At 41.9% G+C, this 144,179-nt stretch overlaps 3 protein-coding genes across 5 annotated transcripts; all 3 read left to right on the top strand.

Annotated features, from left to right (window-relative positions):
- Positions 1-40,127: 40,127 nt before the first annotated feature.
- cacna1ha (calcium voltage-gated channel subunit alpha1 Ha) lies at positions 40,128-117,381 on the top strand. Its single transcript, XM_088936836.1, has 33 exons — positions 40,128-40,220; positions 41,862-41,995; positions 43,481-43,578; positions 52,268-52,427; positions 55,880-56,195; positions 59,254-59,346; positions 59,743-60,541; positions 64,467-64,861; positions 80,252-80,403; positions 81,784-81,969; positions 82,554-82,671; positions 85,819-85,974; positions 86,249-86,336; positions 87,291-87,499; positions 88,650-89,036; positions 90,947-91,047; positions 91,802-91,925; positions 92,157-92,225; positions 92,532-92,716; positions 93,557-93,683; positions 95,201-95,326; positions 95,889-95,978; positions 96,879-97,071; positions 100,991-101,142; positions 101,419-101,528; positions 103,280-103,413; positions 104,814-104,884; positions 105,338-105,416; positions 107,535-107,656; positions 110,924-111,223; positions 113,277-113,445; positions 113,820-113,998; positions 114,382-117,381. The coding sequence occupies exons 1-33, from the start codon at positions 40,128-40,130 to the stop codon at positions 115,591-115,593; spliced, it is 6,927 nt and encodes a 2,308-aa protein (XP_088792962.1). The 3' UTR covers positions 115,594-117,381.
- A 6,506-nt stretch (positions 117,382-123,887) lies between these two features.
- ccdc97 (coiled-coil domain containing 97) lies at positions 123,888-127,739 on the top strand. 2 transcript variants are annotated; one of them, XM_088936686.1, is made up of 6 exons: positions 123,888-124,017; positions 124,559-124,704; positions 125,189-125,531; positions 126,297-126,539; positions 126,992-127,115; positions 127,340-127,739. In XM_088936686.1, exons 1-6 carry the CDS (start codon positions 124,008-124,010, stop codon positions 127,452-127,454), a joined length of 981 nt encoding a protein of 326 aa, XP_088792812.1. In that variant the 5' UTR covers positions 123,888-124,007; the 3' UTR covers positions 127,455-127,739. The 2 variants fall into 2 exon arrangements, with proteins under 2 accessions (XP_088792812.1, XP_088792813.1); XM_088936687.1 differs by lacking the exon at positions 126,992-127,115 and having other exon boundaries at positions 123,902-124,017; positions 127,340-127,534.
- Positions 127,740-129,591: 1,852 nt separating this feature from the next.
- Positions 129,592-142,799, top strand: znf598 (zinc finger protein 598). Of its 2 annotated transcripts, none has more exons than XM_088936949.1 (12): positions 129,592-129,866; positions 132,117-132,229; positions 132,600-132,729; positions 134,117-134,328; positions 134,856-135,073; positions 135,332-135,434; positions 135,684-135,862; positions 136,123-136,225; positions 138,942-139,726; positions 140,659-140,812; positions 141,127-141,271; positions 141,727-142,799. In XM_088936949.1, the coding sequence occupies exons 1-12, from the start codon at positions 129,693-129,695 to the stop codon at positions 142,081-142,083; spliced, it is 2,673 nt and encodes an 890-aa protein (XP_088793075.1). In that variant the 5' UTR covers positions 129,592-129,692; the 3' UTR covers positions 142,084-142,799. The 2 variants fall into 2 exon arrangements, with proteins under 2 accessions (XP_088793075.1, XP_088793076.1); XM_088936950.1 differs by having other exon boundaries at positions 129,616-129,866; positions 138,942-139,510.
- The last annotated feature ends 1,380 nt before the right edge of the window (positions 142,800-144,179 follow it).

Raw genomic sequence — 144,179 nt, 5'->3', positions numbered from 1 at the left:
GACCCCAAGAGTAAACACGCTTCATACAGTACATACCTTTCAGGACAAGTGATCTCCTTTAATTTGTTTTTCTACAGCAATATTATCGGTTCAATCCTTTCTTTCTTGTGTGCAACTCATAAAGTACCTGAACAGGTGTTCCAAACGTGTTATACTATAAGATATCATATCTCTGTACAGGTTTTTTGTGCATTTTTCTAGCATCTCATCTGAGCTCAGTTATGACATCTACGGTACGTTTCCAGTTCAGACTTCAGTGAAACAGTTTAAATCTGGGAGCTAGCTGGGAAATTCTGCCCATTTCAGGCAATGTTTTCTTGCAATGATCTACTGCTTTTGGTTCAAGATTTTGTCAGTCTCAGCTCCAGTGCTTTGATTGCAATGGACAAACACATAATGGGCTTTTGTTTTTGATACAGTTCCGTGATAGGCACTCTGAAACTGGCATCCTTCTAAAAGTGTGGAAGGAACGGGAACAGTCAGAGACTGGTCAGTGCACAAAAAATGTTGCTTGTCCTGAAATACATAAATGCCGGGCTAAAAATAGTACACCGACGGTACTAAATACTACAGAGAGAGGAATCCTGCCTAAAAAGGAAATGTATTTCCTAAACAGAAACCATATGCAGATGCATCAAAATTAAAACACATCACAAACAGAACCCACACTTCCTTTTCCTAATGAATGAAATCCCTCATATATCACTCTAGCTTGCTAACAACAGCCCACATCTTGTGCCATATCTCCAATAGTGCCCTAGGTGACACGTTATTGCTTAAAACATGTTTTACTATCCTCAACGTAAGGTCAGGAACAATCCAATGGACTCTTGGTTGGCTTAACTGAAAGAAACTGCTCTCCACATTAAAGGTTAGATCCCTTTCTTCAGACATACCTGATCCAGAGCAATATTGTTAGTTCCTGTGATCAGGAAAAGGTTAAAAGGTTGAGCGTAAAAGACTATGCGCCACTGAGTAATGAGTGGGTTTGAAGCTGCCCAGGCAGATGTGACCTCTCTTGCTCTCAGGGCAAGCTTACAGTGCTTAGCGAGGGCTGTTTCCCTTGAAAGACACTACATGTAATTTACATTTGATTGATTGACGGTGCTGTCAGTGGGAGAGGAGCTGTCCTGCGAGCGCTGTGGGCTCACAGCATGAAAAGGAGCAGGTCCCCTGGCAGTGGAGGATTATGGGGGATGCATCCGTGTTGTCTCCATCTTTTCTGTGCCATTTCGAAGGGCGGTACCTGCAGACAGAGTTGATTAGCTACTGGTGATTCCAGACTGAGGCATCAACTACTAACATAGCTAGGCTTTTTAGTGGGACCGAGAAACGAAAGAAAAAAGATTTACAAAAAGCGATTTACTGGAAACAGCGCACCACACAAGTGGCTGCCTGTGTTAATTCATTAGCCTTAGTGTGTTAAGGGTTTCCGTCTAAGCGTTGCACCATAAGGGGAGATACATTGGAATGACATTACTCAAGCTGACTTGGCAGTCATGTAGAAACCGCATTCACTTACCTTTCAAGAGGCAGGCGTTTGCTTTTGGAACACTATGTCTTAAGTAAAAGACGACTTTATCTTCATAACATTTAAAAAATAATGAAAGAGTTATTTTCTTTTTCGCTGTTCTTAGCCTTTTTTTTCCTCATTTTGCTGGTCTTTTTCTCATTTTGATGCAGGTTTACGTGTCCTGTTTAGAAAAAAAAGTGTGATTGAAATGAAACAGGTCTGGAAAATGAAAGCTATTTCAGACAGCTTCTATAGGATAACTGGAATGTGTCCAAGGAAGCGTTAAAATAATGGGAGCAAATTAGTATTACTTGGAATGGAATGGCCATCATTCCCCTGGGTTTTTAATCTGAATCTCTTTGTGTCCAGATTGTAACCTGGAAAGCATTTTAGGCTGGAGTCTTGTAATAAATCATGTAGAGCACTGTGAGTCTGCACTGCACAAGGATAAAACAGAAATAACAAAATCAGAAATGTTTTATTGTACTGCACAGTTGTTATGTAATTTAAAGGTTACACACAGACCTTCAGATGTTGGTGAGTGGAGCTAGCTATTACAATCAGATTCTCTCTCTGACATATAGTATCTGCTGAGCTGTGCAGCGAAGGCTTTGCTGGAACACAGAATACAAGCAGCCACTGCTGCCTGACTGAGCCTTTTCTCTTTAGAGGTCTATAATTATTGCCAAATGCTGCTTGCTCAAGGGTAGGTAGTAATATAGCAGACGCATACTGATATGTTTGTTAATGATCAGTTTAATTTGATGTAATGTCCAAGTTGATGTGGTGTGACTGCAACTAATTGACGAACAGGAAGCCACTAATGTAGAAAAATCAATTGGCTGTTCTTCACTGGAGCCACAGGCTCCACAGTGGACAGGAAAGAAGGGTTGTACATTAATATTCAGAGTTACCTTGAAGACTGGCTTCTGCCTTAGATCTCTCTGCTGAGGGGAGAAAATTGTTTTGTTTCGTTTGACCTCTTGGAATGATGTTCCCTGAATAATAAAAAAAAATCAGACAAAAACTCCTGGGTTTTGCTGGACTCTGAGCCGTAGAAGGTCATGCTCAGAAAGCATTTTCCAGAACACCGATCTACTGATATTACAAAATTTAAAGTGAGATTCTGAAACTGCTGTGGGGTGAATACAGAGCTGTAATATAGACACTGCTGGTATGTGGTCCATGGTCGCATTACTTGTAATTCACAGCCTACATTACCAGAGAGTTAAAAACAGTTAGCTCTATACATAAGGTAATGTATACATAAGGTAAGGTAAGGTAATATGATAAGAAAGACATAGTGACACTGTTGTATTAATTATCCGAGGATGTAGTTGAGATTTGGGAGGTCACAGGGGTTGTCTAACCAAAGATGAGCGTTGAACAGGCATTAAAATATGTAGTAATTAGTTGATTAATTAGATAATTGGTGAAGAGTCACATTCTCACCTGGGTTTGTATATAAAGGGATTCCTTGGAGTGATAGTGTTGGGCTGTGTAGAGTAGATTTTGGTTGTTGAGTTTTGTTAAAAATAAATCCTCCTTGCACTCTATCTCTGTTTTTCCATGTGCTTGGGCCTCACACAGTGCCCTCTGAGAGGTAGGCCTGGCTCATTAAAAATCCTTATGTTCACCATTACATTACATTTTCTCAAATTGAGAAGCTTTATAAACCTTTCAGATGAATGGGACCTGAATTTTTGTCCCTGATTGGCTCTTGTAAATTTCAATCACACGGTTAACAGGAGGCTAGAAATCAGAAATTTATTGGTGCTAAAACTGCAGCAATAGTTTATGGTAGCAATAATATTCTCCAGGCTCAGAGTGAGACATTCAATTCTCCCAGCCAGGAAATACCTCATTTCAATGTCATTATTGCTTAATTATCAAGAATGATAATGGGAAGAAAACATGTTTTTATGAAGTATTAGTTACTCTTTGCTGGAGTGTCTAATTGGATGTAAGAGCTGCTCAAGGTAAAATATCTGGAAAGTTATAGTTTTAGAATTAGTTGGGGGGGTTTTTTTGCCCACTGTCTGTTGAAATATGACCCAAGTCCTCCATCTGCTGACACTCATATGTTGGAGAATCCCAGGTATTTCTGCAAATACCGATCATTTCCCTAACAGCCCTGTGGTCTGTCTTTCTGCCCTGCCATCACACCGGGGAAAGATGCTTTGAATTCAATCCTCAGCCTTTTTCGCATTCCTCTCGGTTGTCACAATGGCTAACGTGCGGCCCTTCTGTTTGCGTTCTCCCTCTCCCGACTTCCTAGTGATTTAGTAAGTGCCTCTTACAATCTGGATAACATCCCAAAGCTAAAGATGTTATATTGCATTTCGGAATGCGCTGAGGAATGTGCTTCCTGCAGTGTGTCAGAAAAAAGAGGTACGTTTTCCTCACCACGCAGATCGTTTCCTAAAGAATGCTGCTTGTCACCATCGAGCCAACCTGTATTCCTGACGGGAAGCCCGAATCTGCCTCAGGTTTTCCACTCTGTCAAGTGGAAGTACAGTATGTATGAAAGACTTCAGTGTTTTTTTATGGAACACTTTTCCTGCTTTTCACAGTGCTAGGCAGATATATAAGGTCCCTGTGTTTGGGAGAGGAATGTTAACCATTTGCAATTTGTTTACACTTTACTAAATAGATTTCTAGAAAGTTAATTACTTCCCTGAAATCAGACACTACAATGGATTAAACAGAAGTGTTGGTGAAGTTGTTAAGGGTTTCTTGGCCTTATATGAATCCCATGTATTTAGTAATCTTGTGTGTTTCCTAATTCAGTGTGTCTGCCTTATACATATTAATGTACTTATCAAATTGGTACAGCGCTGTCACATTTAACATTTTTTTCAGTTAATTGGAAAAATGTAATACTTTTGCCCCATCCTCAAAAGGTTTTATTGAAGTGTCTCTTTTAAATTAAAAGACTTTGGTGGGGGGGCAACCTGATATGTTTTCCAGTCGAGTAAATAATTGTATAATTATGGTTTATAAGGAACTTAAGTTAAATGAAAAGCTGATGACCCTGAAAGAACTGAGTGCTGTAACACAGTCTGATGAGGGAGGTCTGGGCATTTTTTCAGTATAGAGTCTAGATACTCCAGGCAAGGCTACTGCCTCTCAGTGGATGGCCAACTGCCCTGGACCTGCGGTGTTTAAAAAGCAGAGAGAAATACATTAGGTTCTACCTTCCTATTAGAAGAAGCACTTTCATGATATTCCTAATGACGCCAGATATCAGTCCTATCCCACAAACCACTGCCTGTATTGGCATGTCCAGCTCCCTGCTCTGTGTCAGGGAGATTCCAGCTGGTTGTGACTGAGGCTCTGGTGAAAATCAGAGGAATTTCATATGTGGAAATGTTGAAAAATGGGAATAATGAATGAGCCTTGATTGCAGAATGAAAAAGTACTCGGGAGCTTACTTTTGTAGTAAACCTTGTGGCACCAGTTTGCATAAAAGCAGTAGAACATATTTTCAGCTGCTTTACTGACTAGTTTTACTCTCAACATTTGCTGTTGGGAAGTTTAGTAGTATTTAAAGAGGACCTTCTTATTGTTTTATGAGCTAGGTGAGAAATATGAAAATCAATTTTAAGAGCACTAATACATTAGGAATGCAGATATATTTCAAGACCTTGCTGTTGATGTGCTATTAGCCTTTGTGTAATGCAACGCTTGGGAGACAACGTCTGGATTAGTTGATCTAATTAGCGCAAAGATCAAAGATCACACTGTATCAAATGCACAAAACGAAAAAAACAACTAAAAAAGAAATAGTAGACGTTCTGTCTCCCAAATGTTGTGATGCAACAAGAGCAAATTTTCATCCCCCATCTTATCTAGCTATTTTGGGGAGCTATATCATTAAGTTCTCACCATTGTGAAAGTGAGTGGCCAAATTTTGAATATTTTAAGTTTCTGCAAAAATTTAAATGTAAATCATGTACATCATGATGTTTTTATCCCTTTCTGTAAGGGAAGCCTGAAAAGCAGACGACAGCATCGGAAACTGTAGTCTTTTATCCCCCACCGAGAGTCTTATTTATTAGGGCACAGCCCACAGTTGCAAATTACTTTTAAGAGTTGCAATTTGACCAGCTCATGATAAACGCTTAACCGATTTCTCAGTGTTAACTAAATGACGAGCTTTAGAAATGAAGCCTTAAATTATTTATAATGAGTACATCCAACACAGATCATTGCACTGTGGTGGCTCGTTACATTATAGTGCTGAAAAAAGCTGCAGCGTACTGTGTGCCTAGATTCTGCCTGAAGGCTGGAATTGTTGCTATAAATCTCAATATGAGGGATAAATTTCAATTGAAAGGTGTTTGGGAGATTAAGTTGATTGTACAGAGACTCCGCATTGACAAGATTTTGACTCCAATTTAAGCAAATGTGTGTGGGGGGGAATTTAGGTGGACTTAGGGGTTGAGTGTATTTGCAATCATTTTCTAACAGTAATGGAGTCTTTTTAATATAATCGGCATATAAACAAACTGATTGTTCACAGTTGTAATGACATCTGGACCTGCGCCCAGAGCAGTCAGTTCTTGTTTGAGTTGAATTGGATAAGCATTTAAAGATCCTTAGAGAGACGAGGTGATTACTGCTGGAAATGGATCTCAACTCAACTTGAAGAGGTAATTTGGACAGTTTAAAACTTCAGCACGTCAGCAAATGTTGACTTGTTTTGTTACAGTTAATCGAAATAGTCTATTTGCTGATGTTGTTTTGGTATAAGCTTCATGAGTTTAGCAGGATTTTAACCACAAAGAAAACATGGGCTGGAGTTTGGAATTTGACAGGAAGCCAGTGCAAGGACTCCAGGACAGGAGTAATGTGATCACTTGCACTAGACCTGATCAGGATTCTGGCTGCCGAATTTTGCACATACTGCAGTTTGTTCAATGTGGATTTAGATACCCCAGCGAGTAGAGCATTACAGTAGTCAATTCAGGAGAACACAAATGTGTTGATCAGTTTTTCAACCACAGTTAGTGATAACATAGGGGGCTAGTCTAACGATATTTCTGAGGTGCACATGAAATATGCTGCACATGTGGGTCAAATGTTAAGCCAGAATCAAATATCACCCCAAGGTTTTTCAATTTAGACTATAGCTCAAGTACAGAGCCATCTACAGATAGGGTTACAGGATTGGCTTTACAAAGTTGGGGTGCCAGTAAGCATGATTTCAGTCTTGTCACAGTTAAGATGGAAATTTTGAGTCATCCAAGTTTTTATGTCAAAGATGCAATTAGAATAGAGACAGCCACATCAGTGTCAGGTTTGGTATGGATGTATATTTGGATGGTTATAGATATATAGCTATGGATATGGATATTACGTGGGTGATTATATAATAACAGAGGAAAACAGTTGCAGCTAGTGCACTAAATTAAGCTAATTTGAATAAATTATTACCAAAATAACACAAGATATCAGAAGCATGGGTGCTTCCTTTACTGTCTTTCATCTTTCATGTTTGTTCACTGCTAGTTCTGATATCCAAGTACCTTAATTAGACTCAGTATTAAAATGAATTTGCTTAAGCTTTAATTGGCACAGTTAGAAATTAGATTCTTTTAGAGATTTTAACGAGTATTTTGTACGTTATTACACAAGCATTTCAGGTGTTTGTTTAGTGCATTCAGGACAACTCTAAAATGAATTGATTGATATTTACTTCACTTTGCAACTACAAGTACAGGAAACGATAGAACTCAAATAAAAATCAGTAGTTCGGGGGATCAACAATACATGAGCTGACTCGTGCATTAATGTGGGTTGGTGCAGATACATGATTACCCAAAACTGAGTGTTAGTTTGATTTTAAAGCCACAGAATGAAAGATTAGAATTTGTGCTAATATATGATAACAGCACTTAAGCACTCATAGAACTAACTGATAATGCAATCTCACGCAGTAATGCATGCGATGACAATGTAGCCAAAGGGGAAAATGGTTGCAATCGCATGATTACAAACTCATATCAGGAAAAGCCACAGAACTCAGCACTTTGTTGACAAAGGGATTTATTCCTTTTCCTTAAGGAACTACAACCGAGTCTGGCAGCCAACACTTCCTGTGACCCTTCACTTATCAAGCCGTTTTTTAACTTTTCATTTGCTGCTAATATTAGACTCCTTTACAAAACAGCAGTCAGCAAAGATATAGTGGAAAAGCAGCAAATCAGTACAGATTTCCATGTTTAACTTGCTGAATCACCCCCACTGTATTAGTGGCATCCATGAAAGGGTTAAAAATCTATTTGCGGCGCATGGAAATGTTTTTAAGTGAATATGCAGTGAGGATAATGAGAGATCTCTTTAACTGTTGTTTTTTTTTTTCATTCCTGTTGCATTTGTCATGAGAGCCTTCACCATGGGCAGATCTGCTTTCCCCAGGCTGCCCGAGGTTCTGCCATGCTCTGGCGCACACGTTTGTTCCACACCGACAGTACTGTCAGGCCCTGGAACACAACTGCCTCTAATTGTGACAGGGGATTCTCCGCTCCCTGGAAATCGCAGAGGAAACAATCTTAATTGGACCCTAGGCAACCGCAGACGGAGCAGGCAGAGGCTGAGATAGTCAGAGACTCTTGTGTTCCTGTTAGCCTCTTATTGGCGCGTAACCAAGGTAACATCTGCGGACGGGAAGCCAACTGTGCGAGAGCAAAACCGAAGGTGTCTGATCAGACAGATGGACGTCTCACCTGTTCACACCTTCGTGAAGTTTCGCCTACATGTAAAATCATTTGAGGACTGAACTGAAGGAGGTCCTCTTCTGTGTGTCTTGATTTTCCAAATCTGTGATTTCCAAATGGCTGGCTTGAAGAGTCGCAGCACTGCTTAGCTCTGCTCAGCCTTTGTTAAAGGTTGGGGGGGGGGATTTGGATTCAGCTCAACTCACGAGTGGGAACCAATCAAGAACAGTTCAAAATGACTGTCATCATCATTTTTTTTTACTCCCTATTTTCATACTCTTTGCCCTGTTTTGGAATTCCAGCTTATCCATTAATTACAGTGTCGGCCATCTTAAACAGGCAGGTTCACTTCTCAGTTTGTTTGTGTTCTCTTTCATTCTTGACCGGCCCAGATAGTATCCAGCCTTTGCTGAAGCCAGCAGGGTTAGTCCGCTGTGAGACTTGTACGCTGGTTTCCTCTTTGTTACAGTCCCACTGTGAGCTCTGTCTGAAGTAGTGTGGAGGCTCCTGCTGCCTGTACTGCAGTCTCACAGGTGCCCAGTGTGTCCCATGTGTCGCTCTGGCACTGAAGGTGCCCTGCCTCTCTCGAACCCGCCCCAGTTCCCCAGTCGTTTGTGGGCCACTACTCGGAGGTTCTTTGTCTCGCTTCACTTCAGCACAGCCCAAACTTAAAACGGTGCTCTTCGAACAACGAGGCTTGTGCTCCGAATGAGGGCCTTTTTTTTTATTAATGAGGCTTTTCTTAGGCCTTCTGAATGCCTTTGAGAAAAGGTCTCCAGATTCTACGTAGACTGTCAAACTTAGCGTTTGTAAATGTGCTGCTGTGTTTATCCTTGGCTGCTGTGTTTATTGTGTGCAGGAGCAGCCTTTGGGTAAAAGATACCTTTGTTGTTGTTTTTTTGTACTGAGATCACTGATGCCAGCATCAATTGTTTTGTTAAGATAATTTGTCAGCACAGCCTCAATGACCTGAAGCATTTGGACTACATCACCAGCAAGCCCTGCTGACTCTCTAGTGATGGCTAGAATCTTTCTGGCCCGGTCAAAAATTGAAAAAAACAACAAATGGAGAAGTAACCCTGTTTGAGTCTGTCACCAGGGTCAATGAATCACATTCTTGAAGATTGATGACCTTGTTAAATAACTGCAAGATTCATTGATTTGATTGATTAGTGGTCAGGCATTATGTGGGTTTTTTTTTTCAAAAGGGTGGAAAGGGTTGTGTTCGCAGCGTGCTCTGTTTTGTTAAAGGAGATGTTGGTTTTAATTAGAACTGTAAATAGACTGAATCTTGTATTGTATTAGAGAGTGCAAACGATTTTAGCTTTGGCCAAGTCTGGAAAATAAGTTCCAGTTCAGGCTTTGCCCACCAATCGGGTCTGAGAGGTGAGGACGGATTTGCACACTCTTAACTGGCATTTGTAAGTGCAGTCGAGCCTTTTCATGAGCTCTCCAGTGCCCTGAAACCCAGTGCTGTTCTTCATATTTCGGCACAATGACTCAATCAAACAGAGAAATAATCGGAATGTACCTCTTTAATAGAAATTCTGTCACTCTTTCTAAAGACAGCATGCTACATGTCCCCACCAGTCTCTCTGTGAGCATCCCTCAGAACAAAGAAGGAAGTAACAAGTAACAAGGCAAGTGTAATGTGTCTGTAATCGCAGAGGCTGGGTAAAGATTCATGCTAGTTACCTTTTTGGATGGTATTTTTCAGCAGGATTAAAAAAAGACATAAAAAACAAGAGAAGTACCGTTTGAATCTGCAGGTAATTGCACGTCTTCAGTGCTAAATGCCGTGCCCTAAGCATATTGCAGAAAACTCGCTGTAAACCACAGAAGGGAGTGCTGTGCACTTTTGAAATGCATTGATAGGCTTTTACTTTGAAAACTGCGTTCATCACAAAACGCATCTCGAGTATGATCCCCTCGCTCTGCTACAATGAGAAGGCAGCTCCACCCACTGACAGCAAGAAGCAGCTGTTGCTTTTGAAAACACATTGGCAGGACAGCAATTTCATCTCAAGAAAGAGATCTCTCTGGATCCTTTCCCACAATCTGTCCACTTCTACGGTCATTTTAAAGCATCGTGAGTCATTCGTCTGTTTTCCACAGTTTCAAGAAATTGTCTTTCTCATCACTGCTGTATTCTGGAAATAGTCAAAGTTAGTAAAAAAGTACTGAGTTCAATTAGAAATGCCTACTGTATGTGAAAATGGGTTTTGATAAAGACATTCTGTGATTTTACTGGGAAAAAAGATAAGTTGCACAACGCAATGAGTAAATGGGGAAAGGCCAGCTTTTAGCGCTATGAGATGCTTTCTGTTTAGCAACTATCTGCCATAAATCACATACAGCCATGAAGAGATCAAATGTAGTTACACAGGAGAAATTGCTCACTCTGTATGATAAAGGGATTTCAAAGTTACAGAGGCTCATAAAAACACACTTGACTGTCTCACATATACTGTTAAGATAGAAATGGACTTTTAGAATAGTGTAAAGACAAATGCTTTCTAGGAAAGGTTTGTGACGTGCGTACTATTAGGAGTCACTGTAGTCCCCCTAAGCATTTTATTAGACTATTATTAAAGTAAATAAGTGGAAGAGATCAATCTGGTGTTTTTTTTAAGCTGGAAATGCATTATATCGGTTTCATATTGGCTGTGTATGATGCCACAGCTGCCCATCTGATATATATATTGATTTTTATTTAAATTATTGCCTCATCAGTATTACTGATTCATTCTCATTTCTCTTTGATTCCTCACATTTACGTTGTGTATACAGTTAAATGCCTCCATGCTGGTTGCCATATTTCACTTTAATGGTTTTGGGATTACTGAGCAGTTCTGTTTTTCCATTATTCAGCCCAAATGCTATAAAATAAAATGTTTTATGTTTGTAGGCTATGTGAGGGATACCATTTGCTTTTAGTGCATCATACAATTTTCTCTGTTGAGCATTCAGTAAATCACAGAAGATCTTTAACCAGAAGCTGACAAGTTATATCCATCAGAATCAGGTTACTGCTAAGGGTTCCAGTAACCCAAAGCATATCTAGGAAACAGGATGCAGAGCAGAGCTACTGTATATCCAGGACAGCCTAACAGTTAATTGCAGGATACACAGGGACATTTTAGAAACACCACTGAATCTAGGTGAGGTGTCTTTTGAAGTTGTGAGGAAACTGATGCACCAGGAGAAAACTCACATGAACACGAAGAAAACATAAGTGCATTGTGTGTGAATCTAAAGGAATGTTTTGGCTGTGGAGCCTCCTTCTTCAGACGTGTAGGGAAAAGGGACAGAGATTGGGAACGTGGGGAAAAGGATTGGGCAAGAAAAACTGAAGAAATTGAATGTGCGAATGGGTGGGGGGGTGATGAATGGAGTCTAAAGACAAGGAAATCTAGGACACAGCAGAGACCCCCAGACCAGGTGGGGAAGGCAAAAATCTGTATTTGAATGGAGAGATTTGAAAAGGCAATTGTCCGTCATTAAAAGACGAGGAAAGGTATGAATTAGGTCAAAGATAATTTGGGCTTTCTGGAGTGGAAGTCAATCCTTTTTGAAAGGATGCAGACAAAGTTCAGCGTCATCATGCCCAGCAGAGATGAAATGGAGAACTGTGGTCTCTGATCCTCTCTCTGCTGGCTCTGAGTCTTCCTGTTTTGTTGATGTAAATGACAGGACACGTTCTGCAGGAGATGCAGTAATGAGATTGCTGATCCCTGCCTTTTGGGTGATCTTGAAGTAGCCAGAGGGGTCATGTATACAGGTATGTGTTTGCTGTTGAAGGGGTGTAGAAATTGGTTTTGTCGATTGCTAGAAGCAGGTAGGGGCACCACCATAGCCTTTGATGTATTGCTTGCAGTGGTCAGCAACAAAGCCATACAGGAGAAGAAGAAGCATGTTTCAAAAGAGTAAGGATGACTTGGTCCCATCTTGGTACCCATGGTGACTCAGCTGACTTAATAGTAAATCAGATGCATTCAGCTTGTGAACAAATTCACAAGGGTTAAGGAATCCAGAACTGCACTTTTGTTAAATGTGCCTTGAACAGTAGTGAAACTGTCATTGTGGGCAACAGTGGTGTGTACAGTGTCCATGAGGAGGGTGACACATTCTCGTCCCTGAAAGTGAAAGACGTGAAACAGCTGGAGAGTGCGGTTAGTTCTCCAGTGGGGAAGACCTTCGATAAGCCGTCTCGATCAGCAGTCAGGAAAGCAGAGATGTAAGTATTTGGGCAATAACATGCAGTCACAGTTGGGCTGCCAGCTTTGGAGATCTTGGGAAGGACATAGGATTTAGATGCCTGTAGGTACTCGGGAAAAAAAGATGTTTAGTCTCACAAGGTAATTGTTCATTTGAGAAGTGAGACTCTGTATATGACTTCCTTTTGTGAGTCAGTGCTGGAAGCCTGTGCTGAAGTACAATTTAAGTTGAAATCCTCTTCATGCAGGAGAATAGGAGTCCAATTCACTTGTATCAACCCAAGAAGAATGATGAATATTCTTAGAGCCTCACCTGTAGATCAGATATAGGCTCCTAATCTTCCTGTGCTGCACAGGAAAGGCTCTGGTAGTGTTAATACTGTAGCTTGATTTAAAGCTTTGATTTGTGAAGCAGGATGGCATGTAAAATAATACCAGATATGGTTATCCTTGTGTGCATACTGCAATCAGGTAGTGTGATGATTTGGCTTTTACGTCTTCATGAGAACAAAAGCTGATAAAAGAGAAGGATTTCTGTTTGTTTTAAAATATGCCTGCAGGCTGTCAGTGTTTTTGTAAAAATGTCAGATTTTGGAGCTTAGTGCTCCCATTTTTACAGCTCTTTGCTGTTTTTACAGCAGATCTGTTTTTGTATTCCGTAGTTTATCTGGTTATCCTCTTGCATTGCAGCCAGATCACTAATTTTCTGGCTTGTAAACCTTTGCAGGAATGAAGGTTAAGAAAAAGAGAAGGATTTCTGTTTATTTTAAAATATGCCTGCTAGTTTTCATCTTTTTCAAAGGCATCAGGTATCAGCAGAGCTCAGGATTCTGTTTTTGTATTGCTGTTCCTTGTTTTAAAACATACAGGAATAGTACAGCTGAAATCAGTGCTCTGAGGCTTCCACTGCATTCAAGAAATCAACCAAGCAGAGCTGCTATTTAAGTTTCATACTGTACCTGCTTAACCCAATGTGTCTCTAACTGAGGGAGACACTCATACACAGTTTTCCTAGAGAGGAAAGGGCTTCCCATCTGTGGGAGAATGCTTGCTCATACATGGGTCAGCCTGCAGAAAGTTTTAAAAAGTGTGCAAAGTATTTTAATAGTAGAAACTACGTTCATTAAGTATAAGCGTTCATACTGTATCAGATGAATAATATTGCTTATATTGCAGTGTACTGTATGTAGATGCAAACAGTAATTTGCTCAGCTGTTGATCAGTCTATTGAGTATGGCCCAAATTAATTCAAAACATCTGTCCGTTGCAGTTGCGAAACGTCTAGTTTTGTTCCTTAATGGCAAGTGTATGTTTTCCAAGGATTTCTTGGAATTCTGCACATTAGACTATTGAGTCTGGAAAATGGGATAGACAGACAGGCAGAAATGCCATCTAAATAAAACAATCTTCTCTCCTTTCTGTTTTCACTTCTTTGTTTCAGTACAGTTCATATTTTCTCTCTAATACATGAAAAACATGTAGCAACTAATGCTTTGTAAAACACAAATGCAAAGTGGAAAGAAGAATATAGGTAGACAGGAACCTAAATTCTTAGCTGCTTAAGAATATGAGTAGACAATAACTTTGCCTTAAGTTTAAAGTACCCTTTAGGTACTTAGAATTTTAAAGAACACTCTAAAAACTTTGCTGCCTGCAGCATGACCCTATCAAACTTTTTTGTAACTGTTATTTGAATAACAGCATAACACTGAAGTAAATTTAGTGAAAGTTAATGGCACGGTAATGATAAAGAGCCAGATGACCAGTTTTACCAGTTTGACCAAAACATGAATGGTTTATTTTGTATACGTGTGTCTTCCTGAACAAAGCTTCCAATTTAACGAGAGCTTTTGAAAATTGCCCAACAGTATTAAGAGTGAAGACTTTTTCATGTGTAAAGGAGGCAACACCCTTATCCAGTTAGCTTTACTAATGACAACGTGTGTTTCCGAAAGTGATCCTCCGTTGAAGTCCTGAACAGTCTGTAGGCAGTTTTTTTAAAAAGCAGGAGCTGCGTACAGTATGTTATGGTCATATAACTTGACATTTCAACACTATCAAACAATTAGACTCGGATTGCAATGAACGGACAAGGTTTCTCCTATAATTTTTAACATTAACGGCCTGTGGCTTCAGGCTGGTAGGAAGATTAGAAGTAAAGGGTTTTTTAGAGAAAAGGAGGAAAAATATATCTTAAAAAAATAGACTTAGCAGTTAAGTGTATTGAAATCCATCTAATTTAGAATTGTCAGGCATTTCCTAACTGAGACCTACAGGACAGTCAGTGCCAATTGGACAAGTGTTGCTTCACTCATTGATATCACTGCAAGTTTGCAAGTGTGCAGCACAGTCCAGATTCTTCAAGACACTCTGCTGGCTGTCCACTGCCACTTACGGAACCCTCAGAAACATGATCTCAGCTTAAAGCTTTGAACCCATGAAGTTCGGAAAACATAGCGCAGCCTGCTGCCAAATCAAGGTTTTATTGGTTTATCCCGTCGGGCACCTTGAAAGATCTTATTTTCAAATAGCATCACTACAAAAGGCGAAGCTTGCTTTCGATGACGAATTTGTTAGCTCGTGTCATTTGCTTCAGATAGTATCAGACCTATTTAAAGGTCAGGAACAAAAATATTTCTAATTCTGCATTAGAAGGGGGACCGTTTTTACATGTGGTGCAATTATTGAGATGTATGTTGTGCATTTCAGGACACGGTTTGCCTTAAAAAGCCCAACAAGGTGTTTTGGGTGATGAAATACAAGTCACTGTAGTACATTTGAGCTCTGACTCGCTCCTCTTGAAACCTTCATGCTGCGTAAGCACTGACAAATTTTGTGTTTCCAGTTGTTTTGAAACTAAGTTACGGAGGAAAGGATATCTTGGCAACTCGTATTTGTTTCTTACCAAGATGCCGGATCTAATGGGCAGTGTCTGTTCTGAAATGTTTATTCATCTCTGAATTCCATTAAAAGGGCAAGACAAAAATGTTTATTTTGGGGGATGGAAAAAATAATTTGATCTTTATAATGTAAAAAGATCTCAAGCACGCACGATTTATTTTACGGCTGAGTGATAGTGGTTTGTATTTGATGCGGGATTTGTTGTTGTTCCCCTCATGGATACCAGCTTTTCATAATCGGTCTCATAACTGCAGGTTGTACCACAGGGTAGACCAATATTGTTCTCTTAAGTGTCCTAAAACCTCTTCTTTCTCCACAATGTTTGAAATATGCTGTTTAAAAGAGAAGTTCTGCACGTAGATGTATGTTCGTGTGTCCATGCTAGAAAACAGGAATTTGTTACCCATGAGGCTCGTTGTTTGGCATCAGTCTTCTCGTTTGGTTTTTTTTCGTGTTTTGTGGTTGAGAGGAGAGGGTTTGTTAGCTGAAGCCCTGACTCTGCCTCCCTGAGCTTTGTCCTTTAGCTGAGGTGTGAAGCTGTAGTTTACTTGGTAGTGACAGCAGGGGACCCGACTGTAGTGAATCTCGAGGTACAGTTCGCCCTCTAAACGAGGGGCTCCCAGTCCTGGTTCTGGAGTCTCGCACACTTGCTACTTGTCCATCCAGTCCAGCTGAATGACCTAATGGAACCCTTAATTGAACTACCATGTTGCTTGACGGGAATATTTGCAATTTGTTTTCTATTCAAAAGTCTGGTCCTGTATTTTATTTTACGTGCAAAATGCAGTAGTTCACTTCCAGTTATGAGGCAAACCTTCGTGTTGAAGAGCTGAAAACAGTTCAGATTAATCCTATTATTAAGTCAATTAAGGGATTTAATTGTGTAACTAAGAGCTGAGCAGGAACAAAAACAAAATCCAGCAGGTGTGTGTCTGGGCCAGCAGGACGAGAATTGGGTACCCCTGCACTAAATCACTGTGGAATTAAATTACTAGCTAAAGAACCATTTGTTATTATAATTTAAAATAACAGAAAGGTTGGTAAATCGCTTTTTATGTCTGTATCAGTCTGTTTAATCAAGATTGCAAACCTTAGTAGACTAATCACAACCTGCAGATCATTTACATACCATAGCAGTGAAGCACGTGACACAAAGAGGCATTCATTAAGCTCTTGTAGTGTGCTGGATTATTTGGAATGGGGTGGATTAGTCTGCTTAGTCAAGGAGTAACAAGGTCCTATCTCTGTCCTATCTCTCAGTGTTCACAAGCCCTCCCATTGCAATGCTGACACAAGCTCTAGGGATTGGAAACTTGCTGCTGGCATGCTTTAATATCCTGGTCCGTGAAGAACTTTATTTTCTTGTCTACATGTCCAAATCCTTCATTATCTGTAACATTATCTATTTTAATATACCTCAAGCTGCTGGGTTTTAATACTCCATGACATTTGTATGGAGTTTTTAATTAACATTTCTGGTTTCCATAAGATTTCATAATTCGATTTAAAATATCTCACTTCACTCCCAAATGGATTTATAAATGAGCGAAGTAGAGGAAAAAAATCTGTATGATTAAATAATTTGATATCGTGGAGAACCTCTTTCTGATTGCTTCGTTTTTTAGCATTGCAGCATATACTGCTCTTGTGTTGTAGCCATTATATCAACTCTGGAAATATAAATTATCTGTTGGTCTTAATGTGTGACTGTAAGCAGATCTGAATCTATTAAAGGCCGTTCCAGAGGTAAATTGAAGAATTTCTGAAAGTGCTTTACAAACACATGAGGGTGTCATGCTGTCTTGTTCATGAAAAGCATGCCATATCTCTCTGTAATTCATTTTTAATTCTATCCTCTAATGGGAAACTGCCATGATGCACCTTACCAGAAGGTGTAGCTGAGCTAAATGCAGCGGTTAGTGCTGAGGTTCAAACAAAAAGAGACAGAGCCGCTCGGCCTGTCTGTTCTCTACAGCACTTGGAAGGAGTTCCGTAGGAGTCCTCTTCCCCTTTAGGGGACCAGATGGGACAGCCGGAGAGTCTTTGGGTTGTAAATCTCCATCTCGCTTCCTTCCAAACCCTGGCAAAGCACCGTCTTTCTTGCCTTAAATCCTGAGCCGATGCAGAGCCTCCTGTCGAAGGCGGAACTGTTTCATCAGCCTTCCTTCCCTCACAATTCTTGCAAATTGGGCTTCTGAAGAAACAAATCAATCAGAGCGTCAAAATGCATTTAAAAAACGTAAGCCCATTATGACTCTTCAACAGATTTCCTTGTCACCCAATTTTGTTGAGCTAGTGAGATGTCCAAAGAAACACCTTAAATGGATCGGTTTAATTTGTGCCTTGACATGTGAAAATTATGTTTTGGGAGAAAGCGGTAGGCATTTCCCCCCACCATGTCATCGGGGACAGCCAGAAGTATGTAATGAAATGCACTCCGAGATATCCTGTCAATAATAATGTATTGCGTGTTGCTCTAGGAGAGTGTCAATAAAAATATATTGCAGCCTCTGTCAATTTTCTGTCACACTCTGACCTGGAGCAGGAATTCATTCAGTCCTGGTCTCTTTCATGGAGATGCTGTGACAATGTGTTCTGGGTCTGTGGCACAATACTCCCCTTTGGGAGTGCGAGATCCCAGAGTTTCTGTCAGCCCCAAGACAGATTTAGTCCTGTTATTAGGATGGGGGGGGGCATTGATGTGCATTGCATCTTATTAACACTGTGCCCATCGAGCCACTCACAACATAAAGCTTTTCTGCAACCCAAAAAAACCCCAATTGTATATAATTTTATATAGACTGACCTGTAAGAGCTCAAGTATTTCTGTTTCATTTGTATTCAAATGATTGATCATTTCCTATGCTCCTCCTTTTGGGATTTTCAGGAATGAATTATATGAAGCAATGAGGCACAGAATACCCACACGACAACCGTGGCGCAGTATTGAGATGCTGAACTCCTGCGTGCAATTTAAGCGAGAAATTAAAAATTATAATATGCTGATGTGCAGTAAATTGGAGCAAACCTCCATATGCAGCATTTTCATTTTTAGCCCCGTTTTGGATGTTTTGCGGAGGGCTGCAATGGATTTCTGATATTACATATGCAGGTATGTGGAAAAACACTGCAAAACAATTGATGTCATTACAGAATGGAAAAAATACCCCATGATCCGCAGTACAAAGATGTGCCGTACAATGGGCTGCACAAAGCAAAGAAAAGGAATCCCTTTATCATTTTTGTAATTAAAATGCTTTCACATGGCCTTCATAAATATTGGTAAAAAGCTTTGCCTGAATGCCAGGAGCGACTTGTTAACACTCTGCATTAATATGCTTGTTTCCAGAGACTCTAGCTGCGCTCCGGCTAATTAAACGGAGTTGCAGATTTCCGAAGCTGGCAGCGTGGATGGGGAGGCCACGCGAGAGCAGAAGAGTAGGTGTGAAATCAAACCGAGCCGGCCCACCATGACATTTCATTTTCCTGTTGCCGCATTTCCTTAAGACAAAAATAACGCAAAACAAAGCACCCTCACTAGAAATCCTCCGAGTAAAAATATTGTCACGTCTGAAATTGTAAACAAGGCTGCGAGGATTAGTCACAAGCTGGCGCATGCCAGCCATACACATCCCAAAGATTCCTTAAAGTGGATTTTTTTTTTCACAGAAAAGATTTTGGGGATTGTCTGAAAATCAAAGCTCCTGAAGGCCAGCCTGGATCTTTGTTTTAAAAGCCATGCGGATGGCCTGATTTTCCTCCTGTCGAAATTCAATGTGCAAAATCCATACAGTACGTTCCCTCCCGTTTGAAATCGCACGTTTGCTCCCATGCGTGTGCTCTCCTGTGTGCCTGGCAGCCTGGGCTCTCAGTGGATGCCCATTTATCCTGACAGGCATGAAAAGGAAATGAGGGGAGGCAAACTGCGCCGCCAAGGCAGGGGGCACCTCTGTAATGTAAAATGCCAACTATATAATTTTAATCCCCTTTTTCAAACCGATCATTGATGTTCGCGGAATGGTACAGTAAGTCGAATGAAAGAGGGGGACCTGCTATTTTCCTGCATTAGAAGAGTGGTGATGTACAGGTCAGTGAGAGGAGAGATCCTGCTGGCTGCTTAGATGTTGGGCTGTCAAGGCAGTGATTATTATTGTGCAGTATTTGTTTCTCCTGAGCAGTGGCCTCAACTCAAGGTATTGTCTTTGCAGAATAAAGCTGAAAATGAGCTTCCTATAGAAACTGAAAAAGTTCTACTGTATAAAAGCCAAGGTTTGCCCGGTATCTTTCTGAAGGCGGAGGTGTGTATGTTATGGTGGTGGAGATCCACTCAGTTTGTAGACTAGGTATAGGGTCGGCGTGGGATTAAACCCCTCCCAAAACAATGAAAGCTTAAATCAGTGCAATGGATAGATGTGCTCTGAAACATAACCTTTCCAGGCATTGCATCAATGCATCAAGTTCAGCTCTCCCAAAAAAATATATAATCATGCAATGAGAGTAGGTCCAGTATAGACCCGTCTATCACATCTGGAGTTATTTACCCAAATTTGCACTGCATGCTTTTCATTTGGCAAAACTCTTAATGAAACATCACTATGGGTGCCCAGCTGAGGAAACCTTTGTAGTGCATTCACTTGCTTTTCATGTCTCCGAGTGATAAATGCAATTGTCTCACAGTTTCACAGGTACCATCATCTGCTCTGGAACCTGTAACCAAAGAGTCTCCCAATTTGAAGTATATAACAGTATAGTTACACTGAGGATGTGCCACCTTTGTATCTGGTCCTGAGGCATTGTGTGCAGACATCAGCCTCGTTTGACCAAACTCACTGAAGTACTAGATTGAGTTTGTCCAAACTGAGGGGCATTTACAGTATTCTTGTCATAATTCCCTGGACACATTAATGGTCCCATTACAGAATGATCTAGCTTTATCCTATCCTATATTTTATGATGGATTGTATTGCTCTCCAAACCTTCTTAGGCGGTTGAAGAAAAAAACTGAATACGGTCCCTGCATGCCTACATCCCCTGATTATACACCAGTGTCTATTGGCGAAAAGAAAGAGTTATTTTCTGTGTTGCGTAAAAGAAGAACTTTAAAAAACACACTTAAAAAACTGCAAATGTAGTTGAAAATCTTTGATCCTTTTGAAACGGTCTTCTCCTGAGAGAGACATCGATGGTGTCATTTTATAGAATTATTCTTTGAAATCTGTTTGACTGCCACACCAGTTTACCAGTTGGAGTTGCTCACTTCACTTAATGGGATGAATGATGAATGATAGGCAGGGAGTGCACTTCCTATAACAGAGCCTTTAAGCACATACAGTATCCCATTAAAGAGGAGTTTATTTATCTGTTAGCAGCGAATGATAATGGGTTTTACAGTATTGAGAAAGGCAGTCCACTTCATTTCTCTGTGTGTTCCATCCTTGACCTGCTGTAATTAGCCTGCGTCTGAGGAGCTCTTGACCACTTAAAGGTCTGTGCTCTTTTTGTTTCGACTGCACACCATACAGAGGGTGAACCTGTGAATGAATCCATGATACTTCAGGGCAGGTGCCGAGGTCTGGTGATGTTGTTTCACTTTGAAAGAAATACAGAATACAGTATGTGCAGAGGCTTCTGTCTGTGTATGCTAGTTCCTTTATAGTCTTCTGTAATTGGCGCCACCCAGAGTGGATAAGACACTGCGAGACCTCTGTACTGTTCAAGACTTTGCATGTATTTGATAAGGAGTCTCTTTTTTTAGAATTCCTGTAACTTCCCATTATTCATGCTTCTCAGAATTGCAGTTTTAACATTCATTCTGACAGTTGCAGGAGGTGGTGGTAGACTCTAATGTGTAATAATCCTATATTTAGTCTAAAACTTGATTATTTAGAGCTAATATATACACTGTTGAAGCCTCTAGAGCTTTATGGCGTGTGCAAAGCCTCTGGCTTGTTTTTTTTTCCCCTGAATATATTTATATATCTTTACAGTTTTGCAAAACGTTGAACCGTAGCTAGCATTGGACTGGGACTGGAAAGCCACTGCTTTCAATAATGGATGATTGTTTTAAAATACAGTCGAGGAGTATCCTTTGTTTTTTGTTTTCACAGTCTTTTATGTGCGCTAATGTATTGTATGGCTTTTCAAGGCACAACATGTCAAGCAATAACAGATCCATGATGGGAGAACAAAGCACCTAGTGCTGAGGATTACTTACCAGTTAACCAAAATTATAGCCTGTGGCAAAACCCAGCTGAACTGTTTCCATATGGATGTCATGTGTTCATTTTATTCTTCACCTATACATTGAGCTGTATTCACATAGATGGGAGGACCCACACGTTGGTTATTTAATTCCTGAGAGGCGTGTGACCACTTATCTGAGGAAGCAGGTTTGCATTTACAGAACCCAAACAAAAGCACAAGGTAATGGAAGCTGAACACACAAAAAAGGCTGGGTGATAAAATCAGGCAGGTAACTCAGACGAGGCTTAAAACGAGATTTCACGATGCATTTGTGATGAAGGGGTGCAGACTTATTTGCCAAGGGATTTCATTTTGAATTGTATGACCAACATGTGATGCATCATCTGTATTGTAAGACAGATGATTTCGTCTGATAAGTTTAATATTCAATTAAAGGTTTTGGGTCTTAAAAAAATAAACCGTCCCTGGTGTGAGTGTCTGTGTGTGTGCCCTGCAATGGACTGGCGTCTCGTCCAAGGTGTATCCTGCATTGTACCCGTTGCTTGCCAAGATAGGCATTGCCTCTCTCTTTACCCTAAATTAAGAGATTAGAATCTGGATAGTTGAATGGGAAATCCTGAACAGTTTATTTCTTTACATATTCGCCATATGTGCCAAGCACATAAGAGAATGCCCAGTGAGCAGGCAGTATTTAATATACAAGTGATAAGCTTTTATTTTGTGGTAGATGTTCTTTCCTAAGCAGCCATGGAAGTGTGATAAACCTTTGCCGTGATACACATACTGTATTACAAAGGAGGAGACATAAGTAGTTGTGCTGATGCGCTACATCTCCCACATCTATAGAGGAATCTCATTTCTAGTTGACTTTCGGGCTTTCCCAGAGCTCCTCCGTTTTCAGAGCTGTCAGAGCATCAGATGAACACCGGGCTTGCTCATCCGCTCTCATCACCTGCCAATCGTCGATGTGTCTGCAGTGAAATCTGTCAGCGTACGTCAGGGGCAACAGTTCTCACACCTGCAGCTGACTCCTGTGTAGGTGATTAGCCCTCAAGATCACTCGGAGCGGAAGGGATGTCAGTCAGAGTGTGACACCATGTAAGATGTGTTTTGTGGGTCATTTTAGAAACAGTTACCGTAGATAACGATTTTGACTCCTATCATACGGGCGTGAAGGGCATCTCTTTCTGCAGGGCTTGCATGCACAGTAATAAATTAATTGAATTATTGGTTCTGAATATATTTATGACTAGAAACACGGCTGAGTAGCTTGTTCCAGACAACACTTTATATAAAAAGCGGCCTCCTGTTTTATGTTTTGATTACTTTTTCCCTTAGTTTCCACTTGTGTCCTCTGATTCATGATATTGAAGAAGTCCACTGGTTGACTTTGACTTTTTTGATGCCTTTAAGGATTATGAATAATTAAATCAGGTCCTCTCGTAGACTGCCCTATTTAAGAAGAAAAATATTCAGTTCTTTACCTACATTCTTTTAAAAACAGGAATAAGTTGCTCTTCACTGGATTGATTTTTACCAACCACTTTTTTGTAGCATTTGTAAAATGCTGACCAAAGTTATACAGTACATCATACTAATTGGGATCTTACCCAGTTTTTGTGTAAATCATTATTGAATTTCCTTTGTTGCTTGCACAACATTTGCTCATCTGATTTTGGTCTTACTGAATATGATGACTTGATTTTATATTTGAATATTTTATTTGGCAACATGACATGGTTAGTCTACTACCTAAACCAGAATGTGGTTAATTGATTTAAAAGAAGATCGTCAGTGGCCCTAATGCAGATCCCTGCAGCACTCCACTAATTACGTCACCCAACGCAGCCATTCATTCCTTTTCTGTGCTGTTTTCTATTAACCACGTCTCAGTTCAAACATATGCGTTACTATGAATGTCTAACACTAGCTGTCTGAGAATTATTTTTGTGAGAAGCTTTATGAAAGCTGTTTTGAAAATGTAAACGCTGTATACCACGCTCTGTTTGTATCCATTACTGCTGTTCAATGAAATATAAATAAGTTAAGCAACATCTGCTTTTTCTAAAGCCATGTTGGTTATCTCTTAGATCCCTATTGTCAAACCGATGATCATCTAATTTAGTTATGATAATTGTTTCCATATCTTTACATTAAATAGAAGTTAGACTTTGAAGATCTGTAATTAGTCGATGCAGTTTTGTTGCGCTGTTTTTGGATGGAAGCTTTTAATTTTCTGGTAAGTGGGTGTTATGCCTTTTCGTGTGTTGAACAGGTACTCGAGGTGAGTGCCTCTGTTACACAGAACAATATGAAGCTGTATTTGTGTCCTTTCAATGGTTCTGTTTGTTTTATCAATAATCTGGTTGTGTTATGACCCCACTGACTCTTATTTCTCAGTTGTTAGTAAAACCTTTTATATATAGGTATGGCCTACAGGAGGAAATGGTTAAATACTCAGAAAAAGACACATTTTAATTGCTTATCCGGCCCATTGTGTGAATGTTTAATGCAGCTATAAGTTCCAAATGCATCAAGGACCTTTGAGCTTCCACCTGTGGACAACGTATACAAACACAGTACTAGCTATAATACAAATGTCTGTTGTACTCCCAGCTCTCAGTGATGGATAATCAAATTGAATGGAACTATGTGCAGAAATGAGAAATATTAGATATCGCGTGTGATTGCCTGGAGCTGATTTGACATTTTAATACACTCGTGATCTGCTGACCAACCCGACCAAGGTACTGTATATCTGGTAGGTGTGTACCTGAGTGCTGACTCCGTATAAGATTGCTCTGTAACAGGGATATTATTTCCTCCAGTGCTTTAGAATCAGTTGAAATGCATTAGTGAGTAGGAGATGTCATTCTGCAACAGAGAAAGTGCTGTATGTTCCTATGGCGACAGCCATGATAAGTGGAAGTAAATTTAATTGTTTTCTTTTCTTTCTTGTACATTTGTAATAAATAGAGGTATTTTCCAGTTACATAATTACAGATTTTGAGAATAGCTGTCATGCTTTCTGACTGTATTGGCAGCCGAGGCAAAAGGTTTTTGTTTTCTTCTATAAACAAGGCCTCTAGCGTTGAAGAACAAGCAGAATAGGGTTGATTTTGCTCCCTAATATTACGCAGAGGTACAGAGATAATTAGAACTACTCTACACAGATTCTGAATACCTAATTAACCCCCTTGTTGGCTTCGTACTATTATTATAGGGAACCATAGAAGGATACAGCAGAAAAGTAGATGACAGATAAGAGATTTTTGTCTGTTGTTTGGTTTATTTTGAATAACAACACGTGAACCACATTACTGATTTGTTTCTTGTTGAAGTATGTATGGAATCTGTCTCATTCCCTTTTGTTATTTCACAGTTTTCCGTGAAAATGAAGTATTGTGTTAAAGCAGCTCATGCTGAGATTTAAAATGCTGAAAGCTAGAAAATCTACATGGGAATATTTTTGGAAAGAGCTGAAACATATGCCTATTCCTTTCTGACAGAGAGCATATAAAAAGGGTGGGACAATATAAGGAAAATGGGACACTTTAGAAATATAATGAGTATACACATTGAGCATTATCCATATGAATATGATATAATTAGAGGTTGAGCTATTCCCTTTGAAATGTTTGTGTTCACATCTTTTTTTTCCATTTTTGTTACCTCCTGGGTAAAAATGTCCAAAAGTGTAACAATATGTGTGGTAAGAAATGCCTGCTTGCAACTTTGCACGTGCTGTGGTGATATTTGCCTGCGCAGAAAGCACAGAGGCCCATCCGTTTTAATCACACTTCAGCGATGTCACAACTCACTGAAGGGGAAGAGGCAAGCGCTCTTGTAAATGAAGGATTTAAACAGCAATTGAAGAGCACATCAGATCTGAATCTTAACCCAATCGTACAGCTATCTTGCCTCCTGAGCTCCCCTCTGTCCTTGCACCCATTCCTTCACCTCATCTTCATCCTTGCTGCAGCTCCCTGGCTCATTCCTCATGAATTAAGGGGGGAAGCTACCAGCCTCATCCCTGCCGTCAGGCTGCCATTTCCTCAGCCAGGGGAGCTATGCCGCATAAACTTTCAATCCGTTATCCTAATAAACCGTTGCCGCTGAGTCAGATATGGCCAAAGTACTGAAATGATGAAAATTGTAAACATGGGATCTCAAATGTACTCAGGGTCTATCCATCATCCATGGCCGAAGTCCAGCCCTGCTGACAACTTGCAGGGAGGAAACCTAATCTACCGTGTTCAATGACCCAGAATTGACCTATTAAGGGATTGCCCCTGTGCAGAAACAACTGTCATTTCTAACGAGACTGGGCATCACTGAAGACCCTTAAATCTGATTACAGTCAAAAGATAAGGGCAGATCTGATGTGCTGAGCATGATTGCCAACAATGTCACTGTCATGATTTAACCTTCCCAACTGAGTTACCCAGCTAAGCTTGTGCATTGGGAGACCTCCCTGAAGCACATGCTGGGTGTTCGCTGAGCTACAAGAAAAGCTGTAACCGGTAGTGTCCTGCATTCTCAAAGCTATTTAAAATGGAAATAATAATAATAACGATAGCCTGTTTCCAAATTGTTCATCCAGCAGGATCACCTTTCAGGTTAGGCTATTTGGTTTACTCATGCCATAGGTTTTCAGCAGAGCTGAGGCCTGGAAATTATTCTCTCCAGGAGAGGTGACAGGAGTCTGACTTCTCAAGTCACCAAGAGAGTTGATTCAGTTGACTGGCGGTTTTCAAATTTCTTGGAATGTAATGATTTCTGCAGAAAGTGCAAAATAATATATCAAGAAACTGCAGACGATTCACATACCACCCAGTTATATTAATGTGTGATTTCCAACAAAACCACTTAGACATTTGTCCGTTAGGGGAAATGAAGACTTTTTCTATTGCGCTTTCCTTAAGAAAATGTACCTTTTAGTTTATTTGGCAGAATCTTTTTGGATTTATATTTTTGGAAAGGGTTTATCATATATTATTTTTTTATCAATTCATATATATGCACATACAAATTAGTTATTTTTTAAAACCATCTCTTTACTCTGTGTATTCTGATCTCCTTGGTGATTACTGTGTCTTCGTTAGGCTTTCTCTAAGCAAGTGATTTTTAAAAATGTGGTAAGTTGGCATACATTTTTAATTAGCTTTCACTGATAAAAGCACTGATGCATTTTAAAATCTAGTGGAAGGCCCCCTAATTACTTCAGTAAAAAAATATTTTTTTTTTGTCAGACAGCAGAACAGGGAGTGTAATTAGTTTCTGGCTGTATTTCCAACAAGTACTCAGGTAAATAGAAAGAAATGCGGTGAGCTGGAATAAGTTCTATGTGGAAAATATATTTTTTACCTCAGCAAAAATAATGATGATCTTGCCAAAGGTAGAATATTTTTTTTCCATTCAATAAAAAAAATGTATCAAAGGCTGGGAGGTTACATAGACACAGCCCGAGGAGGTCCTTATAATTAAACATTGGATCTATTGTTTTATTCTATTGTCCTTAATCTCTTGTCCTAGCTATGACAATTGGGATTTATCACTTGAGAAGAAGCCGCTTGATTTCTCCTTTCTTTAATTGCAACACAGTGCCTCCCGTAACAAAAAAGGGTTCTCGGGGACGAAATGATTATTGAAAGGATTTAACAAACCTGGGGACCTGCCTTTTTACAACTCCACAAAATGATTATTAAATTCTAAGAAAGGTAGGTGTTGAGTGTTATCTCTGGCAGCCAGAATCCAGGTAGTTATTCAGCGAGTCAGTAATTGAGTGTGGCTCGGTGTTTCTCCTCACTTTATATCACATTAATCATCTTGGCTGCCAGTATCTGCGGGCAGTCCTGAGGCTGCCATTCGATTGCTTAGTCAAAGGCAACTAGCGCTGTAACCTAGCAACGGGAAAATTACATAATGATGTCAGAGGAAAGTTGTTATTGTACTTGTTATTTCGTAGCCTGGATCATGCTGGCTTTCCAACTTGTTTGTCAACAGAAGAATCCTTCTCATTTTACACTTATTCAAGCCAACACTTTCGCTGGGCTTCATGGCTTTGCTGTGTACAAACCGTTTTATTTCTTTCTCATTATGTTCCATTAGTAGCCTGTGTGTCATCAGTAACCTTTGTCCCGTCAATAATGCTGTAGTAACGCAGTAGTCATGCTGTAGTAATGCAGTAACTCCTTTTTTAAAATTTTAAATGTGGGTTTAAATAAACATGAAATCTTTTCATGAATTTTGTATTGAGCTTCAATCTGATACGTAAGCATTAATGGACCCTCAGCATTTTGATTCCACTTTATAAAGATATATGCAAGAAACTGTTGAAAAATTCTTTGAAAATTCCTGTGACAAATGTTTGAAAATGAACTTTATATACTTTTTAAAAATACTTTACATACCTCATTTACTGCTATACAAATATAACATCCCTGCATACCTACAATAATATATGATTATTAACCTTTGTTAATATTATCAAATTGGCAAACAAATTATCTCAAGAAATGCCTCCTATGTACTGTAAGTGCTTTCAGCATGTCTTGCTGCTATGGTCCATTTTGACAAAAGTGTATCCAGCTCAGATTCACTTACTGTACTTTGGCATTTTTTCCCCAAAATGATCAATTTTACTTGATATTTTATTTGATATGGAGCCCTTTACAACAGTTGCCACAGAGGAACGTCACAATCCTTAATCAGTAACTATTAACAATCACTAATCATAGAAGGAGCAGCTTAAAGTAATAGAACAACTATCAGGTATGGAGGAGAGAAAAACAGAAAGAAAGGCAGTGGGTCCATGGAGTCTGAATTGTTTTATATAACGGTAAACATCTGCAGACTGTTCTATGGTTCTGTGTACAGCTGTCCAGGCTGTAGGGGTTGTTGATTTTGTCTAGTCAACTGGTGAGGGTCAAATGTCTCAGGACTACGATTTAAATCCACCTTTTGTCAAGACATCATGCAGCCAGCATCTTGCAGTTTAACTCAGTTGGAGGGGGTTTGTCAGTGTCAGTCAGAGACATTTATGGACTGAGGAACAGGGGAGACAGGACGGACGACCGTGTTAGTATGTGTTAGAGTAGACAAAGGTATATTATCGCCATTAAATAGAAGGGAGTAGGCTCAGATCCTAACATATCAGCAAAAAGCATACTCAGTTTTAAAAATGTTTCTAGTCCCTCAGTCCTGATTTAAAAGTTGAGACGTAGGGGCCCTATACTGTAGCTAAATGCTTCTCCTATGCTCGTCAAGAAATAAAGATAAAGATATGAGATTAGAAACTAAATCAAGTAGGAGGGGTCTGACAGAATTTCTGATTAACATAATTTTAATGTCTGTCCAAGTAGTTACTTAGTTAAATATATATATATATCTCATATATTTTTTTGTTTCAATTAAGATTATTGCAGTAGTGTTCTTGGTTTATTTTGTAGGTGCTGTGTGAGAGTAAATCATTCTTTGATACTTGTACAGTTTAGGTGGTTTAGAACCTTCAGAAAATTAAATGCTTACAATGAATTTGTGCAAAAGGCTTTGTGTACAAAAGCTGACTTTCTCAAACTATATACAGTGGCTCATTGGGCAGAGTTAATCCTGGTTTCTTGCTGTGAAGAGATCATGTGGGTCCCACCTGGATGGAATCTTTATTTAAATCTGAAAGTGCCAATATGCATTACAGGGTTTTTTTTTCACCCTGTGTGGAGATTCGTTTCAGTGGAGTTTAATATAGTAAATGAGGACAGAATGAGTGTCGAGGTGTGAGGTCTTCTCAAATATGGGAATACAAATCGTTTGTGTGTGCATGTGTTTGTCTTTATAGTGAAAAAAAGAAGACTCACAGAGAGGAGAAAAACGTACTAAGCTGCATGATTCCCAGCTTCAAATATCACTCTCAGTATCAGAACCAACAATTTTGTGTTTTGGAGAGCAGCGTCTGTAAGCAGTGCCCAAGAAGTCTTAGTTTTGAAATGTAGCTAATCTAGTTGACTCCTACATGAAATTTTAGCTGACTGGGACATTGACATTGTATTTTTGCATAGGTAAACCATAAAATACTGTCTGTTATGCAGACACGCCGGGCCTGTTCACTGTTTCCTTAATCTTCTGTAATAACTTAAAAAATGACAACCCAGCTAAAAACAGGCCCAAGTAATGTCATCTGAGTGACATTTACTGAACAGTTTGTTTTGTTTCCCTTCCTGTGCACTTCTGTGGAGCTGCAGTGACAGCCACACTGTATCAAGCTGGTCCAGTAATCCTCCTGACTACAATTCCAGATCATTTTTATACACGGTGAACTGAAGGTTTAGAAAGTAAATAGTCATATTATTTCAAATACATGTGCCACTCTCCTGTGCACTATTTTGCATGTTATTTATTTTGTTTTAAAATCAGTTACTCATTTTGTCATAAATACAGACTAGGGGCTTTGGGGTTAACTGACCATCACCTTTCTTTCACCTACCTCTGTTTTCTGCCTTCAACAGTGAAAGCAGGTAAATAATAAAGCATTTCGTTTTCTTGCTGTTGCGTAAGTGACTGGTTCTGCTAACGCAGCTGTGACCTCTGTGACCCCTTCAAACTGGAAAATGCTGAATCATACTTCCTCACCTGTGAGGGGTAAACTAGTCTGAACCGTATTGTTTTTCCCACCTTAGGAAAATCCTACATTTTTGAAGTGCCTGGTTAGCGTTTTCTCAGGGGGTCTCCTTAGATGCTAGTTATGTTTTTTCATCAACAGCTTTTAGAAACTGCTTCCTGATGGTTATCCCAGCATTGGGCTGCCTGGCCAGGTGTTCACAATTCTTATCTTAATGAGATGCCTGGATACACAAAGCTCTGTGTTGATTTGAAGAAGCTGCATCTGTGAGAGGAGGAAAATTTCAAGCTGAGCAAATAAAGTTCCTTTCCAGTGGGAACAATAGCTTTGGACTATAATTAATTTCTGAAACACTGGTTTCAGCAGATCGATGTAGAGCAGACGAGAAGAAATAAATGTATTTATTCTATATTGTTGCAGTGATGGAATAATTGTCAAAATAGAAACAATGCAATTTTCTTGGGTGTCTGTATTTCCTCTGCTGGAGAAGCAATTTGATTAATTATACCACTACTGTGGAGGCCAGCATTTTGTCTCCTGAGATGCAATATTATGGTAGTTGCCATTTTTCCCTTTAATAAGACCCAAATGTATTACATATACTGCCTTTATTTCTTTGGAAAATACCCAGATTGTATTTATTGTGTGGTGCACTATTTTGCATATGCATTCTTACACATATTTTAAACCATGTAGATAGAGCCTCATAAGCCCACAATGAGCCAACACTGCGCATTTCGTGGGTATTGGTACAACACAAATCGATTTCTTATCATTTTCTGAAACTGAAATACCGTCGGTAAGGCATTAGCAGGGTTTGAATCTAGGCCATATGGCACTGAGTACTTCAGTCTGATGAAAGACAAAGCCTCTAGTGCAATGTCTTGAGAAAATGGAAAGAGTAATGAAGAGTGCCATTGGTTGAACAAATGTTCTAGCAGAAAGAAGAAACTCTTTCTTGTGACTTTGATGGAAGGCTCCAGATTCTGAGACCCATCTGGAGATAATAAGTAATTCAAATTAAGCATTTACAGTGTTCCTGATCTGCCACTGTAGTCATTGTTGCATGGCAAGCAAGGAATGCCTTGTCAGCAACACTCCATCTAGTTTTTGGTCAGTGGTTAAGTCTGTACGCACTGTGATGTAGTTATCAGATATTCAAATTTTCTGTACAAGTTTCAGCACCTCTGTTCCCCTGCTCCAAACAATTCAGTAAGTTTATGCTGACTTTGCAACATTCATTTCAAGCTGCTAATCATAGGGTGCAGTATTATTAATGAACTGACTCCAGACGTACAGTACTTCACAGATTTTAAACTTTTTGACTTATTGTTTCTCTGCTTGAGCCACATAACATGAGGTTATGCATCAAGTTGTAATTTCTAATGCAATTTGTGTGGTTCTTAAAAGTGCAGATAGAAGTGATGGGCCTGAGTAGTAAAAATAACTTTTAGAACCATCATTGCACAGGGATTTCATATACTGATGTTGCTTTCTCAGAGAGCTGCCGTAAATGCATCAGGCTTCTGCTAGATGGGCACAATTTCCTGACATTGATGGCTTCTTTTCCTCAGGCAAATACATTGAGCAACATACAATCAGACCTAGATTAAGACTTTTAAGAACCTGCCAAGTTTGTCAGGCAAGAGTCAAAAGAAATTGTTAATATTTGGGTACAGTATTTAAGATTTGAGCTGTAGATTTTTTATTACTGTTGTGTCTGCGAATTAGGAAATGTGCTGACTTAACAAAAGGCTTAAAACTTGAAAGAGTCTGACAGAGCACTTCAGATGCAGTTAAGTCACACAGCTGTGAAGTATTTCTTGCACAACAGCACCATGGTAATTCCCTTCATAAAAGCAAGATTTACAGACCCAGTAATGTTTCTTCAAAGCAATCATATTTTTTTAAACATTCAGCTGATTATTTATCAAGAAGAGTGCTAAGAAGTTCCCTATAAAGAAGAGAATCACAAACATTTTGAGGAGGAATCGTTATGATGTTTGTTATCCCCTGTACTGCTGCGGAAAATGGGAGCAGACATTGTTTTTGCAGGGTTGTATCCTTCAAGATCAAATGTTCCAGGCAGTGGAACTTAATTATGCTTCTTGATGATTAAATTTGCATTTATAAAAAAAACACAACTCTGTTGAAAAAGTAAAGGTGACAGATATTATGTTTGCTAGTGTTCTGGTTAGCTTTGAGCAGATGGTTCCTGCATTTATATTATGTTGTCATCCACAAAGATCCCAAAATGCTTCAGTGATTACATGACTTCACTTTATCCATCATTCAACTGCAGCGCCCACCAAAAAGTGTCAACCTGTGTATTTCACCTCCATTTTCTGTCAAATTTGAGAGATAAATCTGAAAGTATAAGTTTCACATATTACTTTAAATAAATTGATTCTGCATGATCAAACATTGTTTTCTTCATTGAACAATAACAGCTGATATTTTGGATTTGTTTTAGCCAGTTGATCTGGATCAGTTGTTGAATGGTTGGACTTTATGATTTTATGAACTCTGGACAGGTTTGATTAATGTGAATACAGTTGATACATTCTATAGCTCCATATATTTTGCCTGGATTTTGCAGTCTTCATTAATAAGGGAAACTGGACAGAATAAATTGAATATTTTTGGGAGGAGAGGGATGAAATAATGAGAAGGATCATAGGAATTAGGGCTTTTTGTTTGGAGCAAAAGAGCTGACTGGCTACACGGGTGAGAAAAGTTAGTACTGGGCTCATTTCATCAGCAGTACAATCAGGAATACACCTGTGGTGAAAGGTGAGTGGTCCCTTCAATCTGTGGTAATCGCCCAGACGTTTTTTTCTTGATTTCAAAATATATAATTTTTTTCCAAGCAACAGAATTTCATATTGAGGATTATATGGCTTTCTAATACCAAATGAAACCTTCCTCAGGTCTAGAATGTATGGTAAATTTCATAAAAGCAGTTTTCCGTCACTGGCTTTGTAAACGTTTTGTATTTTGTAAAAACGTTGCCACATTTTTGCTCAACTAGCAAGGAGCAATCACCCAGAGAAAATCAGGGACAGAAACCCAATTCTTTTTTAAGTAACATATAACACAAGATATCATTTGAGCAGCGAGCAACATCAAGACCCCGCAGGTACAATTTGCCCTCCTTTTGAAATTTTGCTCTGCAGGCATCTTTCTGCTCTTGCTCACAAGTCAGTGTATGCTGTCACAGCAGTGGAATTCACCAAGAGTTTTGTTTCACAGTCATCACAAAAGAGATGCACCTGCTAAAACATGTCTTTACATTTTATAAGTATAGAATTCCTCCCATCTGTATGGTTGGCATTCCAGGACTCTAAAGAGTGTCTAAAGGGTGTTTACATAATCCTTATATTAATCCTGCTCTAATCCTTATATAAAATCCATTTACCGCAGATGCGTTTCCAGTTTAAGGGTTGCTGTATAGGTTTTCATTGCTTGTTATTTTCACATTATTATTTGTCCTAATAACTAAATGTTGGAACAGTTTCTGAGTGTACTGTGCTTCTCAAGGCCGTTTGCCTAGAAGCAGAAAGGGAGAGGAACTCTGCTGAAAAAAAATGAAAATTAAGACGAGGAAGGGCAGTTTGGGGGGGGGATTCTGTACTTCCTCAAGTGTGTGTGGAGGGGTACGTGTCTTTTAACACTGTGTGTGTTATTGCTGCACAGATGCTACAGATGTCATTGCTACCTATCATAGCCATGGGAGACCTGACATACAGCTAAGGCATTGTAACGCAAGCAATCTCCGACAATGATGTAGATGTACAGTACATATTCAAGATATGTAGTACACCTAGCAACAATTCTTCATTTTCTATCAGGCAAAATATACATATACAGTATTTATCCTCTGCTATGGCAGAATACTAACAAGGTGCGATTGTAGTGACCACATCACTGAATTCTGTGCTGCTTATGAGGGCCGTTTTGATAAGATTGCTGAGTGATGTCAGATCGGCTTCTCGGGCTGAAAACGCACTATGCTTTGCCTCTTCAGCTGGGGCAAAGCTGGCAAATGGGTGGTTAAGGGTTTCTGCCAGGGTGGGTGATCGCTTCTGTGGTCTATGGTCATGCTCTCTAAGAGTGCTGATAGTGCTCGACAGCAGCTTTCAGAAGAGAGCCTTTCACACACCAGGTGCATGCTCTCAAGTGACTTGATCTGTGTGCACATGACAAGAATTATTCCATCCTCATTTCTTAGTGTATCCTCAGAGTGGCAGCGAGCTGAAGCCTAGCCTGGCATGTAATGTACCCATGGAGGGACATCTTGGCACTCAATTATTTTTATTATTATTATTATTATTATTATTACTGTTAAAAAGACATGATAACAACAGGTTTGGTTTGTATCCTCTGTTTTCCGTAGAAAAAGTGGAGTATTGAAAGATTTTTTTTTTCATTTGTAGCGAAGAAAATGAGGAGAAGCTCTGGAGATTGAGGGGGATAAAAAACTCACTCATCTTTAGGGGGCATCTGGGCAGCTCCTTCAGCCACTGGCACATGTAAGAATTGAGATTCGCAAAAACCAATACACAAGTGACTGGTTACCTGTTACCTATTAAAACCGAGACCAGGTGGGGCATTTCTTTACCCTGAGGGTTGTAGGGCTCTGGGACAAGACAGCCATGTGAAGCCGATTCCCTTGCTTCCTTCACGAAATGGCTGGATGACATCCTTGGATCCACAAACTACAAACTACCAAAAGGCCTGAACAGGTTGAATGGCCTCTAATTTTTTTCTAACCTTTTTCGTGATCTTGTTAAAAATTGAAAGGAGAAGGCTTCAGGAGAGGTAATTGCTTGAGACAAAGAAATACAATAAATAAAATGATCTTGGTAGATCATTTCATAGTGAAGAAGGTAGCAAAGTTACATTCTAGAGTTACTGTTGATGCCTGTGGTCATAGCTTCCAGTTTGACTTTATCAGTTTTGGGATCAGTTCACATTGAGATAAGCACGGCTTTGCATGGTTTTAATCTTTTAAAGATCAAAGAGTGCGTGAAATAGCTTTGAAGGGTTTCTTTAGCCTGTTACAGAAAAACTCTTTTCACTCAACGTCAACAGAGAAGTGGAAGACTGACAGCAATGCCATTTTAATGGACAGTCCGGTTTCCCAGTCTTCGGTAGCATCAGAGCAGATTCGATGTGACTCTGTCTGAGGCCTGCAGTGCAGGTTCAAGTATTTCACAAAGCGCTTCTCTGGCAGTGTGCTGGCAGGCAGTGTCTACAACTTTCTTAACATGGAAATTTATTCGGAGAAGCAATCAAAGTAAACTTGCTAATGAGAATTCTGCATAAGCTCGCACTGTAGAGATATTTTTTTTGCAAATGCATAAAAAATGAGTTATTAGTGGCCTTTGTTTAAAGTGTGCCTGCCTTTCTGGGCCCTGATCAGTATGGGCATGTCAGGAGAAGTCTCCTCAGTTGTTCAAGGCAAAAATAGAATTAGGAAAACCGTTCCCTGCGGTTGGATCCTCGATTTAGGAGGGGGGTTGTGTGAGCTTGTTGCTCCCAGGGGCCCTTATGCTGGGAGTGACCTCCAGCTCACTTCCAGCCTCCCCCTCTCCATTCCTCCCAGCAGTCCTCCAATCCCTCAGCCCAGCAAAGGCGTTTATCTTGCTGGGGTAATTGAATCTGCATGAGTAATGAAAACAAACATCAAACAAAATAAAATCAAGTCTCATTTGTAGAATAAAGAAGATGAACTAGTAAGCAAGACTCTTAATAACTCATGTTGTCAAAGGCTGTTCATTCTCCCTCAGAGATTTTATACTATATAAATATGATATATAATGCAACAAAGGCTAACATTCCATTAATTCTGCGAGAGAAGTATCAGTTTAGTGTCAGGCTATCCACACAGTTAGGTGGTGTATCTCTACAACCTTATTGCAGCTCAATTTAAAAAAAAGTGTCTATTTAACAATTACAATGCTATTTGCTTAACTGAATGCAGAAGTGGATTTTTTTCATCCTTGAAAAATAATACCAGTTATATGACTGGAGCTGTATATACACCCAAGTGCGGTTTCTGTTTATGAGTATCAGGCTACAATCAGAGTGTATACATAAGGATGCAGCTTCACGGTTTTGTAGATAGTGTAGGCGCTGTCCTAAAGGGTCATCCACGACAGGCTGTATGCACTGGACTGTGTGAACCATTACAGGATTTTAGGAGGATTGTTTTTTTGCTAGGATTGTAGATGTGGATTGGAGTCGGAGTTCCATCAAGAGTGTTACATTCATGCAAATGAATTCATGTGAACTGTTTGCTATACTCTGCCTCTAGGGCAAAGGCTTTTGAACACTGCTGATTCCTTTGTTTAAATGGATGGCAGAAATGTCCTCAACTCCTGCTATGCTTGGCTGAGAAATTATTAATGGTCTTGAGCTTTACTTGAGCTTTGGAAAATTTTATTTGGGGGGGGGGGGGGAATCAATTTTGAGAAAGACACAAGAAACGATTTTTTGAAGTGTCGTGCCAAAGGAATTTCTTTGGCCTCACGTATGTTATTATGAAGGCCATGCTTTAATCTGTAAGTGCAGAAGAGCTCTGTGCTCTTCCTTGTGTGGTGAAATTATCCTGATCAGCCAGTTTGCAGCCCCCATCACTTCACCAGAGGCACATTCTGCTCTGAAGTGAGAGAGCGCTTCCCTCTTTGTCACAGGCGGAAAGAGTTGCTGGATTCCTGCCTTCAGAACTGGAAACTGATGGGAAAAAATGAAAAAAGGTTCAGTCCCCTGAGTGGAACAGCACTGGTGGGAAACTAAGAAGAAAAAATTCAAGGCTTAGACATAAATCAGAAATTGTAGCTGGGTATGACTGATAATTCTGAAGGGCAAAAAAAATATCAGGGTTTCTCAAGCTTGTTTTTAATATTGCATTTTTCCAAAGCTTCATTAACCTGTGCTAACATGGAAATCTCATGGTGTAATTCAAAGCATCCGTTAAAAAGCCTGCAGTGTATATGAAACAAGTCCTGTAGGACATTGTCAAACCACCAGAATGCCTTTGTTCCAGCTATAGTCCCATCCCTCAGGCAAAAGTCCAGTAAATGTGATCTACATTATGTATTGGCTGTCTGGATTAATTCAGATTGCTAATTGCAGTATCTTAATGTGGGACCCAGTGTCCTATTTTGTTTGTGGTTGGTGTTGAAAACTCTTTCTACAGTGAATTCTGAAGATGTGATCTCTCTCTCTCTGCAGGTTATTCTCTTGTTTTTTATACAGTCATTCGAGTATGACTTGGGCAGCCTGTGAGCTAACCATTCGTTGCACTGAAATATCTGTTGTTTTTGTCAGTGACTGAGCTCAGGTAAAGTGCCACAGCACTTGCTAAATTCTAAGGAGACAGGTTGCACTCTATTCACTTTATGTATCAGTACACCATACTGAATACATATTATTATGTCCCTTGTAATGCAGAAAAAGTCTTCCAGCAATCCTCTTTCTCTTGCTTAGTCTGAGCTCATAGTTTTGGCCTTGAGAAAGCTTGTTGCAACCTTCGAGGTTTCACTGTATTTGCTTCAAAGATCAGTCATGAGTGATTTGAAGTAATGCAACTTGACACTGTCTCTCTGAGCGTCTGTGTGCTGCTGGTATGCAGAAGACCTCCCTTCAGATGATATTCGACAGTACTGAGAGATTGTCTTGACAGAGGAGGTCTTCATCATTGGGGCCTGCGTTGCAAATCAGTGCTATGCTGTAAGAACAGGACATGTTTCTGTTCCAGCCTGAGTGACTGGAAGGCTGTGTTGGGGTTTTATTCGGATGGGAGAAGGCAGGCTGTCACGTCACCCTAATGCCCTCCCTGCTCTCCTCTGGCCAGCTAGGAGCTGTCAGGTAGAGCTTTCACTAGGAGGAAGTCATTTCTGTCTTTTGCATCCTGGGGTTGTTAACCGAAAGGACAAACGTTTTGATCATATATATTTTCAAAACTTAGAAGTACAGTATGCAATGTGTTCTCTTTATTTTGTTTATTGAGGCATAATATTATTATAGTTCAGGTGGGGAGCTGCGTCAGCATGCGTAGGCTGCAAAGGAACAAGTAATAGGTTTATTCCATGCTGAAAAGAGAAGAAAGAAAACACAATGTTTCGGCCGTGGAGCCTTCTTCAGGTGTGAGCACTACAATATTCTGTGCCAAGATGTCCCCTTGGACGCTCTGAGGCAAGCATAGTTCTGGGTCACACTGTACTGTACGTGCTGGATCATTGTGAAACACTAGTGGGTAACCAGACCCTTTGATACTGAAATGACCAGGGTCAGCAGTCTTATTACCTTTTTAACTACAGCTTAATATCTGTTTCTGCTGCCAGGAATTGATGCTTACTATTCCAGCGACTGTTATATCTGAATGTTTCACCGCCTCAGGAACTTGCCTTGTCCTCAGCACTTTTGTCACAAAGGCCCAATTCAAAATAAAGTGCTGAGGACAGTTGGGATTACACACACAGAGAAAAAAAAGTTGAACGCCTTTTTTTTTTCAAAACTTGGTATCACACAGTTTTCTCTGTCAGTGGCCGAGCGTTTTGGAAAGCAGGCCAGCGGGTGTAGAATTCTTGTTTACAACAAATGGCCACATGACTTTGGGTACATGTCACTCTTTAAGTAGTCTCCCATGTGAATGATGAGCTGTTATTAAACTGTGCCTGAACTAACTCTATTAGTCGTATTAACATTCCTAATTAAACACCACTTCATTAACTCCCCATTTCCTATGATGCCTTGACAGTTTTGTTCTGATGTTAAGAATTCCCCTGAATATGACGTCTTAAGCAGACCTCCCTTTGTACAAATGCAGTGATAATCAAGGTTACATTCGAAAGCATTTTGATACTGCTATGTTACAATGGGAGTGCCCACGAGTTACAGCCTCTTTCATCAGAGTACTTAGTGTACTGAGCTCACTACAATAAGATGTCTTTGCCAAGGACGGGGACAAGCTGCCAAACCAAAATCTCTTGTTTCCTGGTCTGAAGGAGTTTGCTCATTTGGTAAGGAAAACAAAGAATGGGATTAAAGTGGGATAGACATACTGTACCTCTCTGATTTTCCATATAATATGCATTTATGAACACAAGAGCTAAATCTTGGGGTAGAAGAAATCCTGTTAGGAACTGACACGCAGCTGCTATGTGAGTGTTTTGCCTACAGGTATAGCATGAGAATCTTTAAAAGGGGTTGAAATTGATTAGTACACTAAGAAAGCAGTGGAAATGCTGTTTTTTTTCCTTTTGTTTTATTTGGGCTGCAGTCCTGTTTGGGATATTTTGGGCTGCAGTGAACAGTTCTAGGACAGTGCTACTACTCCGCCCCCCTGATGTCCTTCGTGTCCTTCATCCTCCAGGTTTCCCCTCTCTCAGGATCGCAGTCCAGAGCAATGCTGCTGCTGCTCCTCTTGGACACGGCAGCTCTTCGCCAAATCCAAACACCAAAGCAGATGCACGTGGGAGACCATGTGTTTTGGGCTTTTTCTATGGAAATGCACCATTTCTTTCCAGCATTTAATTATCCCTTCTTAGGAACATTATCATTAAGATTATTATTTAAAAAGGATAAATTCATTTGCAATTCAGCAAATAAAAGTTCGTTAGCACCCACAGCTTTAATGCACTGGGAACAAAAAAGGTTTCCAAGCTCATTGGCATGCAGTTTTTCATTGCTAAATTGATCTCCCTTCTCGAAGATGTCGAAAATTCAGGCTAGATGCCCCCCTTCCACCACGTACTGCAATTAACAGGAATTCATAAGGGAGCAAGCCGACTTAGGAAAACAACAACTCTTGTTTTTTTTTCCGTCCAAGAGTTTAATTTATTGCCGGTTTGTTACTTGTGTGCTTTCCTGTGCTAACTGCCACTGTTGTGTCTAATGGAAGCCCCTTCCTTGACTCCTGTTGCACCTGGTTCGAACATGTCAGCATGCTGGTCATCCTCCTGAACTGCGTGACCCTGGGGATGTACCAGCCCTGCGAGGACCTCAAGTGTCAGTCTGACTGGTGTACCATCCTGCAGGTGAGTGCAGACGGAGAAGTACTCTCCATATCTTCTACTGGGCAGTGGGGCAGCAGGTTCTCACGTTTTGTAGGTTGCTTTGTACAAGAAAATACCTCTCTTGTCACATCTTTAGCAAAGCTTTAGAGCCTTAAAAGTATAGACCTACAGTATAGTTTTTTGAGTCTTTGCTTTATAGCTGAGGCACGTGATCCTTATTGAAACCATTTTCTATGTGTACTGTGCCTAACAGTTTGAGCCACACCAGCTAAAAAAAATAAACCCGTAGAGGAAAATATCTGATGGAAAAAGTCCTGTTTATTTAGTTTAGTTTTTGGGAAGAATAACACAAGAAAAAAAAGCCCTGTCTTTGGTGCAAAGATAGAAATTTGCCTCACTTCATCTTGGAGTTCTCCATATGAATTCTGGAGAAAAAAAAAAAGCTCAGGAATTGTTTTTTTATTATCTTTACTCGAGAAATTAACATACAGGATGAAAACTACATCCACATTGCAGTGTCCTGTATGGTGGACTATAAGCAAATGTGTTTTGAATCTAGCATTACAGTTTGCAAACAGGTAGCAGGGAATTGATTAAGTTCCTTGAATCATTAAAAAATTCTGGGACTCAACATGAAGTGTCAGAATGCAAAAATCCCAAATTCCCAAGTGTTGGCGTTATGTACCGGACAGTACTGGACCACTTCAAGCTCTGTCCTAGACCCACTGTTCTGTTCAGACGTACAGTACGCGCATTCCGTTAAATAGTGGCTTTAACTATTCCTCGGGTGACATATTCACCGACTTAGGGAGCTTCCACTGCAGCTCTGGCACATGTCTAGCTCTGGTGACATCTTACGGTAACAGATTCCCAGGCAAAAGGAAGACTGATTCCACCCTGCAGATATATCGGTTGGTGACCTGTCCCTTCTCCCTGTATTCTCGTTTCGGGCTGGTTACTCTGACTGTGGGAAAGTCTTGAGGTTTGGGCTGGAGCCAGGATGGCATCGCAGTGCAGGCAGCTGTGGGGTAGCAGGAGTGGGCCGGACATTCTAACTGCTCCACTCCTGTGTCCAGGAAGAGGACTTTGTTTATCTGGTTCTTGGTGGTTGTCGACATGTGTATATAGACCCTTCTCTGCATTTAGTACTTAAAGGGAGGTAGCCGAGGTTGTTGATAACAGGATCTTTAAATTCTATCCCTCATAAAAAGGTCATCCTGTAGCTTCCCAGTTTGTGTCAACAAAACAGTACAAGAAACACTGTTTAAGAAGAGGCAATTCTGTTGCTCTTGCACACTTGGTTACTTGTAGCTCATTTGTTCAGGTAGTGCAACTTGGCATGCCACGTATGAACATTTGCACAGTCTTCCCTAAGCAGTGAGGGGTGACAGTGACTGGAGTTTGCTCATTTGTAATTTATAGTGTTCCAATAAAGTCTTGTTTTCCTATTCCTAGTGATTCTCTAGCATTGCGATTACCTCATTATTTTATTCAAAGTTATTTTACCATCCTCCTCCCTATTTCCAGAAGCCCTACCAAGACTTACCATTGAAAATCTCGATCTGTTGACGTTTGGGCACAGAACCCTCAAAAATGAACTGTTTTGGACGGAATCGTAATGTCAGACACTATTGATGGTCCACTCATTGTTTTTCCTTGCAGGCGTTTGATGACTTTATTTTTGCCTTCTTCGCCGTGGAGATGGTCATCAAGATGTTGGCTCTAGGGATATTTGGGCAGAAGTGTTACCTGGGCGATACGTGGAACCGTCTCGATTTCTTCATCGTCATGGCAGGGTGAGTGGTCCATAAGAAGAATAACAACGCAGCACGCCTGTCTCTCCTGCTTTTCAGGGGAAAATCCCAGCAGTATAATGGTCCTGAATATTGGAAAGTGCTGCCAATGTGTGCTCTGGTATTTACATGTGGCATAGTTTGCAAATATTACATAAGCTTATCCTTAAGAGAATTTGGCCGGAGAGCCTGTCTCTTCTAATGTGTTGTCGCCTCTGGAGGAAATGTAGAGGTTGTGACGCAGAGAGCTCAGTACTTGCTAATGAGCTGAGCAGGGCTGAAGTTGTCTGTGAAAATGTTAAGTAAACGTCGTTATCCGTCTCAGTTATTCATGAATCCGTTTCATCACAGCTGAGCGCTCAGTAATTATGCATTCTGCTTGTTGGATGTATACAGTGCACGCAGAGGAACACGCATCGAGAAAAAAGGAATCAAATCAAAATACTCAAAGAAAAAGAGAGGGAAACAATTAGTAGTCGCGTTGCAAAGCACTTTAAAGACCAGCAGTCCCCACTGGACTGAGAGGGAGAAAAATGTTCTACTGGCCTAGGAGTTCTCAGAGTCCTGGTCCCCCTCAGTGTTGAAAGCAAGGGAAAAGAAGGCTGGGAAGGCTGTGTTTAATGTCACCACTAATGTCAAGTCAACACCTCACTCTGCCGCTCAGGAATCCCCATGGGTTCTGAGCTCTTGCCTGCACTACACTTTTAAAGTCCAAGACAATTCTCGCTGCCTGCTTGTTCTCTCCTAATTCTGCTTCCTGATTAATTTTACCTGTCTCACATCAAAAGCAGCAGCTGTTCCTGGTAATTTTGTGTTCAGTAATAAGGGAAGCACATGTCGAACACTTTCTCCATCTGCATGCAGTATTGGCTCAATAGGAAATTGTGTTACATTTTGAATTACTGATGCTTATTATGAAGGCTTATCATTTATTATAACTTTGGGCCTTATTTTTCAGAGGCGTTCAAAAGAGTAGCACCACGTCTGTGCAGTTTTACAAAGCTCTAGACCAAAAAGAATTTATATTCTAAAACTATGCCCACGTATTTGACTGTTTTTGTCTTCTGCCTGCCAATTTCTTATCAGGGGATTTCAGTGAACCCTTGCTCATCAGTTAATCAATTTTCCACTGGTAGAAAATCAGGACCTAGGTGTTTATAAAAGACCCGATCTGAGACGACTGCCACATGCGCGTGCCTTTCCAGAATACATTAAATGTTTAGGAATGGAAATATGGGATTCCATTAATATTTATCAGATACGTATACAATGCATCTATTTTTTTCTGAGTTGGTGAAGTATGCTCAACAAATCACCATACAGTATATACAGCAATATACCATTTGTCACATGCATAAAAAATAGCCTTCCTGAAGAACTGCCAGGAAATTGAGCAATATAACCTTTTCTGTCAGTGTGCCGCAGCTGTCCCTGATATACAGTCTAAGTGCTGATACAGTGATGTTCCTCCTTGCTGTTTCTGTGCAGGATGATGGAGTACTCTTTGGATGGCCACAATGTCAGCCTGTCTGCCATCCGCACTGTGCGTGTGCTCAGGCCACTCAGAGCCATTAACAGAGTTCCCAGTAAGTGCCTTTTCTGCTCAAGCCTTTTATTCGGAAACATATGCTTTTGGAAAGGAAACAAGAAAAAGTGGATGCACTCTTGACACACATATACACACACTTGCTAAATATATTATATTATATATTATTATAATATTTTCTCTCATGCACAGCACAGATCTACACAGAAACAGAATTGTGAAACCTTTTTGGCCTTCCATTGTTCGAAATGGTGCAATCTAAAAATACTTTAGCATGTCCCGAAGAAGTGTGCATTTTAAAAACCTGAGTCATGTTGTTGTTGCTCAAAGAGAGTGCAAAAAAGAGTCCCATAGTTGGTTTATCCTTCCTGCCTGTTATATTGATGAAACCAAGCCAGAGACTTCAAGCCAAAGAAATTCCAAAGGGTTACATGATAGAGCTTGGCAACAGCCCGATGTGTAAGGAATGTGCTCTTATAAGGCTGATTTCTGAACCCATGCGTTTAGAGTTTGCATAGCTGGGTCTCTGGTGATATGATGAAGAAGCAGCGGGTTTCTTTTAAATTAATCTTTGCACAGTTTTCTTTTTAACCTGCTGTTTGGAACCAGCATAAGTCCCCACTGTGAAACTTCTGAACAGCTGAATTCAAAATCTAAATAGGAACTATGGCATTGTGTTTAGAAGAGAGAAAAGTCCTTGACCTTTAATCTGTTCTGGAGAGACCATTTCATCTTGCTCTGTGGAGTGTGCCATCACAGAATGGCTGCTGTGCTCATTCCCAGAGAGGCAGCTCTTTGCTGAAATGTTGCTGGGGCTTCTTTTGAAGTTTATTTGGTTCAGCGGCAGCACTGAAGTTTTGTCTTCCTTCATAGCGTCAGTTTTAGTCCCGCTTCTATAATTTACATGCAAAGACATTATTGGATTTATGAAGTAATGCCTTCAGCTCCAATTCACATAAACCATTGGTAGGTTGATGCAATACAGCAAGCTCTTTAGAGAAAACGGATCCGTGGGTATGAATTATTCACTTGCCAAGATCTGTGACAATAATGTAATGTGAGTAATGTATCATCGTCCATTATCTTCTTTATGAGCTGTCTATGATGTTGTATGGAGTGTGTTCAATTTCACTTTTCCAAAAACGTTTTGGGGTCTCATGTAATGAAGGTGACACCTATTCCTGCCTGCCGACTTCTTTGTTTCAGAGTTTTTTTATTTGGATCATTACTCCTTTCCTATCATGTGATGTGACAAGCCAGGCGGAAGTGAATTTACTCTTCTAAGCTGCTGTGGGATTTTATTTTTTTGGGGGGGCCATGCTTTTCATCTGCTGCTTGCCATTTGCTGCTGGAAGGAACATTAATATTCAGCTGTGCTGTCCCCGTGTTGGACATGTGTACATGGTAGCCCCTGCATCAATTCATTCGAGCCGCAGTGCCTAGCCTGAAGGTGTCAGTCAGGAATATTGCACCCAGGGCTTGGTGAACTCTTCACAACCTGTTCTCCACTCCTCTGCATCTCGAGCATCCTGAGTAAGAGAAGGTGAAAATGTGTTTGTGGACTGCATCGTTCACAAGTGCCTTTCCAAAACCCAAGGATGTTTTACATAGTGATGAAGTACAACTAAACGTGTAAAGGAAAAAAAAAACAACAAGAATACACAAGATAGAATGTAGGACAATCAGACATGCAGTAAGCCCAAGTAAAAAGGTGGGGTTTGAGTTGAGATTTGAAGACAGTCAAAGAATTCATCTCCCAGAGAGTCAGAGGAAGGATATTCTGTAACAAAGGAGCAGCTACAGAAAAGGCACACTCACCAAAAGACCGAGATTTACCCTGAGGTGCAGTTGAGCACAGGACCAGCCTCAACTGAATTGAACTTACAGGAGCAACTGTAAACATGGAGGAGTTCAGAGATGTATTATGGAGCCAGATTATTTTAAGCCTTAAATGTCAGTAACAAGGTCTTGTTTTGAATACGTTACTTTATAGACAACCAATGTGGAGACTTGCTGTATTATTGATAAGCTGTCAAGGTCTGGTGTGAGTTAGAAGTCTAGCTGCAGAGTTTTGGACATATAGCAACTTACAGAGAAGAGTGTTAGAAAGCACACAGAGCAGACAGCTGTAAGGAATCAAGCCTTGATGTTATAAATGGTAAATGCTATAAATGTTGATGATAATATAAATGTTAAGGACTTACAGAGGTACAGTACACCCTCAGATCTCTCATCTAATATGTGTTAGTAACTAAAGAACATGACAGGGTTTCCTTGATTTTAAAACCATCTAATGACTTGACTTACAGCACTATGCTGGAATTTTGTATGTCCTCCAATGAGCCAAAGATCTGTTGGAATTCTGAAGATGTATGCTAGGTGGAAATCTAAAAAGAACTGCACCTTAAAAGTTCCACACAATGTGAATCCAAATAACATAATACAGTAGTTTATAGTATGCAGTAATATACTGTACTTTTGCAGTGTTTGTCTCTCAAATATAACATCTCAAGATCTCATGCAAGCAGTTGTTTTAATTAAAAAAAAAACTGTTGAGTCACAGAGAAAAAACAATGCCAAAAACAAGCTCTAGTGAGCGATTTGGCCTGTGGAGTTGTTTATTCAGTCTCTAGAATTCTAATAACAATAGCAGTAAAAAGTATAACAGCCAAGTCTTACAGTAAGCAATAGAAAATGCAACACCGAATTCGCTGGAAACCTACAGGAGATATAATTTGTGTTTCACACTAAAGGCACTCGTCATGTCAGGGAAGGTAGCTGGGGTTTTCTGCTGATTCATTGTCAGGTCCTCCAGAGTTTAGTCTCCCATATCCATTCTGCTGTTTCCCTGGTAGTGGCAGAAGATTTTGGAATAATGGTGATAATTGGAGAGGGCAGAGGCAGGCCAGAACTTCCCCATTTACATCCCTCTGCAGCCTCCCGCTCGGCCAGTCTGACAGTAGGCAACACGTGACATGCTGAATCCTGCTCCTTGCAAAGGGCCTCATAATCTCCACAAAGTTCCTGTTCTTCCAAAACTGCAGCAGCTACAGTACCTCGCCCAGTAGCTGTCTTCACTCTCCCAAAGCCCTCAGACTTCGTCTCTGAGCGCTAGCTGGAATGAACAGAGACCGATTTTGCGTAACGTCCCGTGTATGAGAACCTTCCATGCAGAAGAACCTTGCTCCACAATTACTCAATGCCAATAATGAAAACACTGTGTCTTCATCCATTCTCTTGTGAAAATCTGTAACATTCAGCAGCCTCTTATATGACAAGAGGGAAGTATATGGAATAATGGTGTCACATAGTCCATATGTATATAATACAAGAAAATTGAAATCATAAGTGTCATTCTGTTTATCTAGAACAGTGCTGAAAAGCATTTTACATTATAGTAAACATAATCAGCAAATGCAAACCATTTTGAGGCACTGTAGTGTAGTGGATTCAAACCATGGCTGGTGGATTCGAATACCCTCTCCACTGCAGACCCTACTGCTGTGCCTTAATTGAGCCTCAGTGGCTCCAGTGCACCCAACTGTATAAGCCTTGTTGGGGTAATCTCCACTCTTGGGGGAAGTCATGTGCTGTCTGCTCACTGTCTCACACCTCAGAAACCAGGATAGGCTCTGGCCCGACGAGCCAAGATGGCTTTGATGTGTTAATTACCTGCCGACCAACCATTTTAGCACTTCCTGATAGGGGCTTACCTCTCATCTGTATCGCATAGCCATGGTCTGACTAAGCTCATGCTACTTTGTTATCTGTCATTTCTGCTGGCTGCCCTAGTCATTGCTGAGAACAAAGACACCCAGGAAACTATAATTGGCCATCAAGCAAACTTATTCCAAAGCTGGGCTCCCTCCACCTTTCAGCAGAACATCCCCTATGGAAGGACTTACAGAATGTTTATGAGGTGCCTGAAGAAAAAAGTGCAGTTGCCTTTTGGATTGTCAATTATTTTATTTTTTATTCAGCAACTATGCCATTTAGTCAGTTCTTGACTTTTTAACTCCTAATTATCTTTTAACCCTTGGACTATGCTATTTGATTGTTTACATGTTTATTAATATAAAATACTGAAAATGATTTAAAAAATCAGCCTAAATCTTGTTTTAACATCATGCCAATTAGGCCATTATGTTAATTTTACTAAACACATACAAATGAAGAGCCTTGAAGTAGTATCCCTAAATGTAAACACCTGCACTTCTTAATCTGTCTTGACTCTACCGGTTTGGGCTTAAGATCTGAGACATAATGGGGTCAGTGTATGGTTTGTGTTTCACTTTTCAATCCGCAGCATTTCACAACATAAGAGCTTTAAAAACAACTTCACATGAAGCTCTTGAAATGACTTAATCCAGAGAGATACCTCAAGCTTTAGTATTTTGTCAGGTAATAGGGTGGTAGACATAGGAACAGACAGACCAACACTTGACAATGACCTAATTACACTGTACCTGTGAAATATTGCCTGCTTTCAGGTGATGATCTGATATCATTTTTTATGCCGCATAGAGGTCAGTGTGGCCCCAGACCTCCATTACAGCTTGCAGATTATTTAATTTAGAAATACATTTGGCAAAGAAACCTTATCCTGTTTCCACAGCAAATAAGTTTATTGAAATCACAGCTGAGGAAGAGCACATACTGTAGAAGAGAAAAGACAGTATCTGAAGGCAGTGACAATATCTAGATGTAACAAAGTCACTTTTTCAAATTTCAAAACGCTTTTGAACGTATGCTGGGTGTAGTTTTCTTCTTTATTTAGATGCTCTGATGATTTTGTTTCTGGAAATGCAGAAAGGTCTTGAATTCAACTCATAAATGTCTTAAAAGCACAATGAACTGACAACTGCACATAACTTTTCTTTGCTCAATATAATATGGGACATAAAATAGATTAAAGCATGTTCGCATAGTCTCTAGCATGTGCTATTACTTTATAGACATAAAGACATAAAGACTTTTGACAGAGTGCTCCTGTGACATTCTGTGGAGGACTGATCAATACTAATCAGCATGGGGAATGAGGGTATGATTTCCGACAAGGTTAGAACTATCAAACTCACATCTACAAAAGCAAACTGCTAACCCTGTCAGCACACTCTGACATGTAACAGGCAGTGACAGTCTTAAAGTTGGAGCTGTTTCTGATTAGTCTGTCTAACTGAGGGGTGTTGTATTGTAAGGAAGAATAAAACATTAAATCTCCCTGTGGCATTTGCTTTGTACTGATATCACCCTCTGTTGTTATTTGTTTTGACAAGTGGATCTCAAGTATTGGTGAACGACAAGATTAAAAGCTCTTCAGTTACCTATGCCTTAGGCTTGTCAATGTAAAACGTTTAAGCTTCCTTTTGTTTTAAGATGGAATTTGATTACAGGTTATTTAGAATTATTACTATATCTTTTCATGTGATTTGTTGATGCAGTCCTGTGGAATGAGGGGAGTGCATAACATAGAAATTGTGGGGCACTAAATCACTGCTTTGGCCTAAGACCCCGAATTGGAAGAAGCAATCAGAAAATGGATGGATATCACTGCCTTGCTTTTGGGATCCAGCCTTACTAAAGAGTGCAACCGACCCCAAAGACAACCAGGGTTCGAACTTGTACATGTTACCTTTACTGGGTGGCTGGCCAAATATTCACCCCATGGACTTGGGCTCCTTTAATTATTTTGTATCCTACCTAGGGTGAGTTCTGGAGCATGATGGTGTCATGGATCATTCAGGTTGCTGGTGAACTTCAGTGCTGTTGGCATTCCCTCCTATTTTGGGAAGCCTCTGGAATGTTAAACGCTACATAAACATAACTAATCAACCTGTGCTACCGAAAACTAAAATAGAACAAATATGAGATATCCAGTCCCCTTTAGAAATGTGGTACAGAGTTGGAGAAGAAGCTAGGGGTTCCTTAAGTCCCTGTACCTCAGCCTTACACTCAGCTGGCTCTCTGATTACCGTTTTTATAAAGAAGGTCTCTAAAGAGCACAGGGACATACAACTGTTTTTTTAAGCCCCTGAAGAATACAAAAATAATTGGGACTTTTTTAACTTGTTTCTTGAACTTCTCCTCCACGAGCAGCCAATGCACAAATTCGTTGCATCTCGCAGTACAAAGCAAAGCAAATGGCAACATTTCTCTGGGTGCTCCACACACTTTATTTCAGGTGCTGTGACACCTTCAGGTACGCAGATGATCTCGCTCAGTTGGTGGTCCTTCCAGCTGTTGTAACAGAGAAGCTCAAAATTCATTGTTCTGGTTCAGGTGTGACCTTTTGTGGTTTAGATTGTAAAGCCTAGCAGCAATAATGAGTGCATGAAAAGGGCCAAGATGAGTGTCAGCCCAAGAGGCATTTAAAGATTATACTCAAGAGTAATGTCGTGTGGAAATTAGGTTGTATTTACCCTTATGAGGATGAGGGTTACACCTAAAAAAAAACCCTCAGGAATCTGCCCACAGCTTTTTAGCGAATCAGCACTTTGCTGGATCCGGTTGATTGTTCAATTGATTTCCAGAAGGGACAGCAGGGATCACAGGCAGTCCTGGGATTTGGTCTTTATTGAACATACAAGGCTGCTCACTGGCTCACGCACTATAACTCTCTCCCTGCTGTGTCACAGCTGATGCGTTCTATGGTTTGTGATACAGGAGGGGGAGTCTTTTTTTTGTAAAGCAGGTTATCTTTGTATTTTGAAGTGCTCTGAAAGGACGGCTTTTCATATACCAGGAGAGTTACTTTCAAAATCAGTGCTCCCCTCCCCCACCCTTTTCATAAGCTTTGAATCAAAGATGAGCCCTACAGCAGAACTCCACTCTCTCCTAATTCCACTGAGCCACAGTCCCCCACCCCTAGTTACAGTGTATACTTTTACAGAACCCACCGGCTACATGACCTAATTAACTTTCAGTGTGAACACTTAAACGCCTTGTTAAAATCTTGCATTTTTCGATCAGCACCTCATTCTTTTACTATAGTTTACAGTAAAAAAATAAGAATCATCCAAAAACAAGCATTGTGTCATTAACACATTGCATCTTAATATTGTATCTATTCTGGGGTTTTTTTTATAGAGAGACCAGCATACAGCAGTGGTATTTTAAATCTTTGTCTTTTCCAGCAGTTTGTTTTATTACAAAAACAATTAAGAAGTATCTTTCAAATAGCTTCTCTGTTTGAATCATTTCATTATCTTGCAATAAATGTTTTGTGTCAGGAGCTTTACAGAGTACTTGGAGAGAGAGAGAGAAAGAGAGTACATTTCCTTCCTGTTTTGCTATGATCAGAATTTGATGGCCTACTGTTTTCTGTTTCTGCCTTTTCATTCAGAACTCTTGCTGTATGAAACCATACGTTTTCTCATGAATATAATTGACATTTCATTATGGTTTTTCCTGTAAAGAATTTCTCATGCAATGAGTCATAATTGATCATCTCATTGAGTTAAATTGCTTTGCTACAGACCCTTGGTAGAGAAATGTAATCCATTTATTTTAAAGCAAGCATCCATATCTAGGTTTTACTAGAATCTAAACATACTACAAAAACCATTATGAAAGAAACACATTAAAATTGGATATGATTTATTTCCTCCTTTGTCTTTGGATTATGGTGGGGTTACACTTTTATTGAATTGTTTTATATATAATGTATACTGTATATCTCTGTTATGGACAAGTCAGTTATTGCTAGATGTTTTACCTGAAACAAAATTAGAATTTTCTTGACCTTAATAATGTATCTAGAGGACAGGAGAGTAACATTTGTTTCTAAGACTCCTAAAATTATTTGTCAGCAGGTAAGAATTTCAAACCCTGGGTCAGTTTTAAAATCAAGGAGGCTTACCCTAGTGCTACCCATATTCATTTTAGAATTCTGCAGAGCAGGAGAGTGAACAGCAAACCTCACACACAACAGATGAATGCAGAATTAAAACTAAGCTGCAGTTTGTGTTGCATGCCAGAAACTCGTGATCTACCCCAGCTTGCTGAAACCAATGCCAGCTTTTGTAAGATGTTGAGAGACTGTTCATTGTGCATTGATCTTAGAGACGATAGCTGTATTCTAACTTTGCTTTAAGACAGAAAACGAAGAGTTTCAGTTTGTAGGTGTTAAGGTGTTATCAGTACCCAGTTGCCTGTAGCCTGAATTAACAGCAATCCCGTTTAACGACACAGTGTTTTTGATTTTCAGTTGCAGCCAGTTAGAGTTGTGATTAGATAGGCTTTCATACAATCTGTTTTGTTAGGCACAAAACTTTTACCATGTTGTATTTGCTGTTTCAAGCTTTACTGAATGTAGCCAGACTTAAAAAATGTAGGTGGATGTTCAGTTTTTTTCTAGATTTCCAAGTGATATTTTTGGAACCAAAAAACACAGAAGAGTTTACCTCATGTTTGTCTTCCTCTCAATTAAACAATTCCAGAACCCCGAGGCTACCACATGGGTAAGGCTTAACATATATCTAACGATAACACAAGGCTTAACATATATCTAACGATAATGCTAATGGCACAGGCATGATTTAATGAAGGCTGAACTCCTGTGGCACGTCTGCAGTAAACAGAGAGATTACATCTGTTCTTATTTTATCTCCATACGTTACAGATTTATCTTCTCGATACAAATGTGTGATTTTAATATCTCTGTGAATATTACAGCCTTACGTTTAAGATCTGTTCTTGAATGCGTGTTTTTCTTTTGTTTCTCTTTGCAGGTATGAGAATACTGGTGACTCTGCTTTTAGATACTCTGCCTATGTTAGGCAATGTCCTTTTGCTTTGTTTTTTCGTCTTCTTTATATTTGGAATTGTTGGCGTACAGCTGTGGGCCGGCCTGCTGAGAAACAGGTGTTTCTTAGAAGACAGTTTCAAAACGTAAGTCCTTGCTCCTCTTTTTCCCCTAAGCTGTGATCTCCCTGGGGCCGTTGGAGCATGAAGATTTTATCAAAGGTGGCAGGTGACTGCTGCTGGCAGGACTGACACTTGGGATGCCAATGGTTTTCTAAGCTAAACACCTCAGCCTGTTAGGACGGCACTCTAGTATGCGAGGCCCTCAGGCCCTGAGCATGTCCTGCTGCCTCACTAGAGAAACACATCTCAGACATGACATTTAACAAAAAAAGGGCTTTTGAAAACACTTTATATTAGGAGTAGCCTGTCACTCATGTGTTAGTTGACGATGAGTGACACTTGACAAATGATTGACAACCGCTGTATAAGAAGTTCAAGTAGGGAGCTGTGTCAGCATGCTTAGGCTGCAAAAGAACAGGTAGAGAGGTAAAGGAATAGGGGAAGGTTCCACAGCCGAAACATTGTGTCTCTTTTCTTTTCCTTTCAGAATGGAACAAACCTCCACCTGTTCCTTTGCATCCTCTGTATAAGGTCTAGCTAGTCAAGGGAGTAAAGCTGAGTTTGTGTGTATGTTCTGTTTAATTTACACACTAGCTTTGTGAGGTACCGTGTCCTTCTGTTGTCGAGTAACATTGTTTGTGTTACTTCCTTTTCCGGTTGAGACTAGGGAGAAGGAGACAGTGTGGTGTAAGATCATCCAGTCTAGCAGTTGCCAGTATGTCCTGGTTGTAATGAATATTTGCCCCATTCCTGGCGTGATAAAAGCTTGTTCACTTATATGTGGATCTTGTCACCTTCATTATTACAAACACTTACTGTACACTAGGTATTTGTAACCGGTAATGAAGAGCTAAGATGTGCCCCATATGTTTCACTCATAAGGCCTGTGGTAGACATTTACAAGTAATAGCATCTATTGTGTTCCAGTATTGAAACATTAATTCTCTATATGGCTTGTGGATAAAGTGTTTTCTTAGTATTTAAACAGCAGAAACATTTTTTTTAAATATAGAGTTGTTAAAAAGTAAGGGAAAATGGTTGGAGTGGGAGCAATTTCTGATTACAACTGCTATCACATACACAGAGTGCTCTGCATGAGTTAGCGCTGTTACTCCTGCTTAAGTGTCATGCTAAATATGCTCTGTCTAGGTGTAGTGTGTTAGAGTGGCTCCTTGTAGGTTTATCTGAAAAGAAATCAACACCTTGGAAATCCCATCTGATTGAGTAGAAGTCCAGACAGGAGGGTTATTTTCACCTCTTCCTAAAATGTCAAAGTGTCACCGAAGGCGTCTCAAAGGATGAAAGACTTGCAAGATCGATGAAGATTGATATCTAAAATCCCTGAAACTGGTTTAGGGGCTTTTCCATGGTCTTAATATACCGGTGTCGAGCAGTTATTCCCTTTGATTCATGAGGAAGTGCAGCATGAATGTGTCCTTATTTAGAGAACTTGTGTCTTTCACTCACGCAGTCACCTGAGGTTTAACATGTGGATTGCGAGTAATCAGCACCAGAGGCAGTGAAAAAAAGGTCCTATAAATTATAAATATTCTATACCTGTAAAGATCTGCATCATGCAAGCCAGAAAACACTTTCTTAAGATCAGACAAAATGTCCTGAAGCGTTTGCAATGCTTTGTGACAGTGGTGTCAGAGGCTGATCGACAGCATCTGATAGCAGCAGCTTTCTGAGAACATCCAGGATTATCAATACTGGCAGCCAGTGTTAAGGACCCTGCAAAACATACTGTATTGAACATTGGCATCTCGTGACCTGTCTGCTACGACAGAGTAATAGATCTCCCATGCTTCAAAGTGACTATTTGCCATACAGGTATTAAGTAAACTGTACAGTCTGTCAACATGTGTTTTGTGTAAATGATGGTTACCATGTGATAAAGGATCATTCTGTTCAGAGCTTTAAAGCTTTCGGTTGTTTATTGTAATTCTTTTCTCATCCCTCTAGGTACTGTACCTTGCCCCTTCTATTGTACTTCTATTTCAACTTGCTTCTTTCTTTTTTGTTTGTCTAAACATACGTCTGTCAGTGCATGATCACCTCACACAATAACATTCATTTTATTTTTTAATGTGTAGCAGCTTGTGCAAAAGGGTGTAATGTGTGGGTTACTGCTACAAAGTAAAAAGTGAGGCACTGCATCTAGGAGTTACAGCGGTCCAGAATCGAGTAGTTTTTTTGCAATGTGGTTTTAAATGCTTTAGTATTACAATTGTCAATGTGCAAATGGCAAGTTTTATTGCGACCGCTTAGTGAGCCTAACATGGTTTACATGAAGTTAACCACATCATATCTGTGAACTGTAATAGTCTGAAAAATAGTCTTTGATTTTCTTAGTAATATGATATAAGTCAGATAAATGCTGACTTTCTCTATCTGCTTTATTGTCCCTTTTAGATATTAAATTTCTCCCTAAACAAGCTTTTGGAAAGGAAGCTTTTGGGAAAGCGTATGTGGTTTACAAAAACCAACCTGATGAGAAATGCTTTGAAGAATTGTCTGACAAAGGCAAATTTCCCTGAGTGTCTTCAAACTGCTCCTTTAATAAACCTTTTTATAGCAATCGTCAGCATGACAAATAAACATTCACAAACACGCGGAACATTCTTTAAAATGCAGTACCAAACTAAGAAATAGCAAACTATGTTTTAGTTTTATGATTCTATTCAGTGGTTTCTACCCAGTACTTTGTAGAAATTGTAATCTGTTGTTCACAACAACAAGCATTTGCAGGAAGTCCAGAAGATGGATTTTTGTATGCATTCCTTTTCAAACTGATATGTTCTCCTGCATTTTTAGTAAAAAGGAAAACAATACAGAAAGTCTTTTTAGATATTATTATTTGGAACACATTATTATTTTCTAAGCACAAATATAAAGTGTAAGAAGAAGAAATGATTACATTTTCACTGCAGAGAGAGTCATGTAGTCTAACTCGCTGAAGGAACAAATCTTCTTTTCGGCAACTACTGCTTATACTCCGAAAGAAGCAGCAATTTCTGTTACCTGACAAATATAACCAGTCAATCTTGGCTGTTCTGTGAAATTGGTACATTCAGTAAGGCTGAAAGGGACAATTTGTCAGTTTTGATTGCTCAAAAGTGCCTTTCATATTGAATTATACAGTATATACACAAAAGCAGTTTTATGAAACATTAATGTTCATGTTGATTGGGTTGTTCGGTGAAAAAGAGGGTTTCTGTATTTAAAAAAAATCATGAGTCTGATTAAGTGCCTCTGATGGCTTCATTCCCATAACTTTGGAAGCACAAATCCATCACACTGCGTTGATTCAGTCTTGCATCTGGAAAATTAAAAGCCGTCATTGCATCTCCTCCAGTTGGCTTCAACGACCCTTGCCTTTGCAAACAGTCCTCTTATGTTCTTTCCAGACCGGAGAAGTCTTTCCAATGCAGACTTCCAAGTGACGCCAGCATATGTGCGTGTCTCTTCTGCAGGGTTTACAACCTGTCTTTCCTGAGCTCCTATTACAAACACGAGGAAGGAGAGGACAGCCCCTTCATCTGCTCCTCCAACAGAGACAACGGTATGCTGAGGTGTCACGATGTCCCACGCCTGAAGGAGAATGGAGTGGAATGCTTCCTCAGCATGGACAACTACAGCCATTCTCCCTACGGCCTTGACACGGCCAACAAGAACGGCTGTGTGAACTGGAACCAATATTATAACGTATGCAAGACGGGAGAGCTGAACCCGCACAAAGGGGCTATTAATTTTGATAATATTGGATATGCCTGGATTGCCATTTTTCAGGTGGGTCTTCTTCTTAACTGGCCTGATATGCAGCAGCAGGGTTGACTAGAGGGTGATCTTCTGCTTGTGTAAAACAGGAAGACTTGTGTAAAATTCTTCCTGACCCAGATGGGCTGGTTAATAAGATATTGAGAGTGTTTGTGCTGGTCGGGGGCAGCTAGATTTACAGCCTTTTGGCGGAGATGTCCTTGGCAGAAGAAATTTGCAGCAGACTGTAGTCATTCTTGCTTCTTCTGTGTTTCCTTCGTTTCATCTTCTCCTTTTCATCCAGTCCACAAATGTTATTGTGTTCAAGCTGCCCAGCCTGCAGCCTCCACTTCAGTGAGCCTCTTCCCTAGCACAAGAGGGAGATGAACACACATGGGCTTCCCTTTTAATAAGTCCTTGAGCTCCCCAGCATCTTTCACACTGTCAGCCCCACCAGTGTCTACAGCAGAATTGTAATTCAGCTAGTCCAAATCTAGGCAGGTGCTAGTTCCCAATCAGCTGGCAAATAGAAAGGGCTGCAAGTGTTTCAAGCTGAGGGTACACAGGCCAACTCAACCCCGCCAACTGTGACAGTGCTCAAACAGTCTTCTACTTCTGCCACCAGGGGGAGTCAGCTAACACTGTTTAATAGCATGACATGAATCAGCAATGTCTAGACAATTTGGCTCAACCAGCACTTGAGGAACTCCAAGACCCTTTACTGTTATCAGCTGAGCTAACCTCACCATCAGTAAAGACCACATGTCTGTGCTAGTCCTGAAACTGTATCAGATGCTCAGACAATTTGCATCTGCTCCCAAGTGTGCTATAGAGCTTAGGTTCATGAGCTATGAGATGGAAGGCATTTGAAATGAATAAGTTTATCATTTCTTGCCCTTTTTCAGTTCATTTGTGCAAGATTACGTCTGAGTCACCACAGACGAAGCCTTCCCCTGTCACAGTTCAAAATCATTTAATATGTACGGCCATACTTCAGGCACAGGCCTGAGGCAGGCTTCGCGTTAAAGGGCAGTGGATTGAATAAGCAATGAGGCTGAATTACCCTCTCACTAAATTAGTTCATGCTCCTCCGAGGTCACAGTTATCAGCATAATGGTGTGGGGAAGCCCAGCGTCATCTCCTTGTGTCTCAAGGATTAATGACAGGGAAGCAGCATCCAGTAATGCCTCCTCTGTGGCAGCAGCAGTCCCTCCAAGAGGAAGACTGGAGTCAGGTTGCTTGGTTTTTTTATTAACGGTAGTGCGATCGAAGTGAAGTGTAGCCCTGCATTGAACTGAGGCTTTCCCCACTGCAAGTGACAGCAGGCTGAGGCAATCTCTGGTAACACCTGGACCACAACCTGCCTTCCGCTCATTTGCAAATACAAACTTAAGCCCCCTGAAATAATACTCTCCACTCCCTCTAATGTCTTATGTACCTCCTAACAGATACACTCCTACCGCAAAACAGAAATCTCCTACTGTTTTCTCATGTTAGGGCAAAATGTTTCCATTTTATTCGGTAATTATAAATGCACCGATGAAATGAGAAGTGATATAGATGGGGCAATTGGAGATAACTAAGTGGAATAGCGAGATGTCTTCACGTTCATCAGATTGGAGGGCTTTTAGATTAGGTTAAGGCAATCCTGATTGAACTGATGACATCATCTGAAGAAGCACTTAACTGTGTTCCACCACAGAGCTCCCCCATTGATTTTTCAATCCGGCATGTATTCCAGCAATGAGCAATGAAAAACAAAACCAAGAAACAGCAAAGTCTTCTATATTAGACTGAAGGACAATGCACTCTAATATCGATTTTAAACCACAGTACTTTTTGGTGATGATATTTCATAACATACAATTTAGAGTAGAAACTGCAAAAATATTTCAATCAGACTAATGCATTTCAGACATTAAAACTACAATAGCAAGTGTACTAACCTGCTGCAGTGTTCTGCCTCTATTAACCTCAATCTTTGAACTGCAGCAGTTAGAGGAAATGGTTGTAAGGCACTGTATTCATCTGGGGTGATGGGACAGTGTTTGAGAGGGTGTTTGGAGCTCACGAGACAGTGATTTAGGGAACCTATCAGTGTGACGGATTATGAGATGAGTGTGTCACAGTATCCCCAGCCTGATGAATGCTCAGGAGGAAATGAGGGTGTGTCGCGGACATACAGTAGCTGCCAGTCATTGTAATTGAATCTTCCAGCCACTACTCGGAAATAGTCCAGACACTACATAAGCCCTGCTGTGAAATCAATCATATTTTCCCTATGATAAAGAAGGGAATATGTTTCCTTTCCAATTACATCTAATAAATGAATATGGTGTTTCAGTATCAGACAAAATCATATGGAACAAATATCGTAATGAAATCAAATGCAGTATGAATGCATCGTGTGGTGTCTGAGTGCATTTAATGGTTCAGTGCCCAGGATTTAAGAAAAAAGGAAATTAAGAGTCATGCAGAAAACACTTGTGCTGAGATGAAAAGATTTTGGTGTGAGGGACAGCTTATCCATCCTCCTTGGGATACAAAACTGAACATTCGACAGCACTCCAAACGATGTTTTGAAATTCATAAATAGGGAAGCTGCTGAAACGCTTGAGTCAGACTCTTAAGTTTCTCCTTTTATATTTGCTGTTCCTGTAAACATTGAAACTGCATAAAAGAGCCCTTATGGTTTTCTTATGAGCAAAGTTCTTCGGATGAATGTGGATGTGATGGCGGAGATTCCAGCTGTCTGGGACACAGAGAGAGACAGCTTTTCTGATTGCAGCTGCTGGCAGAAATATTCTCGATTATGAATCACCTATGTTCTTCAGAGCTGTTGGCATTTGTGTTAAAGTGTAGCCTTTGCTTTCAATGGAAATAGTTTTTCTTGCTTGCTTATGTTTTGTTTTTAAACTGATAGGTCTCTTATTTTGAAACCCTCAATTTGCATGTTGGCTGAATTTCGGGAGGTGGCAGCGACAAACAGTGTTATTCACTCTAGCGAAGACTTGCTGACAGCTGGATTCTGGATCTCCAACTCTGTCTGCTCATCTAGTCTTCTTACTGTAAATTTGTTTTTCTTTTACAGGTGATAACATTGGAAGGATGGGTGGACATCATGTATTATGTTATGGATGCACATTCCTTTTACAATTTTATATATTTTATACTGCTTATCATAGTAAGTATGGCTTCATTTTTCAAAAAAAGGGTGCCAACCTGGGCTTGCATATATAAAAGACTTTATTAGATGCGAGTTAAACCCTTTGCCGTTAAATGAACAACAACAGAGTGTATATATTATATGATCTTTAAATCATGATCTACCTTATAATTTAGAAGATGAAATCCCCATGTTTGTAAAGCCTAAAAATCAGACCAACAGTGAAAAGTCATGCAGAGGGACAAACAAGACTATTATTCATAATCTTACATCCGTTTTCACATATCCTAAACTTAACTTTTAGAAGTATAGCCTCCGCATGGCCAAGCATTGTGGCCACCATAAGTGTATTGAGATGCCAATGGCTTTTTGCTTGTGTTCTTTTTTAAAAAAATGCTGTTTCTGATTCCCCAGGTGGGCTCCTTCTTCATGATTAACTTGTGCCTGGTTGTGATCGCAACCCAGTTCTCGGAGACGAAGCAGCGGGAGAACCAGCTGATGCAGGAGCAGCGCGCCCGCTACCTGTCGAACGACAGCACCCTGGCCAGCTTCTCCGAGCCGGGCAGCTGCTACGAGGAGCTGCTCAAGTACATCAGCCACCTGTACCGCAAGGTGAAGCGCCGGGCGGCCCGGCTCTACGCCAGCTGGCAGAACAAGAGGCGGAAGAAAGTCAACCCCAACAGCTGCGGGGGGGGCGGCGGCCCCAGCCGGCGGAGGCGCAACAGGCGCCGGATCCGCTCCATTCACCACCTGGTCCACCACCACCATCACCACCACCACCACCACTACCACATCAGCAACGGCAGCCCCCGCGGGGCCCGGGCTCCCTCCGAGATCTGCGACGTCCTGGAGATGAAGACCGTGGGGCCGGGGGCCCAGCTCATGCTTCCTCCGGCCTCGCCCGCCCTGCAGAGCCCCTCGGCGGGCACAGAGTCGGTCCACAGCATCTACCACGCAGACTGCCACTTTCAAGGGCCGCAGGCCAGGCGGAAGTCTTCCAGCGTGGCGGGCAACGTCCGGCTGGTGGGCGGGCTGAACGGGGGCAAAAACTACCCCACCATCGTCCCTTCCACGGCCTGCAGCCGGGCCAGCACCACGCCAAAACTCAAGGGCAAGAGAAATGGCAGCAACCCTGTGGGCCTGAACAAGGGGTCAGGCAACCTCAGCATCCCAGACCCCTACGGCAGGCTGCACCAGCTTGTCGGGGAGCACGGTAAGAGCTACAGTACTTCCCTGCACTGTATCGCCGGCTCAAAGGCTGCCTCTCTGGGCCAGTCAGCCCCGCTGTAAATATATGGAACGAATGCAGATTAATTCCATGCTCAATAGCCTGGGCCGGCTGAGCCTTCTTTGGGTGCGAGCTGAGCTGCAGGACCGACAGCTGAAATTGTGTTTCTTCTTATTGGGAAAGAATTAAAGGGGGACCCACAAGGGCTTTTTTTGTATTTCGGGGGTTAGAACGAATTTCGGCATCGAGGAGTGCATTTCAAACCACAGCGAAAGTAATACGTGCACAGTCAACGTGTAAAACCTCCCAGTGTACCTTACAAAATAGAATTTCCAGGTATGCGCGGCGCCACGTTGCTGTCACTGTCTGCAATTCAGAATCTGGTGGCATGTAGTGGCCCCATTAAATTGTAAACAAGCAGGCTTGTGAAAACATTTCTTTTAATCCAAATTAAAAGAATAATTAGAATAATACTTACTTGTTAACTGCATGCAGATCATGTTGGAACATTTCTGTGGTGAAATGTGTGCTGCACAACCTGTACTTATTCGCTCGTACATCATTCTACATTAGTCATTACAGGGACTAGTGAGCAGGAAGGGCTGCTTCACGTTGCAATTCGTGTGAACTCTTGGCAACATGGCGACCTACAGTACTTTCACAAAGTTTATGATTTTGTGCTTAATTTGGAATTTGTAGAATTTTGCAATACCATCAATTTATTTTGTTACTGAGATTCAATAACCGGTCTGGGTCTGCAGTTCCACTTTCACCTCTACTTGTTCCCTTGCAGTCAACGCACAGTGACTCACTGGAACAAGTTTAAATAAAGTAATGAAACAAGTGCAAAAGTACCTTTCCAATAATGCCCCTTTTTATTGAAGTATAAATGATGGATTTGCATTTTTTGCAAAGTATCTAAAAATACTTTTAGAACTTGAATACTCAGTCTGAACAGAAAGACGTTATATGTCAGCAAAGACTGCAAGCAATATTTCAATATATAAAATATATAAATTATTAAAAATATATATTGATTGCATAAATGATCACCCCCTTTCATTATGGCAAACCTAAATTGGCTCAGGTGCACAAAGTGATTTTGACAAATAACACAGCTGAGTGGCCTCTGTGCGGAATAATAGTGGTTCACATTCTGTGTAAGAGAATAAATTTCAAGCAAAGATTATACAATGAAGACTAAGCAGCTTTCAAAACAACTCAAGGATACATTTTGTAGAACAGAATGGTACCCTATAATAAAATTCAAAGACCTTGAGCATGATTATTATTAAGAAGTCCCTTCACCTGGGCAAGGAATAAACTAAGTAGAGAAATCACCATGAGATCAACAGCCTTGAAAGAGCTTCTGAGTTCTGGCTGGGATGGAAGAATATATCCATGAGCAAACAAAATCCCAATCGCTCCACAAAGCTGAGGAAAGCTATTACTGAGAAAATCCATCTCCAATCCCACATGGGGTTTGCAACAGAGCATTAAGTGATATTGCAAATGTGACAAGATTGAAAGAGTATGGTCTAAATGCAATGAGTTATGCCTGGTGCAAACCCAGTGCTTCACCCATTGAGCACCATCCCTACTGTCAAACATGGTTGTGACAGCACTATGTTAATGGGCTGCTTCTAATTAGCAGAGACTGGGAAGCTTGTCAAAACTGAGTGGTAAATGAATGGACCAAAGTACAGACAGAAAATCCTGCTTCACTCTGCAACAGAATTAAAAATTGGGGTAAGAAATTCACTTTTCAGCATGCCAGTGACCCAGAGCACACGTCTAAAATACAGTGGCTGTACAAGAAAAGTGTGAATGTCCAGGAATAGAAAAAGTCATAGTTGTGATGGAAACCCAATAGAAAAAGTGTGACTTGAAAATTATTGTCCATCTGTGATCCCCAACAAACATGACAGAGCTTGAGCAAGTCTTGCAGGTAAGAATCGATAAAAATTCCATCTTCCCAGTGTACAAATCTGATTGAGACTCATTCAAAAAGACTTGCTTGCTGCCAAAGGTTTTCCCACCAAATATTGACACATGGGGGTGCTTGCTTATGCAATCGATATTTTTCTTCTCAGTTTTTGCTGACATTTCATTATTTTTTCCCCCATAAAGGTGTTGAGATTGAGCATTTAGGTTCTGGAAAATATTCACTTAAAAAATGGTATACACATATATCAAATAGGATATCACTCAGAGGGGATGAATGTTCTTACAAGGCACGGCGTATCCCTACACGAACCAAGACACACAAGGCTCCATTCTGAAAAATGTCAGAATTGAAGACCCTTCTAATCATGTCCAGAGCTGGATCTACACTGGTCTGAATTAAATTCCAGTTATTTCTGCTTCTCTAGGCTCCTATACGGATTGTTTTCTGTTTCCCTTGTTGAGTGACTCAAAGGTTAAACCAGTAAGATTTAGAATGAATAGAACATATGAGACTGTAGGCTTGGTTCCAAAAAGTGTTTGGTTGGGTACCACACAAAATATCATTTTTTAATTGAATGTGATTTAGAAGGACTCTTTACAGATGGAGACAGAACTGGCTGTACTTAACAATATGTAAAAGACTTGGATCAAATGAAGAAAAGGGGGTGACAGCCAACTCTCTAGATTGCTTTGGCTACCCAAGCATATTTAAAACTATGCAAAGACATTAACTTTATCAGTACAATCTAATGTTTATGTGATTTGTCTGTCACTTATAGGCTTGACGTTTATCAAAGAACTGTGTATCTGGCAAAATTATGCAAATGTACTGTATAATATAAGGTATATTACTCTTTGAAAGGGCTTCAAAACCATGAAAGAAATTTAAAAACATGAAGTCAAGCACCATACTGTATTTCAAGCTTTGTCTTACTTGGAGTAATGCAGTAAAAGAAAACTTGAGTAAAGATAATTTTACAGCTATTCTCGCCGTCAGGTGTCTCTCATAAAAATCTGTTACAGTTTTGTTTCCTGATTAAATAACGTTAAAATAAATGCTTAGGCTCATAAAACCCAGAGCCCGTGTTCTGCTGCTGTCATTTCTGAAGCAGAGGCAAAGACTGAGAGCGTTGCTCTTTCCCATATGCAGTCCGCGGTAACGGTGGAGTGTTGCTAATGTTTGAATCGCCTCGACTTCAAATCATTACAAGATGCTAAACAAGGTCTTTGTTATATCACTCACTGCTTGGAAAGTAGATTATGAGGGAGAAAGCGCAGTGTTACACAAATTGACTCGCCGTGGCTTGGGCGTGAAATCAAATATAATAAGTGGAGAGGCGCAACAATCACGTCAACAGCAATGATGCAGTCTGCTTTATTGATTCCCCCGTCTTCAGAAGGCAGGCCTTGGAAAAGAACCAGCAAGGGATGGAGGGGATGGGAGTGAGGCCTCTCCTGACCTTCTCCGTAAACTGGTGTGAGACGTATTTAGGTTAACATATTCAGTATCTTGTATGTGGTGGTGAAGTTTTGTTTATTCTCTGACCCAGGGAAAAGTGTGTGGTGTGGGACGGTTGAAGAGAGAACGAAGGCGCGCTCCGTGTCCGTTATTTCTTTTCTTCTTCTTTTTTTTGTTTACACTGCTGCCACCAAATGCATGTAAAGTCCTGGGTTCGGTTTAGGGCTTTAGGCATTCATATGAAGGAAAACAAAGCTTCCACTGGCGGATTATCAAACTTTATCGATAAAAAGAACTGGCAGACCAAAAAAAAAAGAAGAAAAAGAATAACGGACACAGAGCGAGCCTTCGTTGTCTCCTCAACCGTCCCATCCCACACACTTTTCCCTGGGTCAGTGAATAAACAAAACTTCACTCGCGCTACACAGATTACCACATACAAGATACTGAATAGGTTAACCCAAATATGTCTCACATTGGTGCCGTTTCTCCCGTGTTTTTCAGGGGTGTGTCGGGGATCGAGCCGGCTCTCAGGCCTCAGCATTCCCTTCCCTGTGTCCGGTACCGTGCCCAGCCAGCTGTCCTGTGAGATGGCGAAGTGCCCGTACTGCGCCAGGGTCCTGGAGAACCCCGAGCTGGAGCCCAGCGACTCCGAGAGCGGAGAGTCGGACTCTGACATGGTTTACGAGTTCACACAGGACCTACGGCACGGCGCGGACCACCTGGGCTGCCGCGCGCACAGGCAGCGCAGACCGAAGGAGAAAAACCGCATCAGGCGGTGCTGGGATGCGTTCTGCGATCGACTCAGACGGATAGTGGAGAGCAAATATTTTAACCGGGGGATTATGATCGCCATCCTGATCAACACGTTGAGCATGGGCATTGAGTACCATGAACAGGTAAGAAGAACGTTGTTGTCCTTCTGTTTATGCGGCTTGGCTTTCACTGTGCAAACACAGGGCAGCTGGCATGCCAGCATTTTCTTAAAACCTGATTTGGATAGCCTGAATCCAAATCAAGTGTCAGCAATGGTGGTATTACAGTGTTTTAATGCCAGGTCTCCGCAGTCTCTTGCCAAGCTGGAAGGTGTGAAGTTGCAACAGATTGCCCCCAGACGGTTAAGACGCAGAGAGAGTACTGATGCAAATCTGAGAGAGTGTCTAGAGAAAGGAACGCTCCATTTTCACATTGTGACAATGTGATCGAAAATGAGATGCAAAACACGCCGTGCAGTAATTCTTTAAATGAGGTTGATGTTAAATAATAATAATTTAATTTGCAAGTTATCATTCTGAGAAGGAACTCTGCCTGTGGCAGAGCCTGGAGGGTTTTTCCATGGTTCTTTACAGATTCAGCCAGTGCGACATATCTCTCTGCCGAAAGTGTCTAAACATTTGATTCGAGTCCTTTTGCGCATGCATACTTTTTTTTTAGCACCCCTCATTTGCTAATAATTTAATTTAGCCGCCTGCTGCAGTCTTTGATGAGAGAGAGATACTGTACAAGAGACGTTATTTTTTCCTGTTTGATAGAAGTGATAATCTCTTTCTTGTAGGACATTGCCTTATAGGGACAACACAGTTCCAGTTACGCTGCCTCAGGCACATGTTGCTCCTTGTGACAGGGCCTCTTGAAAACTCTCCCTGTGTAACAGACCAGGAACAGAGTGAGAGATTAGCGAGTCTCAGTGTGCAAGTATTCGAGCAGATCGCATCCAAATGCAAGATTGCTCTCTGCTTTGTTTACTTTGAACAATGACGTGGAATAGTTTGGGAAGAAGTTACTTAAATCAGATATGGCCTGACAAATAATGAGTGCTGTTGCAGATCATCCCTTATCAAGTCAAGTGAGGAAGATCTGTGTGGATTTTTAGAAACAGTGCAGAAGATGTATTGGATCTGCCTTGGATTAAAGCATGTTTAATTGAGATTCAGTATGTTTACATGGTACAAGTATTTGGAATTTTAAGTACTCTGAGTATTGCAAGTTAGTATGCCACAAATATCCTATAGATAATGTTCATATTAAACAGAATATCCCTGTACAGTCTGCCTTCCGCTGTTACTCAGAGAGCTAGTACAACTGGCTTTGTAATTTCCTTTTGTTATTTTTGTACAGAGCTGGCATTCATTCATTATTGAACAATTAAAAACAATTCATTTTCTATTTTTCGTGTGACAGACAGTCTGCAGCTCCTTCACCTCGCCCCTGTTTTCAGAGCTTGGATTCGGGTAGCTGCATGTCTGTTTTTGGAGGAATCCCACCTCGTGTTTGGAGTGTGCCATTCACGAGGCTCCAACATCCTCTAGTATTCTGAAAGTGTGAGGAATTTCCCACCCACAATATTCTGAATAGCCTTGTATTCAACGCATGCCGTGCACATTTGTAATATCTGTCTGGTGTAGGAATAATAATAACCCCTTACACTTATATAGCACTTTTCTTGACACTCCACTCAATGCACTTTACAGGTAATGGGAACTCCCCACCTGGATGATGTGCCAGTACACTCACTACACATCAGCTATCAGTGGGGAGAACAGCAGTTAAATTAAGCCACTTCACACATTAGATGGGGATTATTAGGAGGCCATGACTGGTAAAGGATAGGGAAATTTGGGCAGGACATTTGGGTAAACCCCCTAATCTTTTTGAGAAACACCCAAGCGTTTTTAATGACTGCAGAGAGTCAGGACCTCAGTTTTACAGTACATCTCATCTGAAGGACAGTGCCTTTTTTACAGTATAGTGTCCCCATCACCATATTGGGGCATTAGGACCCACACAGACTGCAGGGTGAGCGACCTCTACTGGCTCCACTAACACCTCTTCCAGCAGTAACCTTCGTTTTTCCCAGGAGGTCCCCCATCCAGGTACTGACCGGGCTCACACCTGCTGAGCTTCAGTGGGCTGCCAGTGGTGAATTGCAGGGTCATCTAGCTGCTGGCTCCTAAAGCTGGAGGGACTGGAAATCAGACAGAGAATCATTCTGGGGGGCTGATAGTTGGTATGCGGATTAGGGGAGACCGTGTAACCTGGACTGGGTGAGTAAGGACGTGAAGCTCCTTTAGCTGTGAAGCAGGAGCTGAACTGTGCTGTCCTGCAGGAGGAAAGAGAGACAGCAGCTGTGGAGAAACACGGCACATAGGCAGGAGAGCTCTCTTAGCCCCGCTTCTGCGTGGACAGCTGCTGAACGTGACAAAGACCTAGAGCTCCATGGTGGTGATATGTCAGACTTCCTTCAGCGCGAAGTGGCCGATTTCCAGTAAAATCCGCACCTTACTGACATCTCAACGTCGTGGTTAGGAACATGTGAGCCTCCTTTTAGTAACAAGGGAAATTGCCTTCTGAGCCAGTGGGTTGTATTTTAATGTGACTGACCAGAGCTGCAACAGACCCAGCCTGAGCGCGTCTTCAGATACAGACGCTGTCATTTCTGGCAGTCTGGTAGAAAGGGCAGAATCCCTGCAGCTGTGGACTCCTCACTCTCGTCTCTTTGACACAATCCTTTGCTCCTGTTGCTGGGGTTTCTCCAACCGAGGGGGGGTTTTCCTGTTCTTTGAACAGCGCAGCCGGGACTGTTGCTCTGTGAATATTTGGGATGAATAATCCAGAAGGTATATTCCACAAGTCAGACACTTAAACCTCACAGCAAAACAAAATTGGTATATGGCTTGTATAATACTTATTTTTCCAGCTTAATCAGAATTTAATAACAGCTTGTATTGAAATTCCCTTCTCCTTACCTAGAATGAATTGTATATACTGTACTCTCATACGCACAATCCACAGGATAGGCCACAATATACTGTATCATACAGTGTATGTGTCCACGGCTGTGATAAAGTTTTATCTCTATCAAATATGTTGTACAGTATAGTCTTGCAATGCAGCTCACATCCTTGAATTTGCTATAATGGATGAATTATGTTTCATCCCTGTACAATACATTTCAATAAGATGCTTTTTTACTAATACATATTGAATTATCATAGGACTTATTTCTGTGCTTATCTATATACCATTTAGACAATTTCTTCCCTTAAAGTAATTTAATACTGGATCCTGTCAAAATATTCAGATCATGGCAGGTGAAAGCGGATTGTTCACGTAAAGTGTGTTTGACACACTGAACAATACATCCCAAATCAGCCACACTTTTAGAGAAGAATTTTATATATCAATTTGTAATCGCTAGTGGCTGTTTGAGTGCGAGGTATGTGCAGTCGATGTCATTGAGTGGGGCACCAACTTAAGGAAAGTTAACTCTTTTGATCAATGCAGGCATTGATACATACTGATGTATACAGACAGGGTGCATTGACTGAGCCCTGTCAAATCATGAGTAACTCTCTGTAAGGACACAGAAGGACCCCTGCATATGGAGGTACAGTATGACCTTCCCATGAGATTCAGGAAGGTCGGCAATAGCTGTGTTATCCAGTCATAATCAAGATTCCAGATCAGCAGCATCTAAAATGTTATGCCTGGTCCTGTGCTGTCACTGTTGATGCTGGGCTCTGTCAATCTCAGGGTCTTCAAACCCAGAAAGAACATTTGCAGTTTCAGCTTCCAGCAAGACCATTATTTTCTCTAAAGCCTATGCAGCAAAGACTGGTTATGTAACTGTTTAACTAAAGCCACCCTTTTTTAGAAGCAAATTGCCTCCCCAAAAACAATAATTAACACTGATTTCCTTTAAAATTCCCACACAAACATGTCGTCGTTTCAAATATCGATGGTTGTTAATACTTATGTAAATCAACATGCATTTGCAATTCAAATGAGGATGATTTCTTAATAAAGAAATGTGCTTAATTACCAAATGAAAATGCCAAAATTTATGCTAAATAGTGATTTTTTAATTACAACTGGCATTATCATTTGAAAATCTCCCCACAGCCCCTTAGAAATATTCACCATCCAAATGGTTTAAATTAAATAACCCATTAAATCCATTCTTTAAACGCTGTTGGTTGTTTCTTTTAAATTTTGCCCTAGCAGGGGTTTTTCCTGTTTCAAAAAATTGCAATTAACCTAACATTCTGAAGAATCTGTTGTATGGATTTTTGTTTTATGAATACAAACCTTCTTGGTCTCAAAGAAACGTGTTTTTTGAAAACTAGACCTTTGATTCCCTCTCATTATACACTCAATACATGAGTCATTTTGTGTTTCATTTCTGGGCTTACTTGGGCCCGATATAGTTAAATATATTACAAGTAGAATTGCTTATGGGAACTGACTGTGAGCTGGAGATGAAATGTTGGCTTGGAAATAAATTTAAAAAACTAAGCAATCATGCTGTGTGCTTTTCATTTTTGTTTTGATAGATACAATGAACTGGCTTTGATTGTAATAAAAAAACCTCTTGAGCTGTCTGGTGCTACTTATGTGAGTTAGAGTTTCTATCGTTTAAATCTTGAATCTTGGGTTCAGTTCCAGACTGGGGAGTCTCTGTGAAGAGTTGTAGAGTTTCCTCCCATTTAAGAGTCGGTGTTTTCCAGGTGCTGCAATTACTTCCCACCTTCCTAAACCATGCAGGCTTAATCAATTTGGGTCTCCAAACTGTCCCTGTCTACTTGTGTATGCATATGGACTAGTGTCCCACCCAGGGTGAAATTCCACTGTGTGTCCTGTGCTTCCAGGCGAGGCACCAGGTGATCTCTCCACAGGAAGGTGTGCCTTTCTGACAAGGGATGGATGACAATTAATTTATTAACCTTGATTAATTAATTAATTTATTAACCCCAGTGCCTTGAGATGCTTTTCAAGCTACACTGCACAGAGGATTTTGCGGTTGTTTCTCAGATGCAAGGAAATTGGGTGGCACGGTGGCACTGTGGATAGGATTTGCTGAATTACAGGGCTGGGCTCGATTCCCGTCCACGTAGAGTTTGTGCGTTCTCCCTGTGTTTGCGTGGGTTTCCTCCTGGTGCTCTGGTTTCCTTCCACAGCCCAAAGACATGCCGATGGGATAATTCTGTAACATTGGCCCTGGCGTGAGTGTGTGCGTGTTGGTGTCTGTGTGTCTCCCCCCAGTGCATCCAGTCCAGGGTGTACCCCGGTTTGTGCCTGTTGCTTTCTGGGATGGGCTCCGGCTCCCCCTGCGATCCTGTCCCGGTTTGATTAAAAAACTAGATGGATGTGTGAAAATTTCCCTTGTTTTTTTTCTTTCTTCGGTTGGCTGCAGTTTACCAAAAGATGTTATTGCATATGTGGAATTGTGTTCATGGTTAATCAGAAATTAATTAAAAATTAGCCCATCGCAATCCCAGTTTGATTCCTGGATAAATCTTGGTGTCCTGCTCTTCGCAGGTTTTAATCAACACCCCGCTGTCCTGAGCAGATGTAATATTCTCCAGATCCACCGGCACGACTACAGAACATGTTAACAAGAGGCAAAAGGAGCAAATTAAATTGCTTTTCTGTGAGGGACAACAGAATTCTGAAGTAATGGATTACTAATTCACATTAGTCCCTGTTGTATTGGATGTTTCTTGTTTTTATAATGTAGATCTGTGTTTTTTACTGTTCATTAAATGGTCAATGGAGCAGTATCTCATTACTTGTGACCTGGTGTGGTACCCCTGGAATAATAATGAAGATAGATAGATAAGAAGTAGTTGATTTTGCAGAACAGCTTAACTTCAAAACCCTTTGGAAGCAAACATTCCCCTCTTCCCCAAAACAGGAGATATTGTTTAAAAATGTTCTGTCTTGTCCTGAAGGTTCTATGTCTTTACCACATTGATCGGTAATTCTGGTTTCTCACCCCATTGATCAGTAATTCTGGTTTCTCCTCCATTACAGCACCAGACCAATTTTTCATGCAGTCAGCTTTGCTTACAGTGAACGTTGTAGCGCATCATTTGTCTCGTCACCTTTTCACCTGTGTTTTGTACTCCTGACTTGCTCAGAGGAATGAAAGAGGTCAGGCAGACGCTATATGTGCAGAAAACATAGTTCTGTGTTTCCGTATCTACTGTAGCCATTCAAGTTTTTGAAAAATATGCCTTTCCTTGTCCCTGGTCTGTATGCCAGAGAGACAGCCCAATGCAACAGGGCAGCTCTCGGGCAGGGTGAGAGCACGATCATTCAGAAGGAACAGCAGAGGCTCAAATTATTTTTGTACCTTCATTATGTAAAAGCTAATAATTAAATGAAGGTTGTTCACCTGCAGTACCTTTCCTATGGAAATGATTTTACCAGGCGTCTGACTGCTAAAGGGAAGGTCTGTTTCTTTTTCCATTTTCACTTTCTCCCACTTTATATACCTGTAGGCCATCTGGAAAAGGTAACTAGCAATTAGCTGCATGATACTTGCCTGTATATGAGTCCCCCTGACAGAGTTCTCCAATTTAAATCAATAAAATACATTATATCAACGTTAAACCAAAATCACCACATTTCCAATGTTCTGTACATGTTTCATCAGTTTATTTCACTGTGAAGACATAAACAATCCAACTAAACATTGACTTTAAATATCATGCTACCTTTGGGTTTTGGGTGGCTTCTGTTTTTTCATATATTCAGTAGGTATCTGTAAAAATAAACAATACACTCTCCATCCCTTTTTTTAGCAGAAAATAGAGGGCAGAAATTGCCTCTGTCCTGTTCTCACATTATGTTGGCGTATTTCCTGAAACCATCTATTCCAGGTTGCCTGTAGAGTGCGTGATGATTCTTATAATTTCCAGTTCAGCTATGATATGCTCTGTTCAGTGGGTTCGATAAAAACAACCACAGCTCCAGACGTGGAATCGGATTTTCTAAAATCACCATAGAAACCGCAAGCCACAGAATGTGACGAGAGCTTTCCATTTTGTTCCCCAGAAAGTGTCTGGGATGTCTGTTTACGCTGCATATACCTTATTGAGAAATACAGACAAATACATATGGAGACATCAGTCAGTGTTATACATGCTGCTATGTCCAGTACTTTGCTGTCTCTTCCAAAAGAGTATGAACTTTATGCAATATAATTATTGCTCAACTGCATCTTAACATGGGGATTCCCTTCGGGTGTGTGTGATATCTTTGTACTGCAGTATGTATTAAAAAAAAAAGTTGTGTTCCTTGTTTAATGCTCTAAGCTTAGAAAGGTGGGGGAAACGTATGCACCTTATTTCAGCCTATGAACTTCCTCTATCCGAACAAATGCTGGCATATAGGCTATCTTTGAAAAAACACTGCATATAAGGTTTAAAATAGGGATCTCCCCTCTTGCAGAAGTGATTCAGCTGTTCCTTCAGGAAGTCCCAGCTTCCCTGGCTGGACTTTATTCAAACATGAACTGCCCTCCAGCATCCAGCTTGTCATTTGTCATTTCTCCCCACAAACCCTCTCAATGTTTATCCAGTATCGGGATGTTGCTCATTCCTGTTAATAAAAAGCTACGCCAGATAAGTCGGGTGGAAGGTGGGACTACATACAGATGGGTCTGCCAGTCTATTGTATGGCTCGCACACACAAATATACACAAGGGTCATTTAGACACAAATGAACTTAACATAAGGAAGGTGGGTGAACACAAGAGCACCTGGAGAAAAGTCACATGGACACATGAGTTGCATGCGAGGCATCTGCACATAAGGCATCGCAGTTCACAATCCAATCCAGGCAGCAGCACTAACCATATCAAGATCAGATAAGATCACTTTATTAGCCATATACAATTTCTTCTATTAGGAATTTGTCTTCTCCGCATTTTTCTTTATCGTTTGCTCTCTGAATTTCTAGGATCACCAGCTGCTATCTCTGTATGGATCATTGGTCTGTGGCTTGAGGTGCTAACCTGGGCCAAATGTAAACTCAGTTTAACTCTGGTAGTCCAAGGACGGGCTGAAGCAGTGCTTCTTGGTTTGTAGGACCAATCTTTTCTCTAGCAGGATGCTTATATCCCTTGGGTTACATTAAGAGCGTGGAATACCATTCTGCAACTTAAAACTGAGCAGGAGCTTCAATGTGCTCTGAAAGGGGGAGGTATATAACAGATGACCTATTGAATTTCATGCTGAAGGCATTCCTGGAAAGTTTTCAAAATAAAGCTAAAGCTATTACTGTTCCTTCTACTCTCCTTTGAACTGGGCAAAGGACCGCTTTCAATTAAGAGTTTTATTTCATTTCAATTTAAGTGGCTGATTTTACGCTTGAAATGGAATTTTGAAAATAAATTGTGGACGTTCTGGCACCTGCTGAAATTGTTAAAAATTACAATTAAATTGGATAGTTATTCTGACAGAAAGTACTGGAATCTTTTTACTTTTCAAACAAGCTTCTCTGCTATGTGTCAGATATAATTTTTCCAGCTAGCCATATGGCTGACGCAGACAAATTTGTCTTTTTTTTTTCCTGGAAATTGTTTCCCGTGTATTTTTAATTGGCTGTGCAGTGTTTTCTGCCTCTGCACTAAGCTTCGGGAGAAGTTTAGCTTCTTCTCCTATAATGTCTCAGCACGGATGACTAAAAACATCATCTGTCTCAAAATTAACTGATCAAAAGAGGCCTCCCCACACTTCTGATTTAGCCATCTTAAAGACAACAGTCTCTCTGGGAGAGCTGCTGCAGTGCGATGCACAATTCAATATTGTGAGTCCTTCTCACTTGCTTTGAGGCCAATGAGGGCTGGATGTCTTCACCTGTCTCCTCTGGGGAAAGACAAAAGGTTTCAAAGCAGGTTTCTGGGTATCCCTAAACATCAGTTGTTTATTTTCTATTTGACAAATCAGTTTGTCTGTTTTCAGATTTATTTTTCAAGAATACAGTCAAAATCTTAGGAGTTGAAAAAAGCAGTAAATATTAGGACATAGACGAAGTAGTTTGGCTATATGGTGAAGTATTATTTCTACTCTACATTGTATCATATAATTGTTTGTGAAATGTCAAATTAACCCCTATTCCTAGCTCAAAAGGCTAACTCAACAGTCAGTAGCTTCAGATTCCTAAGTTACTTGTGCATTTTGCAGATCTTGCCTGACAAACATTTGGTGACAAAAATAATTGTCTAATGACACGGCCTGGACTCAAGCTGGTGACATCTGGACTACAGGACTCACCCTGGGTTCAGAATTATGTCTGTATGGATTGAGCATCTTGGGAAGGCCCAAGCCGAGTTCTTGGTGTGTCTCCTTCCCAACACTTTCATATACAATCCTCCCCAGAGGTCCTATCAGTATTTCCACTTTAAAAAAAAATGCTGTGGCAGGCTGAATGGGTAGGAACATCTGAGTGGCTTGGTTTTCAGTAGTGCTCTGCATGCTTTTTTTATTCTAGCAGTAAGCACTGGGCAGCGAAGGAAAATAAGATGCAATCAGAAAGAAATTGATCCATCTTCAGTGGTATTAGCTGGCATCCATTTCGCTGTGGCATTAGCATTCCAGTTCTGGTCTGTTCAGAGCTCACACTCTCTCGTTCCATGAATTTGGCAGCATGGTCTGCTCGGCGATCAACCGGAGGACATAGGCAAGGGCAGGGCTGTGGCTCTTCTGAATGGGTGCGGTGCTGATGACCAGTCACAAATGCCTCGCTGGTTGCTGGGAAACCTGAAGAAATTCCTGACACAATCACGACATCACAGGCCCACCACTGAAGTTGAGCCAGCGAAGGTATCCTTCACTTGCCACGCCTGTGAGTTAGCCTTGTTGCTATCAAGATCCATGTTACTCCTCTCTCCTAGGCTAATTGTCCATTAGGGAATGCAGAGATGGAACTGGCAGTGCACAAGGACCATACTCCCTTGCTGAAATCGCGAGCTGGGTAGATCACCTACCAATTTCAAACAGAATAGGGAGATAAGTAAATGAGAATAACAATATGTTCACAGTTTAATATTAAATCTTGACTTGATTCTTTTTAAAAAGAAAACTTTGATTTTTTTTTTTAATTTACTTGGGTAAAGAAAGCAGTTGTGAGTCTTAACAAAAGCTTACTGAAGCAATTTCTTTTTATTTATCTGCATTATTTAATGCGCACGCATAAAGAATTCCCTGCATCGCATCCTTGTTTTAAATGTGATCAATAAAAAAGAGTGATTACTGGAGCATTTAAAAAGACTCCCTAAAAAGCCTAAAAAGCGAAACACAATGGACAGATTTATTCCTCCAAAAATTATAAATTGCAAATAGGTTTTCTGCCCAAGTTTTTCCTCCACTGTTTTACTTCAACAGAGATGTGGAAATATTGCTATATGAAAGAAAATATTGTATTATGTGATTGCTTCACTGAATGTAATAATCTTCCCTGCCCTGTGCTTATGTTTTATCTGCGTTATCCAGTATAAGGGGAGTACTCAGGGGAGATGGAGTCTATCCCTGCAAGCAAGGGGCACAAGGCAGGGTACACCTTGGATGGGACATCAGTCCATCGCAGGGCAGATTACACAGACACGCACACACTCATACAAAGGTCAATTTTCTCAAAAGCCAACTAACCTACCAATACAGTATGTCTTTGGACTATGGAAGGGAACCATAGTACCAAGAGAAAACCCACCCAAACCCAACAAGAACATACAAACCCTACAGTAGCACACGGGGAATTGAACCCAGGGCCCCAGCACTGTGAGGCATCAATACTAACCACTGTGCCACAGTGCTGCCCACTTTTATTTAATTTTTAATGAAAATCCTTTAATGTCAGATAAAGGAGTCTGAAGAGCTGGCAGCTGTTATCTGGTCCTGGGTTTTCAAGGACAGGCTGTTTTGTGTGTAATAGAGCTCCTGAAGCACTGCCTGGGTGCCTCTGCTCAGTGTAAGTGTGCTTGTCTGCAGTGAATGAGTACTTCATGCGCTGCTGGTGCCAGTGAGGCCAGACCAAAGAGGAAATGGAATAGAGTGCATTCTGCATCCACACTTTTACTTCTCCTGCAGGAACTTTAATTAAAGCAAGCTGCATTTGATCTTCATGAGCAATAGCCATATTTCATAATTAAATGCAGGCTTCCTCTGCAATTACTCCATCTTTTGTGTTAACTTGGGTTTTTTTTTCCTTGCGCACAGTAACTGAGCCAAAAAAGAAGCCCCTGTAATTGTGTGTTCTTTCAATACTTGTGCTATAAGGGGGTCATGATGGTGAAGTTAATTTTGCTACAGTGAAGATTTGATCTGTTTATTTTCATCCACTACATAATTATTTGCAAAATATCACACATGCAAAGCTAAACAACACTAGGGAATGAACCGAACCACTATTTCAATTACACATTTCCTGCGATTTTGTTAATTGCATACGAAAGCAATGCTTGCTAGATATTACATTATGCATGCAGTACTTGCAGGAAAAAAAATGAATACCTTGTGTCGAGAAATGCTGTTTATAAATGTGAAATCCAAAATAAGCTTTGGTTTTTAATGTACTTATTTTTTTTAAATCCTGTGTTAAACTTCAGAAGAATTATTTCAGTCTTACATTTTCAGTGTCAGTATTAAAAAAGACAATCAATAGACAGAGTGTTTCCTTGTTGCCCAGCAGCAATCAGATGATGTTATGCGTTAGGAGAATAATATTTACATGTATCCATGTGGTCCCACAGCTCTCCAGTGAATACGCTTGCTACGTCAGTGAAGTTGATTTGCAGCTCCTCATTGTGTTAATAAGGGCCAATTAGCTGGGTTTTATTGCGCTTGGTAATAGAATTCGATCATTTTGGTGTGTGATTGAGGAGAAATGGAGGAGAGGCTTATACCAGACTTCTCTGCCAGTGGGATGTGAAGGGGTTTTGAGCTCAGTGATAAAATGTTGCTGACAGGTTTTAAAAAGGAATAGACTTTAACACAAACTGTTCTGACAGTTGCAGGGAGGAATTGTGCTTTGTATGAATAAGATGACTAAGTCTGCAAAAAAGCAATGTTTAAAACTCAGGCACTGACAGAAGGTATTTAAAACCACAGTCGCCCACAAAAGCGATCGGGGTTGCTCTGTGCATCATGCTGCAGAGATGCTTGTTCATCTTCTATTCTTCTGACATTGTGTAAAAATAATGGAGCTCCCTGTTTAGGACTATGCGGCAGCTGTAGCACAGCTGGAGTCTCTAAAAAGATTGTTTTCAGAGTGTCGTTGTCTACTCCATTCGCGCAAGCTTTTGAGATTCTCGTTTTAAACACCTAAAAAAAGTGTCATCTGCCAGAAGAGAAATGCAATTACCTTTTCCAAAACTGTCTGACACAGGGGACTTAGCAGAGAGTCCCTTGAATGAAAGTCTTGGCTTGATTATACAGTGAATGCGATTGCTATAACATGCTTCTTCTGTATGTGGCACATGAGACTGCCGTGTGAGTAAAGCATGATCTCCTCTTTAGATGCACCTGAAAAGCTATAAAATGATCATGATGAAAAAACGGCTCACCAGTGGAGCTGAACAAAAGTGTATAGTTAACGTCTGTGATGTGATGTAGAAGTAATGCACTCTCAGACTTGCGTGTCTAACTGTACCAGTGTGCCGATCAATGTAAATTCACATATTTCAGTCAATTATCACCTCCGGCATCTTCTCCTAGATGATCTTATGGCAGCTATGCAGAGTTGGGTGAGGGTGTGATTCTTTTCGATTTTAATAGGTGACATTTATTTTTGTAGATATTGCACTTACAGAAAGAGCACAGCTAATGTGCATTAGCATTTGCATTTGTAAAATTTGCTAAATCGTTTTTATCCCTTTTTTTCTTTACCGACTTTAATGTGTTTTTGGGAGCACCCCCTTTTGTTTTTATGCATTATGAACAATACTGTAATTATTTTCTAATACCGTAATACAAAAAAGACCTCTGGATTGGTGGAGGTGGGGAATGGAGTGATCCAGTAGTTTATAATGTTCGCAGTCTAAAAACTTGAAATTACATGAGCTCAAATCTAAAGTATTCATCTCCAGCAATCAATTGTTCATGCAGTTATAAATAAATAAATGACTTTGTGTTTTGAATCATACAAAATTGAAAATGAGATGGGGCAGGAAATATTGTCACTCCCAGTGTATTTAGTTATAACAATGGCTTGTATGAATGGTGAATGGTGGCATCAAGCTTCACCTACCCCAGCTCGACAGAAACTGCCAGAGAAGCCTTTAAAAAAACATATTTTCTCTGGAACTGAAGTTTTTGCTGAATAATGGAGCTGGATCATTAAAGAATTGAAGGCTTTCCAAATTCCCCAAGTTTTGCCTTGTGATGTTAGAAAATCCTTTACATATCCTTCCACTGGGAACTGCACGGGCCAGTGAGAAGTCTGTTACTGGAACTGTACAGTGCCTAATATAACTGCCTTTGAATGATTGCTTGGGAATCTGAATGGAGTTCTTATATACACCTTTGAATATCTGCCAACCTGGTCACCATGGATATCTGAACATGGCTTCACAGTCTACACAGGAAAAAAAAAAGTAAAACAGGGTATTTCAAATAAACAGTCTCAGTCCCCACTCAGACAAGACTGAAGTTATTTTTTATTCAGTTCTGGTATTGACATTGGTCACTTACAATTGGCATAATCATGTCTAATAAACCAATTTAAACATTCTATCCAAAGGGGCTTTCCAGTTGAAGTCAGCCCCCTCTCATATCTTTGGTTCCAAACTGTTGTCAGATACCAGTGCTCAAGATAGCAACATGCTGGCCTGTCTTGCCTTAAGGATGTGGTAGCAGATCTGTCAGGAGTACAATATCAGGACTCCTCTAGCTGGGACTGGTGTCAAAGAACGTGTTTGGTACAAAATCCTCCTAGCCCACACAACTGTACCGGTATAGTAGTTATAACACATTTATTTCAGTGGTCTCTGGAGACCGCACTCAGACTTTCCAGCAGCAAGCCATTGTGCTGTCTGAATAGACAAAGAACAGCTCTCTACCGAAATTCTTTGTATCATATCATGTCCCTGGTTTGGCCAGCCAATCGCCATTTGTTCTGTACAGAATATTGCTCACACACATTCTTCTTGTCTGCTAAACTAAAACCTCTGAAAGGCTGTTGTCAGGGAGAATCCGACATCGCATGGCTAGCTGAAACATTCTCGAGCTGGAGAAAACTTCCCGTCGTCCAGCAACATTTGTCCAACAAAACAGAAAAACGAGATGCCACTTTGCAAGCAAGGTCTTCACACAGAATAGTGATCATTCCAGCAAGGCCACAGAGATCCCCCAAAATTCTATTGATCTGCCTGTAACAGGGCAGCGGTAGTTGCAAAGGGAGGTTGTATGTGAGAGTTAGATAAAAGATTAACAGGTTGGTAAGCCCCAGTTTGTATAGAAGTTAGCTATTGTTACAGATTTAAGTTTTGGGGTCTAGGGTCATCTGATATGTTTTTTCAAAATTATTAGGTGTAATGCATATTGTTAATATACACTGTATAACTAGCAGTGATACTGTTTCCATGTGTATTGAACACTTGTTCATACAGTATGTCTAAGTGATAACTAACATGTTTTTAAGAGTAGCTAATGAATCTGACTGCGATTTCTTATTTTCCCCTCTATCTTCATGTTTCTGGGCTGTTCATGTCTCCCTGTATTTCGGTCTGTTTAACATGGGCTGCTTACATAGCAAGTTGTCATATGAGCTGAGCAGCCATGTGAGTCATCTCTCCCTGTGTGTCTCCGCTGCCCATGTAGCCCGGCTCGGATTCAGAGAGCTTGTACAGCAGCTTCAGCTCTCATCTGTTTTTCTTAGGTAACACATGCTAATGGGGGCAACAGGGTTTTGTTGCATTCAGATACAGTGCACGCGTAAGTGGCCACATTCTGCAGTGTAGTGGGGAGAAATGACAGAAGCGGTTTTGCTGTTCATGGTCTTTTCTAGGTTTATTTTTTAAATGGCTTACGTAACTGCTCGGCAACTTTTGGCAACGTTAACGATTTCAGCTGCTCTATTTTCTGCAAAAAGGTCATCAAGGGAAAATTGCGGACCAAAGCAACTAATAATCACCCATTTCCCCCTCCACATGTTAAGTCTTCTTCATTATCATGATGCAAGTAGAAGAGAAATGTTATTGGTAGTGGTGTTAACAACAGTAATGTGTCAGTTTTCTAGCTTGCTTACATATAAGAAGAGAGAAAGAGAGGTACTGTGAACCTTACTGCATTACAGCTGTAGTGTATCTCTAGATAATGTCATGCTGATGCCAAAGAATTGACCAAGAAGATGCAGAAAGCACCATCTAAAGATATTACTGCATGTTGTAGAGTTGCTCGTAGATGGAATGTTTCTTTACAGAATGCAGTATGTGGTCATTAACACGATTAATTAACCACTTTTTGCTCCCATTTATACCAATGCTCTGTCTGTTCTTGCTTCTCCAGCCAGAGGAGCTTACAGATGTTCTGGAGATCAGTAACATTGTCTTCACCAGCATGTTCGCCCTGGAGATGCTCCTGAAGCTCTTGGCATTTGGCCTCTTCGGATACATCAAGAACCCCTACAACATCTTTGATGGGATCATCGTAATAATCAGGTTCGGTTTCTTCTCCGTGTGCTTGTTTCCTGGTGCTGGCTCTGGGAACATGACCTTTTAACAAAATGACCCAATTAGTGGCAAAAGCGTACCTGTTCCAGACAGAAAACAGAATTTGTGCTATTTCAAAACATAGAGAACATCAATACCCGCTATTGTCAGCATCCCTCACCAAAATCAAATAAACAATTTGATATTAGTACAACTCCTGAAGCTCTTCAGCTGTAACACGATAGTTATGTTCCTGAAAACCACAACATTATAGAAAACTGCATTATAGAAATCATTAGCTGGATAGAAGTAAAAGGATTAGGGGGTAGAGAGTTCATTTTCACAATTATAAAAGGTGTTTTTTCTATAGTAATTGGTCATATTATTAGTTTGAATGCATTTTGAATGTATTACATCTGCATAATTTGTTTTTGTGATCATTTTGAATAGGAAACAGTAAAAAAAAGATAAAATCTGTGTTAATACTTACATCGCTAAGCAATGAGAAATTCTGCTGTGAAGCAAGGTGAGACAACATTTTTTGGAAGAAAGTTTTTTAATAGTACACATTACATTGTTCGTTTTTGTCATACCCATACACACTCTTTTTAACAGCAGTATTTATATCCGTGTTTCCAAGGAATGAAACATTGATATAGAACTCCACAGATACAGAACTGCGAAGCATATACTGTACAGGTTGGACAAAGACTGACGTCAGTGTGCGAGAGAATATCCCAGCATCCCGAGCGTGAATTGCTACACTGAAGCTGCCACATAACCAAGTTTTACACAACATGTGTGACGAGTTCTGGTACACTCGATTTGCTTTATAGGCAAACTGCCCGCATTTGTGGAAGAAGCCTTCCCCTAGTAAAGAACACCAGCCAATTCCTGTTAAGGAAACTCGCATTAGAGCAGAAAGGACTGTACTGCATTAGAAGCTGTTTTAGACCTTTCCTGGATCATGTTTCCAAGCCACTGCTTTTAAAATCGATGAAGTCAGGGAGTCTGGGAAACATTGGAAATGCACAGTAGTTAGTAGCATGACGTTTTCTCCTTTCCTGTGGCGTTAAAAAAGAAATCCAGAAAAATAATAAGAATAATCAACTCTCCTCCACTATCAAACAGTGTGTAGCCTCACCTAGACGATGCACCGGTACCCTCAGCACACACCAGCACTCAGTGGGGAGGAGAACAGAGTGATGGAGCCAGTTCAGAGATGGGGATTATTAGGAGGCCATAATTGGTAAAGGCCAAGGGGGGGAGAGATTTGGCCAGTGGATTTTAAATGCCAGGGCAATCGAAGTAGAGGGCCTGTGAGTGCTGTGAGTTGCTGTGCGCTGGGGGCGACGAGACTGAGCCGGGTGGGCTGTTGTCCTCCTGCAGCGTGTGGGAGATCATCGGCCAGTCCGACGGGGGGCTGTCCGTGCTGCGCACCTTCCGCCTGCTGCGGGTGCTCAAGCTGGTGCGCTTCCTGCCCGCTCTGAGACGGCAGCTGGTGGTGCTGATGAAGACCATGGACAACGTGGCCACCTTCTGCATGCTGCTGATGCTCTTCATCTTCATCTTCAGGTGCGGAGCTGTCCGTCGCCCCGCCAACCGGTTCTCTTCTGCTCCACACATCTGTGCCGGACACTGATGAGTAGGACAGCGGAACATGCCACGCTAGTCCGCTGACTAATTTAAAGTCACAGCAAATAGACCAGAGAGGAAAAATGGAAACACCATTATTTACTTCCTTATTATTTTAACTGAATCGGATGTTATAGGTTGTGATCTGTGATTGTTTGCAATGAGAGACACACGCCTGTTAAATGGTGTCATTTCGCAATAACTGCAAGGCAGGGTAAGCTTATTGGAAACAGCCCTTGTGCCCTATGTGGAAATATTTTGTATAAGTTCTTATGCATATGCAGCGATCACTTCTAAACTCTCACTCTTGGTAACACTAGAGAAGGACCAGGACTGTACTCAGACTTTAAAACCATTCTGGAAATGGATTCATTCAGAGCACCTGGGGCGGGGGGGTTACACTCCGTGAGTCTTCTTGGGTGTTCTGCTGCACTGCGCTGCGACTTCTTGTGCTCCCCATTATGACCAGGAGTCAGTTCTCTGCTGTCATAAAGGCTACCAGTTGTGTTGTTGTTTTATTCCAGTATTCTTGGGATGCACCTTTTTGGCTGTAAGTTCAGCCTGACCACAGAAAACGGAGACACGATTCCAGACCGGAAGAACTTTGATTCTTTGCTGTGGGCCATCGTCACTGTTTTCCAGGTAAATGAACCCACTTGAGCAAACATCCTAAAGGGTCCAGAAGCCATGTTCTTTGCTTGTTGGTTCCACTGCCGGGACACGCAGAACACTGAGGTGATTAGCTCCTATTGAGTCCCACGGGATTAGTTGGTGGAAAACACTTCTGGTTTCTCATAGAGATTGCTTCATTGACTCTCATATCACCCAACACCTTCGGTTTTCCAGCTGGCGGTCGCTATAGCAACAGTGGAAATGGACCATGTGTCCTGAAACTGTAACGTAAGGACTGTCTTGTGGTCTCAGGCAGATGGCAGCTGCTGGGAACTAGCCTGCTTGGCTGTTTTCCAGACAGCTGAGAATAAAAGCTCACCTAAAGGCGTATTTACTTTGTGTTAAGTTCACACTCCAAGCCAGCAAGAAGAAGGCGCAGAGAAACCACAGGAAGTCATATGGGTTGTCATTAATTATTAAAGGCGCAGTTCTGCAACAGATCATCCGAAGCAATGCTTTCATCTGTTGAACAATTTTAATTGCAAAATACTTGTCTGATGTGTCAAGTCCTGCTAGTTAATACTGATTCTTTGGGAAGCTTCCATTTGCTACCAATCTAAGTAACAAATCTGAGAAATTCAGCAGTTTGTTTCATAATACTGTGATTTTTGTTTTTTATAGCTAGTTGAACTGTGGTTTGGAACCTCATAGTCTAATTAAAATGGACCATAACTTCTGTAATATGATAGAAAATCAGTACATAAAGTCTCTTTCACTAAGAAAGCAGAGACTAAATATCCAAAATATGTCCTGTGGTCTGGTGGTAATTATTCACTTAACCCATCAGCCATCATGTCTTCTGCAAACACAATTGGATTAATATGACAATTACCATGGTATTTAGCCTAATAAATTAGTCCAAATTAGCCGCAGGGTTGATCTGTATGAATTAGCTGTGAAACAACTTGGTTTTATTGAATGGAGATGAGTTAGTTGTCATTGTAGAGGAAAATGTCTCTTCCAGTTACAGAGGGCAGTTAAGGATGATGAGAAGAAGGAAATGTGGTCAGGATCATCCACCTGCAAAAGAGAAAGATATTAGTTGCTTAATGGAGGGCACTGTGGTAACAGATTCCTCAGCTTTAAAGTTACACATTTATCTGGTCGGCTGCTTTCCTTCAAGAATCCTCAACTGTACAACCTGATTAATCATTGAAAAGCCTGAGCTTTCAGATCGAGACACAGAAGTGTAAGATTAAACAAACAAGGCAGAAGGTGTACTACTCTATCCAAAAAAAATGTTTGGGGCTTCACAGTAAGTTTACAGTGGCTGTGATATTCCTATCGAACAAAAGGAGCTACCTTTCACCAGTTGGGACAGAAGTGCCAGACTTTAAGGGAAATCCTTTGGAATTCTTATGGGCACTGTGTCTTAAGTAACTTGGGTGGTTGAAACAAGTCATCTGTGAAATGTCTCATGCCTTGTTGACAAGCAAGACGAGTTCCACCTTAAAGAAATACTGCATTCACCAGCTTGTATTTCATTGAATTTAGCTGAGTCTTTGCATTTTAGCTGCTTAACAGCTGTGGCGATGCATTCAGTATGTAGTTGGGGTTTTTAATTTAAAACAAGAACAGTTGCTATTGAATTCAAAATCCAGTACTTTGGCTGCTTAATCTGTGGTTCTTGACTTTCTCTGCCACTAGGAGGAACTCAGTACAGTCCACATGGGTTGAGATTCAAACAATTTTATTTCATCTAAACTTTACCGGTTTTGCATATTACAATTAAAATGCAATCTGTTTCATTAACTAAGTCATAAATACCTCTTTCTTTTATAGTCCAAACAAGACAGTCTCAGCTATAATATGTTTGGATATTTATTTGTTTCTTTACGTTTAAACATTGTTGTTGAAGTGTCTTCAAATAGTCTCATGACTTAATAGTATGTGAAGGGAACACCAACTGGTTAGGTACGTTTTAGGGGGTATTTGTCAGTGCTTGTGCACCTTAATCTTTTAGAGAGTTGATATAATTCTGAAGTGTTCATTCACCTGTGTGTTGTGTAGCCCCAGTATCTGGAGAAGGCCACATTCTCAGTTTATCCCATGTTCTTATGAGTCCATTCTTAGAAGCGGGTTCAAACGTTTATCAGGTTTGTGTGACTGGCTTGTGGAATGAGGCCCCTGCTGAGAACAGACCTTGCTTTTTCTCTGTGTTTCTGGCAAGGTATCTTCTCTTTTTACTTTGCCAATTATAGACTCTCTAATGAAATGTACAATATCCGGCTTAATTTTAGGGATTGATAATGGATTTCCAGGTATCAGAACTTTCAAATTCCTTACGGTTCTTGTTTTATCAAGTCATTCCATTGTATATCATCATCTATAAAAGATGATTGAATACAAATGTGATATATGAACATATAACAGGAACACCCTTTTGCTTTTAGGATCAATAAAGAGCCTTACAATATTTATTGATTTCCTCAACCTTAGGTATTGGGTATCTTAATACTCAAATATTACTACTATGGCCCTCTGTCAACATTTAGAGCAAGGTCAAGGATAGAGGGTTTGTAATCCATGGATGAACACAGGAATAATTGTTTAGCAAAAAGAAGACTCCATTGACCTGTAGTCATAAATTGATTAACCGTGATATTGTTCTCAGTACCTTCTGTTACTCATGTATGACAGAACGCATTCATTTCTTACTGAAGCATGCTTTCTTCTTCAATATTTAACCAGCTGAAAGTTGAAACTGCTGTTCCACTATATAGAGAAACGAAGACGGATAAAGAAGCCCGTTCCTCCATTGACATGCCTTCATCCTCAGTTATCCAGGCATTCCTCACTATTTCCGCTTGTTTCTTTGTACTGAGATTGAAATTCACTGATCTTTACATACATGCTTGAAATTAAAAGCAATTTAATGGCTCAGAGAAAAACTTGAAAATAAAAAACAGAAATTTGATTTCTGAAATCAAATAAGTTGCATAACCTATTAGTTAAATGCCTAAAGCAGTTAAAGCCAGGTTTGTCGTTGATACTGTAGATTGCAGATTGGATTGCAAATAAATACACAGATCAGGGCATGTTATGCCTTTCTATTTTATTATATATATTTGAGTTCTGTTCCTCACTCTAGTGTTTGTTATCTTGGTTATCCTATAGATTCTGACACAGGAGGACTGGAATGTCGTTCTCTACAATGGGATGGCATCAACGTCACCTTGGGCCGCACTGTACTTTGTGGCTCTGATGACGTTCGGCAATTACGTTCTCTTTAATTTGCTAGTCGCTATTCTGGTTGAAGGTTTTCAAGCAGAGGTAAGGCAAATTTAACTGTGATGCTGCTTAGACGTGTTCATATGATTTATTGCGTTTTGTTTACTGGAGATACCTGAAAAGAAAGCTAGAAAATGTCTTGAAATAAGAAATGATCCTCAACTTGATCAAATGGACTGGGAAGAGAATGAGCATCTTCTATCAGCACTGCATGGTAGCGCAGGGCATCGTATTGCTTGGAGCTGTATCATGATGGCTTCTGTTGTGTAACCCGAATGTCTTCGTCATTTCTTCTGTTGATTCTCCTTCGTTCCAGGGAGATGCAAACAGGTCTGACACAGAAGAAGATAAACTGTCCACGAATTTTGAAGATGATGAGAAGATGAGAGAGCTATATGCTACAGGTAATGAAGTCCTAAAAATCTTAATTTGGAGCAGCATAAGCAATCAGTCCACTTTGAGGTGATTTCCACCTTAAAAACAGCACAATGTGCTGAGTAGCTCTTTTTCCTGTGATGATGGAAAGAGCTCTCTACTAACTAAAGCTCTGCATGTGCAGAGGTACTTGATTTGCCATTGACCTACTTGCTTTTCAAATAAAATCAATTTCTTTCATTGCCACATTACACTTGCACAGGTCTTCAGGAAGCAGTTAGGAAATGATAAACTGGCTAGGCTTGAGCGCTTTGTGATGATTAGTTACAAAAAATCATCAATGGCTCCTTAGAGCTTAGATAAACAATACTTTTCTGCTTGCTTTGTATTGAATTTACTGAAAAAAAATATCTTAAGAGTTTTCTTTGCACAGTGGTTTAACTGTGCTAATGCTTACTAATGAGATTAAATGAAATTCGTCTACTAATTGGAGCATGTCAATTAATGTTCTTTGTCCCCTTTTCTGGAAAATAGGACAATCACTCCATAGCCCTGAACTAATGAATCACTATTTGGCCAACAAGCTTCATTTTTCCGGCAATAAATCTCAAATAAGCTATGTTGACATTGCACTTACAATGAAGGGCATGGTGAGGTAGAGAGAGGTGGCTTTATTTAGTCATCTATTAAGGAGAAAAGCTGGGTAAAATGGGACACACCTGGCCTGACTGAGCAATGAGTGCGATTCCACAGGAGGGAGAGGAGCAGATAGGATAGGTGGAATAGGCTGTTCCCTCTGGATACCAAGGATTCAGTCAACCCAGTGGTGCCTCATGTTACCTGGCCTTTCTTCAAGGGTGGCTCTCTCCCAGAGTCACCTCTCACGCCCTCATGGGGCACAATCAGGCAGAGCTTGCATTTCCATTTTGTACACTATGGACGCATACTGTAGACGGGGGGTTACTGTCATCGTGTGCCCACAGAGATGAAGATGTACTCCCTGATGATGACCCCCAATGGGCACATGGACTCCAGGGCCAGCATAGCTCCGCCCATCATCTTGCGCACAGCGGCGACGCCCATGCCTACCCCCAAGAGCTCCCCGTACATGGACTCGGTGCACACCTTCAGTGACTCGCGCAGGGGCAGCAGCGTGTCCATTGACCCCAACGCCTACGACCAGCGATCCCCGGTAAGTGGCTGACCGCGTTACTATACGATACACTTCGTAGATCCGTTCTGAGTTCGTGAGCCTGATCTGGAGCCACGTTCCTAGAAAAAAGGACAGAAAACGTGCTCGGATCGTAGCAAACGTAACGGATCGTAGCACGGATGTTTTCAGATGCTGGCCTGATCAGGGATGTTCTCTCATGTTTTAGGAAGTCGCAATGTTGACAGTTCCTTAGACAAGTAGCCTTATTTACACAGAACCCCCCAAGTTTGATGATGTCATTATTTCTCACTGAAGAAAAAAGGAAACACTAATATGTGTCATTAGCATTTTTTCAAGATATTTCAGCAGAGCAGGCCTTGTGGATCTTATTCCTGACAGTCAAAAAGGAACCCCCAATGGACTCTTGACATTCAACTTTGTTATTTTTCTATACTTAAGTGTAACTCCTAGATCATTCGTGTTATATACATGTATGTTTGGAAGTTTGTAGTTGTGAGCAATAGATATTGGGGTGCATCCATCGTTCTCATACTTCTCCGAGTTCTTAACTACCGCATTCTGGGTGCTGCTGTTTCCTCTCTCAGTCGTACACATACACGTACGGAAGGAGTATTTGGTATAGCTGAAAGGTTGTTTCTAAGGTTAAAAATGCTACAACTGAATGCTAAATTGCCGAAGGACTGACAGTTTAATAGACTCATAATAACATGATGGCATGTCATATCTCACATTGACACATGTCACATCACTACTTACACTAGTGTAAATACCCATTTACTCATTTATTTATCTATTCATCTGCTCATTACATTGTTTTATTTTTACTTATATACCAATACTACCTCAATAGCTGGTAATGATTCTCGGTCGTCCCCCATCGTGTGTGTTTTTTGTGTTGTGCTGTGACACTATGCTGACTGTTCTAGTGCACTGTGCACCTCGGCCCAGGAGAAACTATATTTCGTTCTCTCTGGTACATCTGTATAAGTGCAGAATGGCAATTAAGCGAACTGAATTGAACTGATATAATTTTACTGCTCGAGTGCGATGCGTTTGGCGTGGCACATGAGGTGAGGCCTCTCCGTCCTCACCCCACTGCCCTCCTGCTCCGTGAGGCCGACACGGGGCCGAGGGGCGTGCTCTGACCGGCCCGCGCCTCTGTCTCCAGTCCAGCCTGCGCAGCTCTCCCTGCCCCCCCTGGGGCTCCGGCAGTAACTGGGGCAGCCGGCGCTCCAGCTGGAACAGCCTCGGCCGCGCGCCCAGCCTGAAGAAGAAGCACCAGTCCGGGGAGCGGGAGTCCCTGCTCTCGGGGGAGGGCCGGGGCAGCACGGAGGACGAGGACTCGGACGGGGGCAGGTCCAGCGTGAGCGGGGCCTCGCTGCAGCCCTGGGCCGAGTCCCTGGAGCAGCCCGAGCTGCTGCAGGTGCCCGCCCCCCGCCCCTACCACGAGCACCAGGACTGCAACGGCAAGACCCTGCACCTGCCCCCCGACTTCTACCTGCGCGCCGACCCCCACAGGGACGACCCCGCCGACTACGATGACGACATGGACGATGTGAGTCCCAGCAGTGCCACAGCTTCCTAACTTCCTCCCCGCCCCCGGTAAACCCCACAGTTAAAGGCAGAGTATTTTAAGGGTCTGGCCGTAATGAAAAAGCGTAAGAGAGAGAATAAGCTTCCCCTCGTTCTGATCCTGATTAGGTTGATTCAAGTCAGATCACTTCACTTTATTGGGCATTTGTCTTTTTGCAAACCCCACCTTGCTCTCCATGAGACACGCAGACAGGGGGAGAAGCTGGGGGTCAGAGCGCAGGGTCAGCCATTTTATACGGAGCAGTTGGGGTTCAGGGCCTCGCTCAGGGGCCCAACGGAGTAGGATTCCTCTGCCGGCCGTGGGATTTGAGCCAGCAACCTTCCAGTCACCGGCGCAGATCCTTAGCCACAGAGCCACCACCCCTGAATTGTTTGCAGAAGGCGTTCTGATTCATTAATGAAGTCCTACGAATGCCTCGCTGACAGTTTTATTGGCTAATTGTGGTGAAATTAACAGGGGCACACGCTGCGAGAAGAGCCGCAGGGAATTGCATGTTGATTTTGGACTCATTAAGGGTTTGATACAATTTTGTCTCTCGGTTTTTTATGAAGTGCTTCATTTATCTATCAGCTGAAGTGGAACGACTGGCGTGGTGCAGGAGTTAGCAATCGATTGTAAATTCTTAGATTGGCCCCTCCTCGAAGGTCGCAGAAGGCAACAGGGCAGATTTAGGGAACGGAGCTATATTTTCTGAAACAGAGAGGAAAATGAGGCTAATAGTCACAGCTTGATTGATTGAATAAGGTAATTCACAGACAATGGTGATTTTTGTTTAAGAGTGTAAAATACCTCTCCAGTCCAGTTATACCATTCTAGTAATCAGCAGACCGTATGCTGCAATAAAAATTTAAGAGCTGTAAATTAAATTAAAGGCTCTTGAAAACAATGACTCACTGCTTTGATCTGCTTCGGCAAGACCTATTTGAATTAACATTTGTGCTCCCCCTTCTGTGTGAGGGATTAGGGACCTGTAACCACAGCTGAGGCTGGAGCACAGGCTTATAACCGCAGGAGCGGTTAACAGTATATATTCACAGTAGATTCCACATAGATGGACACAACTAACAACATGTCTGTCCATCTCAGTGGAAAAGAATGTTATGGACTATAAGAAAAAGTGAATCTTTATCTTTATTCTTATTTGTGACAGAGTAGTAATATCATTGTTTCCACACCCTTGGTGCTTCGGCTCTGCATCGTTTACTTTGATCACTGCTGCCATCGTCAAACAGGTGCAAACCAAACAAACATGACAAAAGCAGGCTCTCCATAATGCCAGAAGGTGCACTGTTCAATCTGCTTCGTTTTCACAATGCAGACCCATATCTCATATTCCAGAACCCCCACCAGGGCTATTAAAGAACCCCAGTCGTAGCTGGTCACCCTCCTCTGACAGGTGGAAAGAACAGATCCTTTAGTTTCGACCGGAGAAGACTGAGGACGCTGACAAAGCCAGTTCAGCAGATTCCTTCAGAGTGAACAGTGATTCACAGACCCGAGGACACAAGAGGAAAGTGTGTGGAAGTGTATTTGTGGGAGTGTGGAACAAGCTACCCAGCCATGTTGTTGAAGTCCAGACTTTGGCTTTTCTCCAAAAATAGATGGATGAGAGCCTTGTGGTCAATTAACTACTAACTCCCCAGTGGGCTACATGAGCCTAGTGGCCTCTGCTCGTTTGTAACCTTTCTTGCATTTTCATGGTGTAGCCTACACTTGAGTGAACAATTTCTGGACTCAACATTTCCCTTTATTTGCACTCCTCTTGGAGGCGTCTTGCTCTCCAGAGCCCACAAGTATGTGTGTGAGTGTGAGTGTGTGTGTGTGTGCCGTTGTGCTGGGCAGTGAGGTCACGCGTTTCGCTTTTGTTGCAGAGCTACTGTTTCCGAATCAAGAAGATGCTTGAGCCGTACAAACCGCAGTGGTGCAAAGACCACGAAGACTGGGCTCTGTACCTGTTCTCCCCTGAGAACCAGTAAGTCAGCCGCTTGCTTCTCCTCATGCTCGTGTGTTGACCTTCAACAGTGATACACTGTTTTAACACTGGGCGTGCTGAGGTTCTGAGGGATATTTCCCATCTGAATGGAATTGTTATCTTTGAAACTGAGCCACTCACTGTCAGGATGGAGTAGATTAAATTATTTTCCATTTCCTATCTTTTGTCTGATACAAAATATTCGTGCACAAATGATGACCCAACATCATCTTTGTGAAAGATCTCAGATTTCAAAATTTCAGATAAGCTAAGTAGCTCTGTTTTTCCCTCTCACTTTTGAAGGCATTTTTTTACTTTGACTTATCCAAGTCTACGTAGTCCAGATGGTCTATGTTATTGGATATGATCATTGCTAACAGGCTAACTTTTACTTTAAAGCCTTGAAAAATCACCATTATTAAACAAATTAAACAAATAATGACATCCTTATTTTTTCCTCCATTGTAAGATTTACAACATGTATTGAGTGATATCTTGGAATTTTACCAGGGGCGGAGTAATATAGCTCCAGTGATGTGAGAAACCAGATGACTGTGAAGCACTGATTGATTTTTGACTGGGATTTGAACATTGTTAAACGAAGGTGCTTCTGGAGGGATTAGGGATTGTCCAGTGGACGCCTGGACTCACTGTGATTGAACAGGTGGTGTGGTAGTGCTGTTGTTGGTGGTGGGGCCTGTTTGTCCTGAGGTAGCTTCCTGACTCGACACTCTGTTCTCGCCCTCCCTCCAAGCTTCAGATCAATGTGTCAGAAAGTCATCGCCCACAAGATGTTCGACCACGTGGTGCTGGTGTTCATCTTCCTGAACTGCATCACCATCGCGCTGGAGAGACCAGACATCCATCCGTACAGCACAGTGAGCCCACATCTTAATTATCTACCACTAGTTCAGAGCTGTTAACCCTAATCATCCTGATGAGAATTCATTTCATGTTAGCTAAAAGCCATTTAAAGATCAACACTTAATTGCATGATGTATAATGAATCCATACATCAGCAGCTAGTGTGATTGAGATGATAATATCTAGTGAATCTTCTCACGCAGTAAAAACAATTGTATGAACAGGGTTGTATTTTTTTCTTTCAGGAGCGTACATTTCTGAGTGTCTCCAATTACATTTTCACCGCAATATTTGTTGCTGAAATGACCGTTAAGGTAATTGTTTTGTGTATAGTGAACCTTTGGGGTGATGTAGGGATGCCATTGAAATTAATATTATAAATAGGTTTCTCAAAAATGTTTTATTAACATGTTAATACAGTATGATTGCACATGGAATTATGTGACTGCCATTCAGTGGATCATTAGAAGCCATAAGAACACCTGAATCTACTATAAAGAACGATAATAAAAGAAAGATAATATGCAACCATTTGAGGCACTATACGAAAATGTATATCTTTCTGACTGAATCTCCTGAGTCCATGTTTTATCCTTCGGATGTGTGATGTCCTGTCTCAGGTGGTGGCTCTAGGGTTCTGTTCAGGGAAGAACAGTTACCTGCAGAGTAGCTGGAACATCTTGGATGGCGTGCTGGTCTTCGTTTCGATCGTCGACATCATTGTCTCCCTGGCCTCCGCGGGCGGGGCCAAGATCCTGGGCATCCTGAGGGTCCTTCGTCTGCTGAGGACCCTGCGACCTCTGAGGTAAGAAGGGGTCATTTAGATGCTGCTTGTATGTCACTCATAGAAAACTGACCCCACGCTACTTTACCCAAAGGCTTCTGGGAGTGTGGAGCAAGCCACCCAGCCAGGTGGTTGAAGCCCATACATTCACGTCACTTCAGAAATGGCTGGATGAGATCCTTGGATCAATGAACTGCTGACTACTCAACAGGCTAGATGGGCCAATTAGCCTTCTCTCGTTTGTAATGTTTCTACTTGTGGTAACAAAGCTAAGTCAGCCTGGAGAGCAGTCTGACAGTGCTGTTATCACCACCCTGTTTCTTTAAAAGCTGAATCCTCTAGAACAAGAGTCTCACTAACTCGGGGCTTAGTTAGAGTCTTCTACTTTTTGTTCCACCAGAGCTCACAGCTGCTCTAGTTATTTACTTAACTGCATACTTCTACCCAGGCTCTGAGGTGATTTACAGGAAGCCTAAAGCTGTAAAAAAAATCTTAAGAACAATCCTATACTGTACATGTCTAAAAGATTCTGGTTCATTATCTACTTGACAAAATCGAGAGGACACTTGAACCTCCAGGCAGGGAGTTTGAGACCCCTGCTGTAGAGCAGGGTGGTAAAGACACATCTCTTCACCTGGGTATGCTTTCAAAAGTGCTTTGCACATCCTAAAGCTGAACTTTTGATAAAAGAACAGATTTGTCCTACTTTTCCCTGCAAGTTGTGGAACTTTCATTTCTTTACATAGAATTTCTTGTAATTAAGGTTTTCATTTCTCAGTCACTGTCACTTCATTAGCTCCGGTCTGTGCCTTTTCTCCGGTACATGTACATCACTGACAGCAGAGCACATTCTCCTTACAGGGTCATTAGCCGAGCCCCAGGGCTGAAGCTGGTGGTGGAGACATTAATTACATCACTCCGGCCTATCGGTAACATCGTGCTCATCTGCTGCGCATTTTTCATCATATTTGGAATCCTTGGTGTCCAGGTAAAGAAAATGAGTCAGGGATCAATGTCTCTGTGCTAATCAACTTAATTTCTGCTGTCTTATGAAGGGGCTGCAATCATAGCTGATCTGCCACTAGAGGCCGCTGTATCGCATCCAATCTTTGTAAATAGCCACAATGGGGACTAATTATTCTAATTACTGTATTATTGCTGACAGGTCTGGAAATGTACATTCTCATGTGGAGTTAATTAGCTTTTGTTTGGTATTTAAAGGTCCTGCATTGTGCTAGTAGGAGTTGGGTTTTTTTTTAGTAAGACGTTTGTGTGTTTGTGTGTTTGTGTGTTTGTGTGTTTGTGTGTTTGTGTGTTTGTGTGTTTGTGTGTTTGTGTGTTTGTGTGTTTGTGTGTTTGTGTGTTTGTGTGTTTGTGTGTTTGTGTGTTTGTGTGTGAGACCAGAAAAAGACCTGAAATATTTCTTTCTCGTGACACTCAGCGACTGTTGTGATCTGGGGGGTAGATTCGTGTTGTTGTTTGGGTGGGAAACGTTAAACATGTTTTCCACCAATATTGGCCTTTAATGTAGCACTGTATGCGGGAAATATCTCCCTATTGGTGAATGCAGTCATGAGGTAAGGATGCAAGGCGTACTGTAAGGAGACCAGATGGGCAAACAGCTCAAGAATGAATAGGGCCCTCTGTAGGGCTAGACTGAAATACGATGATCATTTCACAGATTTCTACAAATTCCTCCCTTAAAAAGTACTAATGCAAAATGTGAATTATAATTCAAAATATCATAGAAATATCATTGTTGTGATTTAAAGTATTGCAGCACAAATTATATAAAATAGCAAAAGAATTGAATAAACATAAGAGGGCACTGAAATTGTATTACGAAAATGTGACAAATATGCGATCGAACACCCAGCCGCAAGGAGAGACGTGGGTGCATGAGGGCTATGGTGTGAGGGAGGCTTAGGGAGTCCTCAGCTGGTGGAGACATGGGACAAGGTTTTCCTGCAGTTATGAAGGCTGGTACTCGATATGGAAACTGTGTACCAGCAAGGGTTTCCCTGTGGTTGGGAAGACTGGCACACGATATGGAAACTGTACAAGTAAGTGTTTCCCTGCAGTTGGGAAGACTGGTACTCATTATAGAAACTGTGTACAAGTGAGTGTTTCCCTGCAGTTGGGAAGACTGGCACACGATATGGAACTTGTGTACAAGCGAGGGTTACCTTGCAGTTGGGAAGACTGGTCTTTGATCTAGATGCAGCTTTACATGGATAGTATTCACTCATTAGGCTTCAGGCATAAATGGGAGCAAGCAGTGCAGAGCAAGTGGGGTTTTACACAGCAGTGAAAGAGTGCACTCTTTCTCAGAGTGGCCAGACGTGATCGGGACTTGTGCATTTTAACTACATCATTTTCGCACTCAGAAATGCTTGAGCTTTCTTTTTTTAAATGGGTTTAATAACATTGACTTTGGGCTTCCTGAACTGTTGATTTACGTTGTGCAGCAGACTCACAAGCTGAAAACAGTCCTCTGTGTTGCAGCTGTTCAAGGGCAAATTCTACTACTGTGATGGATTTGACACAAAAAACATCACCAACAAGTCAGACTGCTTGCAAGCAAACTATCGCTGGATACGAAGGAAATATAACTTTGACAATCTTGGACAGGTAATGGAGACTCCTTAAATGTGCTACATTTTTACTTCCAGATCAAGAAAATAAGAAGACTTTGCCCTGTGTCTTTATTAGACATTGTACTTTTCTTTATTTTTTTATTACAAAACGGATAAACACAAAGCTAAACACCTATGATGGTTTGAATCTCCTTACTACGCAATGTGCACTTTTGCAGTAAATGTTTTAAAAGCATTAAAATGTATTACTTTATCTGACCTTTATAGACTTCACATTTAAAATTAGATTTATATGCTACGAGGAGGTATATCTGTAGTGAAACGAAACAAGAAAATACTGGATGAAATTGAAACAGAATTACCTATTAAGTGAGTCAAAAGATGCACTCCCTGGCTTTCTTATCTAGGGTCTTTGAAGTGCAAGTAGTTTTGAGTTGTGGCACACATGCATAGCAAATCCTTTCATGAGGAAAATTCTTATCACTAGACAGTTTGATTCTGCCCAGTCTCACTAAAGTCAAACTTTCCTTTCTGAGGCACAAGATGCAGCCTGAATCTCTGGCTTGCAAACTGACTTTACTGCCATTGTTTTGCAGGCACTGATGTCACTGTTTGTCCTATCCTCTAAGGATGGCTGGGTTAATATCATGTACGACGGGCTCGATGCTGTGGCAGTGGACCAGCAGGTACGACTTCACTGAGCTTCGTGATGAATGGTATCAAATTCCGCTGGTTATCGTACTGATGCAGCCTGTTTGTCCTCTGTAGTAGTGTCCCATTTCACCTTGTTCCCCTTTGGCTAAATTATATCACGCTTAAGAAATATTCTCAGCACCTGAAACTAAATCTCTCATCCAGCCTTGGCCCTTTTTGCATCTTCTCGCCCCAAAAAATCAAGCACCTTCCGAAAAGCTCCAGCCTCCAGTGACCTAATTAGCTGGCTCTATCTGACTCATTATCCTAGGCTTCACAGGCAACCTACATTTTTTGTAGTACCCACAGAAAGCTGCCTATGATAATAATATTCCCATAAAGGTTTCTTCAAAATCCAGGCTTCCCCTAATCTCTCTGCATCTGGCTAACACGTAGTACAAAAGGAAGAGAATTTCTCTGCCTGTCTCTACTTGTGCTGTGCTACCCACATCGCTGTGCTGAATTGTAAGACTACTGACATGAAGAACTGGGACACTGGTCCTGTAGGGATTGACTGCACAGATCCATTCTTGTCTTACCTTAGCAAGATAGTTATTACGTTACTGAGAAGTAGAAGGTGATCTGACATGTTAGAAGTGGGAAGTTGCCAGCTTCTCAACAACCCCCACGGATCCGGTCTGATTCCTGTCGCCGTCGCGTTTTTTCACATCCGTGTAGGCGTCTCCTAACATGTGCGAGGTTATCCAGACTGCGAATGACTGTGAACGCGTAGCCTTGTGCTAGATTGCCATTTAGTGCGGTCAGCTGTCACGCTTGTCACCTCCGCCAATGTCGGGCTGCTTGTTCCGCAAGACAGTCCAGAATTTAGCGTGGAAACGGCTCCGCCAGGTCGCTCACTGTTGGCATTAATCTTTGTGTCCTGTTCCCGACAGCCCGTGAGAAACCACAACCCCTGGATGCTGCTTTACTTTATTTCCTTCCTGCTCATTGTCAGCTTCTTTGTGCTCAACATGTTTGTGGGCGTGGTGGTGGAGAACTTCCACAAGTGCCGGCAGCACCAGGAAGCCGAGGAGGCCAAGAGGCGCGAGGAGAAGCGCCTGAAGAGGCTGGAGAAAAAGCGCAGGAGTAAGGAGAAATACGGGTCTGGTCGGTAGTCCGCTGTCTTTCTGAGCCCTGCCTGCTTCCGCAAATCCAAAAGCCCGAAAGGCCTCTCGGCAGAAAAGGCGGCAAATTTGGACGTTTTTTTTCGGTTGTTGTTTTTTTGCGGGACGGCGGCGCGTCGGTCCCAAGCATGCCTCTGCATGCCACTGAGGGTTGCTGCATGAGGGCATGAGAATCCAGCCGCCTTGAGGGAACGGAAGCGAATGGTGGCCCACCGCACTAAGGGATCGGCTGCTCGTTACTGTTTGGAGACGCTGCCGGCCTCTGGGGTGTCGCGGGCAGGGACCCGGCCGCAGACGCCCCACCCCCCCAAAAAAAAAAGAGAGAGAGAAGAAACGCAATTCACAATTATTAGAAAGAAAACCCTTGAGCCCAGACTAGGACCTCATCCGGCTCCATCTGGTCACAGGGTAGCGTTAAGACAACTGAGAGTATTACACACTCCACCCGGATGCCATGTTAGCCCATTCAGAGGACAGAAAGGTATAATATGGGATGGAGAGAGTCGGTCCCTCTTCAGACAGAATAGTCAATAGCGTGTGCTATGCACTGAAAGACCTGCTTGTATTCAGAGCCTTCCACAGCTTGTACTTGTACAACTGGATGGACTGGGGCAACTGGGACAAAGTGCATTGCTTAGGCACACAACAGCAGGGTGCCACCACAGGGACATAGATTCAAACGGAGCAGTGGTAGGTAGTGGTTAGGGCTCTGGACTCCTAATTAGAAGGTGACAGTACTGCGAAAAAAGTTTAGACTCCCCTCGGGTAGATTTGGGTGAGTCTGACTTTGTATAAACAAATTCTAGAGGAGAACGTTAGGACATGTACTCGTCAGTTAAAGCTAAGGCCAAAAGTGGGTCAAGCAGCAAGACGACGATGCTGACCATACATGCTGATCCACAACAGAATGACTGAAGAACAACATGGGACCTAAAACGCGTTGAAATATTCTGGCAGGACCTGAAACAAGCTGTTCATGCATGAAAACCTGAAGTTCTGTAAGCTGTTCTGTAAGGACAAGTAAGCCAAAATTCATAAAAGCTGATGGGAAAAGACCGATAAACTGTTACAGGAGATATCTAGTTGAAATCATTGCAGCTGAAGGAGATCCCACCAGTTACTGAATCTAGGTGTTCTCATAATTCACACAGGATTATTTACCCTAATGGATCTCTTTGTTAATGTAATAATCCAAATATATCTTGTCTTTTGTGTTCTATGTTTAATCAAGTTATCTTAATATTTTATTTAGACTTTGATGAAGATCTCATTAAATTTAGGTCTAAAATACATGAGAATATTAACCAAACTAGGAGGTTTACAAACCTTTTCTCAGTACTGCAACTTTCTAATTATTAATCTAGAGCCCTAAGCATTGTTCTACACTGCCCTGTGTCACTTTCTAAATGTAGAGTATGTTGTTCATTAATTGAGTAAATCTCCACTCTTACGCTAAGACGGTGAGCCTCTGAGGAACAGTACACTGTATCACTTTCACACTGTATCTGCGAACAGTGAGGAAGGTCAGAAAGGTATAATGACACGGGCTGGAGAGAGTTCAGCCCTCTGCAGACAGAACAGTCACTAGCGTGCGCCGTGCACTGAAAGACCCGCTTGTATTCAAAACCTTCCACAGCTCTCCGGCATCTCGACTTAAGATCAAGCAAGGGAGAGCAATCATCCCTCATTTCAGTCAGTGGGAAAAAAATGAAACGTCAACATTGTATTTGTAAATTATTTATTAAATGAAGGACGGGATTGCAAGTTTGTTTTCAAAATCACTTAAACCTTGAACTGACTGGACTTGTATGACTGATAGCCCAGGACATACAACATGACAGGGTTATGTAGGTACAGAACTTGGAATTATTATTATTATTAAGTTTCAGTTGGTGTCCTAACATGCCTACGCTGTTTTCTTCTTTGTGGATCTGAAAATTAACTGCTGCTTCGGTCTTGTTTTGTTTTTCAGCCCTTGTATTTAAAAGTTTCTGATTTCAGGCTACTGTCTTGTACAGTATATTAGTCAGGAGTGCCCCAAGGCTTTGAGAGATTTCAGGTATGCATAAAACATGTAAGGCACCCAGGAAGATTGGTCTGTCGTTGTCACGTCACTTCGGTGAGGACGTGAGTTTCGACAATTCGGCAAATATGGTGACTGGCAGGCTCCTGCATTGGTTTTTATACTGCAGCTGCTGTTTTTCTGACGTTTTGCTCAGTTCCATAGGAGGCCACGGAAAAGGGTCTGGCTGCTCACTATCGTGTCATATCTTTTCACCCACCAATCTGTCACGCCTGCTGATGTAGCAAAGGCTTATTTTCTGTCATACAGATGATATAAAAAGTGCAGCTGATCGGAACCTGAGAAAAAAACATGGAGTACCTTACTGTGAAATTGTTAAATTGCCCGTCAAAGAAATGAGTGATATGACCTCAACGGCTATTTTATTTCTGAAAATTATGTCTGAGTGAAGTTGCTTTTTGAACAGGTTCGTTGCATTTGTGTCAAAACTGAATGTCTTATTTCTGGGTTTTCACCTCTGGTCCTTTTTGCTTCTTACTACAAATATTCTGCCTCTATAACAAATGAGTTCTGTTCAGCTTTCGGGTTCATTAAAATGAATGTCTCTGACATAAACAGGAAAAGATGGTAGAATAGGGGATGGACAATACAATTCCTTAGCTTTGCTTCTGCCTTCCTGCCTTTTTTCCACATCCAATCCTATTTAGTTGCTGTACAAAACTGTTCAGTACACAGTATTTGTATATACATTTCTCTTGGCTTAATTAAAAGATGGGGAATGAATCTAACTGCACTCCCAATTGTCGTTGCCTGAAAATCTGATTTTTCAAAATGGCAGACTCAGAAAGATGGCTGACAAAATGCTTTAAATGTGCCTTTACAGGCGTTCTTACAGTACGGTGCATTCTAATTGAAATATAATAATGTAGTTGTGGTTTTAAAGTATTATCTCTTGTGCTATTATCTTACTGTTTTGCTATCATTTACTGCAAATTCCCTTTTTGTGTAGCCATGTGTTTTGCAGTGCAGAAGTTGTATAGTAAGAGCCAAAAGCACTAAAGAAGAGGGACTTCAGTCTTTACAAGCACAGCCAAAAAGACTGCCGTGCTTAGCATGGTTTGTCTTATTAATTATTGCATGCCTTTGGCGTAGCAGGAGCATGGAACTGCTGCATGAGAGGAATTCTGTTTCAAAATGCCTTGTGTGGATTCTGTATTTCAGACAAAGTGTGCGTAATATGTTAAAGATGGGCGTTTCCTCCCTACATCTGTAAAATGTGGAACCCTGCCCAGGTTTCTAAATTTAAATATGAAAATGTCACACATAGCATGCAGGCATGTTTGCCCCCATAGCTGGGTTGTTTCTGTTTCCAGATTCCTCCAGAGGAGAGCTCCCCAGCACTGCTGTTCTTTGGCTTAAGAACTAAGGAAAATTTGCTTTGTTCAAGTAAGCTTGACTTGATTAACAGCACAGTCCCTCAGAGGCCCTAGCCTGTGGAATATTTAAAGAGAAAACCTGTGGGTTGACAGTCCTCGAGGGCTAGCAGTGAGGACTTCTCCTCTAGAAGGAATTTACCAAAAACAGTGACTAGGAGAAGAGAAAGATTTAAAAGTCTGTGTTGGATGATTGGTAGGCATCTCTTCAAAGCTTGGCAGCCTCTTCAAGGCTTGGTTTCCAATCTGAATTGCAGCTCAGGTGTAGAACTTTTTAAAAAAAAATAATGGATTGGATCTGTTTAGGCAAGGTTTTGCTGGTCTTGCTCAGGCTTGGCAGAGTTAGGCCTGAGGGGGTCCTAATGACCAGTGTCAATCCAGTTCAAAGTGCTGATGTCCTCTCTGCTTTGTGGCTGTCCATGCAGAGGCTCAACGCCGTCCATACTACGCCAGCTACTCCCCGGCTCGCCTCTACATCCACACGCTGTGCACCAGCCACTACCTGGACCTCTTCATCACCTTCATCATCGGGATCAATGTGGTCACCATGTCTATGGAACACTACAACCAGCCTCGGGTATTTCTGTCCACTTGAAACAATACTAACATCCACAGGCAACCTCTGGCTAAATGTGTGCCTTTACCTGTTTTATGTCCATGTTCAAAAATGATATCCGAACACGACAGCATCTCCCTATAGCGTGTGAATGCACGGTTTTAAGGATGTAGAATTGAGAACCACACCATTTTCTGCCCGTAGTGGTGGCTACTTCAAGCGACAGGTTTTTCCATTTCTTGCTGTAAATCAAATGTTAAACGTGTCACTGACTGTGGTGCTTCTCTTCTCCCACAGTCCCTCGAAGAGGCCCTGAAATACTGCAACTACGTGTTCACAATTATCTTTGTTTTTGAGGCGATGTTAAAACTGGTGGCATTTGGCTTTCGGAGATTCTTTAAGGACAGGTAAGGCAATGCGAAATGTCACGCGATCGCCTCTGGTTCAGCAGGCTTATGGAGATGTTAAGTATTTTTAAAATGCCTCCAAAATATTCATCACTGTTCAGTTCAATCGAAAAATATATAAAGAAGCTTCATGATAGTTGTGTGCTATAGAATTTATGTTGAAGTACAAATGCAATAACTTCACTTATGGCAAAGGTTTGTTTTGATTTTCCTTGTCTGAATCTGCAGGGTATTATGAGCTGCATTCAGAGCGCTCTTGAGCGTGCAGTGCGACTAGTGTTCAGCTGGTGTTACTTAAGTGTTGCCTAAAACACAGTGTTAACTCAACCGCGTTCAAGCGAACTGACAGTCATTTCAGATCATGAAGGAAAGGAAACAACACATTCTTGCAGGACGAAAGTTTATTGCCACTCTCATTGCAGAAAAACAAGGAAATGGCCTCAGGGGGAATTATTTTCCTCAGTTAGTAGACAGTCAGATGAGTCTGTCATTTTGTTTAACTGGAAAGATGTGAACTGTGTATGCTGAGGCATATATACCTTATGCAAACATGTTGGGTGTTTGTACATGCTGTATGTGTGCCCTCTACTCCATAGGACTGTGTCACAATATATTGTCATCATATTGTAATATGTGTCATGTAAGTGAGATATTGCTAAGAATGGTTTGATAGGTGACTTTCTGTGATCAGACCATAAGCATTAAACAAAATTTAGTTATTATTAGCCATAATAACCTTTACTTGAATAAACCTTTATTTGTTCCTATTATTAGACATGTTTGTCAGGATATATTAATAACACCGAAAGAGTGTCAGAAACGCAGACATAATAAAGTCTCAATCTACAGTACGTGCTTTAGATCAATTCCTGTCTGTGCTCTTTACAATGTGATGGTACTGGGAAAAACTGGTGGTGGTGACTGTTAAGTTGTGTGGACGAGTTTCACTCTCCTTGGTGTTAAAGCTTTGCAGCAGAAGTGGATTTTTCACATTTGCACTAGACTGTAAAAGGGCGCCGTCCTTCGGATGAGATGTAAAACCGAGGTCCTGACTCTCTGTCGTCATTAAAAATCCCAGGGCGTTTCTCGAAAAGAATAGGGGTGTTACCCCAGCGTCCTGGCCAAATGTCCCATTGGACTTTACCAGTCATGGTCTCCTAATAGCCCCTGTCTCTGAACTGGCTTCATCACTCTGCTCTCCTCCCCACTGTTAGCTGGTGTGTGGGGAGTGTACTGGTGCACTATGGCTGCCATCACATCACCCAGGTGGGGCTGCACACTGGTGGTGGTGGAGGGGATCCCCATTACCTGTAAAGGGCTTTGAGTGGAGTCTCCAGAAAAACACTATGTAAGCGTAAGGAATTATTATTATAAGGTGCTTGCCTTCTAAACATAGAAGGGCAAGTCTAGCTACTGTTAAACCCTCTTCTGGGGGAGGGGGGAATTTTGGTATAAAGTAAAAGCTAAAGGCTTTGCTGTTTTGTCATACTCATCAGTCATCACACAGCTGATTTTCTTAAATACTGTCCTTTATTTCCAAGTATTTCTGAGACATCCATCTTCATTAGAAGAGGTGATTGATTTGTATACATGCTGAAAAGCCCATGGGGAGTCAGACTTGTCAGATAGTTGCCTCTCAGCTTGATGAATGAGGAGCGACATTTTGTATTGCATTACTTCTCTGAATATTTAATAATAATAGGAAGTAGAGCGTTTATGAAGAACTGACCATTTTTTTTTCTGTTCCCTAGATGGAACCAGCTGGATCTGGCTATTGTTTTACTCTCCATAATGGGAATTACTTTGGAAGAGATTGAGATTAATGCCTCACTTCCCATAAATCCCACCATCATCCGCATCATGAGAGTGCTAAGGATTGCAAGAGGTATTGCTCAACGTTTGGCCTTAACTTTCTTTTTACTTTTCATGATACATTTCTCACCCCAAAATCAGGTCATGTTTGATGTTACAGAAAGATGTATACATATATCTGCATTTTTCATTTTTGATAAGCAAGCCTGCGTCTTTTTTTTGTTGTTGTCTGTGACATAAGGCTAATAAGCTGAAATCCTGATAAGCTGATAAACTGGATTGTGTAGATCCCACAGAATAAATTCCTGCGAAACTAATCATTATGAGGACTGAGCATATTATGAGGTTAGATTGCTTATGGATTGGTGTAAGTATGCATTGTCTTTCCTCTGAGAGGATTGCTTTCAGATCTTCCATTTTGCACATCTATTTTATATGCAGATATTTAAGGAACGGGACAGCATGTTGGCACAGTGGTTAGCATTGCTGCCTTGCAGCACTGGGGCCCAGGGTTCAATTCCTGGGGTGCACTCTGTGTGGATATAGTCTGTTCTCCCCGTGTTTGCAGGGGTTTCCCCTAGGTGCTCCAGTTTCCTCCCACTGTCCAAAGACATGGAAGTGTAATTGGCTTCCGGTAAAACTGGACCTGGTGTGAGTGTGTGCGTGTCTGTGTGTGCCCTTAGATGGACTGGCGTCCTGCCCAGGGTGTATCCTGCCTTGTACCCGTAGCTTGTTGCCTGATTAGGCTCCGGCTTGCTGGCAATCCTGGATTAAATAAATCTGGTAGGAAATGGATGGGTATGTGAGGATTCTGACCCCAAAATGGAATCCTTTAGTAGTGATAGTATATTGTTTTGTGCATGGAGTGTAGGATTTAACACTGCCACCACACAGCGGTTGAGTCTAGGTTTCATTAGGGACCAGGACAACGTCTGTCTGTGGCTTGACCTTGTGTTTTCCCACAATGTACCTGTTGTGGGCTTTTTGGTGCCGAATCATCCCTGTGTGCTTGTGTGTGCCAGTCCAGGGTGGGGTCACTGTCCTTTTCTTGGTGCCTTGTGATTCTGCATTAGGCATTGGCTCACCAAGACCATTGCCAGCTATGAGCAGCTTTCCAATAATATATTGGGTAGCTGGAAGTTGGAAAATTATGAGTGGGAAACCTAGTTTTAATCAGAGACTATACAGGCCAAGACTAATAAAATATACATTTGCAGAAATAGCTCCTCTGTGATTAACAGATGTTGGCTATTTTGTTGGGGTTTTATTTTAGTTTGGTTGAAACACAAAACCACCTAAGAATCTCCAAATTAGGAAGCTTGGAATTTAGAATTTTACTTACGCTAGAAAGTAAATTGGGAAAACTTTGTCCTGTGTCAAGATGGTCTAGTGAATAATTGCATAATTAACTGTGTGCTCATCAGCCATTTTCTGATTCAATGGGCTAAGCAGCTTCTGACTTTCTGTTCCCAGTGCTGAAGCTGTTAAAGATGGCCACTGGGATGCGTGCTCTGCTGGATACAGTAGTGCAGGCTTTGCCACAGGTAAGGCATCTTGGAGGAGACTTGGGTATATGTCTTTGTAATTGGAATATGCATCTGCTGTATCCTAGCTAATACAGCTGGCAAGATTAAACAATTTTAGTGATTATTAATTTCAAATGGGTGCTTCTCTCCACACTATGACACTTATATGACACACATCATTACCTGTATATAATGGTGCTGTGAAAAATAATATACAGTATATAATGCTTACCCTACTTGACCTTCTTTGTTTAGAGTGGCTGCCTTCAATGCTTCCTTTAATTTCTGGGCAATAGAATTTGTAAGGATAAATTCCCCCAGACGAATTCCAAGGTCAGGCAGAGCATGCTTGATTGAGACTATTTTTCGAGGACATTCTTGAATCAATAAACCCCTCCACTAGCAGCTGTGTGCATGAGAACCTTTGTTGTGTTAGAGCTGTGCATCATTCTGTCTGTCTGCTCTCTCCAGGTGGGGAACCTTGGTCTGCTGTTCATGCTTCTCTTCTTTATCTATGCTGCTCTGGGAGTGGAGCTCTTTGGGAAGCTTGGTGAGTTCTTGGTGTCACTGCAACTGTGAAAGGGGAACTGCAGTCCCAGTTTCTCAGACCGGTTATTATCGGTAACAAAATTAATTCATTGAGGTTATAGAATAATTGTACAAATTTCAAATGAAGCACAAAACTTTGCTAAAGTACTGTGAGTCGCCATGTTGTCACGAACTCACATTTGAGTTTTCACAAATTAAAGATAAGATCATTTTATTAGCCGCGTACAATTTCTTGTATTAGGAATTTGTCTTTTTTTCCACATACCCCAGCTTGCTCTCCATGAGACACACAGACAGGGAGAGAAGCTTGGGGTCAGAGCGCAGGGTCAGCCATTTATACGGTGCCCCTGGAGCAGTTGGGGTTAAGGGCCTCGCTCAGGAGCCTAATGGAGTAGGATTCCTCTGCCGGCCGTAGATACAAACCGGCAACCTTCCAGCCACAGGTGCAGATCCTGAGCCACAGAGCCTCCACCCCTGAATTGTTTGCAGAAGGCGTTCTGATTCATTAATGAAGTCCTACGAATGCCTCACTGACAGTTTTATTGGCTAATTGTGGTGAAATTACCAGGGGCACATGCTGTGAGAAGAGCCGTAGATACGAACCGGCAACCTTCCAGCCACAGGCGCAGATCCTTAGCCACAGAGCCACCACACCGCCCTTTACGATGTGATGCAGCCCTTCCTGCTCACTAGTCTCCATAATGACTAATGTAATGAGATGTACAGGTTGTGTAGCAAAACCATCTCAAAATCCAGAGCAATATTTCTATTGAATTAAAAGAGATGTATTCACAAGCCTGCTTGTTTACAATATAATAGAGCTGCAACACGTCACTGGAAGCTTTGTTGCTTCATTCGAAACTGCAGAATATGGTGCTGCACATACCTGGAAATTTTGTCTATTTTGTGGTGTAAATTGGAGGTTTTACATGTAACTGTGTGTATTTTACTTTTATTATGGTTTGAAATGCACTCATCATTGCTGATTCTTTTTCACCCTCAAAATATATAAATATGCATCTCCCCTTTAATGGCATTCAGACTGAGAAATCTGATTTTTTTAAAGAAAACAACTTATTTCCATAAAATCCATTTTGGAAACACACTATGTTTGTAGAAATCCTAGGCATGATGAAATTTGTACAGTAAGGTGTTAGATTGCACAGCATACTCACCGCAGGAAAATTCAACATTGCAGTTTATCTTAACATTGATCTCATAAATGTTGCATGTACAAAGCAATCAGTTACACCCAAGGACTGTAACACCCAGGTACTGTATAAACTGAAAATATGGAGAATCCCAGTTGAATTCACTATGAATTGTTACTATTATTATTATTCTCTGCAGATAACATCTAAGAAAGACAGTACAAGGTACAAGAAACATCCACAGAGCACCATTCTGTAACAGATCTTTCTTTGAATGGCCCCTAGGCACAAACTGACATTTTCTTACTTGTTATCGCCCATTTTTACCTTAAAGGTGACTCTGAGAATGAAACATCCTTTTTAGACAAACATATCAGGGCCAGGAAGCTCCAGACCAGGATCAAAGTTCTTCAGCTCATAAATGACTGGTTGTCATTCATGCAATCTCCTGATTTGAATGAATAATATTAAACTAAATGTTAGATGGTTAATTGGACAATTTACATAGGAATTACTAATATGCTAATGCTTCCAGGGGTTAAAGATCAAGATATAATTGGTGTAGGTGGACTCGTACTTTCAGAGAGAATCATCAAGGCAATGTAGCTCTGTGCCACTGTGACATGTATTAAAAAGAGATGATGCAAAACAGAAGAATGTAAAATAACCTAGGTCAGTGGCAATTTATATAAAGGTTTTTTTTTTTAATTGCCTTTTACCTTACCTTTTTAAATTACCGTATTTGTACCAAGCGCAGGTACAAATTCTCTGGAGGAATGTTGAAAATATTCTCTGGTGCATTACTGAGGGCTAATATCATAATATCAATAAAGTTTGACCATAGCGTATCATAGATCATAATGAAACATCACCGCATCGTGCAATGACCATATAAGAATGATTTTTTGACATATATGTCTTTGCATATATTTGTAAAGCATTTATATCAATTCTCATTTCCCTTTCAGAGTGTAACGATGACAACCCCTGTGAGGGTCTGAGCAGACACGCCACGTTTGACAACTTTGGAATGGCCTTTCTCACGCTGTTCAGAGTTTCTACAGGAGACAACTGGAATGGCATCATGAAGGTCTGACACCTCCGTGAACAGATTGCCTGCTATAGTTTTCTCCCAGACTTGTGTGACAGGCGGAGAATGCCTTTGGCCAGGGGTATTCAGTCCTGGTCCTGGAGGGCTGCTGTGTCTACAGTATAGGTTTTCATTCCATTTCGGCTCTGAATGAGCTAAATTAGCCAGTTACTGGGCCAGTTTACAGCTTCTTTACATGCTGGTGCAGGAAAGGCAGGACATGGACTGCACATCCCTGACACAGGCTGAGCAGATCTTTCACCGATCTGCACTACACTGTACACTGCAAAGCAATTACAAATTTCCTTTTTTTTTATTCTTTGTGGAGGATTTGATCTATAAGCTTTTAAATTGTAAGGCAGTGGTAGCCAATGTGTGGATTTGGATCCACATATTGGTTGATCTCAAGATGAATGTGGTTAAGGGGCTAGCGTGTGCGAATAACCGTTTTTGTATGTTGCCGATAGCATAAAAAAATTGATTTTCAGCTCCTCATCATGACACGTACAGGTATACAGTTGTATGCAAACGTTTGGGCACCCCCTAGTCAAATTGCATGTTTCACTGAATCTCCAAGTGAAAATAAGAAAAGTTTGCAGGGTACAAGTTTAAAGATGAAATATGTATGCACATTTTAATGCACAATTATTCATTTTCTGCATTTAACAGACTGAAAAAATAAAACAGTGAATCTGGCGTGTGCAAATGTTTGGGCACCCTTCATTCGTTAATATTTTTATTTTTTGAGGTCTCAAAACTTGATTGACTTTTTAGGCCTTGAATTAAGCCAGGTGAATAAAGACTCTGACCCTTCTCACCTCTCAGGATGTTGTGCCTACTCTCAGCAAACATGTGCTCCACTAAGCAGCTGACTGAGGACTTGAAAATAAAGATCACTGACTCTTACAAAGCAAGGGAAGGCTATATTTCATTGCTTCCAGCTTGGAATTTCCACTGTCAGAAACATCATTTAGAAACGGAAGTTAGGGGGAACTGTTGAAGTCAAGGCATGATCTGGAAGACCCAGAAAAATAGAAATAGAATTTCTATAATAGAACTGCTCGTAAACGGGTCAGATATGCAAAGCAGAACCCACCTATCAGTGCAAAGGACCTGCAGAAAGGTTTAGCTGAGACTGGAGTAGTGCTGCAAAGGTCCATAGTACAGCGTCGCTTACACAAAAATGATCTGCATGGAAGAGATGTCAGAAGGAAACCTTTCCTATGACCTCATCACAAAAGGCACATCTGCAGTACACAAAAGTATGCAGAACAATTCTTAGATCAGCCAGAAACTTTTTGGACTTAAGTGCTGTGGTGGACTGATGAACCAAAAATGGAACTTTTTGGCCACAACCACAAAAGATACATTTGGAGAAAAACAGGTGAAGCATTCGAAGAAACCGTTAAGCAATAAGGGTGGATCTGTTATGCTTTTGGGGTTGTGTGACAGCCAGCAACACAGGAAATGTTGTATGGGTGGAAGGAAGAATGGATTCAACTCAATGTCAACAAGTCCTAGAAGCTGATGTTCTAGAGTCGCGGAAGAAATTGAAGCTGAAAAGGGGTTGGATATTTCAGCAAGACAGCGATCCAAAACATACCTCAAGATCAACCATGAAGTACTTACAGGAATGAAAGATTAAGGTTTTGGAATGGCCTTCACAGTTCCGAGACTTGAATATTATTGCAAGTCTGTGAGGAGATCTCAAACATGTAATGTATTTAAGAAGGGCTAAACTATTTTTGAGCTAGAAGAGTTCTTCAAGGAAGAGTGGGGAAAAGCAATAAGAGAAATGCTCTTAGCTGGCTGCAAGAAGCGTTTGGAAGCTATGATTTCTGCCAAAGGAGGTGTTACTAAGTACTGACCCAGTAAGTGCAAGTATGTGCCCAAACTTTTGCACATGCCACATTCACCATTTTATTTTTTTTCCAATCTGTTAAATTCAGCAAATAAATAGTATTTGTACATTAAAATGTGCAGAAATATGTCACGTTTAAGTTTCTACCCCACAAAGGTTGCATTAACTTTTTTTCAATTAAAGATTCTGTGAAACATGCCAGTTTGATCAGGGGTGCCCATACAACTGTATTGTATAACATGCTATACAGTAATTAACAGAGGAGTACTGCATTTCACTCAAGGTACTGCAGCAGGGACTTGAACACACAACCCACCAGTCATGACTCCAAAGGCTCACCCACGTCTATGCAATGCCACTGCAACAACGAAAGCTTTTTTTTAACTTTTTTTTTATCAAAGGACGCATTCCTGCAATATACAAGCACTTCTGACTTTCTAACACATCAACACCAATTCAGGCCATAAATGATGAAAGCAGAAGCAGACCCAATAAAATGTATTAATTGCACTGCAGGACTTTCGGATGTTTCCTTGACACACATTTGTTTCCAAAGCTCAGAAGGAGGACTTCTTGCTGCATCTTCAAATAGTTTCTTAGGTAGATGATCAGGACAGACACTGGCAATTTGTATTTTGTATTCACAACTTTTGTATTTTGGTCTTATTAAATAATGTCACTTGCTCAACCGGGGGCAAGCTTGATCAGGAAAAATGCACATTTTTGAAACCACACTGGTACTGCGCTTTTCTGGACCCTACACTACTTTCCCTACATGAAATGGGGACTCCCCTCCACCACCAATGTGCAGCCCCACCTAGATGATGCAATGGCAGCCAGAGTGCACCAGTAAACTCACCACATTTGGCCAGGATGCTGGGGTAACACCCCTACTCTTTTCGAGAAACGCCCAGGGATTTATAATAACCTTGGAGAGTCAGAGAGTTTTACGTCTCATCCAAAGGATGATGCCTTTTTACAGTGTAGTGTCCCCGTCACTATACTGGGGCATTAGGAACCACACAGACTGCAGGATGAGCACCACCTGCTGGCCCTACTAACACCTCCTCCAGCCACAACCTTAGTCTCCCATCCAGGTACTGACCAGGCTCACAGCTGCTGAGCTTCAGTGGGCTGCCAGTGGTGAACTGCAGGGTGATATACTGTAGCTGCTGCCTGCAACAATGGGAAAGAAAGACCCTGGGCGTCTCTTTACGAGCCACCCATTAGCATAATCCTCTGGGTTCCTGGAACAGCATGGGGGAAGAGGAGGCAGGGACAGGGCGGATATTTCTTTGTCTGGTTCAAGAAATCAGTGTATCGGATCAGACAACCGAAGTGTCGCGTAGTGAAAGAGAGCAGCTCCGTGCAGGAGGGACGCTGATTTGACACTCTGCCCCCTGCAGGACACCTTGCGGGAGTGCCGCAGCGAGGACAAGCACTGCCTGAGCTACCTGCCGCTCATCTCCCCCATCTACTTCGTCACCTTCGTCCTGATCGCCCAGTTCGTGCTGGTCAACGTGGTGGTGGCCGTGCTCATGAAGCACCTGGAGGAGAGCAACAAGGAGGCCAAGGAGGACGCCGAGATGGACGCCGAGATCGAGATGGAGATGACCCGCAGGCTCAGCACCACCTCCGGGGGCAGGACCCTGGGGCCTGAGAGCAGGGCCACGTACGTGGGACCCAGACCAGACTCACCTGGGCAGGTAATGGAGATGAGCTGGGGAGGGGTTGCGTGTGGGTTATTCTATACCGAACAGGTGACACCTGAGAGAGGAAAGGACTATTCCAGTTCTAGAGGAGTAGCGCTGACAGGGGGTGTCAAACTCAGCTTCTGGAGGGCCTGCTGTCTTTTGGTTTCACCCATGTTCTTAGTTATGGAGTTATTTAAGAATTATTGTGCTCCGAGGTGAATCATACTGTAGGTAACTTTAATGAAGTGAATACTTGAGATATAATTGAGAAAATCATTAGGTCAAGTATTTAATTGACTCCTCATGATGCAGAGACACTAAACAGGTGACACAAAGCCCTCCAGGAGTTTAAGATCCCTGCCCGGGGTCTTAAACATGCTTCTTATTAAAATAGTTGCAGTTTTATGAGGTGTAATTGTGGATTTGAAAACAAAAAAACACTTAAAAATGCTTTTGTCCTTTCTGGCAACATTTGTTCTCTGCACAAACTTCAATCACAACAGCACTGAAAAGGCCTTTTGGGTTATTTTTTTCGAGAGTAGCGCCTTTGCCGCGAGATAAGCAGCGAAGGGTTCGGCCAAATCCCTATAAACGGTTTTTCCCTGTAAACTGTTTTGTGGAGCCATGCGGAGAAATTCCTGAGCCCGCTGTAGTACACAGGTCAGGGTAGGCTGAGGACCTAAAGAAGACCTAGTCCATAGCTTCTAATTATATCTCCATATCAGTCACATCCAGGATATTCGAGCGGTAATTGCTTATTGAACATCCAGACTCCAGTTTCCCCAATCGGCATTGCAGATCAAAGATTTTTAAATCCTTCTGCCGTACAGTATATATTGTAAAGCTGTTGAGAAGTGTGCGAGAGAGTCCTTAGCGCCGCAGCTAAGATACCCTCTTTGTGACCCCTGAATCTAATTAAACCTTTTTTTCAGCTGGAAAACCCTTATAATTTAAGGCAGTTTTTAGTCACCTTTAAATGCTGCAGACAGCTAAAAGTGAGTGGATCCTTCAGTGCATCCACTGAAACTTTTTAGTTTGAGGATAAGGTCCGCTGGGAGACCTGTAATGAAAATCGCAGCTTCTGGAAAGTTTCTTTTGGTAAAGTCACTTTGCAGTTTATCAGCTTCAGTGGGCTGGTGGCAGAGAGCCTGTTTGTGCTGCAGTCAGGGGATAAGAGAATACTACCTTATCACCTCCCAGACAATTTTTATGTGTCAGTGAACTGGTATGCAATGGATAGCCACACATTGTTCTTGTCATCTGTTCAGTAGGCAGAAGAGGGCAAAAAAAAAATTTATTTAATCTCCTTAATCAATTTGTCTCCTGACAGAAAATCATCTCCTTAAAGTGAATACATGTTAAATTTGAATTAGCAGTGTGCTCATCCAAGAAAGACCTTTCAGTGCTATGATTTAAATCCAATCTGAAGAAGACGTTTTATTTCAGTTTTCGTTGCCGAGGAAAGAGCGGTTGTTCAGGCACCCCCCCACTTTTTCTGTTGCCTTGAGACATCGAATTGCTGAAGAAATGGATTTGCCTTTGCTCAGTATATTTAGCTGCAGCATGGTAACTTAATTTATAATGGATACTAGACCTTAGTTCACTAATTAAAAGAGATTAAATGGGCCATTACAGTGGCATATGTTGCTGAAAAGAGAAAATGACAGCATACTTGACTCATTTTTTACACAACTCTGTTAAAGGAATCAAAACAAAACAACCAGATAAACTGTTTATTCAGCCTTTGTCCCCTGTAAAAGACTTCTGAGAAAAGGCCGTTTTAATATCTTTATAGTCTTAAAAAGGGGATGAGTAAAGAAGTCAGAAATAGATACTCAAGACCAAATTATCCATTACAATACGAGGGTCACACACGACATCTTAGAGATGACACCTTTACTCACCCCAGTATAGCAACCTGAACGCTGACCTCCTTGCTAATGTGAAACTTCTTTGTGCTCCAGTATTAAGTCATTATCCTCCAGAAATGTTTCCTGGAGCGTAAAGTATTTTAACCAAGCAAGAAAGTTCAAAAGAGTGAGATTTTTGTTCCTGACATTTATAGAATGAAGCGCTGTCTGGCTCCCAGGAGAATTTCCTGTCTGTGAGGAAGGTTTCCGTCTCCAGGATGCATTCCTTACCGAACGACAGCTACATGTTCCGCCCAGTGAGGCCTGCTAACGCCCCCTACCCTCTGCCGGAGATTGAGCCCTGTGAGGGAGACCTGCAGTTAGGTAACGAAGCTCATTAGTACAGGAGAAAGCATCTGCACCATACACAGAAAACAATAGTTTAAAAAATACTGTATAATCTGTTTCACTCATGATCAGCTGCAGGCCCAGCAAAATAAGACTTGTTTCATATACTGTACATCATATTGTATCTAGACATGTAGGATATGGATGTTGGGTAGGATTCTGTATATGTAGAATCACTGAATTTAAGGAATATTTATTATCTTCGCTGAACTCTTCATGGCGCCAGATGGCTAAAACACGCAACAGACAGGCTTGTGCACGTGTGAAGTTGTCAGCGCCGGACTGCGAGTCTGTGCTCTGTGGGAGGACGTGCGGTGATCCTGTCCCCCCCCCCCCCCCTCTCCGATCAGGCTCGGTTGGCTCGGTGAACTCGCAGGGAGCTGAGGGAGACTCCCTGCTGCGGGTTCCGGGGACCTCGCCCGGCACCGGCCCCAGCTCGGCCATCCCCAGAAACAGCAGCATGCCCAGGATCCCACCTCCGCTGCCCAGCCCCTCCTCCCCCTGCAGCAGCAGGCTGCTGCAACGACAGGTACGGCCGGGGGGACGCTGCTGGGGGGCTACGGTCACCCCACTGTCTCCCCACTAGTAGCTGTGCAGCTAGAGTACAAAATGCGGATTAGTATTGGCAAACGTCATTAAGTCACCAATATCTGCATTAGAATATCAATAGATTACTGTACAATTAAACTGTACAGTATTACCACTGATATTTTGCAAGATACTCTTGAGTCTGGATCAAAACCTACTGAATTCTTAACCAATTTCTATCACTATCAGAAAATTAATATGAGTATCAGCATAGTATACTAAAATATATATATATATTGTGTTTGCTGCTATATTTTTATTTCTTCTCACCGATCTTGTTTAACAGTTTGTTAACGCCGCTTCAAACGGTTGCATTCTGTTTAGGAGGCCATCAAACACGAATCCTTTGATGTGCAGAGCAGTGACTCAAAAGACAACCTTGAGGCACAGTCCAGTGACAGCCTGCATCTCAAAGTGCCAGGCCAGAGCAACCTAGTCCTGCCAGTGCCCAGGATAGCAGCGCCCAGTAGCCCCCAGCCCTCCCCCACCCCGCCTCGTGCCCGCACCTCCAGCGTGCACACCCACCGGCAGGTGTACAGCCAGCACAGCATCCCCAGCAGGGCCACCAGCCAGACCAGCAGCCCCATTAACAGTGCCAGTCCCGAGAGCTCCATGTTCGGCTCCATAGACCCAGCCGACGAGGAGGTGAGCCACATCAACAGCTCTGCCAAAGACCGGGGCGGCCACTCTGAAGTGCGGAGCCACTCCCTCTCCCCCTACGCCTCTCCCGGCTCCCAGATTCCCAGCCTGCTGAAGAACTGCAGCAGTGCCACGAGCCTGGCCGGCTCTCACGTCAAGGACAAGGACCTGAAGAAGTTCTACAGCGTGGACACCGAGGGGTTCCTGGCCAAGCCCTCGTGGGCCGACGATCCCCGCAGGCATTCCATCGAGATCTGTCCCTCCATCGACGACGACGACGACTCCGTCTTCGAGCAGCCGGCGGACGAGCCGCGGCGGTCTTCCTTGCAGGGCCGGCTGGCGTCGCCCCACGGGCTGGCCGTGCAGCGGAAGAAGAAGATGAGCCCCCCTTGCATCTCGGTCGACCCTCCCCTTGAAAACGAGCTCTCGGCCCCCGCTGCCTCGCTGGCGAAAATATCCGAGAGCAGCATGCTGCTGCGCAGGAGGACGCCCTCGTGCGAATCCACGCTGCAGCGCGACTCCCTGGATTTGCTGGAGCCCCAGCCCCCCGCCGAGCCCCCCGCCAAAACTGAGAAACGCCCCCCTTGCCGGAATGAGCACCTCTCCGTCCCCCAGTTCTCCTTTGACCAATCGGACGTCAGCTCTCTGAGCAGCATGTCGGATATCTTATCCGACAGCGACCAGTCCTCCCAGTCCTCCGTGTGCTACGACCCCAAGCCCGAGAGCGAAACGGGCTCCGAGCTTAAGACTCTGGACCACCTAAGAGTTCGCCAAGGCGAAGACCCGGAGAACAAGAGTCAAGCCTTGATTAGCGTCACGAGGAGCCCTCTGAGAAAGAGAGGACTGGTCCGCATGCCAAGCACAAGGGACAAGGACACTGATGATTCCACTGCATAGCCAAAGCGTCTGAGGCAAGCTCTTGAGCCTCCAGTGTGCGAGTCAGTCAGGCACAGATGTTCCGGCCTCCTGCACCCCCAACCCTCTTTATACATTTCTTGGGTCAGAGTCTCGGGTGGGGGGGGGGGGAGCAGACTTTTACAAAAATGGGATATGCAATTTCAATTTTTTTGACCGGAACTTGGGTTATCTTCCCTCAGCTCAATCACATTGATTTGGGTTCAGGATGTGTATTTCATTTTTGTCCTCTTTGTTTGTTTAAGGTCTACTTTCTTACTGGCACTATATTGTGCTGGAGCACAGTATGGCAAAGGTGCATCAATAGTTAAGTGCTGTACATTTTCTGTATATCTTGTAGTGTAAATAGAAGAAAATACTGTATTGGTGAAAAAATAGCTGTATTCATATGCACATATTTTTATAGAGAACTGTAATGTTTTACACACATCAATTTGAATTTCAAGTTGATTGGTGTTTTGTTGTCTCCTTGTGAATGTACAGTTTTCTTTTTTATTTGAGAACAGATGGCTTCATTTTAGCTTGCGTAGAAGACCTTCTGGTACTTTCAAAATTTCTTTTTTATTTTTTTATTGGGAAGGGGAGAGGGCGCATGGAATGTTTGTATTAATGAAATCTGTTGAGAACCAAACCACTAATGAACTGTAGCCAGTGTGCAATAATTGATATTCAGGGTTGGATTTTCTAAAAAAAAAAATGCAGAGGAAAAATGTCATCCATCTCCCCAGGTGGTATGAGATAGCAAATTATCAAATTTTTTAGGGTATTTATTTCAGGGGCAAAAGCTGATCCAGAGCAGTGTGGAGTCTGATTCCTACATTGTCCTGGACGTTTAAGTCTAGAGTTGATATATTAACAGCTTTATCTTGAATAAACAGATCTGGAGAGAGTGCAATGCATTATTGTGTCTCCACGCAGAGATCTAACATAATTAGAAAGACATCTGAAGTCTGAACAAATGCTTCTTTATTTCAGAATAACATGTTATGGCTAGTACTTCAGAGTCCATTTACTTGTGTTAGATCTCTGTATGTATGACCTAGGAAATGATCTTTCCAAAGATGTCAGGGATCTATACATACATTAGTCATACAGTGCATATCTATAAATATACACACTATATATACAGTACATGTATTTGCCTACAAAACATTTTCTTTTCATTTCAGCAAGTAATCACTGTTTAAGACTATCCCTGCTGAAAGACATTCTGTCACTGACAAACAGCCACAACAAGTATTGGGTTAAGAATTATGAAAAACTATTGTTGGGGCTTTGTAAAGTAACAGATGAACTGCTCCAGAAGATTAGTGTTAAAGTGTTACTTAAAAATGCAGAGGATGACAGGCAAGTGGCACATCTAGAAAGAGACCCCCGCTTAAGCAGGGGGTGGCTGCTACCTCAGGCAGTGCCCAGTTAAAATCCTGGATGTGCCACTCAAAACAAAACAGTGCTTTTTCCCTGGCTGGGATGAATGAAGTTGGTCTCCCGCTCAGAAGCGGCTCTTGTGACTGATCGCAGGAGTGATGCAAGTGTGATTCACGCTTTGCAGTTCACGTGACGCTACGTAACCTCAGTCCACTCCACTGCAGTTTTTTTTAGGGGGGGGGGGGTAGGAAGTGAAGACCTTTGTAACCTTTAAACCCTTTGACACAGTATAGGCCCCAATGGGTCCCCTCTGCATCCACATGGGTACAACTGTGAGAAGATCTGAACAAGAATTCGCTGCTCCAGCTCGGGGTATACATAAAAAAATAAACAATTGATGACTTTTCAGTGTATTTCTTCTAAAAGAAAACATGTTGTTTACATTTAGCAATTTGACATCCGTGTGGACCACTGTTATTTATGCTGTTCTCCAGTACATTCTCGGTTTACTTCCCTGAAGCAGGTGTGTGATTGGTGCAAAGAACCACCCTTCTGAGATTCACGTCTGAAGTAAACTACTCCAATCTGACATTTTCCCTTTCGCGTCTCGGTATGATTCTCAGGTCGATTGCACCCGGTAGAGGAAAAAAAAGATGCTGCTTGTCATCACTCTTCAGTTGATTACTCTTGTCTTGGACTGAAACCGGAGCTTAATAATCCTCAACAAAATTGCTAATAAAGGACACCAAACAAAACTGGGTTTATGGTACGTAGTTACACATTTGGATGGAGAGAGAAAGATTTGCTTTAGTCCTCCTTCTTTGTGGAACATGGTAGCAAAGTGTATTTAAAACATCATTGTTGTTCTGGTCAATAATGACGATTTTTAAATTATCTTAAAAAAGATAATGGTATGTCATAAGCTTAATGTTTTAGGCTTGTCTGGATTTAACTGCTGTAACCTTTCTAGGCAGTGCAGAAGTACAGCTGATAAGTATATTTTATGATCAAAGGCTAATCAGAGAGGGCATTTATATCCTTCTGTTTAAAGAAAGGGAATGAGTTGTATGTGTGTAGAAGATTAGGATATATGCCACGTAGGTACACCTCTGTTTCATTTACATTACTCATGGTCATTACAAGTGCTTGCAAGTACAGTAGGATTATCACTCCAAATGATTGTCTTATATTTCTGCTACCACAAGAAAGTATGTTTGCTCCTGCATGATTACAAAACCCACGAAATACCATGTTTTTACCTGGAGCTTTCAAAAGGTCACGGCGTGTAGCCTTTAATTTAATAAAATACAGGACACTGTTGGATTTATGATTTTGTTCCAAAGAAGATGCAAATTTCTCTTTGTGGCCAAGTAGTCCTTAGTAAACCCAGCTCTCAGCCCTGATAGTAAAAATCTATACATTTTTAAACACCTCCAGTGATAGCCAGACAAACTGTGTGCAATAATTTTGGTTTCTAAAGCATATAATTGTGGGAGGTAAGTAAGATAGTAATAAAATTGTGTTTTTGCATTTTAATTATTGCTTATCGCTGTTATGTAATGATTTCAGAATTGTTCCAGGTGATGTTCACATCTTATATAACTAGCAGAATAGGCTTTCAGCTCAGGGATGTAACAGGCTGTTCAAGGATGGTCAGGAAAGTCTGTTGGCACACTGTGTTACAATCAGCTTTTGGTTTTGCATGAAGCTAAATCATATCAAATGATCTGTCGTGTTCTGTTTTCTTTGCTTTCATTCAGTCTCTACAACCTGTTTTCAGATAATACCTGCCTACGAAGAATCGTAAAGATGCTATATTAATGAAACACTGCTCAAAAGTGGGATGCTAAATGTGTTACACTCACTACATTTATGTGCAAGAAATAATAAAACCATATAAAGTGTTTCAGGTTCCCAGGCCAGTTAGAATCAATACTGTTATCACTAACCACATGTAACAGGGTTCAGTGCACCGAGCCAGTTACAGAAGTGACATCACCGCCCTCTGAAATCTAGCTAGTGCAACGCTCGCCTGTGACAGAGGACGCGGTCTTTCGGTGTCGTGTCTGAGGAGTTATCCACTATCCCAGGATTGGCACTCTGTGTGCTTAGAGCCCGCAAACCACCACAATCAAATGCCAGTGGCACAAGGGGAAATCTATACTCATCACAAGGGGGCAAAGAAAATGCTTTTCAAAATGGCACCAGGATTTAACTATTGAAAAGCAGTAAAACACGTTAAGGATTATAGTAATAAATAACGCAAAAAGTTGTTAGTCTCCCACCATTTCCCCCAAGGGCACCTTGGTAGTCTTTCATATATTCTGAAATCATATAAATTAAGAAAAAGATCAATGCACTTAATAAACCATGACCCTGAAATACCAGACTCAGTAAAGCTGTGCATGCACATATAAATGATCTTGCCTGAAGCAAGACTGACTGGCTGTCCCCTCCATTTCAGTGTCCGGGGGCAAGTCCACAACATCAGGAGTCACCTCGAGCGATCTTTTTTTAAATAATACTTTTATTTTTATTTCTGTGAACCTCAACCCCAGGGAAAGGAAACACACCAGATACAGGACACAACGTCCGTACATTTGACGTACATTGCAAACAAGAAAGAACACAAGACATCACATCGTCTGAGTTACTTTATCAGGAGCACTGTCCCGGCAGCGTCTTTCCAGAAGCAAAATATCATGTAAATGTCCTAACCAAACATAAGAAAAAGAAACTATATTCTTCACTGGAGCGATCCCTGCTAATAAAACTCACTTGTTAAACACTGATACTGTTAACTGAGATGCATCAGAGAGTAACAGAACTTCTGGAGATTGGAGACGAATAGTACCACATATATAATTCAATACAGACCCCATATATTTCCAAAATGTGTTAATAAGTGTCCATTACCCTAAATAATGTACAGACATGACAGGTACGATCTGATGATACCCACATCTGGACTCTCCTAAGTGGGTCTGAGAATAAACTTGAAATGGATAAGCTGTTGTCCTTAGGTTTTGGATGAATCAAATTGAATATCCCAGATCACCTCCCAGTCTACTGTAATGTTCCACTTAATCAGCTCTCCATTCCACATTAACAACACAGGCAAGAGCTTAATATTGTGAGAAATAAGTGTAATGTATATTCTACAAAACTACAAAACTATAAAACTAACCCCATGTTAATGGAGGGTCTTAAATAGACCTAATAGCTTGTGAGAGAGAGTAGAGATGAATCCCAGGGGACACCAGATGATGAATGAAGCCTGAGGTGTAAAAAGAGAAATACAGAAGAGAATATTGACCTTATGAGTCCTGGAATGAACAGAAGCCAGAATAATCACATATGTCCTTCAGAGTTAAAACGCCACTGTTCGACCAAGGGGAACAGATGAAATCACAAGGATCAGTCAATAAACCGGAATCATGTCAAAATGGTGATAGAGCATGAAAGTGTTACTTACATGGAAAAAACTGATACATTTATTCCAAATCTGCAAGGTGTTAGCAATTACACTGCTCTTCCTTAAACATTTGTCTGCTTTTGATGTGAAAAGATAAGAGCTTGTACCCTGAGCTACCTTCACAGGAGACAATTGCAGGAACAATCATTGTGTTGGGGTGAGTATGCAGGAGACCCAGCAGGAGTATCTGTGATGATGCTATCATGGCCAGTAGCTGGAGGAACTGGAGTGCCAATCGGTGAGAGCTGCACCCAAACAGTACTGTTCCAGTGTGTCCAACAACATCTATGATCTGCGTCTGACATGCTGTCGTCTCCATCAAGTCAAGCTGCCAGTCTGAGAATGTAGTGGCCTAAGCCAGGGTCAGAACACTTGTCTTCCAATTTCGCTGCCAAGCCCAGGTGGGCAAGATGTTGCTACAGCAGCAGCAATTGGGAGCTCCAGCTTGAACTCGTTGAGCTAGTTGATGAAGAGTCAGTCATCCAGATAATCCAGCACAGGCAGACTGTTACTGTGAGACTGTGTCCTTACAATTTGAGACTTTGCTCTAGGGTAGAGCAAAAGGAAGAATGCAGAGCTTGAGCAATCTCCTATCAAGCATGAACCTTAATCAGCACCTGTGTTAGTCTGGTGCACAAGAGCAGGTGTCTTTCAAGTCCCACATTGCCATCCAGTCGCCAGGTCAATCGGCATGAATCATCTGGCAAATGGAAAATGTGGAACTTGTAGGCAATCGTGGACTAAACAGCTGCAGATCCAGTATCAACCCTAATGCAGGTCCTTCCCAGTGATCTGGTACTGCTCGATCCAAAACGTCACCATTGTAGGCCATTAGAGGCTTGGATGTTAGAGCTGAAGGGGAGGGTTTTAGGTTGGGTCCCACGGGACCAAGATTGATATTACAGGTAACTTGAGGTTGAAGAAAAGATTGATTAGTCAGAAAGTGAATCCTTCCAGGCTGAGACTCAGATTCGTGAAACCGGGAACACCATGACTATAATTCCTCAAGTTGTGGTCAAAGTCCAAAGTATTGGAGAGCAGGAAATTTATGGTGGAGAACAGAGGCTTTGTGATCAAGACAGCAGTCCACACGATCTAGATCCACCTCCTAAGCCAGCAAGTGGACATGAGTAGAACAGCAAGAGAACAAGAGCTTTTCATTTAGGACTTTTACTTATAAACATTTTTTAAGAAAAAAGAAACATCCTGGAGGGTGAGACTATAGAAGAAAAGCTCCTTCAGATGGGAGGCCTGCAGCACTCGACACTGAGAGCTGTCAGAGAGAGAGGAAAGACAAAACGGGACTTCAAAGGTGGGATGAACAAGACAAGGAGAAGGGAGGCTTGCAGTTCAGGTAGGTACAACAATACCATGCAGGCACTATAAGACAGGCCAAGAAATCTGTGGAGTGGAAGGAAAGCCCTGAGACTAAAATGGAACAGAGAGCCCTTAGTATCTGGAGATCCAAGGAAGTCTTCAATGACCGGCACACTCAAAGTGGACCAGTCCTTGAAGACTTCAATCCTAGCCCATTCACGTAATTTCCAGGTATTAGGGCATTTTAGGTATCTCAACAAAGCCATCGAGAATGAAAAGAATGACATGAGATTCATAACATGTTAACGGAGTGACCACCCTCTGTGGAAATTCCCGAGTTATTTAACTTTTAACTACAATATATTTAGAAAAAGCCCATTAATTTACTAAAGAAAATCTTCTACAAAATGTCACTCTATGTAAACAGTCCCAAAGAATCAAATTACAGCTTTGTGCTCAGCTTCTTTCATCTCCTAACAGAATTATGCATCAATTGTTCCATCATTAGGAAACTTCACACTGTTCATATTTCAACTGATCAAGTGAAGGACATTCAATTTAATACTTTACTATCCTTCATGTAGCCAGCTGAAACTGTGTTGTATTGCATACTGTACTGTATTGCATGTTAAAAGTCATTTTTTTAAAAAATAATTGAATAGAAAAGGTGTAAAATCAAATTGTGTGTTTTAATCTGGCTGGCAATAATGGCCATAATTTGTCTCAGATATATCCCATCATTTTGGAGGCCCTTACATAACAGTACTGAAGCCTGCACAAGACCTTGGATACTAGCTGAGCAGAAAGGTTTGTTCATTCACCTCTAGAATGAATGTGCTTGTGTAGAACATCTGAAGGACATCCATCCATTTACTAACCGGAGTGAATTCAATTCAGGGTCGTGGGCGAGCCAGAGACTATCCCAGCAAATAACAGGTGCAAGGCAGGATACAGCCTGGACACAAGGCACCCATCCATCCCAGAGCAGACACACAAAGACACACCTTCGCACCAGGGCCAGTGCTCCCAGAAGCCAATCAACCTACCAGCATAACTTTGAACTGTGGGAAGAAACTGGACACACAAACACAGGGAGAACATGCAAACTCCATTCAGACAGCCCCCCCTCCCGCAGATCCTGAATTTAACCCAGGACCCCAAGACTGCAGGCAGCAATCCTAACCACTGTGCCACCCACCCACAGGACATATACAAGGAAATCTCACAAATTAAATGGCATGCTTTGTACTGTATTTCCAAAGATATTACTTGTAAACTCAACATAAACTGGTAGTCCCTATGGAAGTTTTGAAAATGTTTCCCACAGACACAGGCATATGTGGGAAAGTCAGAATCCCACGGATGACAGCAGCAATATGGTTGATAATTGTAATTGTTTTTAACCTATCAACCATTGCGGTAAATGAACGAAGACACTAAATGTAGTGTAATCTGCTTCAGACTGCAGCTGCAAAATATGATTGCCAGGTCAGATTAAGGTATTGTACAGTATTAGTGCACGCTACCTGTTCAGAAATATGCAGTTAAAGTATCTTTTTCTAGTTGTTCACTTTAACGTGCAGTTTGTTTTGTTTCTAGTTAAAATAATTGCTGTTTGAAAATAGGATGTTTACTCCGTTCTATATTGGTGTGTAATAAAAAAATATTTCGGTAATTCTCTAATTAACGTTTTTGTGTTTTTAACGCGCGCCATCTAATGGTCTCATTTTTAGATTGACTGTTAAAAGGTACTTGTAGGCCGGTTCAAAATTAGCGCGTACGGTAAGAGTCCTCGAAATTCAATCTGAATACAGTAGTATTGTAAATTCACGTCTACACTTAAGTATTTACATTTACACACAACAGAGACATAAATAATATTATAGAACCTAAAAAAAAACAATGCAACAAATACACCCAGCAAGCAATAAAAAAAGAAATGAGGACAATATAATGTTTATGTACTAAATATAAATTCGGCAACTCCATACTTGTAGCTACGTCTAACATAAAAATATATTTTGATGGCACCGCGACTGCGTTTACTGAAATCATCTAAGCAGACGGGTAGGAACGAGTGATGTTCAACGTGTTGTACTAAAAAAATAGGGACCAATAACAGTGATGGACCAGAGGAAGTGGGGTTGTAATGAGAGTGAGATGGGTCTGAAAATGCTTGGAATCAAGAAAATTTAATATCGTTTGCTTACATTTCAGAACTTCGGAGGAAAGGAGAATGATTTCATGTAATGTCAATGCTGTTTTTCTTTGTTAATACCTTTGGCTCGCTCTGAGCCATTCGTTTTATTATTATAACGATTGAAAACATTTCTTATTACGATAAAGTAAGGAACTGTACACTGTCTTCAGTATTAACGATACGCATACCTTTGGTCAAATAAACGCAGTCCCTCAGGAGAGGATGTCTGTAAGATATTGAGGTCAGACATCCTTCTCAGACCTCGAGAACCGCTGCAGTTAATAGCCCATCGTGCAGCGATATTGCAATTTACGTGTTAGAACTTAAGATCGCCCTGTATTTATATGAGAAAACAGATTTTGTATCAACAAAATGTTGATACAATGTTGATTGTTTCAACGTTGGGAATGTTTCGGGTTTTTTTTTTGTTTTACCTTTCCTTTATTTTATTGACCTACACATAATTTTAATTATGAAATGCAGCAACCTGCTGAAAGTCTGAAAGCACAGTCGTTTCATTTTGAGATGAAAATAAAGAACTGAGGACGTTTTTGGTCTGCTCTTCACTGTTGTTGGTGTCTCTGCAGCTCTGTGGGGAGAGATCGAACCCACTGCAAGCTCTTCCAGCTCCGACAAAGATGAGCCTGCCTGCTCAGCAACAGAGGACCAGAATGGGACTCTGGAAACTCCCAGTGCAGACACAGCTGGACAGAGCAGGGAAATTGAAAATGAGGTACAGGGGTTGTAGCTGGAATGTGCCATCTTCATGAAAACTGCTAGACAATGGATACATTTAATTTACCTTGGGTAGTTTTTTTAAAAAGTACTTTGTGAAAAGCATTCTTTCCAAATGCTATTCAATGGAAAGCTAAGCAAATAACTTTTGAATCAAAGTACAACAAAGTAGCCCAAGCGTATTTTTTAGTACTTGAGCAAAGTGAGGCACATGCACTCTGCTAAAACCCAAGGTTGTGTTTCCTCTTCTTCAGTGTGTTGTATTGTATGCCTTTGTTATAAGGTGTTGCCACCAGCAGTTGTGAGCAGTTCCTGTGTTGCTGCAGTGTCAGATATACCAGAAAGCATGAAAGCAAAAAATATTACGGTAGGGTGTTAGATTAGCTTTCCATAGAGCCTCTCTCTCTCTGATTCTTGCCTACCAGAGCCTTCTCTTTCTCATTCTGTGTTTTCTTTCTCTCCCCTAACACCGTGCCTTCCAGATTCCTTCTGTCCAGGATGAAGGCTCCAGCGAGCTGTCGGCTATGTTGTGGGCAGTGGCCGAGAGTGTAGCTCCAGTGAAAAGCCAGCAGCTGGGGGAGCCAGACCTGACCATGGCCCAGAGGAGACAGGTTCTGCTGGAGCAGTATCGGGCCAAGCCTCTCGTCTTTCTGGAACGGTACCGGGCTTACCTGCAGCCTGAGCACCTGGGCCCCTTTGCTCACCTGAGCACCGACTGTCGTGCCCAGCACTACTGCAAGGAGGTGCGGAACCGGGCCTCCAGCCAGGCCAACAGAACCAGGGTCCGAAACCACCGATTCGCTGCCCTCAGGGCACTCCAGCGAGGTAGGAGCGATGGACAAAGTGGTGAGAAAGAAGGGAATCAAGTGAGGGGCAGTGAAATAAAAGGGGGTGAAAATAAGAGACATGGGCCTCTGTGAGGAATCAATAAGTGATCAATATGCAATCAATAAGAACAATCTATCAATCACAAAGCAATGGTTCCCTGATGAGTCTTGGTCCTGATGACCCACACACCTGCTGAGCCCTCAGTTACACAACCACAATCTTCATGGACATAATATTATGATTAATCTGAATTGCTTTTTTCCAGCTCTTAAACAGGTTGCAGCTTTAAGCGTTGGTTTACGTACTGTGAGTGAAATAAAATGCGAATATTTCAATGACGCAACTTCTTGGATCAACTTCAGTTGAAAAGAAAGGAGGGAGGCAATGAAAACCAGTGGGTGTGAGGAGCGGGACTGGGAACCATCGACACAGGGAGAGAGGAAGGCCAGTCCCTTAGATGAATATTAATATGAGTTTGAGATTATCCTAAAAATGAGTTCTTGCTGGCCAGTGTCTCACTACACTCAGTACACCGAGACAACACAGAGGCCTTCAGATAATTGGATAATTGTTGCGTTGTTGTCTTCCAATGAGTCTGCCCTGCTAATGATGTTTTATCAGGGTTTATTTGGGATTTGGCAATTTTAGTTTTTTGTTAATGTTACTACCCCTTTAGAATTCGACCTGATTTATTTTTTTTACTTCCTGCCCGTTGAACTGATCTAAGGGGAGGGTCCGCTCCACTGTGTGTCTGTCTCGCAGAGGGACAGTATTTCAGCGAGGAGCAGATGCGGGCCCGGGACCCCCTGCTGTACGAGCAGTACATCGGGCAGTACCTGAGCGAGGAGGAGCTGTGCCAGCGCGTGGCGGCCGGGCAGGAGCCGGGGGCACACAGCCTGGCAGAGCTGCTGCTGCACTCCTACCAGGAGGGCCTGATCCAGAACCGGCTGCAGGAGCAGCAGGACAGAGAGGAGGGCGCCACAGAGGAGGTGGAGGAAGAGGAAGGTGAGAAGGGCTTTTTGGAGGGCTGGGCTTTTGGGCTTTTGTTTCTTTCATCTTTACTAAGTCCCATTCGTACCGGGATGAAATGAAAGTTTTGTCTTCTGGCTATTCGCCTACTACAAACCCAAGTCCTAATGAGGGATTTGCACAGGTTAGATGGAGGAAACACTGTGTGTTTTAAAAAGTGTAGCTCCCTGCTCCAAAGGCTTTGTCAATCGGAAATTGGCAACGATGGGTGTGTGTCAAGGAGGTTATCGGGGTATCAGTTTGTCAGGCTGTTGTTGTGTCCTGTTGTCAGTTACACACTGTCTTGGTTGGATATCACTGTGGCGGTTTATGAGCGTGCTCGTCCCGGAGCGTCAGCATGTCAGACAGCACATTCAATGCGTCTCAGCCCTATGGGTGTCAGCGAGTCAGTAACTATGCGCCAGTCAGCCACTCTGTTCTGTCTGAAGACCACGTCTCTGGGGAGCAGCAGTGGGAGCCCACTCCAGAGGAGAAAGCCCTGCTGAGGGAGGAGTTCATCAGTCGAATGCACCAGAGATTCCTGGATGGCAAAGATCAGGACTTTAACTACAGGTAAGTATGGGTTTAAGTCAGCCTGATGGAATGCGCATAGCAGTGCAGTATGGACTTTATCATACTGTCCATTCAGGTGGGAAAGACTGGCACATTCAGTTTATGCACATGCATGGCACTGGCCACTTACATGGCCGAATGTAAGAAGTATGCACAAACCCCTTTTGCATGTGAAAGCATGCAGGGGCAGTGATACAGTGACACTTTCTGCTGCTTTGTTACAGTGAGGTGGATGAGAACCCAGACTATGACAATCTGGATATTGTGAGTCGTGATGAAGAGGAGCGATACTTTGATGAAGACGATCCAGAAGAGGAGGATGACATGGAGATGGAGTAGCATTTTACCACAATGCAAACTGAGAACATATGTTTTAAAGTGGAAGAGACCATCTGGCATATATCAATTGTTTTCTTTTTAATTGCTCATTGATAGAGAGATCACGTGCACAGCTCTAGAAAGAGCATTTCATTTGTTATATACATTTTTCTCTTTGAGATTTCCTGGTACAACTTAAACTTTTCTAACCATAGGACTTCCTAATCTTTTACTCTGGATTTCCTCTATTTTGTTTTTGTATTGTATTGAGGTGTTTCAGTCAGTAATAAAAAGGAAAATATTGAAGTGTTTGTGTTGTGCAAAATACTTTATTTGACATTTTGTACCATGAGGTCCTATCTATGTAAAGTTGCATCATGTCCAGAACAAATATATATCATATATATATATATATTTTGTGGTCTACATTCTTCTATTTTAAGATTGCATTATCATACGATTGGTGCGCAGAAATAAAAGCTGAAAAGTAAAGTCTGAGATTTTAAGTATATTATCTTATTAGACCACTATACTCTTTGATCCTTGTCAACAATGAGTTGTATAATTCAGTAAGCAATGTTTGTATCTGTGTTTTGTAAAATAAAATAGTAATACCTCAGTCTTATATTGCACTAAGCAGTTACTGAAAATTGCTGGGTGGAATAAAATGCTGAATTGAACAGAATGGTACTCCGTTCCCAAATTATTTTATTAAAAGGAATTTTGTCTAAATGTTCCTTGTCCGTGCTGCATTGACTTCTTCAAAGCATAAGAACACATTGAGCTCAAATAAAAAATGTCTCCTGCGGTTAGTGTGGGGATTCTTACATCACACTGTGTTGTGACAATGGTTCATATCCAGTCATGTTGTCGTTTTTTAGCTACATTACCCTCCTATGACCTGGAAAACGTATAAATGAAATGGGATACGTTGTATCCTAACCTTCGACTGTAGGCTGCTTCATCTTCATTACCTCAAGAACCTCTTCTGGTCACCGTAGTTTACAAGTAAAAGCACTAGAGGGCGCTTCTGCCTTGTCCTATATATGTTGTCTTTTTAGAACATGAAAGCCTTCCAGTTTCGGTTGTATTTGTGTGTATGACATACAAACAGCATAACTTCCAGTGGGGGAAGTAATGCTGTTTGGTTTGTGCCTGAATTTGGTTGATTCTGTTCTTGGCTCATCAGAGCCTTCTGATACTACAGTAACAGTGGGTATCAGTCTATTTTAGCCCTGCACACATTGATCTGTGTTTACTCTGTACTTGCAGTATATTTTACAGATCTCTGATTGAAGGGCTTTTTCCCCACACTTCACTGTCATACAGGGCAATGCGTTGGTTTGTATATCTAAATATTTACAGCCAGATTTTTGTGGGGAGATTGATATTATTCGTGATCATCAGATTAAAGTATACAGTATGCATGCATTGTAGATAAGTGTGAAGTGGTACTTGTTTCCCTGAGATCTGCCTTTCTTCTGGAAAATCATGGCTCTCGTCTCCACTGAGAGCAGGTGTGTGGGGAGTGTACTGGTGCACTATAGCTGCTGCCACATCATCCAGGTGGGGCTACACATTGGTGGTGGTGGAGGGGAGTCCCCGTTACTTGTAAATCGCTTTGAGTGGAGTGTCCAGAAAAGCGCTATAGAAGTGTAAGGAAACTTGTATTATTATTATTAATTCCAAATCTCAGGAAAACACCTGGTTCTCAGGACATGGTTGGAAAGTTTCAGCAGATCCTGCAGCACCTCATTTTTTGACTCCATCTTGGCCACAGGCCTTTCATGGATTTCCATGCTTTTCAAGAAGATAAAAAAAACGTTAGGTAAATGTGTTTCCCAGACTGTTTATTTTGAATGGCCAATCTTTTATCTCAGTACTTTTTATCAGAGTTTTTTTTTAACTCATTTAAAAAACTCATTTAACTCATCTGTTTAACACCTTGTACGTCATAGGCCTTCTGAATGCAAAATAACACGTACAGTATTTTAGAAACAACCTCCTCTTTGTTTTCATTTTATGGAATTCTTCTAGCCGCGGTAGTTTCCACGTATAAGCACTAGAGGGCGCATCTGCCTTATACTGACGCACGAAACCCATCGGCCCCGCAGAAAGATCATCGTCCTGCTGGCACTCTTTGGTTTACGTCATGACGTCACCGGGAGAGAGCGCCGGCCGGTAGAGGATTCTGGACTGCAGAGAGCTCACAGTGAAAGTTGTACAGCCGAGGCCCGGGGGTTTCTGTCATCTTCAGCCATGGATCAAAAGTCTGGCAAGGATACCGAGCGGAGCTGCGTCCTGTGCTGCCAGGAGCTCGACATTTTCGCCGTGGGCAAGTGTGATCACCCGGTGTGCTACCGCTGCTCCACCAAGATGCGGGTGTTGTGTCAGCAGAAGTATTGCGCCGTCTGCCGGGAGGAGCTGGACAAGGTACCGTCACTGCGGGCACACCAGGCCGGGGTGGCAGAGTGGCTGCCTAGGCCTTAACCGAGACGGGCTATGCAGCAGACAGCGGGCAGACCGGGGTGTTTTAGTGCCTGTACAGTTTACCTTGAATGTAAAGAATAAAAATGTATAAAGGGCAAAACTGTGAGTGTGATACGACTACAAAATATGTGGCGACGACTTTGATGAAGCTATCCCCCCCCGTTAATATCTAGTTTACTGGGATTTGTATTCTTTGGTCTTGGCCAGTTCTAGTTTTTGTTTGTTAAGGGTGAGTGAGGGAGGGTGTACGTGTGTCAGGGGGGCCGGACAGTACACCCCGGAACTGCTCCGTGCGAACATGCGCTCGGCTGTGGTAGAAACACACTGCTGTCCGGCCCCTTGACGGAGTTCGCAGGACTTCTCCAGCTGTCTTTTGCGGAATCGGTCCAAAAGAAAAAAGAAAAACGGTGCTCGAGCAGTTTCCGAGGAGTTCCCCCGTGTCGCTTCTCCACCGGCACCTTACGAGGCATCAGAACGACACCGGGTCCTTGTTGGCGGTTAGATCGAAGTTTTCTCGGAGGGGCCTGCTGGCAGATCGATTTGAAGGGGCTGTCTAGCTTCGTGTTAATCAATCAATCCCCAAGAAAACTTTAACTCCAGGCATGTCCGGACTACGTCCCCCAGTCGGCCATGCGCGTCAGGACTGTCTGTGCTTTCGGAGCTCGTTGTGTTCCTCCGTCAAGTTCCCTCGCACCTTTGACTGATAATCCACGACTGTGTGCCTCTTAATAGATCAAGGTTAACTCCGTTTAACGCAGACGGTTAGTGGATGTGGGTGGTTTACAGGTGATACATTCTTACAATCCCCCGCAACGCTTTGCTCTGAGGTTGGTCTCGCCGGCCGCAGCTGGTCTTATCTTTGTACTTGGACGCTGGTACACAAGGGCGTCTATTTATGCTTTAGATCTGAAAACACACGTACAAAGACAAGGTCTGGAAGTTAAAGGGTCGGTTTGAGATATTCCATCTGGGAATGGGGTCACTCAATCGCACCCTACTTTCCGAAGCCGTCCTTCGGATGAGACGTAAAACCGAGGTCCTGACTCTCTGTGGTCATGAAAAATCCCAGGGTGTTTCTCGAAAAGAGTAGGGGTGTAACCCCCGCGTCTTGGCCAAATGTCCCAGTGGCCCTTACCAATCATGGCCTCCTAATAATCCCCATCTATGAACTGGCTTCATTACTCTGCTCCCGTCCCCACTGATAGCTGATGTGTGGGGAGCGTTCTGGCGCACTATGGCTGCCGTCGCATCATTCAGGTGGGGCTGCACACTGGTGGTGGTGCTTTGAGCAGAGTGTCCAGAAAAGCGCTATATAAGTCTAAGCAATTATTATTATTTCTAACCTGGTAGTTATTCATGGCTATGAAAAAGTAAGTGCTTGGGGTAAATTTTAATACCGCTGTAGTAAATTCAGGGGTGTGAGAGTCTGGAATGAGTGACCCAGCCTTGTGGTTGAAGCTGAACTAGTTGTATCTTCCAAAGACGCATTAAGCACATGGAACATGGAAATTAAAACTCAGAGGTGAGGATGTTTACCTAGAGCGACTGTTTGCACCAGGGAGTGTGATATTGTGTTGCACGAGGTCCCTGTTGCTGACTGTGCTCAAGCCTGTTAAAGTGAGAACAAAATCGTCCTCAATTAAGAAATGGCATGTATTTGTCAAGCATGTTAGATAAAAAATGTGCAAATAAACACTGTTCTGTGTTTGTGTTTTTACTAGCATTTTATTTCATGAAGGTTATAATCCAGTAATTGTTTACCAGATCACCTGAAGTCAAATTAATAATTAACAGTTGTCTGCTGTAGAGGAAGCTTTTAAGACAGTGCAGATATTGAAAATCTGGTCTTAGAAAACTCCTTCTTCTTTTTTTTTACCAGCCCTTCTTTGGAAAGCTTTAACGAAAACTACAGGTTATACATTTTAGGCAACAGATGTTCTGTGCAGAATCATTTTGTTATTTGAACCTGCTCATATTGAATAACATGTTTACTCTTGTTTCGTCAGTCAGTTTGAAAGATTTTGCCAGGGCGCTTGCAAGTCAGGAACAACGTTTATTTTCTGGACCTAACTGACCTTACCTGTTGTGTTTTTCTTGTCTCGCTTGCAGTCATTCTAATTCGTAACTGATCTTGCAAGGAGTCTGTCTGTGTGAATAGCTGGACTGACCTGACGAACATTGTTTCTCTTCCAGGTCATTTTTGTCAAGAAACTCGAACCGTTTGCCTCAATACGCTCCCAACAGCTTCAGTGCGAGAAGAAGTACGATATTTACTTCAGTGATTCCAAGATCTACGCACAGTTCAGGTATGTGTTTTTTTGGGGGAAAAAACCTCACAGGACCAAGAATAGGGACAGGCCTATTCTTAGCCATTTTATTCCATTGTGTGACTCCAGTCCATCGGTACTTCATGCTCTTAATTGGTTATTACTTCATTAATAGGAGCAAGTAGGAGCAAGCACTTGTAATGGAAATTCTGCCTGCCTCTGATTGCGACAGGTTGACAAGACGTCATCCTTTTTGTTTGTTCAGCTGGGGCGTGGAGAGAGCCGTGGCAGCCAGCTTTTAATGAGATGAATGGGTTTGAGCCTTGCCAAGCTCGGGTGGCGTGTTGTGAAACCGCGATCTCCCAGACATCTTAAAGTATTTTGACTTTGCCTCCCTCCTTGATTTCAGGAAGATTTTACAATCGGAATGCCCACAGTGTCCTGAACCGAGAGTCTTTTCCAAGTTCGAGGAGCTGGAGCACCATATGAGGAAGCAGCACGAGCTCTTCTGCTGTAAACTGTGTGTGAAATACCTTAAGGTAGACACTGCCGTTCATCATACACCTCTTGTCACACTAAGGGGTATTGAGAGTTCATGTGTCGTGCTGGATATCCAAATATCAGGACAGCCCATTCCTTTCCAGGAGCTCCGTCTAGCCACTTTTATCCACTTAGCTCTCCCAGGGCTGCTTGAAAGAGCATTGAAATAATTATAGATTTAGCAGGAATGAAGGTTAACAGTGGAAGAGAGTGCTAGGAAAAGTGAAGGTTGCTTGTATGAAAGCTCAAGGTGAAGTATTGCAAGATAAGTTAGTCAAACCGGTAAAGGGACCTATTTCATAATTACAGGGTAGCCTGAAAGGCAACATTGTGACTGTTCTGCATGCAGGTGTTTGTTTGTTGACAGTCAGCTACTTTGGGTGTCATAGGAAATGAACTGGTTATTGATTTTAGGAGAAATACCACACCCCCTCAACCCACTATAATTGATGGTCAGCCTGTTGAAAGTGTCGATGACTATAAGTACTTGGGACTGGTCATTGACAAAAACCTAATATGGGACAAATGTTGTGACACGATCTATAAAAAAAGGCCAACAGAGACATGTCTTTCTTGGAAAACTCTGGTACTTTAAGTTGGATAAAACTATTCTTACACTTTTCTACAAATCATTAATTGAAAGTGTCTTAACATACTGCTTCACTTGTTGGTTTGGCAACATAAGTACCGGTAATTGTAATTGGCTGGTAAATTAGTGAATATAAGGGGCAATATAATCAGGAATAATCAAATCAACTTAAGCATCCTTCACAGAGGGTGACTAAGAAAGCCAAAAGCATCGGGGAGTGCGTGTCTCACCCCCTCCATTGCGAATTCACACTTCTCCCATCTGGGAGACGCCTCTGTGCCCCCAGGTGTAAAACCAACCGACTCAGGAAATCTTTCATCCCCACTGCAATCACACTCTTAAACAATGCAAAGTAACTACCTTGTCCCTTGTTTCAATTCAATTCAATTCAAGGTGTTTTATTAGCATGACAGATGGGTACAATCAGTGTTGCCAAAGCAAATAAAAATCATGAAATTCACATGAAACAAAACAAAAAATACAAGTAAGATAAAATCTACAGACATTTACAACAAAGACATATCATAAAATATTTACATATACCGTAGACAGATGGAGCATTATTGGGAGACAGACTCACTGTTCCTCAGGCTGTGGTTTCTCCTGTAACACTGCTGTATTCTCTTCCCTTTTGATCGTGTGTATTGTCAGTGTGTTGTGTTTGACTGTGCCGTAAAACAGATTTCTCCTAGGGGACAATAAAGCTTGAATTGAATTGGAAGTAGTTTGGCTTAAGGTGCTGTCCAGGTGCTTGACGTTGACTGACGTTTGCGGTGCACTGCTTCCACCCCCGACAGATTTTCACCCACGAGCGGAGGTGGTACAACCGGAAGGAACTCGCCCGCCACCGCACGCAGGGAGACCCCGACGATACGTCCCACCGCGGGCACCCTCTGTGTAAATTCTGTGACGACCGCTACTTGGACAACGACGAGCTGCTGAAGCACTTGAGGACCGAGCACTATTTCTGCCATTTCTGCGATTCAGACGGCGCACAGGAATATTACAGGTGTCCAGGATTCCCATTTTGGCCTGTCTGCTCTTAGCACTGTTGAGGAGCATCGTGTCGGTAGAATTGAAAAACAAATGGCAGCTCGTGAACTGAAACACAGAATGATTTTGTTGTTTCGCATTTAGTTCTTGGCCAGTGTTGGGTAATCGAACAAGCCAGGCGTCATCTCAGAAACCATAAAAGGCATTGGTTAGTCAGTCTTTTTTTAGTGGGCATTCACATGTTTTCTTTTACAGTTAAAATATGAGAGATGATCAGCTTTTTTGTTGTGTCATTTGTGTGATTTTGGAAGATGGCGCCATGTTTTTTTAGGCCATATTCAGTGGAGAAATGACTCAGTCAGCAGTGCGCATTTTCCCCCTTTCACTCTGGAGGTTCAGACGCGTACAGTTTTTCCTGTTACGGGCGCAGGCTCTTGGGTGGAACTCTGTCGTGGGAATCGTGTTGAAGTTCCTCCGGTATTGGCTCGTCCCCCCCGGAGGCTTTTTGTAACCTGATGGGTTTTGTTCCTGGCGTTTCCGCAGCGACTACGAGTACCTCCGTGAGCACTTCCGCGAGAAGCACTACCTGTGCGAGGAGGGCCGCTGCAGCACCGAGCAGTTCACCCACGCCTTCCGCACGGAGATCGACTACAAGGCCCACAAGGCCTCCTCTCACAGCAAGAACAGGGCCGAGGCACGCTTGAACCGCTACATAGACCTGCAGTTCAGCTACGCCTCGCGACACCAGAGGAGGAATGAAGGTGAGCCGAGGCCCAGGGAGACAAGTGGGTATTGCTGACAAAAACATGTCTTCCCCCCCCCCCCCCCCCATTCTGCACAGTTTTGTTAATTGGGGCTTAAGAGGTATTCTTGGAACGAAGTTCTTTTTAATTCCGTGTGAAACAGATCAAATGCGGTATGAGGTCAAGACAGGGGGGCTTCTAGGGGGTGAGGAGCTCAGTGACAGCTTGTAGTCGGACCTCCTGATGGTGGCGTGTTCTCTGCTGTTGTTGGAGTAGAGGACTACGAGGAAGCGGAGAGCTATGTCAGGTCCCTGAGGCCGACAAGAGGAGGAGCTAGGGGAGGACAGCAGAACCGGAGAGGAAGCTGGAGATACAACAGGTAGGCTCTTGCGCAGCTATTTCAGCACTGCCGAGACACCCGGGACCCGATTCTCCCCTGCACAGGCTCCCCGTGTAACTAACGAATTCATTGGCTGGTTGATTGATAGTAGGTGGTTGGCCCACAGTGGGGGAGATATAGGCCTGCTGGTATTACAAAGGCAAAAGGAGCACTTTCTTGCCACTAGAGTAGTTCCGACATCTCAGACTCCGGCCTGCTGACACATCGGCGGCCGTTTGTCGCTCGCAGGGAGGAGGAGGACAGGGAGATCGCGGCTGCAGTCCGAGCTTCGGTGGCAGCTCGGCGGCTGGAGGAGAAACGTCAGGCTCAGGAGCGAGAGCCCCCGAAACCCCGCAAAGAGGAGGCGATGGAGGCCGAGGACAGCCGGAACCTCAGGAGCACGACCAAGCCACCCAGCGAAGCTCCAGGTGTGTGCGCATTTAAAAAAGGAACGTCGTCCAGATATCACATCCATCTCGGACGAAAATCTCTCAGTCTCTTCTAATACAGCTTTTATTTGCTTTCTGGTTGAGTAGGAACTAAACAACACTTGTCATATTTTATATCAGTTGGACATTTGTGTGTAATTATGGACAGTCATTTTGCTCAAAGCTCTGGAATACAGATTACAGTATGCTGTTGGGATCAAGGATCAAGCTGTATGTTACTTTACTTTTCTTTTATTTAGGTCCTAAAGAAGCAAGTAAGTCAGTAAATGGCAGCGCTCCTCTGAAGGGGGAAGACTTCCCAGTTCTTGGGGCAACAGCTGCACCTATGGCACCCATTCCAAGGTGGGTTGTAGTGCACATCTGTATAGAGTAAAGAAAAGAGGCAGAAAGCAGAAAGCTGACTTATTGTCAGTATTGGTCACCCAAAAAGTACTGCATCCTCTGTTAAATAACATGGGCTCTGTCAAGGAACCTGAAACAAGCATCGGTTGAATGCCTGCTGGGTCTGTAATTTTGTGCTGCTGATTTCAACATGATGTTAAATGTGTTGAGTCTATCGGAACTGATTCAGAGTGGGGGAAAGCACAATGAATGATTGGTTAGACAGTGTAAGGATCGGTGCTAGGGTTACAGTAAGGGTCACTATAGTAACCTGTGGTTAGGGTTGAAGTTACGGTGGTTGTTGGAGTGAGAGTCAGGGCTGGAGCTGAGAAGTATGGTGGGAGGTAAAGTAATTCCAGCCTTCAAACGATTTGAGCCGCCCTGTAATGTTACAGACTGAGAGGAGCCGACGTTGGCATTTTGTCATGAGAGATGTCAAAGTGAACCCAATTTATGATGTCCTGGTTTGTTTTAGGTTCAGGACATCCTGTTTAGCTCAGAGGCCTGTCTCCTGAAGGCTGGAAACAGCAGAGCCAGGCTGTGCCAAAGGCTGTGTTCATTCAAGGCAACAGAAAAATTATTAGAAATCTTAACGTTTTTAATTCTTTGTGTAATAATAGTAATTGGTGTTACAGTGTGAAAGACACAGATTAATTTGTGAGTTAATTAAACTAATTAAATGAGTTAATTAGTTAGCTAACCGCTGAAACAAAAATGAGGAGTCAAAAATCTTTGACTAAGGTAAGGATCTTCAACCCTGGACCAGAGAGCCTTAGCCTTAGTCCAGGTCAATTTCTATAGGTTGAGAACAGTAACGGTTGTGAATCGATCCAAGTATGGAGATTTGTCAAGTTAAGTAGTCCTAAGTAATCTTCAGAACCTCAGGGAGAGATCTTTCTTAATTGAACAGATTTGCATGGTTCATCAGTAGCTTACAAGTGTTGTAGGAGGAAGACTAATTGTTGCAAGAGTATGGAAAAAGCTACCCAGCCATGCTGTTAAAGCTGATACCATGACTTCTTTCAAGATGCATCTCGATGATATCCTTTTTATCATTTATTCACTAATCGCCAAACCACAAGGCTAGATGGGCCAAATAGCCTAATTTAGTTTTGAATCTTTTCTTATAATGTTAAGTTGCACGTCTTTCTGCTCTTTAAAGAGGTATGATATACTTTGGAATTACGTGGAATCATTTTTAAGATGTTGTTTAACATTGCACTCCACAGTCACGGTCACAGACCAAGTCATAGCTAGTAACCATTCTGAACCAACTTGAACTTTAACCACAATTGAAGTGCTTTTTAAGAAATGCAACTGAACCCGACTTGAAAAACATAAATTGTAAAGTCTAGTTGAATTCAGAACCAATCGATAGAAGAAACTTTTACTATTTTTATTTCATTTTTGTTTCTTTATAATCTGTAGTGGGTCAAGAAGTGCATTTGTGCTTTACTGCTTTACTTTGTAAGAGCCGGGCCTTCATCTATTATTTTTAACCCTTTCGAGCTTCAGAGCTCTTACCTTAAGCAGATGAATAGCGCTTTCAAGAGAATAACACTTCTTTCTTTTCACATATTCCCTGCTGCATCACCAAAGCACTTTAAAAATCCATTGTGTGTGTGTGCTCTGTAGGTCTGCTTGGGTGTACAATTCTGTAGCTTGGACGAAGGAAAGACTGGCGCCTAATCCACTTTGACGTCATTTGCCGTTTCAAAACCCCGTTAAAACGATTTTCATGAAACTGCCTCCTTTGTTGGGATTTTGCTTGAAAGACATTTTGTTTATTGCGGCGGACTGTTGTACAATGATTATGCTTGTCTCGACTCAAGGTTCTATTTCACGTATTTCCAAATAATGCAGTCTGCTTTTTGTTCATTTTCTTGTTCTGTGCTCCCGATTTAAATTCCTAGCATGGTTACCCGGCACATTTTCAGTCTTTCCATTTGCTTTAGACAAAACGCAGACCTCCTGGGCAGCACCATTAACTATAGCTGTACATTTCTTTCCAAGCAGTTGACAGTAGACATTTAGTCTGGGCTACTTCCTCTTTTGCCAGATTTCATTGGATTCTTATCTTCATTCTGGTGTTTTAATGTATCCTTGTAATGCTCTTAAGACATTTTAGGTCAGCGAATACATATTTCACACTAATTTGCGAGTGTTAATTAACAACATACACAGGTTCGTTTTTTTTTCTTTGCATGTTTGTATATTCTAAATCATGCTTTTAATTAGGGGTTAGAGCATCTCCAGAATCAATGAGAAGCTTTGCATCCTACTGTACATCCTGCAGTGTGTAAAAAGGAGATAGTAGGCCTGATCTCACTTACAGTAGTTAATACTGCCACTGATTATTAAAAATTATAAGTTGTTCTTTATGATGAATATAGACTTACTCTTTGATTTGAAATGTATGTCCTTGTTGAGATGCTTTCTTTGAAATTGGCCTTCCAGTCAGAAAAGGTTAAAACCGATAGCTCTGATAGCTTGAAGGAACCGTCTAGCTGTGTTCAGTATCTCACCCATGCACCCGGTCGTATCTGACCTTTTCCTGATAGCTTTTTCAATTATTGAGGATTTTTGGAGTGTATGTGCGGGTGAGAAAGCATAAAATGATGATGGCCCGCTAATCTCATTTGTGTTCCCCCCCCCACCCCCACCCCCGATTTTCCAGTGTGATAAAATCGGTTCCTGTCGAGCTCAAAGAAGATGATTTCCCCAGTCTGTCCAGCGTGGCACTGACTTCTCCCATGACCACAGCCTACACTGCCCAGCCCAGGAAACCGTCCTCCTTCCAAGAAGAGGACTTTCCAGCCCTGGTGTCCAAAATTAAGCCTCATAAGCCGCTCGGCGGCACCTCGTCTGCTTGGGCCAACGCCGCGAACAAGAATTTGGCGAAACCAGCCGCGCCAGCCTTCTCCTCTTCCAGTCCCTCCCAGCCCAAGAAGAAGCCCGCGCCGGGGAACAACGGCAAGGCCAGCTCCAGGGTCAAGCCCGCCTGCTCCGACGACGAGGACGACAAGGCCGGCAGGACCACTCAGGAAATCCGCAGCATTCCGACCATGCTGGACATCTCCTCCCTGCTGACGGGGAAGACCTCCTCCCCGCCCGCGTCCAAGGTGGGCAAGAGGAAGAAGGTGGGCGGAGAGAAGCCGGCCCCATCTTCCTCCTCCTTCTCCTCCTCTCTGCCGCCCGCCGAGGAAGCAGCCCCCGCCGTGGCCCAGAAGGAGAACGTTCCCGACAGTAAGCCGCCCACGCCGGACGTCGCCGCGCCCGTTTTTCCCGCCGCCCCCAAAACCAACCCGTTGATGAACGGCCACGCCGACAAGCCGCCCGACAGCAGCGGCGTCGCGGTTCCCAAGGAGCCGCCGGGACTGAGAAAGCAAGTCGCCCCAGATCCCTGCCCGCTCCCCGAGGAAGAAGAGTTTCCGGCGCTCATGCCTAAAAAACCTCCTCCAGGTAGTCCCTCACCTACAGCTGGGAAATGAAAAGGTGTGGCTGGGGCAATCGCGCGAGTTGCCTTCCGTCATTGCCACGTTTAGAGAAAGTGAACAAAAGCCGGTAAAAATATCAAAATGCCGGGCCCGTTTTCACTGTACCATGGCAGAAACATGTAGGAACCCCTTAGAGCATTAATCAAATCAAATCAGAGTTTATTTGTCAAATGCACAACAGTACAGCGGGCAGCAGCAGTAGCTGGCAATGAAATGTCTTTTCTGCGAGCTCACAAAAATCACAAGAATCACAAAATTAAGGTTATGAAAATAAGGTTACATAATACTAGATGTAATAGAAATTGAATAAAACTCAATATGAATAGAGCTGCTATGTGTTCATGGTGTATGCAGTATATACATGTAGTGCAGTTATGCTGAATACAGTGAAAACTGTGTGCCCATGTAGCCATTACAGGTGATTTGCTAAAATAGCTGCAGGTTGGCTGTTGAGCAGTCTTATTGCCTGCTAAAATTAATACAAGCATAAATCTTGCAATGCTCTGTTTAAAGAATACTTTAATACATCAGTTGGTTGAAATATCCAGGAGGGGAGAATAAGCGAAAGGCGAGCAAGTGGCGTTTAAACTTGCTGAGCTGATTGTGTTGGCTTTTTTTTTTTAGCACGGTCGACCCAAGGTGTCTGGAAAGGGCCGCATTTAGAAAGTGTTAAAAAAAAATGTCAGTGGCTGTTTTATATTCCAAAGGGACAAGTAGTAGGTTTATTCCACGCTGAAAAGAGAAGAAAGAAAACGCAACGTTTCAGGTGTGAGGAAGAAGGCTTCACGGCCGAAACGTTTCCTTTCTTCTCTTTTCAGCGTGGAATAAACCTATTACTTGTCCCTTTGCAGCCTACGCATGCTGACGCAGCTCCCCGCCTGTTTTGTATCCCACCAGGTTTCAAGACTGCGTTTCCAATGAAGGGAGGACAGACGGGCCTACCTCCTCCTCCCCCTGGACTAGCTACGCCCATTAGCAAACCTCCCCCCGGCTTCACTGGCATTTCCTTGAATGCGAATCTGTTGGAGCCTGCCATTCCATCGGTCACGGAGTAAGTGAACGGCACATCCTGCTGCAGAACCTTAACTCCCCACAAGAGGGAGTATTGAGACCACTAAATCAACCGCAAAGAAGCCAATCTGATTACAGGCATCCACCCTGCAGAAGAAAAAAACAATAGTGCAGAATTTGTTTTGCAGTTTGTTTTGTTTCTAGGCCTGGTTGTAAACATTTATTCCTGGGAAGTGTTGGCTAACATATTCTAGTGAATCTCGTAATTTAGGGATTCTAATTCATATGTCTATATAGTAGTGGATAAAAGGTAACCGAAGCTATGCCATTCTAATTTTACTTGTTCAATTCCAGACCAGTGTATTCTGCAGGCACCTACCTCGTACCCGAGAATTTCCAGGCCAGAAATATGGAACTCATTAAATCCATAAAAAAGTTCCTAAACAATGACGAGTCGAAGTTCAACGAATTCAAAACCTACTCAGGCCAATTCAGACAGGTAAGTGCGTCTAGGGAATTCTGTCACTTGCACACAGACATGTACTGTCTGCACTCTTTGTAACCTTTAGTTCACAGGCACATATATTTTGAAAAAAAAACAAATGTGAGTTTAACTTCAAACGAATTAGGCTGTGCTCTGCTTTCCTGGGTCACACACCTGGCCGTGACGTTGGTGAGAATTGTGTCCCGAGAAGAAATGTTTCTCCGTCAAGGAAGTCCCAACAGACAAAACACTGTTTCTTCTTTCTCCATTTCAGTCTGGAATGAACCTCGGCTCTTTCCTTCTTTTTATTCTGATGTACCCCTTCTATGTCGCACTGATTCCATTTTTTTAAATGTTCATGATATTGAAAAGACGTCTTGTGGCCTTTCACTCCAAATAAAACATTTTCAGCTGCCCCTCATCTTTATGCTAAACAGGGGTCTTAACCTCGCTGTCTTCCCCAATCCCAGGGTCTGATCTCCGCTGCGCAGTACCACAGGAGCTGCAGAGACCTGCTGGGAGAGAACTTCAAGAGGATCTTTAACGAACTGCTAGTCCTCCTGCCAGACACCAGCAAGCAACAGGAGCTCCTCTCGGCACACAGCGACCTCCGGGTGCTGGAGAAGCAGAGCGGCAGCAAGCCCAGGAAGAATAAAAAGAGCGCCTGGCAGACCAGCACTGCCAACAACAACCTGGACTTGGACTGCCAGATCTGTCCCACCTGCAGGCAAGTCCTGGCGCAGGAGGACTTTGTGGCCCATAAGACCTTGCACGCGGGAGATGAGGACTTCCCATCTCTCCAAGCCATTAGCAGGATCATCAGCTAGCCCCCCACCCCTCCCCCCCGCCCCCTCCCAGCGTGATGGTCCACTCGTCCACCCAGGCAGGGTGAACCCGCGTCCGCGCTGTAGGAACAGGTGCGCTCAGTGCAAATAATGAAGGTTGCAAAACCGCCGTGGGGGGTCAGGCAAGTATTTCTTCAATACGAGAACGGAGCGGTCGTAAGGGTGACCCTTTGACTGAATCGATTTCCGGGAAGAGTAGAAGTTTCTGAAAAGTCCGACAAGCTGAAGCAGTTCAAATCTATTCCAGCCAGTCTTGTGCTGCGAGGCCAGAGAATGGAAGAAGAAGAGGGCATGCAGGCATGCTGGCGGATAACGGTCTCGGCCTTTCCCTGCCGTGTGTAAGGAACAGCTGAAGCGGTTAGTTGTGCTTGAAAATGATCCATTTAATATTTACTTGAAAGTGAAGTGGTGAAGTTCTTGCAGATTTATTTCCCCCCCCCCCTGGAATGGCCGTTTATGTTTGTAGATTTTATATATCAAGCTCTTCAAGCCTGTACATTGAACTGTAAAAATTGTATTTAATTTGTTATCCGCTTCAGTTCTTCAATTTGTTGTTTAATGTGTATGCAGAAAGTGCTGAATGCAAAGGACAAAATACAAAACCTATGATTTATTTAACAACATTTATACAAATTAAGACAAAAATTTAGACACTGTATATTGAATGAACCTGGTATTAAAGGTTTAGACTACACAGTTAATTAAAATGTTTTGATTTTTGTGGGGGGGGGGAGGCTTTGAAAACAGTCCCAGAACTTTATTTCACGTTTTATGGTCATTTCTTAAAGTGTCGGATTACTTTTTGCCTCAAAAAAATGTAATTGGCCCAGTTTTACAGGGTAGGCATGATCCTGAGCTTCAGTGATAATATGAAGCAGTTTCCACTGTTTGGCTGGAGCTGTAAGCAATACATTACAATGCAGTTCATGTCCTGGTGTATGGTTTCTTTAATGGTCTGGGTTACTGGCTTCACAGCTTCATGGATGGTATTTTCTCCCATTACTCCAGAATCCACAGATCCGTTTGTTCGAACTCTTCTGGGAATGTACTTGAGCTTAAGATTTTGTTTCACACCAATTCATGCCCTGATCACTTCCATTTTTTTACTGTCCTTTCATTTGAAATACAATATTGAACTATATGTAGGGCATGATCTTTACAAAATTACTTTCTAAAATTTGAAGATAATGTTTGAGAGTATGTGCTGTTTAATGTCAGTCTATGCTGCTATCTTCATTTTTTTGGGATCCACTCACAAACTTTATATATAACGCTCTTCCAGCTAGAAGGAAAACAATAAGAAAAAACATCTTCATGCAGTTTTCACACAAACATCATTTTAAGGGAGTTTTTTACCATCTAGAACAGGTGAGCTGCCAATTAGGTAATCGAAACCATTATGACAAAAATCGAGTCATCTGTTTTACAAAATATGGCCACCATGCTTTATCGAATGTCTTTTGGGGTTATGTTAGAAAGTGCTTAATAATTCAAGGGAGTTTCTCATAGTTTGAAAGTGTTCCACCTCGTTGACTGTTCTCATCTGGTCTTTCACCTACAGACCGTGGTCTGTTGTGGGCTGTATTTTACTTTAAGAAAAGACCATAATCAAGTTCTGTCAATACCAGATTTGAAGGCACTTTTTGCTCATTAGACATCTCCAGAATCCTTGATTTCTGACTACCCATTCTCTTTCAATTGGTTCACAGTGGAGAGAGAGGCATTTTGCTCCCTGCAAATGCATCTTTTTTCCTTCAGTTTATTTTGCTGCTTTTCGTTGAAGCGATTTTGTAAAACAGTACCTCTCCCTGTATTTTGAAAGAGGTGCCAATAAAAAAAAAAGTGGTTCAATTCAGAGCCGTCTTTGTGTTTTGCTAGGTCTCAAGGTCCTCCTTTCTAATAGAAGTCTGGTCTACTTTTTAGGATTAATGTAGACTTTTACAATACTATTTCAGCTCTCACTTGCTGCTTATGAATTACCTGTGTTATGAGTGATTCTGCTTTAATATCCTCTTCAGACGTTACACATTCAACCACAATGATAGTGAGTTGACAGAGAAACCAGTACTAGGGACTAA

This window comes from Atractosteus spatula, chromosome 18 (assembly GCF_055471065.1).
Source record: "Atractosteus spatula isolate fAtrSpa1 chromosome 18, fAtrSpa1.hap1, whole genome shotgun sequence".
In the NCBI taxonomy this organism is placed as follows: Eukaryota; Metazoa; Chordata; class Actinopteri; order Semionotiformes; family Lepisosteidae; genus Atractosteus; species Atractosteus spatula.
This window is presented reverse-complemented; position numbering and strand designations above follow the sequence as displayed.

Coding starts and splice junctions, on each gene's coding strand:
- znf598 (XM_088936949.1), top strand. CDS start 129,693: ATGGATCAAAAGTCTGGCAAGGATACCGAGCGGAGCTGCGTCCTGTGC. Junction 135,435..135,683: donor GGAAGCTGGAGATACAACAG/GTAGGCTCTTGC, acceptor TGTCGCTCGCAG/GGAGGAGGAGGACAGGGAGA. Junction 140,813..141,126: donor GCCATTCCATCGGTCACGGA/GTAAGTGAACGG, acceptor GTTCAATTCCAG/ACCAGTGTATTCTGCAGGCA.
- ccdc97 (XM_088936686.1), top strand. Junction 124,705..125,188: donor GCAGGGAAATTGAAAATGAG/GTACAGGGGTTG, acceptor CGTGCCTTCCAG/ATTCCTTCTGTCCAGGATGA. Junction 126,540..126,991: donor GGAGGTGGAGGAAGAGGAAG/GTGAGAAGGGCT, acceptor TTCTGTCTGAAG/ACCACGTCTCTGGGGAGCAG.
- cacna1ha (XM_088936836.1), top strand. CDS start 40,128: ATGCTGGTCATCCTCCTGAACTGCGTGACCCTGGGGATGTACCAGCCC. Junction 52,428..55,879: donor TTAGAAGACAGTTTCAAAAC/GTAAGTCCTTGC, acceptor TCTCTTCTGCAG/GGTTTACAACCTGTCTTTCC. Junction 60,542..64,466: donor CCAGCTTGTCGGGGAGCACG/GTAAGAGCTACA, acceptor CGTGTTTTTCAG/GGGTGTGTCGGGGATCGAGC.